The sequence below is a fragment of the Puma concolor genome, chromosome A3 (genome assembly GCF_028749965.1).
Source record: "Puma concolor isolate L17-30 chromosome A3, mPumCon1.1.hap2, whole genome shotgun sequence".
In the NCBI taxonomy this organism is placed as follows: Eukaryota; Metazoa; Chordata; class Mammalia; order Carnivora; family Felidae; genus Puma; species Puma concolor.
The window spans coordinates 65,253,844-65,398,022 of NC_141669.1; positions in this window are offsets into that span (position 1 = coordinate 65,253,844).

Sequence of the window (144,179 nt, forward strand, 5' to 3'; positions counted from 1 at the left end):
TCACATGTCCTGCAGTTAAGATTACATTTTAGAAGATTAAAATATCTTGATGTTAAACTGTTAAGTGGCTTGAAGGGAATTTTGCCCTCTTCTTTTTGAAAGAAAGACTATATAAGGAACTATAATCACAATAAAAAGAAATGGAGCATGCTTCACTTTAATTTTAAATAAAGTCTTTTCTTTAGCAGTAACCTTCGTTCTCCATGCTTCTGGGATCATCACATTGTTTACACTATAAAACTCTGCTATAACTTTCATAGCAGGAACTTAGATTAGGGTATATTGTCATTGCTTCCAGTCCCCTGCTGTCTCGGAGAGTGAGGGTTGGAAACAGGCTAATGTTCTTATTTTGGGGGGGTAGGATGTGAGGAGAGTAAGGCAGGCAACACTGCCTTGTCAAAGAAAGATCTCTAGAATTCTCCAGGCTCAATTTCCTTGACAGGGCTAATAAATCAGGTATAGGTTGCCAGATTTAGCACTTAAAAACCACAGGATCACCTGTTAAATTTAAATTTCAGATACACAACAAATAACTACTTAGTATAAATATGCCCGTGAAATATTTGGAACTCATAATACAAAATGTATCTGTCATTTATTTGAAATTTCACATTTAATGGGGCATCCTGTATTTTGTCTGGCAGCCCTCCTGAAATGTTAACTGACCAGAAGATTCTTAGGACTATTGGCCCTGTTCTGCAAATTACAGGTAGCCACGAGGTTCATAAATGTCCCCATCAGTATTCTTGTTGCGCCTCCCACTGCCACAGCCAGAGAAGCTCTGATCACCTCCACACATTTGCAATGGACGATCATGTAGAACTGCTCCAATTTCCTGATCAAGAGGAACAAGCAAATGTATAGCACTGATCCAGTTATCTGAAGGCCTGATTACTGCTGTAGGGAGCTGGTTCACCTTAAGACTGTGGGCACAGAACCAGCAGAGGATCACAAAGGCATCACGGTGGTCCTGAAATAGGAGGTGAGGCCGGCAAGCCAACCGCCTCCTATGCATGGCCATCAACAAAGACACCCAGGCCACCCTCAGCAGCATCTGGCACATGATCTGTAAGAACAAATACTGCCGGATCTGCACATGGCCGCTTAGGCAGAACCAGTGCCATCCTGCACAGCTAGAAGCCTCTGATGGTGGATAGGAAGCCAACCACACAGCAAGAGATCTTGAGTAACCTCCATCCTTGCCCCCCAACCAGTAAAGATGTCAGCCAACTTTTCTCAAAAAAAAAAAAATTTGCCACCCACTCATGGTAAACTGCAGCCAGAGCAAAAATGGATTTGGATCATGAAGGACCTTCAGAATATCAGGTCAACTAACTGTACAGGTTTGCCATGGATATTTCAATAATTTCACAATAAAGGCAATTCTTCATCTTCATATTTTTGGACTGTTTATTTTTTATAGCAACCTTCTTTTTCCTGTCTCACAGAAAAGAATGATAATTAGCTCAGTACTTGAATTAGGAAGGTTTATATTAAGGACAAGATTATTTCCATTTAAATGTCTTTTCAACTAGCACTGTGATCTATAATTTATTTTAATTAAACAAAGAAATATTCATATGTTAAAGCTTATGATATAGACTGTAAAGACTAAAGAGGAAGAGGCATAGCTGATAAATGAGGGTTTTCTTGCCTTGTCATTGGCAGTCTGAGAAGTGGCTTCCTTGAAAAGCTGCCCTTGACAAATCAGGGGTTCTGTTTCATTAAACCAAATGTGTTAGTGCTAAGCAGGATCTGTGAGGTTCATCTTTCTCAGCTACCCAGGGTTTCTAAGTGGCAATGATCCAGAAGTAACTGGTATCTTAATGGAGAACTTGCTAAGGGCGGGAGCGGGGGTGGGGGGGTGGTGGTGCATTAAATAGTAAGATGACTGGGTTGAAGGTTACAGAAGAATCCACCTTAGCAAATCCAAGAGGAACCATAATGGGAACTCAGAGGAGTCTGTACCACCAAATGAAGAAGTAGTTGAGGTCTGTTGGTGGTAAATTTGAGGTATTGGTAAGAAAAAGAAAAAGTCTTTGTGTGATACCAGCTGCTGACTTCTGCTAGGAATATGAAGTCTCATAGGTATACAAAATACAGTGATCAGAAGACCTACTTTTCTTCCTGATGAAGTTACATAATCTCCACCCTTCTCCCTGTATATGCAGTCACCAGTGTAGGGAAAGAAACAGAGAAGGGGGAACGTTGTCTGAGAAACTGAGAACTGTTCTCCAGAGAGACTCCCTTCTCTCACTGCCTCAGTATCATATACCTTGGATTTATTACATGCATCAAAATTCCTTTATATACCTTTGTTTTTAATATGATTGTGAGATCCCTGAGGGTAAACATTGAGCCTTGGTGTACTTGCCTGGTGAGAAAAGACACATCTAAAGAGGTTGAATTATACAGAAAAACATGATAGCAAAAAAGAGAGAGAGAGACAGAGAGAGAGACAGAGAGAGAGACAGAGAGAGATGCCAAAGGAATATGTAGCTAGAATTAATCTCCTTCTATATTCCAATATTTGTAGAAAATTCTAGAAAATGTAAGCAAGCAAAAATCAATAAAAAATGAAAAATTGGGGATCAGAGGCACCTGGGTGGCTCAGTCAGTAAAGCATTCGACTCTTGACTTCAGCTGAGGTCATGATCTCTTGGTTCATGGGATTGAGCCCCGAGTTGGGCTCTGTGCTGACAGTGCTGAACCTGCTTGGGATTCTCTCTCCTCTCTCTCTCCCCTCCCCCTGCTCATGCATGCTCTCTCAAAATAACTAAACTTTAAAAAATGGAAAATCACCTGTAATTCCATTCTTTTAAACATGTTTCCTATTAAATTTTTGTCACCCCTGCCCCCACCCTTTGCTACAGAATTATATGAGGTGTAATGGTTATAGTCTTGACTTTCAATTATAGGTATAACCTGAACAACTCTATTTGGTAATAAACCCAAAACTGCATCTGTTCTTAACAGCACAGCATGATTCTTAGCTTTAAATATTTTACAGATGAAATATCCATTTAAGTAAACTTTTATTTTTTATTATGTTAAACAATGATACAAAGGGAAATTATGTATATACATAATTGGTTATGTGGTGTTTATTGCTTTGTTTTATGAGCTCATGCTTCATTATTTTTTAACTGTATTTCATGCTTTTTCCATATGAATGCCAAATTTATTTACAAAGATTTTTCTCCAGACCCTCGTTTGTATTAATTTGGAAATATTGAAGCTCTTCAGAGCATTGTATCTTCTTCAAAAAAATAAATAAGTGATTTATATTTGCAATGAGAGTTATGAGATCATTAATCCACTGGATGGTCAGGGAAGGTGTCTTCATGAATGGAAATTTAAGCTGAGATATGATATGTACAAAGTATAGGAGGAAGAGCATTAGTGAAGGAGGGAACAGTTTGTAAAAAGGTTCTAAGGCTGAATATTTTTGAATATCTGAAACATTGGCACAATTAGAGCATAATGAGCAAGGGAAATAATACAAGATGAACTAGGAGAGATAAGGCAGCGTCTTGTAGGCTTTGGTAAGGACTTTAAATTCTGGGGGGTTACACTCTGCAGCTATTAAAATTGTAGTCATCTATGAAACATACTTGCAATTTGCCTGAGGAATACTTTAAATCACCTCATGTTTAGGTAGCAGTGTCATTTTCCACTGTGAAACAGTTCTAATTAATTATTTAAGATTTAAGACAATAAGGATAATTAGAAGTACACCATCTAAGGAGGCAATGATCCAGTAAGATTTATATTCTAAAGACATATTTGGGTTTCTTAATTTTTTTTACCTGTATGCAATACAAGTATACATCTTATATATGCTGTTTATGAAGTCTATCTTTATTTTTAACCTTGAATCTTTTCAGTTCTGATGAACCTGCTGCATTTGTAGCAGGGTGTGGCTAGAAAAGAGATGGGGCAGAGCCAGGACCTAACTGGATCCTGTCAGTGGGTGACAGCTCTTACCTAAAAGAAGATATCACAGGATGTGATTTTACAAAGCCAGTTCCTGCTGTGCCAGGCTAGATTTTGAGAACTAATTTTCAAAACTTGAAAATTTTGGAAGTCCAAACTAATTCTTACATAAACACTTAGGGGTATTTCACTTAGGAGTGTCTTTCCTGAACGGAATTATAACAAATTGCTTTCCTTTATTCTTCCTTCTGTGGCTTTAACCAGTGAGTTATATAAGTATGTACCAAAAATAGAATTGCAAAGCTCTGTATCTATCAAAAACAAACCCAGAACCAAGGATTAAAAGTTTATGACAACGCTTCTCTTAGAATTTATTATGGATGCTATTTAAGTAATTCCTGCTCTATTAGACACTGTGTTTCATGCTCCTTGTGTATTATTAGCTCTATGTGTCATATCAAGTCTGAAAGACAGGAATTGAGATTTCCATTTTATATGTGAAGAAATGGAAGTTCACAGAGGTGTATCACTTTCTCAAAGTCGCCGTACTCAAGCAGCAGAGCCAAGATTCAAACCACATCTGTTTTTCATGCCGAGATAGTAGTAACTTTTCTATTACACCATTTCTCTGAAGGGAATTCCTATAACATCATGTCTTATAATCAGGGATGCTGAAGCCCACATGGCATCATTTTTATGCTAATTCGAAAGAGCACCTCCCATGTGTATTCAGTGCACCTAGGTGCCAAAGGTGTATGACTTGGCAAACAGCACAGACTGAACTTCAGTCTCCACTCACTCTCTTAACCAGGACCCTAGGGATGTGAACAGTGCACACAAGTGTAAGTAGGACTTCAAGCATGATGGAAAGTATATTGTATCGATAAGTGATCTAAACTAAGTGTACTTATATTTGAAAACCAATGAACAAGTTGAACGTCAATCAAATAAAAATAAGTCCTTAGTTTTTTTCTGGCGAATATGATTATTCTGAATATGAAATTTTATCCCTAGGCATAATTCAGAAGACAGATTTCTGTTATATCCTGACAAATTCTATACAACCTTGTTCATTGTGTGCCTGGTATCTGCTTCATAATGGAATTTAACTCTGCTTTTTCAACTTCTTTTTTTTTTAAGTTATTAAATCAAGACAGGGTAAAATACCCAGTTAAGTTTCATGATCCATGAGATCATGACCTGAACTGAAATCAAGAGTAGTACGCTTATCCGACTGAGCCACCCAGGCATCCCCCATCTGCCTTTCTCTCTCATGAGACCTCCACCTTTGGAATCCAGCTGCCATGCTGTGTCAAGTCCTAGGCACATGAGGAAACCATGTATAGGAGTTCTGGCTGAGAACTCCCAGTAAAATCCTAGCTCACAGAAAGCATCAATTGCCAGACACTTAACTGAGGTGGCCCTTGAGATGACTTCAGTCCCCAGGTGCTGTCAGATTGCAACCACATAACAAATCCTATGGGTCAACTGCCTAGCTAAGACCAGTCACTCCAGAATGAGAGATAAGAATAATACATAATTGTCACTGTTTTTACTATTAAGTTTGGAATTTGTTACACAGCCCTAGGTGACCAAAGTCTTTTTACTTGACAGAATAACACATATGCACATGAGCTTCAGACAACAATAACACTTAATATTTACAAAAAAATGAAAGATGTCCGAGGCAGGTAAGATCAATGTAGGTCATTGTATCTGGAAAAACCTTCATGGAGAAAGTGGAATATTAGCTGGATATTTAAGTTGGATAGAGTATAAAACCCATTCAGCAAGACTTGTATCAAATCAAGTAGCATGGTATAGAAAGTGGGTTAACATTTTACCAAATAGAAAATGATATTTTAATGATTTGGGGGAGGAGGTAATTTAAAGAATTATGAATATAGAAGTTAGTAAACAACTTTAACATTGTTGTTCTGTGTTTGGAATCATCATTTTACCTTGAATCATGTTAGACCATCTTGTTCAATTGCCAGGGAAAAACACTGTTTGTACTTGGAGGATGCAGAAGGGTCAAACATTTGATCTACAATGAGAAATAAAAATATGTTACATTGCTGCATTTATAAGCCAGAGAGGTTATGTAGTTAAGTACATGTGAATTAACAAATATAATATAGATGGCATTTTCCTTATTTTGGGGAAGATAATTTGATGCAAAAGAGTTCTGGATAGATAAATAGAGAATGTATGATAGCCCCTGCAATTTTATTCCTTTTGCATTTTGACAATGAAAAGTTTGCCAAACCATTTAATTAAGAACATTGTACATTATTTTGGCTCTGATTCTGCGATAATAAATTCACTTTAAATTTCCAAGACCTTTGGGCAAAAGAAGAGATTATAGTATGATGCTGTTTTCTGTACCCAAAGTGTAAGTTCTTGACTAGACAAAGTGTCCAAAAGTGTCATTTCCTCTCAGACTTATTGAATGTTGTTCACTCAAGCAGAACCTATCATTTTATCTTCCTCCAGTAGAGAATTTGAACTAGCTCGTCCATATTGTGGTATCTTAGATTACTGTTCATCAAATACTCACTGCCTTCTCCTCCTCATGGGTTTGGAATTTGACCATGGAACTGTTGTTGTGAACAGCAGTGACAGTGTGTGCCAGTTCTGAGCTGAGACTTCAGGAGGTGTGACAGTGGAAGAGTACACCCCATGTGTCCGTTACTCTCTTAGATTGGATCCCAGAATGACTGCATGGAAAGTAGACCTGAACTAAATCCAAAGTTCATAATGTCACCCAGCCTATTTAAGCTCAGACAAAATAAATGAATTATAGCCAACTGGTAAACCTATGAATATGTTTAATTCATATTCATATTCATATGAAATAAATGTCTAGTACTGTAAGCCACCATAGCGGGGATTTTGCTATACAATAGTATCGTAGTAAAACCTTACTACATACTTCTACAAAAATAGAAGACAATTTTATTCCCCTAAATTTTCAACTTTTCCTGAGACTATGAGAATAAAATTTCCCAGGAACACCTGGGTGGCTCTTTTGGATGAGTGTCCAACTCTTGATTTCAGCTCAGGTCTTGATCTCAGGGGGGTGAGTTCAAGCCCCGTGTATGACTCCACATTTTTTAAGTAAAAAAAAAGAAAGAAAGAAAGAATAAAATTTCCCAAAGAAAAAGGTTATCAATTTATTCTAACATATTTGTTATTTTCCAAATATTAAAGGATTCACAGATCATTTTGTAAAATCAATATTTTCCCAAAACTTTATTTTGCTGATGGAATTTCAATCACCCCTATGATCTACAAGTGAAATTTCTTTATATGTATTCTACCTACATCTGCATAAGTTTGGAGTATATTAATGTCTTCTTAAAGAATAAAACACAGTCAGCATGCTAGCAGACAACTCCTTTGAAACCATCTTTTGGAATATGAAAGCTTTGGGGTCTGAGTACATTTTGTTGTAAAATGGGATACTATAGATAGATGACAAATCTTCTTATAATGCTATACTTTATAACCAAAAAAGAAAAAAGAAAACAAAAATCAAAAACAAAAATCAGTCAACTATTTGTCAATAAAGCAAAGAAGTTATTACGTCATACAGACTATCACTGACATGTACCCCAGGCAATTTTCTTATTATTCAACCCATATGTTGCTCCTCAATTAATTTTAATTTACAGTAATTCCTACAATTCACTTAACCCCGTCTGGATTGGTTACCAGGCTTTTATTGCCTCACATGTATTTGTTTGCATAGAGAAATGGTATTGAGAAGTTCAGCTATCACCTCCCTAGACTTTGTCTTATTATAAAGAGTAAGATCTTGCTGATGAAAGTATGATAAAATTGCTATTTAGAATGTAAGTAAATATGTCAGTTTCCATTCTGTATCCTACTCTGCTTTATAATTTGGTTCTAATTTATATTCCAATTGAAGCTTACTTTTGAATCAAGCGAATCTCTAGACTACGTATTTTCTTCAATTTTTCAGTGAACATGTGCTACTTATATTTATCTCTTTAGGTCATAAGACTATTCAGTCATTCTAGAGATACATGAATCTGGTATGCAAAGTGAAAACCCAAGTGGCCTGCCCTTGTGAAATTTAAACAAAACTGCCAAGTTAAATAAATATATAATAATTTGAGTTGGACCATTTATATATTACCTTGCTTCAAAAAGGGAAATGGACCATATAGCTTTTGGAGGCCAATCTTCTATCTACTTAATGGGTTAAACATTGAGTAATATTTTTTATTTCTTTAATATTTCTTAAGCTACTGTGGTACCTCATTTTTCAAAAACCCTATGAAAAAAACAAGAAATACATACCAACACATAATAACTTGATAAATGGTAATTGTTGATATACTTGATAAGTAACTGGATCCATTTGGAAGATGAAGAAAGAAAATCAGACTTCTGCCTTACTATTTTATTTTATATAGTTTTTTTAATTGGATATAATATTTATTGTGAAATAAAACCATAACTGTACTAAAAGGAATATAGATGCATATTTAAATAACATTGGATGAAATGGCCTTCTAAGCATTAAAACAAGAGTTAAAATTACAAGAAAAATTATATTTGATGCAAGTACATTAAAAACATTTTAACACAAGTGTATCAAAGACCAGCAAAGGGGCACCTGGGTGACTCAGTTGGTTAAGTGTCCGACTTTGGCTCAGGTCATGATCTCAGGTCATGATCTCACAGTTCATGGGTTCAAGCCCAGTGTCATGCTCTGTGCTGACAGCTCAGAGCCTGGAGCCTGCTTTGGATTCTGTGTCTCCCTCTCTTTCTCTGCTCCTCCCCTGCTCACTCACACTGTTTCTCTCTCTCTCTCTCCCTCAAAAGTAAACATTGAAAAAAAAAAAAAAAAGGATCTTAGTGAATTCCTTTGGTTCCAGCTACACACCTTATTGCTTCAATTGACTTGTGGTAATCTAATCACCCCGTCCAATACAGCACATTACCTGTCATTTGCTTTAGCAGCACAGCATCAGGAAACTGTAATAGATGAGAAATAGCCTTAGCTTACAACTCACCAAATTTCATTGTGTTTCCTAGTGGAACATGTTTTTTTGAGTTAAAACCTGAAATCTACTGAATTAACACCTGCAAGGGTAGGAAGTAGAAATTCCTCTCAAGTGGGTTATTAGATAAAAACATTAGAGGAGCCATTCTCACCTTGCCCCTTTATTCTTGAAAACATGTATTCTAATGTTGAGAAAGATGTCACCAGATATTGGCTGCTGTTTAAGCCATGCAGTGTATCTCAAAAGACTGCATTCCAGTCTCACGGTGTATTATCTCCCCATTGGTACTATAACAGAGCCTCCAGCAGCCACTATACTGTCCTATCAAGCTATCTGTGCCTGGATGTGGGATACATCCTAAAAATTGTGAATTGTATCAGAAGGAGTCTATTGCCATACTATCTTCATTAAATATCAGGTTTTTGTTTTGTTTTGTTTTGTTTTTGTTTATTTTAATCAGAATCATGCCGAATGTCGTATGATGATGAGTAAGTCATTCTGAAAGCCCACAGTGTCACAGGCAGGGAAGATAATCCTTACCTAGAATATATTTCTATTCCATAGAGGAAAAATTGCTGCCTCCTCCATGATGAAAAGTAATCAACTTGTCACCACGTGGTTGTGGTGTCCTCGTCTCATCAGGGAAGGGTGGCTTACTGGGGACACAGCATTGGCTTCTGCTATTGGTAGGTTGGGCACTCAGCAGTGGTGGTAGTGAATCAGCATGGAAGAGGAAGTTCATGATATAGGTTTATTGTGTACATTGAGAGAGCAGGAGAGTGGCTGGGAAAGTGATGTCCAAAGAATGGGAAATTTCTTCCACTAATTATTGAGAGACTCTCCCGTAGTAGATTTATTCAGGGATCATGACTGGATTGAGTAGCAATAAACAAACATTTATTTCCATGTAATCTGAGTAGGCATATATTTGGACATAAATATCTTCACACTCTGTGATCATTTTTTTTAAATTTTTTTTTTAACATTTATTTATTTTTGGGACAGAGAGAGACAGAGCATGAACGGGGGAGGGGCAGAGAGAGAGGGAGACACAGAATCGGAAACAGGCTCCAGGCTCTGAGCCATCAGCCCAGAGCCCCACGCGGGGCTCGAACTCACGGACCGCGAGATCGTGACCTGGCTGAAGTGGGATGCTTAACCGACTGCGTCACCCAGGCGCCCCCACTCTGTGATCATTTTAATAGTTTATCTATCTACCCCTCCCTTTAAATTCCTAGCTCTAAATCTCATAAACTGCCAATTATTAGAAGCAGTCTGTAAATCAATGTAGATTTGTATTTCAAGATTTCTCCCCTATGTGAAGTGGATAAGCAGATGTACCAACTGACATTATTCTAAATACTGGGAGGATTTCATCAGGATTACCCCTGGGAACGACTGTAATTCTCTGGGTCCACTTCTAACTGGCACATTTGAACCAACAGACCCAACCATGAACAGGGCCATCCTACTTTATCTGTTAACTGATTACAGACCACCTCCCGTGAGGCTATCAATGTTGGTGGAGGTAGAGGCAGAAATCAGTAGGAACAGGTGCCACGGGAGTCTCAGCCATCTTCTCATGCAGTTTCCTAGTGCCTTCCAGCAGACTTGCTCAGGCTTCTATATACTATTCCCCTATTTCTATTTTCTTTTTGTAGATATACTTTGTGGATATATACACATATATATGAATATATATATATTCATTTATATGTGTATATATATTCATTTATACTATTTTCATGTTTCAATGAAATATGGTATGACCATATTTTAGATCGTGCTGATCTCTCTGTCCCAAAAATAAATAAACGTTGGAAAAAAAAAATAAAAAAAAAAATATCCATGTGTAAATTGACCTGCAGTTAAAACTCATGTTGTCTGGGGTCAAGTATATATGTAAACATACACGAATACACAGGTAATACAGACACAGATATAGACGATACAAATATAGATATCAAGGATACTTCTGTTCTCTTTTCATGCAAAAGCAATGAAACATGAAGCGCCATGCATTAAAGATAAGCAATCTTTTACAGTCTTCTGCCATCTTTTATTCAGTTGGATAATTACGTAGTTTAGCACAACACACAAGTAAGAAGAGGCATGGTGCATGTTGGGCCGTTTTGGATTTTGAAGGCACTATTTGCCACACTTGGCTGTGACGCTCAGGCTGTGACCTGGCTGCCTGTTTTGTATAAGACTCAGAGTATAAACTACTCTGCAGCAGTTCCGAAGCCCAGATGCAAGGTAGCATGCTCTTCAGTCATTATCATTAAATGACCAAATGGTATTCAAAGTGTCTGTGACAGACGGAGATGTTGTATGGAATCTATGGCAAACTACAATATGAAAATCACAGCACAAGTTTTGGCATGAGGTCATGCTTTCCTATTCTTAAAAACATTTCCTCTATTTGAAAAGCTACGGGGCCCTGTTACAGGCTTAACACTGACCATGAAACGGCAAGTGTTTATGTGACCCACAATGCCTACTATGACTTGAACTTCATATGATCCATCAAATTATAGAATTAGGTATGCTCAGCACGATCGTGCTGAGAGATTGTGACCTGGCTGAAGTCAGACGCTTAACCGACTGCGCCACCCAGGCGCCCCTGGATATTTTTTTATAGTGCTACACTGTAAGTGTATTTTCTCCATGACTTTATAATAATATTTTCTTTTCTGTCGCTTACTTCGTTGCAAGAATACAGTATAAAATAATTATACAACGTATGTGTTAATCGACTTTGTCGGTAAGGCTTCCAGTCAACAATAGGCTATTAGCAGTTAAGTTTTGAGGAAGTCAAAAGTTATATGTGGATTTTTAACTGCACTGATTGTCAAGCACCCTAACTCCAACTTTGTTCAAGGGTCAACTACATGGCATTTTAGAAAAAGGACACAAGGGGGCACCTGGGTGGCTCAGTCGGTTAAGCGGCCGACTTCGGCTCAGGTCATGATCTCACAGTCCGTGAGTTCGAGCCCCGCGTCAGGCTCTGTGCAGACAACTCAGAGCCTGGAGCCTGTTTCAGATTCTGTGTCTCCCTCTCTCTGACCCTCCCCGTTCATGCTCTGTCTCTGTCTCAAAAATAAATAAACGTTAAAAAAATTAAAAAAAAAAAAAAAGAAAGAAAAAGGACACAAGAATACATTAATAAATTTTCAAATTTTGCTTTCTCTTTTAAGGGCTTCTCTTTATATTACTTAAGTCTGGAAGGATTATCTCAGCTGATTTACTATCTTAAGGCAGCTTTTGATATCCTGTCTCAACTCTAGAAGTATGGGAGGGAAAGCTTCAAAAGCAGACATTTGTCTTTTTAACATTTTATTTTGAACCTACAGGAAAGTTGCAAACACAACTTTAAAGAAACTTCCCATATATTCTTCACCCAGCTTTCCCTAATGTTAACATCTTAAAAACCATTGTAACACTATCAAGAAGAGAAAACTAACCTTGATACAATACTATTAAATAATTTACTGGCCTTATTTGAATTTTGCCAGTTTTCCTACTATCACCCTTTTAATGATTCACAATCCAGTCCTGAATGTGACTCTCTATTTGCTTGTCATACTTCCTTACTTTCCTTCTGGGATAGTACCTCATTTCTGCAGTCTTCCTTTTGTCTTTCATGACCTTGATTGACACTTTTGAAGACTCCAGAACAGTTATGTGTAGAATCACCTTCAGTTTGGATTTGTGCAATGTTTTCTCATGATTACATTGATGCTATGTGTTTGGGGCAAGAATGCCACAAGAATTATATGCCCCTGTCATCACACCGTATCAGGAAGTGCATGAGGTTAATATGTCTTCTTGCTGGTAATGTTAACCTTGATCGTATAGCTAATGTGGTGTCCACCATTTTTCTTCACTGTGAAGTTATAATTTTTCTTTTTGTAATTAACAAGATTCTTGTAAAGAGATCCTTTAAGACTATCCAAATATTCTGTTTCTCATCCTACTCTTACCCATTAATTTTAGTATCTATGGATGATTCTTGCCTGCCATAACTATTATTATGATATATGTTTAATGATGAATTCTATTTTGTTTATTCCTGATACATTTTTAATTGTAATTTTCCTCCAAACAAGGAGCCATTTCTTCTTCTGCATTTATGTGGCTATTTATTTATTCATTAGTTCATATACTGGTATGGATTCACATATATTTATTTTATTCTATTTCTTATAATCCAGTATTTATTGTTCATTGTTTTGTTAAATTTGTGCCAGCTTTAACAATTGGCTGCTTTGAGTTGGCTCCTGTGTTCTTTCAATATGCCCCATATCTTTTCACGTATGTTCTTACTGACTGGCAACTCAGGATGTTCCAGGGTCATGTACATTTCTGTGCCCCAGCTCTGACATCAGCCATTTTGCAGGGAGACCTGGTTCCTTTTATTGAAGAATAGTATTGAGAAGACAAGTCTGGGCTAAGCAGCCCCTTTTCTTAAGCAATTTTTTTTTTTTTGCTGAGAGTTCAAATCAGACATGAGATAATTGATGTGAGTCATCTCCAGAGTATACCTTCCGGAACAAAAATCTCAGAAAGTTTATGGGAACACTAAATTAGTGTGTGCATGTGGCTAAGGGTGAGAAATTTGCAGCAGCAAATTAAATATCACACCCTAAAAGGTGGTAGAAAACCAATATGGGAACTATTTAACTTCATTTGTAAAAGGAAATAAAAACATTCACTCAACTTCTGATTATCAGAGGATAGGAGATGCGGTGTGATCTAAAACAGGGCATGATTTTACATTAGAAATTAATTACAGGTTGCTGTGTTAATGTAAGGGACTCTGTTACTTACTAAAAGTTTATAGTTCCCATTCTTTCAGTGAGAAAATATAGAATGTGATATTATTCTGAGTATAATGCTAGTACCAAAGGTTTTTAAAATCTGAATTCCTAACACTAAAATCCCAGCTGATTAACTTAAAATGATGAACGAAATATACTTTTACACCAATAAAAGGAGAAAACAATGCAGCCAGTGTCAAGACTCTATCCATGGATCCTGACTCTCTGAATCAATAATCTAATTATGCGTAACAATAAGCAAACTATGGATATTTTAGACATTATTTAGAAAGTATGATAAATCAGAAAAAGCAAAATCTTTAGGTAATTATAACTTCTTGAGCTTTCAAGTGTTTTATTCCCCTCTCTGGACCAAAAACACAACTTAGAAGAAAGCCAGACATTTTAGTCATTTAAAATCTACTTCTGAGTCAGATGATCTAATATCAAAGAAAACAAGAATTATTATAGGCTTGGAATTTCAGTGGAAATATTCTCAGACATATTTGCACTTAAGTTCAATGCCATCTAATGTTCTCCAATGTAAAATAATCTTCACACTTGAGGTATCTCATACTTTATAGGAGTGTGTTTATCATCAGTCTTGTTAGGAATATCATGACATTTTACTATCAGAAGATCTGCTATACCCACTGCCAAGTTTTGTGTAGCAACTGAGGGCACTCCAAAATGCCACCATTGGATCTATCGGATAAGTACTCCCTAATGGGCATGTGCTCTGAAAAATGCCAGGGCTTGGATTCAACACAATCTTCAATTTGAACTGGCACTTCAGGTTCACCTGAATTTAACCAAATCACAAGTTATAAAGAAGGATATTGCTATTTAGTATTAATTAGCATACAATCTATGTGAGAGATTTCAAATTCTGAGCCAGGGTATATGTACAATTCTACCAAAATGGCAACGAGACTTGCCAATCTCCAGCTTTATCGAGATAACGTGATTCTCTTTATATTACTTCCACGTTGATTATGGATATTCATAAGTACAATTCAATTAAAGACTTTTAAGTACACAAAATATTTTTCTAAAATAAGACGTTGAAATGATATTACTTGAGGCATATTTTGCTTAAAAATAACTATACCATATGCATCATTTTCTTAAGGAAGATTTTGTCAAACTCATCGACTTCATTTTAAAATCATTTTAGGTTGCTAAACCTGAGGAATTCTGCTTTCAGAATTTAGTAGTTTGTGTAACTACAAAATTGCATAACTTGAATCATTACGATTCCCACTTCACATATCAGAATATAAGAATTAAAACTAGTATCAGAAGAAAAATACAGTGTTTATAATTCTATGGTCTAAATTAAGCAACTTTGACCATTGATAAATACGAAAATTGAGCATGTTCCCATACCTGGTTTATGTTTAGTTGTTTACATCTATCCCCCTTTCTTTATCTCTCCCTGGGAAGTGGTCTTGTGGGTAGGTGTGATGCAGGCATTTGGACCTCTTCTACTGATGTTCTCAAACTCTGTGATATAGAATTGAATCATCAATGGGTATGCATTCTTTTCAATCATTTATTCCAGCGTTTTATCCTTTGGGCCTATGAAAGTAGTAAGGGAAACTATTTGCAATGTTTTTACTTAATTAAAATTATATATTTCTCAACACAATATGAGATATCTGATTGTTAATTTTTCCTTTATTTTGGTCAGAATTTAAGTCAATTCAGGATAACACTGGAGTATCTACTTGCAATTTTCTATGACTAATTAGTACAGAAAATAAACAAGGAAATGGAGCATTACCTCTTAATAAATATAATGTTTCATTAGTCAACAATTTAAAAACCTAAATCTTTGAAAAAATAATAAAAAATGAAAAAATAAAAGAAATAATAAAAATTACCCTGGTACTATTCATATGTGCCCAAAATGAACAAACATTTAAAACTAACCAGGGTGTGGTAAGAACCAAAAACACTAACATTAATGAACTTAATGTATTACAGATGAATAACACATCCACACTAAATGAAGTGGGGAAATTAAGAACTAATATAAGTAACTGGAAAACAGTATCTTGATTGAATACTGTCAGGCTAAAGATAAAAATGAATTCTTGTCATTGAAATGTTTTTCATAGGGTACGATTTAGTACTTCTGAAACTATTTTATGTGTATACTAAAATTGAACAAATTAGGAAATATAGAATAAATACAATGAGAACAAGCTTTCTCACTTTTGTGGAAAGAAGTTACAAATAAACAAATGATAAATAGTTACAAAAAAATACGTGTGTGTGTGTGTGTGTGTGTGTGTGTGTGTGTGTGTATACACAGACTTGAGCTTACATGGGGTTAGTACACAAACATCTATTTCCTAGTTTTGTCTATTGACATGGCCTAGAAGCCATGACATCCCATTAGCAATGAACACACCTAACCCCCAGATCTTTGTTCATAAGCACCATACTCCAATAAAAAGAACTAGAGCTCCTTAAAGAAGTGCTTGATTCCAGGGGTGCCTGGGTGGCTCAATTGGTTAAGTGTTTGACTCTTGATTTCAACTCAGGTCATGATCCCAGGATTATGGGATCAAGCCCGGCATCAGGCTCTGTGCTGACAGTGCAGAGCTTGCTAGGAATTCTCTCTCCCTCTCTCTCTGCCCCTCCTCTGCTTCCACTTTCTCTCGCTCTGTCTTTCTGTCTCTCTCTCTCAAAATAAATGAATAAATCTAAAAAAAATAAATAAAAAAGAAATGCTTGATTCCAAAACCGTAGCAGAAAATATAAGAAGAGTCTGAAACTTTTTCTGGTCCCAGAAAGTAAGAAAAATTTTGAAAGAATTTAAAAAAAAGAAACAACACAAGAACCAACATGAAAGAGCCCCTAATGGGCAAAGCTGGAATAAGTTTTTCAATAGAATAAATAATGATAGTATTGGAATATAACTCATAGAATAAATAAATGTTCATGGAAACTTATAGATATAAATAAATAATCAGATTAATTAGTGGAGGAGATATGACAAGTCTTCCTTTCAGTAAAATTCAAATGAATGCATATGGAGGGAACAAAAGAAAAAAAGTAGATTCATAAGTCAATCACTACAGCAATAATTGTTGCAGAGAAGATCCACTGATGGATACTAAAATTAGGGAAAATTAGAAAAAACGTTTGAGGAAAAAAATGATTTTCATAGCCTACTCAAAAGGAAAGAGTAACTTTACTGTGGGGAAATTCAGCAGACACCATCGTAAGTAACTAAGTGATCAAGGTAAACATCACCGAGAATAACACATATCAACATCGTGAACCCCTTGGTAGGATGCATGAGAAAAGTGTAACATTATTTTCATGGTACTTTTGACAAAATGCATGATATCAATCTAAACACGAGGCAGCATCAGATCCCAAATTCAGAGTCATCCTACAAAATTACTGATCAATAATCCTCAAATGTGTCATTTTCATGAAAGGCAAGGAAACACTGAGAAACTGCTATAGACTGTATAACAAATATAAATAACAACTAAATATAATGTGAGACGCTGTAGAATCCTAGAAAAGAAACATAACACGGAAAGTTGCGGGGGGGCCTGGGTGGCTCAGTCGGTTGAGCGTCCAACTTCGGCTCAGGTCATGATCTCACAGTCTGTGAGTTTGAGCCCCGTGTTGGGCTCTGTGCTGACAGCTCAGAGCCTGGAGGCTGCTTCGGATTCTGTGTCTCCCTCTCTCTCTACCCCTCCCCTGCTCATGCTCTGTCTCTCTCTATCTCAAAAATAAATAAACATTCAAAAAATAAAAATAAAAAAGAAGAAAATTGGGGACATTCGAATGAGGTCTGTGGTTTAATTAATATTGTACCAATTTTACACTTCTGTTCTTAATAATTTTACTATGGTTATGCAAGATTATAAAATTAGCAAGAGAGATATAAGGGAACCGTACTATTCTTGAATACTTATGTAAGTCTAAGATTAGATTAAATAGCATTTGAATAATTTTTTAAAAAGGGCTTTGAAGTAGAAACTTGGAGTCCTATGATGTCTTCAATTCCTGTATTTTGCGCATTAGAAGCCCCAAAATATTAAAGGACTTACCTACAACACACAGTTTGGGAAAAGCCAAGATGAGAACTTACAGCATTGCCAAGTTCTCTGGGTATTATTTTCCTGTGGTCCAATGTGTGAAAACAGAGCTTCATTCCTCAGAAATCAGTAACTGTTGGGCATCTTGTGTGAATTAGATCTTCCATAGTCAGTGTTTATGCAGTGTGGAGAGGAATGTCAAAATTCTTTTACCTATCTTTTGTCATACCACCACATTATATTAAATAAATACAGCAGTGACAAAAATGCTGTATCACAGTTAGTCTTGTTTGTCTATATTACAGAATTAATAAAGCTACCATATGCTACTAATTTAAGGGGAAAAATCAAAATTTGTAAATAAGATATATTTAATTATATTTATTTATATTTAAAACATTACTCAACTTTTGAAATGTGAATATCAAGATGCTTTTATTAATTTGGGGAAAATGTTTGATTCACACAATAGTAAGTTACACATGCTAGAAACACATTTATTTCAAAAAACAAAGTTGGCTTCATATTTTCATTTTTCTTCAATTTCCAGACATCAATTATAACATAAAGGATTCTTGTTTTTAGAATAGAAGCAAGAACTATTTAACCTTTAAAGCTGTCTTATTTCCTTATGCATTAACTGTCCAGTTTAGCATTCAGTGAATGAACATTATCTTTGAGCCTAACAATGATTTCCTTAAATTTGTTTATTGAATGTAGAAACTAACAAAAAAAAATAATCAAGGATAAAAAAAGTTAATGGTGGAAGCAAAAAAAGTGATCAGCTCCTGCTTGTATTCCTGTTCTTTATAGATACAAGTCGTTGAGCATGTATTTTCAAGCTGAGAGCCTTAGAAGTTTGGTTAGCACCAGAACTATCTTGAGTTATTTATGTGGTATGAATTAGGCTGGTCAGAGCTGCCTGTTCCCACATATTTCCACTACTGAATTGCCCATTACCTGGGACTCTAGCATTAGTGTTTTAGAGATAATACATATGTATGATGAGCAGAGAGAAAGCTTATCTGAGAGCCTTGGATTTGGGGTGGTAGAATGCTTTACCAATAATTTTTTTTGTTGCCTTAGACATAGCACTTTACATGTCTTGTTCTTCAATTCCCTTCTGGATAAGTTTCCCCAATTTTATCATTTTATTTCTACTATTAAAGAAGATGGCCCTGAAGTTCACAGAACCACCATGTCTGGACCTTGCACGCTCTCTCTATTATGGTGTTACCACTCTGTCTTCATTGCCATGATTCACATGCCAAATTTGAAAACAGTTTTAAATATTTGCATATATTCTTAAGTGTAGTGAACAGTTTTGTGGCAAAACTCTATTATCAGAAAAAACCATTTGTCAGAGATAGTAAATATAACCTTCATTTTATGTGTTTAAAGTTCATAAAACATTTTACATATATCGCTTAATCTTCTACATAGCCCTAAAAATAGATAATACGATGATTTCATGGAAGATGAATCTGGAGCTCAGAGAATGGATGCCTAGAATCATACGTTAGTCAGAGAAAATTGGGGCTCATGCAGCTACTCCAACTTCCATTATATTATATTGTCTTGTGGACACACCAATTAGCATCAGTTATTTGAAAGACAGAAAGTTCTGGAACCACTTTTTTTTTTGAGGGAGAGAGAGTACACAAGCAGAGGAGGGGCAGAGGTTGAGAGAGAATCCCAAGCAAGCTCTGTGCTCAGCGCAGGTCTTGGGGTCATGAGTGGAGATGAAATCAAGAGTCAGAGTGTCAACCAACTGAGCCACTCAGGTGCCCTTGGAACCACATATTAACTCTTAAGTATTTTTTGATATCCGTGCTTGATAATAAGTGGATGAAAGGAAAAGAGGAAGACAAATATTACTTGACATTTTATTTTGTTTTAGCCTGTGCAAACGGTGCCTCCTTTGGGCATTTCTCTCTACTGTCTCCTCACTGCATTCACATGGAATTAGCAGTGGTAGTTTAGGAAATTCTTTTATAGGAATGCCTCTCTTGGCTTTGAGGTATAGACAGAGAAAGATTTTGGATGAATACACTTGAAAGTGAACACGCATTATATGAGACTTAAACTACATCAAATCTGAAAAGCCTTACTTCTGAGCCTGTTCATGAAAGGGCCTGAGACAGCAGAATGAGTCATGTATATGATTGAAATGGAAGAAAACTGTCCAAAATTCTCATTGACTGCCACATTTCTAAAGTTAGAAAAAGTGAAAAATATGATAGTACAGAAAGTGTCATCCTGAAATCCTAGAAAATGAGAATTCTTAGGAGTTTAGGGAGGAGGCAAAGGAGGAAGACAGGCATATAGAACAAAAAAAATAAAGTAAAAATTCTTAGAGCTTAGAAAATATTAATCTTAGGTAAGAGAATAAATTTTATCTTTACCCAAGGAATCAGCAATAATAAAAGACTGATTAGTCAAATTAAAAACCTTTGACTTTAGAATCACAATTACATGGATATAGGAAAAATCCTAACTCATAGTTCTGGGCAACTCCTTAATTACTATATGTATTGTATATATATAGTACATACCATAGTATATGTACTATGTACTAGTAGTTTAGGAAATTCTTTTATAGGAATACCTCTCTTGAGTTTGAGGTACAGAAAGAGAAAGATTTTGGATGAATACACTTGAAAGTGAACACTGCATTATATGAGACTTAAAATACATATACATAGTATATGGTATGTACTATATATATAGTACATATACTATATATACTGTAGTTTGTATAAATATATAGTACATATACTATAAAATACATGTTATAGTACCTTAGCTATGATCTCTGCAATAGAAAAAAAATTTGCTCAGGAAAAGCTGTGAAATTGAAAACATACACCTTTATTATCTCTCAACCTACACCACTTCCCTTTTACTGTCCTTTTTAATGGACACACTCTTAATATAGAGCTTGGGTAAAAACCACTTAGCTTTTATCCTGACATCATTCAGTTATCAACCTGCTGACTGTGGGCCAGTGTCCTAACCAGGGGATGATTCCAGGACCCTGATCAGTGCCAAGGTCAAATATATTCTGATTTGTTAGAATCTGTACAGTACTGATTTTTTAAATATTATTCATAATACCTCCAGAATCAAGCACTCTCATTCATTATTTGTAAATGCATAAGACTTTTTGTAAACAAAGAATAGAACTTAAATGAAGAAAGGGGGAGGAATTTCTTTTTACCATATATGATTTAGTTAAGTTTGTACCATGAGTATATATTGCCTCATAAAAACAGTGATTATTTTTTTCTTAAAATGAGAAAATTTCTTTCTTTTAATTTTTTTAATGCTCATTTCATTTTGAAAGAGAGAGAGAGACAGAGCACAAGTGAGAGAGGGGCAGAGAGAGAGAAAGGAGGAGATTCTATCTCTCCTTCTCTCTGCCCCTCATCTGCTGTGCTCTCTCTCTCTCTCACAATAAATAAACTTAAGAAAAAAGAAACACCTTAAAATTACTTGCAACTTATTTATTGATTTAGAAATAAGATCCTTTGCCCAGAAGTTTCCTACAGTTTAGTTTTTGCTGATTGCATCCCTCATGTGTCTTTTAACGTGTTCTTCTCTCTTTGTCAGAGGAGGTCATGGAAACAACGTGACTTCCAGTTGACCTTCAAGGTGCACCTGGGCAATCAGAGGCTCCTTGCTCTCCCTTCTATCCTTGGAATGCAGCTCTGCCCTCCATTCCAACATTGGGAAACATTTTCAAGGGTGTAGCCTTGAGAAAAAGCAATGTATTATTGAGACTATCTGAAAGGTATACATGACTGAGCCCAAGTAATGGCATAAACTTTTACAATTCTGGTGGGCAAGTATAGAGATCTATTCATCTGGTAGCCGCCCAAGTCAAACCTGCAAGTTTTCTTGCTTATTCAACCTGTCACCTGCAAATCTGAAAGGCTTATCTCTTTCTTTGTTTCTTCTTGCCCTCTTGTCCATATAAGAGCTTCAGCTTCAGATTTCACCAGGGAAATTCCAAAGTTTGTGAGCCAATGTTCTTGTGTATTTTTCTGTAGATTAGAACTGGAGCCTTGATATGATTCAAAGTTATGAATTTTTCTTTTTTTTTTAGCAATACTGTTTCATAGATAGTGTTGTGTTTGTCTCAAATGTGATGCATTATGTGTTTGTCTTATTTTCTGATGTTAGCACTAGTTGTTGATCAGTATCTAGAAAATTAATTAATCTAAGTATATACAATGATATAATTCTATCTACTGTATTACTTTATTTTCTGCTGTTCTTTTTTTTTTTTTAATTTTTTGTTTTTTCAACGTTTATTTATTTTTTGGGACAGAGAGAGACAGAGCATGAACGGGGGAGGGGCAGAGAGAGAGGGAGACACAGAATCGGAAACAGGCTCCAAGCCACCAGCCCAGAGCCCGACGCGGGGCTCGAACTCCCGGACCGCGAGATCGTGACCTGGCTGAAGTCGGACGCTTAACCGACTGCGCCACCCAGGCGCCCCTGCTGTTCTCTCTTAAAAATAAACTTCTCAGCGCTCCTGGGTCGCTCAGTTGATTAAGGTTCTGATTTCGGCTCAGGTCATGATCTCACAGTTCATGAGTTCAAGTCCCGTGTCAGGCTCTGTGCTGACACTGCAGAGCCTGGAGTCTGCTTCAGAATCTGTGTCTCCCTTTCTATCTACCCCTCCGCTGCTCATATTCTGTCTCTCTCTCTCTCTGTCAAAAATAAACATTAAAAAAATAAAAAAATAAAACAAATAAACTTATGTGCTGTGTGATTATGCAAAAGAAGAGTTATTGTAGAAAATAGTGGGATACATGCCTTTTTTAAAAACATTTATTTCACAGCATAATGAGTCCATTTACCAGCATTTGAAGATAATGATGAGTAATTATTATTTTTTAGCATCATGATGAACTCATATATTTAAATGAATTTTAGGTGTTCAAATTATCTTACTTTTGATATTCAGACTTTCTTATCTTCACTGATAAGTGTAAGAGTGTGAGACTCTTCAATTACTACTGAGTCCTTTAACATGATCCTCACAGTATATTTGAGATTTTTGCTATCTAAGATTTAAAAAAAAAAAAAAAAAACTGTGTCCATGAAGACTTTATATAATTCTGTCCATTTTTTTTCAAGGAATCTTGTTTTTTTTGCATAGGAAAATTATATATTAAGACCACATTCTGGGCAATGAGAATGTTCTTTGCTACCAGGTTGTTATTGTTTTAAGGACTTTCCAATGAACATGGATAGGAAAATCATTTTTTAAATTTTATATTTAGAGATTGTTTTTTAATTTGTGTTTTATAATGGCTAATATATTGTACAATTACAAAATCAAACTTATTAAACTATATATACAAAACCTATGTATATAATTTAAAATCTATATTTTATCCTTATTTTCTTACTTCCTTGAGTGGCCAACTAGAAATAGTCTTTTATTTGTTTTACATTATATTCCCTCTCTTTCTCTCTCTGTCTCTTCCCCCTCTCCTGCTTCCTCTTACAGAAACAAGTAAGTTAGAAATTTTATTATGTCAGTATAGTTGAAAAAGGATGGACTAGGGTGGCAGCAGGTGTTGAAAAGCAGTCAGATTTGGAAAGTGGAACCGACAGCATTTTATGACAGTCTGTATGGGAAGTGAGGGAATGAGGGAAAACAAGAATAGCTCTGAAATTTTGGGCAGAAGCAATGGGGTAAATGGAGATGCCATTTACTGAGATAGGAAAGACTGGAGGAGAAATACATTTGAAGGGGAAGAGGATTGAGAATTATTTGGATTTGTCAAGCTTGATAGGCCTAGCAGACATCGAATATTGGATTCAAGTACAGTTGGATGTAGCCCCCAACCAGAATGTAAGCTCCAAAAGGACTGCCACTTTTGTGTGTGTTGTTCAAAGTTGTATCTTCAAAACTTATAAAAGACACATAACAGGTGCTCAATAAATATTCATTGAGTGAATAAGCAAATAAATAAGCATTAAAATGTATTTTAAAACATAGCAAATATGTCTCTTATTATTCCAGACTCATAACCTCTCCAGTCCATATAATTTTAATCTTCTACTTAATCAGTAGTTTCAGTTTATAGCAATCATGATACAGGGGCCATTTAACTCCTAATAGAAGAAATAAATAAGTAACAGGCAGATGGACTTTATGCGTCAAATAAACTACTTAGATTGGAGCCTTTATGTCTGATAGCTATCGCCAATTTTTTTGTCGTTGTTGTTTTTTACTTTCTGAGGTAAACTTGGAAAGACAAAGAGAAACAAAGGCTTTGTAATGGGTTCTCAGTTTGGTATTCACTCTAGTCCAATCTCAGTCCCAGTGTTTCATAGCATGTCACTAGGGCATAGTAGCACAAAATAGCTTTCTCACCTGCTCAGATATCTTTGGTCTTGCTCTACTGGCATAAGATGGTTTTCTATGTATTATACCCTATTTTAAGCTTTCATGAGGCTTTTATACTTGCTTTGCCAGTATTTTCTGAGGTGACTGAAAAAAATGATACATTTATTTTTGGTTATCCTTGGTCTTCTTTTGGCCTCAGACTTTCAGAGAGAGGGGCATCTGGGTGGCTCAGTCAGTTAAGCCTCCAACTCTTGAATTCAGCCCAGGTCATGATCTCACCATTCATGGGATCAAGCCCTGTGTTGGGCCCTGTGCTAACAGGATAGAGCCTGCTTAGGATTCTCTTTCTTTCTCTCTCTCTCTCTGCCCCTTCCTTGCTGATTCTCTCTCTCTCTCTCTCTCTCTCTCTCTCTCAAAATAAACTTTAAAGAAAAAATAATTTCAGAAAGAGATGCCTTATATTCTGTACTCTCTTGTCAAAGCAAATGTTGGAAAAAATGATATTGTCATTTATTCTAGATAACTCATTTTCATCACTTAAAACTGGATTAGCCCTTGCAAACCCAACAGTGAAGACCAAGTGATTATTTTTAAAATTTTTTTTTCAACGTTTATTTATTTTTGGGACAGAGAGAGACAGAGCATGAACGGGGGAGGGGCAGAGAGACAGGGAGACACAGAATCGGAAACAGGCTCCAGGCTGTGAGCCATCAGCCCAGAGCCCGACGCGGGGCTCGAACTCCCGGACCGCGAGATCGTGACCTGGCTGAAGTCGGACGCTTAACCGACTGCGCCACCCAGGCGCCCCATAAGTGATTTTTTTTTTTAATTTTTTTTTTCAACATTTATTTATTTTTGGGACAGAGAGAGACAGAGCATGAACGGGGGAGAGGCAGAGAGAGAGGGAGACACAGAATCGGAAACAGGCTCCAGGCTCTGAGCCATCAGCCCAGAGCCTGACGCGGAGCTCGAACTCACAGACTGCGAGATCGTGACCTGGCTGAAGTCGGACGCTTAACCGACTGCGCCATCCAGGCGCCCCCAGTGATTATTTTTTAAATGCCACATGGTGAAGTCCCAATAGTTTACTATAACCAATATAATATATTTGAGCTTGAATTATATAAAAATGTTTTTTAAAAATGTCTATTATATAAATTCTATTCTCAAACATTCAAGTTAATCCAGTAGTAATAAACTCACTGTAAGAAAGTTTATATAGCTGGTAAATACAACTTTGAGGAATATTTTCTATATTGATGCTACTATCCCATTTTTTAGGGTCTGCTAAATTAATATTCAAGATTATAAATTCATTTTCATTTTTTAATTTAATTTTTTTAATTTATATCCAAGTTAGTTAGAATACAGTGCAACAATGATTTCAGGAGTAGATTCTTTAAGTCCTGTAAAGGTCTTGGGAACATAAGGTTTTATATGCTTTTCTCATTTGCAAAAGTATAATGTGAAATTATATGTTAATTATAAACCAAATAGTCTATCCTTCTAGAGGTAATTTTTCAAGCCTTTTGTAGACCCGAGGGCAAGTGCCTTTATAAGACTTGCATTCCTAAGCTCATTATACTGCATTCTAAAATTAATTTGATAATATATTCATTAATTTTACAGCATTTTATTTTAAACGCTTTTCATGTGAGCTCAGACCCTTTTACAATCAAGAAAAGTGCAGGGTGCCTGGGTGGCTCTCAGTTGGTTAAATGTTTGGCTCTTGATTTCAGCTCAGGTGATGATCTCAGGGTGGTGAGATCATGTCCCACATTGGGTTTCTCACTGGGTATGGAGTCTGCTTAAGATTCTCTCTCTCCCTCTCTCTCTCTTTGCCCCCCCCCCCCCAAAAAAAGGAAAAGTGCAACATGGCATAACTTTAGATAAATGCATTAGCTTATGATGAGAATGCCCATGAGGTTGGAGGAAAAGTAAAGAAGTGAACAATGAGACCTAGAGAAGTTTGCTAAGTCAAGTAGGAGTTAAAAGAAAGGGAATAGTAAGAAAGAGAAAAATTCAAGAGGAGACTTAAGAAAATTTTCTTATCTTGATTTTGAAGGTGAAGGCAAGCATCATATCTGTTGTGGTTCTCAGTAATACATAGATTGTGGTTTTTATAGTGCAGAATATCCTTTTTTCTTCTAATGAAAAAATGAAGATCAGCCCATGTATATTAAGGAAAATTTGGAATATACAAACCTTAATTAGCTTGTTTATTCTATCTTTTTTCATATCATATTGTTACAGAGAACTAAACAGGGTGTATATAACATCCCATTTTATTTCTTTTATATACCCTCAGAGTAATTTCTAATAAGGGCTGAAATGATTAAAATACCTAAGTTTCGCTTGAATAATGTAAGTAGAATTACAGAGAATTATTTGTATTTGTAGTTTGCAAATACATATTTTTTTTCTAAATTCTTTACTCCTGTGATGTGCTAGGTGCTTGTGTACATCTTATCATTGTTTTGGATTTTAGGCCTTACGCCAAAGAAACAAAAACAAAAAACCAAATTATAGTTGTGGTTGAAGTTATAATCTTGCTAATATCATATGGCTGTGATATAAAGAAGCATGACTTATTCTTTTTCAAATGTTTGTTACACTTCTGAAATATAAAACGGAAATATAATCTACAAAGCCCAAGGTGAAGAATCTTCAGTGAAGGCTAACTTCATTGTTAAAATTTAAGTACAAATGCACATTTTTACACAGAACTATTTATGAAACATTTTTTATAACTCTCAACACATCTTCTTTAGAAAATAGAGTTGACAAGAAAGAAAAGATTAAAAAAAGGTAACATTGAGGTAAATTAAATGACAGCCTTAAAAACAGTTTTGAATATGGTTACAGACCTTCTTCCTACCATAAGCAATGATTAAACTGGAGAAGATATTTAAAATATCACCTCTGAAATTATCTCATTGCCTTGATATGTCCTTAGAAGTGAGCAGAATGATTAAAAACAGGTATTTCAACTGCACGATTTTAGCATCACATAATTATTTACAGAGACACTGAAGGTGACCTTTCACTATTGGGATGAACTATTCTCTGAAATTAATAAGAATAAGTAATTTAACCTGCCAAACAAACTTGATGAAAGAACTTCAGAATCTGTAGCTTTTTAAATTCTTCAAGGTTTATTAGTTTCTGTACCTTGACAGAGCAAGAAGCTAATAGCTATAATGGATTAGTTTCCAGTGAAGAAAGTATTTAAAGTCCAGACAGCCACAAAAATAGCTTACCATATATTAGGAGGATGGGAACTTTTATGGCACAATATCTCAAAAACATAATCCAAATGTTGCTCATTAGTTCTAATCCTATAGCTAAAATTGAAACTGAATAAGTCAGATTATGAAGTTAGTGCTGATTTCAATAGAGTGCTAGACCAAAGAACTCTCAATTTTTGGAAATGATATTTATCCTGATGCAGTACCACTGTGAAGGAAGACCTTTGGGAAGACAATTAGAATATGGTATTTTAAATGTTTTGCTGACTTAAAATACAATTATTTCATTCACATCTATAAATCAAGACAAATCAAGAGTGAGTCACTGTTCAGTTGAAGGAAGGACCTAATTGCAAACATGGCAGTAGGGAAATTAACCTCCTAGACTTGGTAGAGGGTCTTTATGCTTCAAGTGGTTTCAGAGCTAATCCTAAACTCTGAAAGAGGAGGCAGAGGAGTGACTTGCCCCTTGCTCCAGTTTTCAGCATAGTTCCACAGAAGTAAAGGACACCCTGAGGAGGGAGGTATATAACACAATGGGCATTCATTTTGGAGAGAATTTAACCTGTCTCTTTACTGGGGATAAGAATGCTAAGGGATGGGCATGTATGACTTGCTTATGAGCCCCACTTTCTTTAACACCCATCCCAATAGCACATGTTGATATATATATATATATATATATATATATATATATATATATATATATATACACTTCATTTTCTGACCCCAAATTTCTCATATCCTCAAAAACTAAATGTGTTTTCCATAAATGGAGGAAAGAGTGAAGCTAGAATAGTCATCAGTTTACCCCTCAAATTTCCCAGAAAATGGTAATTAATAATTATGCTGATGATAATGAACATTATGAGCTAGTTAACATTCTTGGCACTTCACCTATACAAACTTACTTAACCCTCTCAATAACTTTCAGTAGAAGAGGAAACTAAGGCATGGAGTAAGAATTTGCCTTAAGCCATAAAGCAGCAAATCCAGCATTTCAAACCTAGAAGACTGGTTCCATGTCCACAGGCTTTAAATACTGTTTTATATTGTTATGCAAGAACCTTCCTTATTTCACCTAACTTAGTTCAAAAATTCAAAAGTATAACTCCTTGGAACTTTCTCAGAGTTGGCATTCTGTATGTCTTCATTGCAATGGATATAGAAATGCATTAAGGCTTTAAGATGGCTTCTAAGGAAGAGCATATCAGCTCAATTATGTTTCTTTGAACTCTAGTCCCATGAAACGAACTGTGAACATGTTCAGAAACATTTTCAGGTCACATCCTCCTATATATTAAAAGCTCATGGAAGTAGTATATAAGAAAGGAACTTGTACAATGTTGTGTAAAACCCAGTTACTCACATTTCATTTGAGAGCAGACTACCCCTTACTTTTTGGAGAACACTGCATAAGCTCTGGAGAAACTGATCTTCCCAGAAACATCAGTTGAGAAATACACACTGGCCTCTGGAAATAGGTCAAATGCTGCATGGCCCAAAGTGGCCTAGTCTGAAGTCAAAGTACTAGGAAAGGATGGAGATAGAATCTCTCCCGCTCTGTTGGAGTCATACCTCATGCATTGATACTATTTTAAACGTTTTTCCTAAACTTATTTATTTGCCCATACATCTTGTTTTTATTGGAAATATTTAGGTGCTTGCTTTTAGTCCCCGCTGTGTTTCATTCCATTTACAGAGGGAAAGCCATGAGAGAGCCAGAAAACACTTTGCTTTAACATACTATCTGCAGCTACATCTGGGCACTGCTGGTTCTTTTGATCTGTAACAATACCAGCTGTAGAATGGAACCAAGAAATACAATATAAAAGGTCATTTGGCCCTGGATCTTTTCCTCCAACTATGAATACAGAACACAAGTCAATTTAAGGATTAGAGCAATGATTTGCAGTTTTCTTTTACCATAATTTGCTACCCCCAAGTTATCTACGGTGGTGCAACTCCTTCCTCTAAATGTTTTTCTTTTTTCTTTTTGCCTAGAAAACTTTGCCTTCCAAAAGTAGTTAAAAAAACAACTATCAATTAGTTATTGCATTGGACTTCTAAGTCTTACTGTATAGTGGCTGAAATTACAGCATTTGGTACAACAGGGTATATTTATTCAGAGCCTGTATAGCAAAGGATTTAGCTACCATCACTTGTATTGGGCAGAGACCCAAAAGTCAGTCAGGGAAGTGGGGAAGCTTTACAGTAAAAAAGGGAAGGCTTCAGGAATGCTCTGACTGGAGGCTGTTGGCATGGGGAAACTGGAGGTGGGCTAAGTAACAGTGGGATGTCCGATGTGATCGGCGTGGGAGCATATTTGGCTGTCTCTCTCTAGTTGGTCTAAGTTGGACACAGATGGGAGTGGGGAGAATAGGGAAGCTGGCACTCATGGTCAAGTCCTGATCATGTTGGGACTACTGTTACAGAAGTTGTGGGTCAGACTTCTATTGGCCTATATGGTCTAGATACTTTCCATATGTGTATTCAGTCTCTCAGGAATCACACAAACCTAGATTTACATCTTGACTCTGCTTCTTGTAAACTGTGTGATCTTGGCTTGGGCAAGGTATTGCTCTCAGAGCTTTAGTTTCACCACATATAAAATTAAAACTGTAATACCTTATAAGGTCGTTGTGAGGGCAAAGTGAAATTTAAAAAGAAATCATTGTATGCTTCTAACATAGCAATCAATCCACCAGATAAAAGCTCTTGTTGCTGTTATCATGCTAAAATGTCCTTTTAAAAATTCATTTCAAGTAGCTTTAATGAGAAGATTCTCCTTTTCAAGTTGCTGCACTTGAAAGCAGGAGGTTATTGTCTCTAAAGTATTGACAAGTTACGGATATTGATAATGCAGCCTTAAACCTGTACCCCCAACCCAAATGTTTTCATATCCCTCCTCTGAACAACTGAGACGTTAGGAATGAAACAACCTTTTCTTTCTTTGAGGAATTTTGAGTGACACTCCTATGTCTTCCTAATTCTATTTTAGCTTTTTGGTTTGTAGTAGTCTGGTCTATATTCAACTCATTTCATTAATCTCTCCATAGAGAGGTTTATAATATAAAGAACTCTATTTGTTTGTTTGTAGCTATAATTCATTCTGCGATTTACTAATGCCTGATTATGAAAGTTACAAAAGAAATAAACAATGTCAAGTATATTGATACTATATTTTTTCCTTGCCATGGAAGCACTGTGCTAGAATTACATTGATTTATCTACATTTTAAATACTCTTACTCAATGTAAAATGAGCCAAGTGTCAAATTCAAATAAATTCTTCTTTTACATTCCCCTATTATATTCTAGCATATTCTCAAATTTTGCAAGATCTCAACTATACTAATTTTTCTACAGACTATTATTTTTCCTATGCATAGACCTGTCTTTTCATGTCCTCCATTCTCTGCCAATTCTAGGCTCATGGAGCCTAAGCCTGTAGCAGTTATGATCCTTGGATAACTCCCACCACACTGTTCTAAAATGTATACTTTGTTGTTTTTCTATTATTCCTTTTTTGGTTTGCATCTCTCAGTAACTTATTAACATAAAAGAGGTGTCCTTGCCTGTCTGAAAATATTTCTATTTTGTCAATGTTCTTGGTTGTGAATTTTAATGACTATGAAGATAAGTCAAAACTTTAGGATGACAATAATTTAATTCAGCAATTGGGAGTCATTCAAGCTTGTAGCTTTCTATATCAGATGTTGCTAATGAAAAGTCTGATGGCAGTTGAATCTTGTTTTTCCCCCTCACACTTCCCCTTACCTTAGAACACATGTAAGCTTTTCTCTTTATGATATGGATTTTTTTCCCCGCTCATTTTTCTATACACTTGGAGGGTCCTCTCAACTGAAGATGTGTTCCCTTTTTCAATTTTGGGCCTTTCTTCTATTGTTTCTTTGATCATTCCATCTTTTTCGGCTTCCCCATTCTTTATGCAACTGTTTTCAGTCGTATTTTTGATTCTCTTGATTGATCACTAGTTGGCAAACACATTATGTAATGTACTAGATTGTAAATATTTTCCGTTTTATCAGGGAAGTGGCAGAATCAAAGATAATATGTGGTATTTACATAATAAGAGAGAAAATCCTGCACTGCCATCACTCCTGTGATGGATTTCATGAAGTAATAAGCATGGTTTGCACCCAGTTGCTACACACGGGAGACACTTTTGGGATGAAGAACAAAGAGCCACCATCCAGAAAGAGGAGAATGTGGAGGATGAGGCAAGTGAGAGGTGGGGCAGGAAGCCACCCTTATCAGGTTCATTCACTGCCTCAGTGATCACACCTGATCAAGATGTGCCGTTTTCCCCCTCAGGAGAGCCCAGCTGTCTCAACTTGAGCAGTTGGCTGGAAATGAGAAAATTGGCTGAGTCTCTCAATAGTCAGTTGATAGTCCACCTTGTGTGCCTGGTAATTACCTACTGCAGAGACTCCCACATTCAGGGGGTAACCAGTCCAAAGCTTGACCACTGCTGTGTCTGCCAGTGAGGAGGCAGGCAGGAGCTGGGAGTGAAGCAGGAATAGAACAGAAGGAGATGCCCCAACTTGTTCTTCTGGGAGTGCTAAACTTCTTGAGCAGTGTTCACAGGCAAACAGGAAAAAGCAGTAAACCAGATTTGACCCATGTGCCACAGTTTTCCAACCCCTACTGCAGATTTTCATTTTCCTCATATTTACAATTTCTTTGTCACTGTTCTGGAAGAATTTTTTATTTTTTCAATTTTTTATTTCCAATTGTAATTGTATTTTCAGGATTACTTTCTTATTCTGTGACTGTTACGTTTTCAATGCCATCTTTTTGGGATTTATTAATTATCTGTTTTCACAAGTCTAAGAATTGTAGTTTTCTTGTGGCTAGGATTGTCAGAATGACAAAAAAGTAAAAGTAAATAAATGAGGGAAAAAATTTAATACAAAATGTCCAGTATCACATGGGACATACACTAATAAAACTTGTTTTTTATCAGAAATTAAACTTCACTAAGCATCCTGTATTTTACCTGGCAACACTTCTTCTGATCCTTGAGATATTTCAGTTTCCTTTCTTCAATTCACTTTCTACCTTCAAGAAATGTATTGAAATATCCACTAAAGTTCTCTTCAGATTGCCTCTATCTTTTGTAGGTTTATGTTTTATTTTTATCCTTCATTATCCTTTAAATGAAATTTCAGGGAAAGAGAAAAAGTAAATGTGAGTGTGCAGACTTTAATATTGAAATAGAAATGCTGTCAAAAAAATGTAAAAAATATAGAGTGGGGCTATTCACACTACAAATATTTTCAAAATGTTTAAAACTGTCATGTTGTTAATACTTATTTTGTAATTTTGACACCAGTATGTCCTTAAGTCTCTGGACATTCTTATATTCCCTGCCAATACTGTTTGAAAACTGACCATTCATTTTCTGAATTTACATGTGTCTGTTATTATTTTGTCAAAAGAATCCTAAAATCACTAATTTATAATATTAGCAGGCTCTTGTCCAGCAGCACCAAAGCTATAAGCTCATTGGAATATCAGCTGCCTCTCAAGTTATTTTAGGTGTTTTAGCAATTCTTTTGTACCTGCCTATCAGTGATTACTGTCCTCACATTCTCTAAAAACTGTTTCCTCATCCACATTTAACATCCACCATCCACCATTTAACATAATGGCAAATACCACCTCTTGAACCAATTTATATATCGATCAACATAGGTTCAGCTACACTTCTGGTAATGAGTAGTCCCCAAATCTCAGAAGCTTGAAACAACAAACCTTATATCTCACTTGTTATCTTTACATATCAGCAAAAGGGACTCAGACCCTCATGGTTGTTTGGGTGCCCCAAAAGTTGGAAGAAAATGAGTTGGATATTCTGCACTTTGGCCCAGAAAAAAATATATGTCTTATTTTTGTTCGTATTTTCTTGAACAACCCAAGTTACATTACTATACCTTATTTTAAGTTAGTGAAGAGGTAGAATCCTACCATGTACCTCAAAGGCAAAAAATCAGAATACTTGGTGAATAGCTCAAATGACTACTACAATGGTGAAACTACTTATTAATCAGATGTCAAACATCTTATCACTTGAAATCCCACTAAGTTTTAAGAAGGGCAATTTAACATCTAGGAACACATAATTAAATTAAGAAGAAAAGTGAAAGGAACAATGAAAGGAAACAAGATTAAGAAGGAAATTCAGAAACTATTTTTTTTCCTCCTGTATTCTTTTAAATTATGCTGTCAGTCTTGATGTACTAGTGTAGGCATCATCAAACTTTTTCTGTAAAGGGCTAGATAATAAATATTTCAGGCTCTGTGGGGCCATATGATTTCTTTCTTAACTCTCAACTCTGCATTAAAATGCAAAAGCAGGGGCGCCTGAGTGGCGCAGTCGGTTAAGCGTCCGACTTCAGCCAGGTCACGATCTCGCGGTCCGTGAGTTCGAGCCCCGCGTCGGGCTCTGGGCTGATGGCTCAGAGCCTGGAGCCTGTTTCCGATTCTGTGTCTCCCTCTCTCTCTGCCCCTCCCCCGTTCATGCTCTGTCTCTCTCTGTCCCCAAAATAAATAAACGTTGAAAAAAAAAATGCAAAAGCAGCCATAGACGTTATGTTAATGAATGGGCGTGGCTGTGTTCCAATAAAACTTTATTTACAAAAACAGATGGTATGTCAGATTTGGTCCACAGGCAGTATTTTGTGCAACTCTGTAATAAGAATCCCTGTGTATGCACGTATTTTGAAAAATGAGATATCCACTGGCCAAACACAGGCCAATACAATCTTTAGACTCTGAATGTGAGCAAGACATACTGGCGCTTTAATTGCATTACTGAAGAAAAAGATAATATGTAGTTTTGTGGATAGAAAATGAAATTTTGAGGTAGTGAAAATGTGTGTGTATCAATTTTTTGCACTCTCTCTTGAAGATATTATTAATCTGATAGTGAACCTTAAAATAGTTCTGTGATGAAGTAAGCATACTATTAATATGCTATACAAATAATATTTAAAGAAACATAATTTGAACATGTAATATAATAAGAAAGGACAAAAAGTCAAATTTATAGATCTCTGAAAGAATCTGTGAAGAGAATTTCTTCTCTTCCATAATATCTCCTTGCAAATGATAAATATCAATGTGAAAAATCTCTTTGCTGGCAGAGATCTTCTTTTAGTGTGAAAATTCATAAACAAAATTGTGGTCTTGTATAAATGTAAAAAATCGTTCTATTCTGCTTTATAGAGACCAGATGTCTTCATGTCCTTGGAAGAGAAATGTGACTGAAGCATTGAGACATATTTGGGAATCTAATTTACCTGTGTATGTTATCAGAACCAATTGTTAATAGATGGATAAATTGGGCAGTGAGGCATAGTTGTAAAAGAATACCAAAATGATCAAATTAGCCATGCATTGATTTTTAGAATCATGTCTAATTATGCAGTACTTTTCCCTGATAGAATTTTGATTTGGGGATAGCATAAGTGATAAAGAGTTACAAGAAATGAGTTTTGTTTTAATGATTTATTTGGACTCTCTAGACTAGAACAAAGACAGAGGAGATGGCTTGGGAAATCAAGAGGTGATATAGTAAATCACGGAATAATTACTTCACTGTTGGCACATTATAGGAAAGTGGAGCATGCAGATAGCTTATGACCTAGGAGTTCTCCCTAGAAAAATTCTTGTGTTTGTATAGAAGACACATAGAGGAATATTTATAGTAGTATTGTAGGTATTAGCATAAGTCCAGTAACTAAACGTTCATAAATAACAGAGTAGATAAGTAAATAATATATTCATGTAAGAAAAATAATCCATTTCAGTAAAAATGAAAAAAAATACAACTATTACATTAATATGAATTTTAGAAATATGTTAAGGTAAATCTCATGTAAGAATATTTACAATATGATTTTATTAATTTAAATTTCATAAGTATTACAAATTAAACAAAATATTACACTGCACATACTTGTGGAAAACTATAAACTAAGGAAATAATTGGCATTAAAGTTAGGATACTGCTGGGGTGCCTGGGTGGCTCAAGTCGGTTGAGCAGTGGACTTCGGCTCAGGTCATGATCTCGCGGTCTGTGGGTTTGAGCCCCGCGTTGGGCTGTGTGCTGACAGCACAGAGCCTGGAGCCTGCTTCAGATTCGGTGTCTCCCTCTCTCTCTTCCCCTCCCCTGCTTGCTCTCTGTCTGTCTGTCTCTCTCTCAAATAATAAACGTTAAAAAAATTTTTAAAAAAAGTTAGGATACTGCTTAACACAGAGTGGGTAGATAAGGGGATGAGATTAGGACGAATAATATAGGGAGCATTTAAAGAATGTAATTTTCTATGTCTTCACCTGTCTAAGGAGTATGTATGTGAATGTTTATAAAATTATTATTTGTATAGTGTATATGGTATTTTTATGGATATTTCACAATTAAGAAATTAAAATAATTTCTGACACTCTAAGTTGTTAATATATTAAAGGCAACTTTCTTTTCACAAATTAATTTCAAGGAACATCAGATATGTGAGTCTTGACTTCATCAATTGGCCCCTCTACATACACACATGCACAAACACACCAAGCCTGCACTTATTTCCTGGCACTAAATGCAATTTTCAGCAATTACAATAAATATCAATTTTACTCTGTTGCAGGTCTCAACAAGAGTAGTCACCTTACCTAATTGATTAAAATCATATTTTCTCTAGCTAAAATATTATGTTATATATAAGCCCAAAGGAATAAACATAATAAATTTTGTGTTATAAAATCAGTGGGGCAAGCATAATATCTGTAAAATTTATGTGACCTAGCTTAGAAACTATGTGTTAAACTTGAGGGAGGCTTGGATTGACTTAGAGAGAGTAGAACAGTCAGAAAAAAGAAAATCTTCAAGAAGAGAAATCCCCTGAGAAGCAAGATGAGAAAGGGATAGGACTCAATTTACTCATTCAAAAGCACTTGCCTATCTATTATATTCCAGGAAATGCGATAGTTTGAATGTAAAGATATATAAGAATTGAGATCTGATACTTGCCAGGAATAAGAATTAGAATAAATAGCTATTTCTTCCCCCCCCCCCAAGTCAACCCAAGAGATTATGAAAGAAAACAGAACCCAGAAAACAACATCACCACAGATAGAAACTTTTCTAGGGAGAGAAAGCTCCTTTGAACTAGGGGTTGAATGTTCCGGTCCTTTGCAGAAAGAAGATTGATCAGGAGAGATAATGAGACCATAAACTGCAGAAAAGCTACTTAGGTTCAGTTATTGTTCTCCCATTTGCTACAAGACATTTTTCTTCTTCCCCTTCACTGTAGAAATTCACTAAATGACCAATGCTGTTGGAAAAATCTTGCTGAGGTACAGAGTTTGGGTAAACACTTAGAACTGAGTATCTCTCCCTCTGCCCTACACAACCAGTGTTGGTAAAGTTCAATCTAAGAAGACTTTCTTTTCTCAGATGCTGAATCGCTCTAGTAGTTTGAAGAAAGGGGATATAGTAGAAGCAAAAACATCAGAATATATAGATCAAGAATTAAAAAAAAATAAGCATAACACACAGGCATAATAATTGTATTACAGAAAATAGAAAAATATTGGCAATATGAAACAAAAATGGGATTAGGTAGAAATATTGGAATGAGAATTGAATAGTAGGAAGAATAACAGAGTAGACTTGGGAATGGAGGGATAGATATACCTGCATTAGTAATAATAAGACTAGATTGAGAAATTGTTCCAGAAGGAAAAAAGGGAAGTAAAAGAATATTGAAAATCTAAAAGAAACAAACAGACAAACAATATTCCCAGAAAGTGAAAAAAAAATTAAATTCATTAAGAAGAAACATTTTAATAAATGCACAATAAACTTCCTGGAGTTAAAGAAAAATGAAACAAAACACCTCAATGTTAAAGGGCCCACTGAATGTCAGAAGAGAGAAATAAGGACATTTTAAAAGAGAGCCACATAGATGTGGCAGAACTAAAAAGTACAGTACATTAAATAAAATTAATAGAATGGACAAAAGAAAGGGTCAGTGAACCCAAAGACAGATGAAAAAATTATGCAATGTGAAAAAAAAAGAAAGAAAAGGGAAGGAAAAAAAAATATACAGAGCCCCTGTAACTCCTAGGATGAAATCAAGTAGCAAACACATCTATAATTGGAATCCATTAAAAAAGAAGAGAAAAAAATGAGCCCAAAGAAATATTTGAAGAAATAATGTCTAAAACTTCCTCAAATTTGGTAAAAAATATAAACATGAGAATCCAAGGTACCCCACAAACCTTAAAGAGTATAAATAAGAAGAACATAACACTTCCATATCATAGGGAAATTGCTGAAAGCTGAGAGAGAGAGAGAGAGAGAGAAAGAGAGAAAGAAAAAGAGAGGGAAATTGAAAACTACCAGAGTAAAAAGACACATCACTTAATAAGGTGATGATGATGGCTGCCTTCTCATTGGTAGCTATGGGGTATGGAAGACAATGGAATGATATCTTTAAAAGGGATGAAAGGGATAAAAACCTGTCAAAGTAGAATTTACATCTAGTGAAAATATCTTACAAGATTGAAAGCCTAGATAAAGGCATTTTCAGATAAATGAAAGGTAAAAACTGCTACTAGCAGACCTGCACTATGAGAAATGATATACAAAGATTTTCCGTATCTTCTAAAAATGTTTAAAAGACAACTAGATTTCTACTAAAAAGTGAGTACCAAAACAGCGCAAAAACTAAAAACTAAATGGCATTATAGTGATTTTAGATTTTTAGATTCTATAACGGTAGTACAATATTTAAAAATACTGTGATGAGAATTAATACTGTAATATCTAGATCAACCACTAAGAAATATTGCAATGAGTGATTATAGCTAAAAATAAATTGATGAAATAACATGAAATAGTAAATGAATACTAGTATTCAATCATCCCAAAAGAAGTCAAGGAAAGAGGAAGATAGGAATAAATATCAGAGAGACAAATCGAAATAAATAGCAAAATGGTAGACCAACACATACATATATCCTACATTACATTTACCTACATTTACCTAAAATGTAAGTATGCCAAACATTCAATAAAGAGACAGAGATTATCAGACTAGATAAGACTCAACTCTATTCTGTCCAAAAAACGCATACACTTTAATATAAAACCAAAAAGTAGATTGACTAATAAAAGGATAGAAAAAAGATATACTACATGCATTTCACATAAGAGACAACCACTATGTCCATGTTAATAACAGGAAAATGGGCCTCTAAACGTGTCTTTCCAGAGATGAAAAGGGACAATTTTCAATTCATTAGGAAACAATAACCACACATGTGTATGATCTTACTAAGAGATTCAAAATGCATTAAGGAAAGCCGACATAGATAAACAGAAAATTACTCAAATACACAAAGATACTGGGAGATTTTAACAACTGTATTTGTTAATTTTCCAAGACATACACACTGAAATGGAGTTAGAACAGCAAAATGTATATTCATATACCTAGAAAATGAAAACAGGGAACCTGGCAAGAGATCTCACATTGTGATGAAAATCTGTCTTTCTGGTAAACAAGAACTCCAGAGCAATTAGAGGAATGTCCCAGTAGAGTAGTAACTAGATTAGGCCCTTGTGTTACACTCCTGCTCAGCCACTAGCTGGGGCTACCTTGATAAGTATGATTTTTTAAGTTCTGAGGCAGACCTAAGAGAGTTAACACCTGGATACTGTCTTTAATCACATTCTTCACAGCTGGGCATAAGTCCTTTCATGAAAAGGAACCTGGGAATCTCATCTTTGCGTCTGCCACAACAGTTCAATCATAGTATTTGTAGAACAGTTAAACCAAACAAAAGAGTAAGGATAGCAGAATATTTTCACTATGCTATCAATACATGTCATGTGTATCAAGATAAAAAAAATACATTGGGAAATGAAATGAAACTCAATATATTGCAAAAAATAAAGTATTACACAGTATGTTCTCTAATAGCAATAGAATTAAATTACAAACTATCAATAAAGGAAAGATATCTGGAAAATTCCAAAATACTTGAAAATTAAACAATATATGTACTTATAATTATACTATGATTCAAAAACAAGAGGAAACATTTTGAACTATGTTTTAATGAATATAAACAAAAATTAAAGAGACAAATTAAAAGTTACTATGGCAAAATATTTGGCTTTAAAGTCAATATTAGAAAATAGGAATGTTCTAAAATCAATGACCTATGTTTTCATCTTAAGAAGCTACAAAAATTAGGGGCACCTGGATGGCTCAGTCGTTTAAGTGTCTGACTTCAGCTCAGGTCATGATCTCCTGGTCCATGAGTTCAAGCCTTGCGTCAGACTCTGTGTTGACAGCTCAGAGCCTGGAGACCGCTTTTGGATTTTGTGTCTCCCTCTCTCTCTCTGCCCCACTCACTCTCTGTCTCTGTCTCTGTCTATCAAAAATAAATAAACATTAAAAAAAAATTTAAAGGAAGCTATAAAAATTAGCAAATTAAATAAATAAAAAGTACAAAGAAAGAAAGAATAAAAGGACAGATAAGTGAAAAGTTGGTTCTTGAGAAGTGGACATTCTATGCTAATGGATTATAAGAACAAACATTGTTAAAATCTCTATAGTACTCAAGCCGTCTACACATTTAATACAATCCCTATCAAAATACCACCAGCATTTTTCACAGAACTAGAACAAACAATCCTAAAGTTTGTATGAAACCACAAAGTTCCCCTAATAGCCAAAGCAATCTTGAAAAAGAAAAACAAAGCTGGAGACATCACAAGCCTAGACTTCAAGTAATAGTACAAAGCTGTATTGATCAAAACAGTGTGGTCCTGGCACAAAAATACACACAGAGATCCATGGAACAGAATAGAAAAACCAGAAGTAAACCCACAATTGTATAGGCAATTAATCTTCAACAAACCAGGAAAGAATATCCAATGAAAAAAAAGTCTCTTCAACAAATGGTGCTGGGTAAACTAGGCAACTACATGCAAAAGAATGAAACTGAACCACTTTCTTACATCATACCCCAAAACAAATTCATAATGGATGAAAGATCTAAATGTGAGACCAGAAACCATAAAAGTCCTGGAAGAGAGCACAGGCAGTGATGTCTCTGACATCAGCCATAGGAGCAGTTTTCTATATATTTTTCTGAGGCAAGGGAAACAAAAACAAAAATAAATTATTGGGACTACATCAAAATAAAAACCTTCTGCACAGCAAAGGAAACAATCAACAAAACTAAAAGCCAACCTATGGAATGGAAGAAGACATTTGCAAATGACATACTTGATAAAAGGTTAGTATTCAAAATCTATAGAGAACTTGTACAACTCAACACCTCAAAACAAATAATCCAATTAAAAATGGACAGAAGACATGAACAGACATTTTCCAAAGAAGACATCTATATAGTCAACAGACTCATTAAAAGATGTTCAACATCACTCATCATCAGGGAAATGCAAATCAAAATTATAATGAGATATCACTGCACACCTATCAGAATGGCTAAAATCCAAAACATAAGAAACAACAGATGTTGGTGAGGATGTGGAGAAAAAGGAACCCTCTTATATTATTGGTGGGGATGCAAACTGGTTGAGCCACTGTGGAAGACAGTATGAAAGTTCCTCAAAAAGTTAAAAATAGAACTACCCTATGTTCTAGCAATTGCTCTACTGGTATTTACACAAAGAATACAAAAACACTAATTCAAAGCGACACATGCACCCTATGTTAATAGCAGCATTATTTATAATAGCCAAAATATGGAATTAGCCCAAGTATCCATTGATTGATGGATAAGGAAAAAATGGTATATGTATACAATGGGATATTATCCGGCCATAAAAGGAATGAAATCTTTTTTTTTTTTTTTTTTTTTTTTAAATTTTTTTTTTTTCAACGTTTATTTATTTTTGGGACAGAGAGAGACAGAGCATGAACGGGGGAGGAGCAGAGAGAGAGGGAGACACAGAATCAGAAACAGGCTCCAGGCTCTGAGCCATCAGCCCAGAGCCCGATGCGGGGCTCGAACTCACGGACCGCGAGATCGTGACCTGGCTGAAGTCGGACGCTTAACCGACTGCGCCACCCAGGCGCCCCGGGAATGAAATCTTAACATTTCCAGTGACATGGATAGAGCTAGAGAGTATAATGTTAGGTGAAATAAGTTAGTCAAAGAAAGACAAATAAATACCAATGATTGGGACAGCTGGGTGGCTCAGTAGCTTAATTGCCCGACTTCGGCTCAGGTCATGATCTCACAGTTCGTGAGATGGAGTCCCATGTCCGGCTCTGTGTTGACAGCTAGGAGCCTGGGCCTTGCTTCAGATTCTGTCTCCCTGTCTCTCGGCCCCTCCCCCACTCATGCTCTGTCTCTGTCTCTCTCTCTCGCTCAAAAAATATTTTTAAAAAATAGCAGTGATTTGACTTATATGTGGAATTTAAGAAACAAAACAAGTGAGCAAAGGAAATAAAAGAGAGAGTGACAAATCAAGAAACAGACTCTTAACTATAGAGAAGAAACTGATGGTAACCAGAGGGGAAGTGGGTGGGGGGATGGGTAAAATAGGTGATGGGGATTAAAGAGCATACTTGTGATGAGCACTGGGTGATATATGGAATTGTTGAATCACTATATTATATACCTGAAAATAATATAACACTGTATGCTAACTTTAATTAAAATAAAAACTTTAAAAAGCTGGTCCTTTGACAAGATTAATAAAATTGACAAAGCGCTAGTAATATCAATTACCAATATCAGAAATTAAATTAAATACATCCCGATAGATACTACAGATATTAAAATTATAATAAGTAAATATTATGAACTGCTTTTTGCCAATAAATTCAACCAATTGAAATGGAAAATTTATTATAAAATACATTTATTAAAACTGACAAAGAATAAATACAAATCTAAAGAAATGAATTGAACTCATCATCAAAAACTTTCTCTCACAGAAAACTTCAGGTACAATATAGTCTTTTATTGGTAATTTTTTTTTTTTACTATTAAGGAATAAATATTTACGGTCATACACAAACACAATGAGAAAACAGAAGAAGAGGACACACTTCCCAGTTTGTTTTAGAAGGCCAGCATAACTGTCATAGACAAAATTGGACAATGAAATTGTAGAACAACATTTATCATGGACAGAGCACAACAATCTTCAAAATTATTATTATTATTATTATTATTATTATTAATGTTGAACAAAGCACAATAGAGGAGGTGGGTTTATCTTTGAAATGCAAGGTGCTTTAATAACTGAAAATCAGTCAATGTACTTTACCTAATTAACAAAGTAAAGAAAAAAAAACATGAACATCTTTATAAATGTATTAAATGAAATATTTGGCAATATCTAACAGTCATTCATCATAAAAAAGTATTCAACAAAGTAGGAATAAAGAGACTCTTCTTCAACATGATAAAGAGCATCTGTAATACTCTCCCCTAAAATTGGAGGAAGGAGGAAATGCTCGTGCTCACTCCTTCTATTTAGTATTGTACTGGAAGTCTTGAGAGCAACAAGCAAGAAAGAGAAATGAAAGAAACAGATTGGAATGAAAGATGTAACACATCTGGTAATTCACAGATGACTGTGCAAAAAGAAAACCCTGAAAAGGTATAAAACAACTTCAGTATCTAATCAATGAATTTAGCAAGGTGACCAGACACTAACTACCTCATTAAACAATGTAAATAGTATTTCTCTGGACTAGATGCAGTGTATCGAGTGGTGTTTCCTCCATATTCATGCCACCCAGGACCTCACAACATGACCTTGTTTGGAAGCAGAGCCTTTGCAATTAAGAAATGGTCATACTATACTCCTATGGGCTCTAAATGCAGCGGTTAATTTCCTCATAAGAAGAATAGATAAAAGACATGCAGAGAAGGCCATGTGAAGATATCAGCAGAAGTTAGAGTTATTTGCCATGATCCAATGAACTTGGGAGTCCCCAGAGCTGAAGCTCAAAGAGACAAGCAAGATTTATCCTTAGAGCCTTCAGAGGGCTCCTGATTGGACACCTTGATTTCAGACTTCTGACATTGACAAAAACTGTAAGAACAGATTGCTGTTGTTTTAACCACCCATTTTGTGGTATTTTCTTAGTTTATGGGAAGCTAAGAACATTCTATTTACGCTAGGATCAGTATAACATAAAATATTTAGAAATAATTTATATATATAATTTATTGTCAAATTGGTTTCCATACAACAACCAGTGCTCATCCCAACAGGTGCCCTCCTCCATGCCCATCACCAACTTTCCCCTCTCCCCTGCCCCCCATCAACCCTCAGTTTGTTCTAGTATTTAAGAGTCTCTTATGGTTTGCCTCCTTCCCTCTCTGTAACTTCCCTCCCCCCTCCCTCTCCTGCTGGTCTTCTGTTAAGTTTCTCAAGATCCACATAAGAGTGAAAACATATGGTGTCTGTCTTTCTCTGTCTGACTTATTTCACTTAACACTTCCATCCACATTGCTACAAATGGCAAGATTTCATTCTTTCTCATTGCCAAATAGTATTCCATTGTATATATAAACCAGATCTTCTTTATCCATTCGTCGGTTGATGGACATTTAGGCTCTTCCCATAATTTGGCTATTGTTGAGAGTGCTGCTATAAACATTGGGGTGCAAGTGCCCCTAATGCATCAGCACTCCTGTATCTCTAGAGTAAATTCCTAGCAGTGCTATTTTTGGGTCATAGGGTAGATCTATTTTTAATTTTTTGAGGAACCTCCAAACTGTTTTCCAGAGTGGCTGTACCAGTTTCATTCCCACCAACAGTGCAAGAGGGTTCCCATTTCTCCACATCCTCGCCAGCATCTATAGTCTCCTGATTTGTTGATTTTAGCCACTCTGACCGGCGTGAGACGGTATCTCAGTGTGGTTTTGATTTGTATTTCCCTGGTGAGGAGTGACGTTGAGCATATTTTCATGTGCCTGTTGGCCATCTGGATGTCTTCTTTAGAAAAGTGTCTATTCATGTCTTCTGCCCATTTCTTCACTGGATTATTTGTTTTTCAGGTGTGGAGTTTGGTGAGTTCTTTATAGATTTTGGATACTAACCCTTTATCCGATACGTCATTTACAAATATCTTTTCCCATTCCATCCATTGCCTTTTAGTTTCATTGATTGTTTCCTTTGCAGTGCAGAAGCTTTTTATCTTGATGAGGTCCCAGTAGTTTATTTTTGCTTTTAATTCCCTTGCCTTTGGAGATGTGTCAAGTAAGAAATTGCTGCGGCTGAGGTCAGAGAGGTTTTTTTCCTGCTTTCTGCTCTAAGGTTTTGATGGTTTCCTGTCTCACATTCAGGTCCTTCATCCCTTGTGAGCTTATTTTTGTGAATGGTGTAAGAAAGTTGTCTAGTTTCATTCTTCTGCATGTTGCTGTCCAGTTCTCCAGCACCATTTGTTAAAGAGACTGTCTTTTTTCCATTGGATGTTCTTTCCTGCTTTGTCAAAGATTAGTTGGCAATACATTTGTGGGTCCAATTCTGGAGTCTCTATTCTATTCCATTGGTCTATGTGTCTGTTTTTGTGCTAACACCATACTGTCTTGATGATTACAGCTTTGATTCAGTAGTAGTGGCTAAAGTCTGGGATTGTGATGCCTCTTGCTTTGGTTTTCTTCTTTCAAAACTCAAATGGGAAGAAATAGAAAATTTGAACAGACCCATAACTGGTAAAGAAATTGAATCAGTTATCAAAAATCTCCCAACAAATAAGATTCCAGGATGAGATGGCTTCCCTGGGGAATTCTACCAGACATTTAGAGCAGAGATAATACCTATCCTTCTCAAGCTGTTCCAAAAAATAGAAAGGGAAGGAAAATTTCCAGACTCATTCTATTAAGCCAGTATTACTTTGATTCCCAAACCAGACAGAGACACAGCAAAAAAAGAGAACTACAGGCCAATATCTCTGATGAATATGGATGCAGAAATTCTCAACAAGATACTAGCAAATCAAATTCAACAGCATATGAAAAGAATTATTCACCATGATCAAGTGGGATTCATTCCTGGGCTGCAGGGCTGTTTGAATATTCGCAAATCAATCAGTGTGATACATGACATTAATAAAAGAAAAGATAAGAACCATATGATCCTGTCAATTGATGCAGAAAAAGCTTTGACAAAAATAGAGCATCCCTTCTTAATAAAAGCCCTCGAGAAAGGCGGGATAGAAGGAACATACTTAAACATCATAAAAGCCATTTATGAAAAGCCCACAGCTAATATCATCCTCAATGGGGAAAAACTGAGAGGTTTCCCCCTGAGGTCAGGAACACGACAGGGATGTCCACTCTCACCGCTGTTGTTTAACATAGTGTTGGAAGTTCTAGCATCAGCAATCAGACAACAAAAGGAAATCAAAGGCATCAAAATTGGCAAAGATGAAGTCAAGCTTTCACTTTTTGCAGATGACAGGATACTATACATAGAAAACCTGATAGACTCCACCAAAAGTCTGCTAGAACTGATGCACGAATTCAGCAAAGTTGAAGGATACAAAATTAATGTACAGAAACCAACTGCATTTTTATACACCAGTAACGAACCAACAGAAAAACAAATAAAGAAACTGATCCCATTCACAATTGCACCAAGAAGCATAAAGTACCTATGAATAAACCTAACCAAAGATGTAAAAGATCTGTATGCTGAAACCTATAGAAAGCTTATGAAGGAAATTGAAGAAGATACAAAGAAATGGAAAACATTCCATGCTCATGGATTGGAAGAATAAATATTATTAAAATGTCAATACTACCCAAAGCTATCTACACATTCAATGCAATCCCAATCAAAATTGCCCCAGCATTCTTCTCGAAGCTAGAACAAGCAATCCTAAATTTGTATGGAACTAGAAATAAAGTTTTAAGTATGTGAAATTACTATAGGAAAACTACACAAATTATTACTAGGAGAAAATAAAGAAGTTTTAAGTAAATAGCTATGCCATGTTTGTGAGTTGGATGACTAACTATGACTGTCTATAAATTGATCTATAGATTCAACACAATCTTAACAAAAATCCTAGGCTTTTTAAAAGTAGAAATTGATAACTTGTTTCTGAAGTTTATATGAAAGAGGAAAGAGAAAACAACTAAAAGAGAAGTCAGAAAATTCTATAAAAGAATTGAAAACAACATTACTGTTGGAGAGCTTCCACAATAAAGGTAAACTTATTCAGTGAGCTACTGGTATAAGGTTGGTTAAAATGATGAATGGAGCAGAATAGAGGCTACAGAAACAGACCAACACACATCCTATCAACTTATTTTTTTTCTACTTAGGTTCCAAACTAATTGAAAGAGGAAGGGTCATCTTCTTAACAGATGTGGATGGAAAAATTAGTTAAACATGAGGGGAACAGAGAAATGAACCTTGATCCATCATCATATCATAAAATTTAATTCCAGATGGATCATAGATATAAACACAAACTAAATCTAAAACTTATGGAAGAGAACATAAGTGATTATGTTTGTGACCAAGATTTCTTAGAATGCAAAAAGGACTGTTTAAAAAAAGAAAAATATATATATTGGGCATAAAACCTCTTCTATATGAAGACATTTTGTTAAGAATATGAGTATGCAAGTTATAGACAAGAGAAATATTTACTATATATATATTTGACAAAGTACTGTGTGTGTGTGTATATATATATATGTATATATATATATATATATATATATATATACATATATATATATTTCTTTTTTTTTAATAAATAATGAAAACAGAAACAACTCAATTATAATGAGCCAAAGACTTGTGGTCCCAAAGCATGCAGAAAGATACTTAGCACTTTTAGTCTTCATAGACATACAAATTAAATTACAAAATGAGAAATAATTTCACATCAAGTAGAACAGTTAAAATGTAACAACTTGCAATACAAAATGTTGGCAAAGACATGGATTAATTAGAACTCTGTCTTTGCTGGTAGGAATATAAATTAGTACAACTACTTTGCCAACCTTTTTGGCTATTTTTTATACTGTTAAATATATACCTACTCTATGACCCAATTCTACAAAAATTGAAACATGTCCAAAAACCTGTGCAAGACAGCTCGTAGACACTTTAAAATATACATATAGCTCTGAACTGGAAACAAGAGTGTCCATCAATTAGAGAATGGATAAACAAATTGTGATAAGAAGTACTAATAAACCCAACAGTATGCATGAATCTTAGAAACCTTATGCTCAGTGAAAGTGGCCAAATACTGAGCACATACTGTGTGATTCCACATATATGAAATTCTGAAACATTCCATACAAATCTATGGAGATTGAAATAAGAACTGTAGTTGCCTATGGGGAGAGGGAGATTGCCATTAAGGGGAATCAAGTACACTTTTTTGGTTGATGGAATTATATATATAGTGATTGAGGTGCTACTTACATGGCTGTACACATGTATCAAAATTTATTAAATTGTACACTTAACTTCAAATATACGCATACACACAAGCACACACATACATATTCCAGTTTATCAGATGAGTCTCTGACAGCAAACCCTGATATCTCATTTCATTTCCTCTCTCAGTTGTTTTTTTTTTTTATGAAAGTTAAAATACATTGAAATGCAAATCTCTTTCCAAGTGTGCCATATTAGTGAGTCTTATCCCTTTTTCCGGACTAATTGAAGCTTCACACAGTTCCTACCCTTTTGGAGTGACTGATCCATAATTATGGCCCAAACTTCATGCATTTCAACTGAATGGCATTACTTACTTCTTAATCATTTTGGCCCGATGTATGGAGCTCTTCACAAGGTTCCCTATTATGTTCCGTTTGCCACATACTCACTTAGCTGCAGGGCGTATTGAACCCTGCCTGTGTTTGGTTGTAGCTTCTTCTACTCTCCTCCCCTGCAATTTTGGCTGATTAGTAATTCCAGCTAGTTCACAGTCATTTCCTTTCTCTAGATCATTTATAAAGATTAAAATCAGCAGAAGCGCAAGGACTAATTTCAGCAGGATGCCAGATTAAGTATGTTCTTAATATATAAATGTTTGTCTGTTAACAAGGAAATAAGGTAAAGGAAAATATCTACCTAAATAACTGTTGGTGGGAAGGAGAGTGTTAGGTTCAAAAGTTGACAAAATGTTCTATGTCCAGAAGCCATAGCAACAAAGAAACTTTGCTGTTGGAAGCCTAGGTGAAAAGGGGAGCTATTTGGAGAAAATAATTATTAGGCTAGAACATTCAGGCACCATCAACAAGCAGAGACAGTGTGATCACCCTGCAGGCAAGCATTTTATTAAAGAAGTGGGGAGTCAGTCTGCCAGGGAGAAAAAGGTGTTAATGGAGTTATTAAGAAGATTTTAAGATGTTACTGAAGATCTTGCAGAGCAGGTGCAATGGACAGCAGGGCATATCTGATACTGGATCAGTTTTTCTTGCAAGCTCAGCACAGAGATACTTAATGTCTTTAATACTTCAAGAAAGTGGGAAAGGGCTGTGCGTTTGAAACTACTTCTCATATGTTTCTCAGCCTGAGTCACACAGGAACTCATGTATCAGGGCATGGCATGATTTATTAACCCATATTGCTACTTTGGAAATATATTCAATCATCCAAATAGAAGTTTTCCTTCTATATTTTATATCCATTTCCAAAAAGTCTGACTCTTCCCTTAAATACTTCTCAGATCATCCTCTCCTCACCGACCCCACCGACCCCTCTCCTCACCGACCCCACAACCTATTTATGTCTAACATGATCTATCGAAATAATTCAGAATTAGTCTTCTTTTGCCTAATGTAAAATTGGTTAATTCATAGAACTTCCAATGATGATGAATAAGATGGAGATGATGCTACAGTTACTACTACTTTTATTGCCTACTACTATTTATTTAACAATAGGAAAAACGTTATATACATTATTTAAATTTTCCTCGAAGACAAATAGGATAATATCCTTATCTCTTATTATAATTGGATAAATGGAAAGTCACGTGACTTACCAAAGGTCACATGTATCCAGTGCATGGGATAGTATTTTATATTAATTTCCTATTGCTAATGTAACAAATTACCACAAACAGTGACTTAAAACAACACCCTATGTATTATCTTAAAATTTTGGAGGTGAGAAGTCCAAAATGGGTCTCAGTGGGCTCAGTGACTGAGTTTTCCAGAAGCTCTGAGGTAGAATCAATTTTACTGCTTTTTCAAGCCTTAAGAGACTAGCTTCATTCCTTGGCTCAGGGTCCCCTTCTATTTTCAAAGACAACAATGGCCAGTCAATTCTTTTCTTACACTATATTCATTCTGACACTAATTCTTCTGCTTTCCTCTTCACGTTTTTTTTTTAAAAAAATGCTTTTTAAGGTTTATTTATTTATTTTGAGAGAGAGAGAGAGAGAGAGAGAGAGCGAGCATGAGCAGGGGAGGGGCAGAGATAGAGAGGGAAGCCTAGGCAGGCTCCACACTGTCAGCACAAACCCTGAAGTGGGTCTCGAACCCATGAAACCGTGACATCATGACCTGAGCCAAAACCGAGGAGTTGGACACTTAACCGACTGAGCCAACCAGGCACCCCTCCGTCTTCCACGTTTAAAGGACCCTTGTAATTACATTAGGCCCATCTAGTAATACAGAATAATCTTATTTGCAGATCTGCTAATTAGCAATCTTATTTACCTCTTGCCATGTTACCCAACATATTTTCAGGTTCCAGGGATTAAAACATACACATCTTTGGGGACCATTATTCTGCCTACTATAGATACAAACTGAGCTCTCTCAGATTCTGTATTACTAATCACTACCCAGTTTTAGCAGTACCATTCTAACATAGAAATGGGATTGTGTTGTACTCCCACTTCAAAAACATGAATGATTCAGTATTTCCTTTAAGATAAAGAATTAACTCAGTATGTGAGGTCCTGTATAATTTGGACTCACCAGATTTTCCTACACTAGGTTTTCCCTACTTCCCACCATATTATTATATATAGCTACACTTAAATAGTTGCTTTTCACTGAAAGCACTATTTTTTCCTACTTCCGTAAGTGTATACAATCTAATCTGTGCATTGTCATAGTCTCTGTCCTTTTTCAACCTAATTAATTAAGGATAGAATTCAAGTACCAATTTTTTTTTTTTTTAGATTTTAATTCCAGTATAGTTAACATATAGTGTTATATCAGTTTCAGGTGTACAGTATAGTGATTCAACAATGCCTTCCATCACCTGGTGCTCATTCCAACAAATGCAGTCCTCAATTCTCATCACCTCTTTTACCCATTCCTCCCCTCACCTCTCCTCTGGAAACCATTAGTTTGTTCTTTATAGTTAAGAGTGTGTTTCTTGATTTATCTCTCTCTTTTTTTCCTTTGCTCATTTGTTTTGTTTCTCAAATTCCACATATGAATGAAATCATCAGTATTTGTCTTCCTCTGATTGGTTTACTTTATTTGGCATTATACTCTCTAGCTCTATCTGTGTCACTGTAAATGGCAAGATTTCATACCTTTCTGTAGTTGAATAATATTCCATTATATATAAGTTATTATATTTATTATTTATATATTATTTATTATATTTATTATATTGTATTATTATATATTATAATATATAAATTTATATATATATATATATATATATATATATATATATATATATATATATATACACACCACTTCTTCATTATCCACTCATCAATCAATGGACATTTGGGGTCCTTCTACATTTTTACTATTGTAAATAATGATGCTATAAATATAGGGTGCATGTATCCCTTTGAATTAGTGTTTTTGCATTCTATGTGTAAGCACTCAGTAGAGTGTGTTCTAAAAAGAGAGAGAGAAAGAGAGAGAGAGAGACAGTCTTTTTTTCCATTGGATATTCTTTCCTGGTTTGTTAAAGATTAATTGCTGGATCCTAGGGTCGTTCTATTTTTAACTTTTTGAGGAACCTTCATACTGTCTCCCACAGTGCCTGCACCATTTTGCACTCCCACCGACAGTATAAGAGGGTTCCTCTTTCTCCACATCCTTGTCAACATCTGTTGTTTCCTGTTTTGTTCATTTTAGCCATTCTAATAGGTGCAAAGTGATATCTCATTGTAATTTTGATTCGCATTTCCCTGATGGTGAGTGATGTTGAGCATCTTCTCATGTGTCTGCTGACCATATGGATGTCTTTTTTGGAGAAATGTCTTCATGTCATCTGCCCATTTTTTAAAATTTTTATTTATTTTTGAGAGAGAGAGAGAGCACATGCGCACAAGTGGGGGAGGGGTAGAGAGAGGGAGACACAGAATCTTAAGCAGTTTCCAGGCTCTGGCTGTCATCACAGAGCCCGACATGGGACTTGAACTCATGGACCACGAGATCATGATCTGAACGAAAATCATAGGCTTAACAGACTGAACCACTCAGGCGCCCCTGTCTTCTGCCCATTTTTAATTGGATTGTGTGTTCTGGGGTGTTGAGTTGTACTAGTTCTTTATAGGTTTTGAATACTAACACTTTATCAGATATGTCATTTGCAAATACCTTCTCCCATTCTGTAGGTTGGCTTTTAGTTTTGTTGATTATTTCCTTTGCTATGAAGAAGGTTTTTATTTTGATGTGGTCCCAATAATTTATTTTTGCTTTTGTTTCCCTTGCCTCCGAGGACGTATATAGAAAAATGTTCTTATGGTCGATGTCAGAGACATCACTGCCTTCCAGGCTCTCTTCCAGGATTTTAATGGTTTCTGGTTTCAAATTTAGATCTTTCATCCATTTTCAATTTGTCTTTGGGTATGGTATAAAAAAGTGGTCATGTAGCTGTCCAGTTTTCCCAGCAGCATTTGTTGGAGACTGTCTTTTTTTCATTGGATATTCTTTCCTGATTTGTTGAAGATTAATTGCCAATATAATTGTGGGTTTATTTCTGGTATTTCTATTCTGTTCCATGGATCTCTGTGTCTGTTTTTGTGCCAGGACCATACTGTTTTGACTACTACATTTTGTAATATCACTTGAATTCCGGAATTGTGATGCCTACATCTTTCCTTTTCTTTTCAAGTATGAATTATTTTATGAAGCCATCTTTGATACTGTGGGAAGACAGTACATCTCCCCTCAATGTGCTTGTTTAGAATTGTGTGTACTTCCGTTTTATACAATGTAATTTTCACACTACTTGATTTTTATTACATATATAGGTAATAAAAAAACCCTACTGGCTTCTGGGGGTATCAAGTTCAGGGACATGTCTTTTTTGCCTTTCTATTGTGGAAGCATGCAGAGTTTTTAGAATATGGTAGAAAGTAAACAAAGACTTTGTGAACAAACCCAAGAAAGTAAGAACAGATTATGCCTCGAAGACTGTTCTTTATGAAGTTTTAATTTTTTTCTCCTTGTCATTTTTTTTGTAAATGCTTACACAAGAGAGAAGAGCTAAATAAAAATTTGAGAAAGCAGTCCAGAAACTAATACAGCAACTTTACGAAGCGACCATTTAGTACACAGAGATGTGTGCATAAAAATTTTATCAAAAATTAACTAGTAAGAAGAGTCCACTAGGTGATTTTTGTATAAATAATAATATTTGTAGAAAAGTATACAATTCTAACAGATAAAATACTGTACATATTACACAAGAAATTTCCCTAAGTGGTCCATTCAAAGGTTTAACTCTTGTGTTGTTGTTTTTTGTTTGTTTGTTTTGTGTGCGTCTTTTTCCAGATGCAGGTTTACAATGTCAAAAACAATTTTCATCTGGTTTAAATTTTGAAATTTGGGATAAAGGTATTATGCGAATAAATGCAGTCCACTTAAATGAGGGCAAGCTGAGGCTATTGTTCGGAGCTTACTACAGCAAGGAAGTTAGCCACCATCACTTTTGTCTGACAGAGGCTCAAAGGTAGAAGCAGAAGACTTGAAAAACTTTAGAGTGAAAACCAGGGAGGGATTCAAGTGAGCTCTGAAGATTGCTGCCCTGGAGAAGCTGGAAGTATTCTATGCAGAGCAAGAAAAGCATCTGATATGATTGGTTTGGTGAGCATACTTGGTCTCAAAATAGAGGTGGGGCCAAAAATTAGGGTAGTTGGCAGTTTTTGACCAAATCCTGACCAATATTAGCTATTTGCTACAGATGTGTGCTTTGGTTTCTTGGACTGTTTGCTACAAAAATTGGGGGTCAGAGTTCTATTTTCATATATGATCTGGAAATTTTCCATTTGTATATTCAGTGTCCCAGTACCTCTTTTGGTCATGCTTTAGCATGGGAGAAGTTGAGAAATTTAGGGGAGGCCAGTGATACAGATCTTCACCACTCAGAGCTATTTTTCAGTGACCTCCACAGCCAGCTCTGTTGTATGACCTTCTTGACCTTTTCTGTTGTTTCATTATCCTAATGATCATCTGAGGAGAAGGCAGTTGTGCAGAAACATGTAAGACTCTGCATAGAATCCACTAGACCAGCATCATGAACAATATGAAAAAAAAAAAATAAACAAATTAATAGTCCTTATAAGATGCCTCAGAATCAGAAGCCTCAATTTCCCAAAGCAAGTGAAGAAAATAAATCCCACTGGCCCTGAAGATAGACCCTAGAGAACTAAATAGATTTTCCTGAAGATCATTCATAACCTCTTCTACCATATCTTTTCTATTGATCTAAGTACAACAAGTAATACCGCAATGACAGAGAAGCCACCATGACTGGCCAACAAAAATATCTAGAGCAATGTGATTTTCCGTCACCACTTGTATCAATGAGTTGAGACTGATCATTTTTCCAGGTAGGGCAGAGAGGTGGTATCATTAATAACTTCTCCCTGAGTTAGTGATACATTTCTTATAGACTTTTCTGTTTGAATGCATGCTACTGATGGGAACACTGTTCTGCTTCCTCACATAAAAAAAATAGGTCAGTAATTCCCTCTGGTAGACTGCCTGAATAATCAAGGTGGCCTCATTGTGGAGCTTGCTTCTGAGTTGAAATTTCCAGACTTTGTGATTTATAAAATTAGGGTCTTAATGTATGGACGAGTCTTAGAATATAATTGCGAATGTGCATGAGGTGTTATTATGAGGTAAACAGGACAAGTGCCATGACCTCAAAGGAAATAGAGGAGATTCAGGGAAAAAACAATTATATACAACATAAGATCCAAGTCCTTACATAAGCTACGTTACACATACAGACCTGTGTTAGTCTTTTCTATGTTGAAAGTATTTGCCCACTGTTCTATGAAGACTGTTGAGTTCAAATTTAAAACTTCGTATGGTCTGATCAATATATAGATTTTAATAGTTGATCCTTTTTCTGAGAAAGAGACACTAGCAAAGCCATATGTTGATTTTTTTAAACATCATTTTTCCATGTAAATAAAGGTAGAAATACCACTGTTTATAATTCCTTATGGTCTCATTGATGATTCCAGCATTGCCCAGAGGTTTTTATTTATCACTGAGGTCCTGTGATGTGTGAGAATGTTCTAAATTAACAATTATAGTAATGAAGGAGGATAAAGGCTACTATGGGTGGATGACAGCCAAGGCTCTATAGAAAATGAAAAGAAAAATAATTATTAAAATGTGTATCAAAGGCAAAACAGGAATTAGTTATGAATGTTGGTCCTACATCTTGGGCAGAAGCTGTTTACTATTTGAAGTCACTCACTTATACCAAAGGTCTTGGATCAACTATCCGCTTTCAAAGATCAGCTGCTTCTAGGCCATCTCTGAGAATTTTCAGTTTGAGCCTCCCTATTGGTGTAGTCTGACAGTTGTGTAGAATTCTAAATTTCTTCTTAGTTTTGAAATGCAAACCCAAGGTTTGACTCTCTGGAGTTTGTTTGGAATTTGTTCTTTGCAATACCTGCTAATGTCTTTTGTGACAGAGTTCAAGAACATATTTTCTCTGATCTCTCCTCCAATAGATGAAAATGTCTTGGTTGACAATCATGAAGAGTCTGTTTAGGAGGATGTTGTGAGAAGACAGGCTTAATGTGGATAGTACATGGGTGTAGTACATCAGTGCCTTTCAATGTTTTGCCATGCCTGCATGCAGTATGGCAAGGCCTTGTATCAGAGATAACTTCCCTAATGGGGAATTATAGGTCAGATAGTGACCCAAGTGGCCATCACAGGGAGTGGGAGTACCTTTGGCCAAAGGGACTTGAGGATTTCTAAAAGTTTTGGTAATTTTAATTTAAGGATGTCATTGGTCATTTCAACCTTTCCAGGAGATTGTGGGTGGCACAGAAAGTGTAGTTTTTGAGTAAAGGTTAACATTTTGTGTGTGTGTGTGTATGTGTGTGTGTGTGCCTATGCAAGTGTGTGTGTGTGTGTGTGTGTGTGTGTGTGTGTGTGTGGTCTAAGAGAGTGTTTTTTCATCCTTAGATAAGTTATACCCTGAATAATGGATGGTGTTTTGGCAAAATTGTTATTTATCGTTTGAAACTTTATGTACCTTTTCTGCTAAGACTGAAGAAAAAAGGGGAATACTTCTCTTAAGTAGGCTTACTTGTTCTCTGAACAAAGTGGAGCATCTACATATTTTATCAGAATTGACGAACAAAACAAAATTTGTAACTTTTAAGTCTGAATTGTGGACCTGGGGAAAATAGAAGGGGCAATCCTCATTCTGTTCTCTGCTCCTATGAGTTTGACTATTTAAAAATTTTTTTAACGTTTATTATTTTTGAGAAGAGAGAGACAGAGCATGAGCGGGGGAGGAGAGAGAAAGAGGGAGACACAGAATCTGAAACAGGCTCCAGGCTCTGAGCTGTCAGCACAGAACCCAACGCAGGGCTCTAACTCAAGGAATGTGAGATCATGAACTGAACCAAAGTCGGACGCTTAACCGACTAAGCCACCCAGACGCCCTGAGTTTGACTATTTTATATACCTCATATTAGTGGAATCATATAGTATTTGTTCTTCTGTGATTGGGTTATATTCACATTTGGGTTTGGTGATGGCCCACTGCAAAGTTTTTCTGGATGACACCAGTCTGGTGAGAACCACCTGTTGAGTTACAGTCTGTGGTTTGGCTTGCACAACAGGCTTATAGGGCCTCTATCTGTTTTCTCCCCAGTGATTCTCCTTCATATGAAAAACACCTTTTTATATAGTGCCCTCCCACACCACACTGCCAAATGGATGCACAAAAAGAATTAAAAGAAATGATCTGATTCCACCAAGGATACCGATAAATGGGAATTTATAAAAAAAAAACCTGAGACACTTACTGAAAATAAGTAACTGAGAAACTCAACAGAGAGAATTCCCTATAATGTCCATCAACTGATGAACAGATAAAACATGATGCGTGACCATAAAATAACAAAGTACTGATACATGCTACAACAGAGATGAAATTTGAAGGCATTAGGATAAGTGAAAAAAAAACTGTCACGAAAGACTACATATATTACATAAAATATGCAGAATAGGCAGCTCTATAGAAACAGAACATAGATTCAAGGTTGCCAAGGGTTGTAGAACATGGGATAATTGGGAGATAAAATTGGGGCTAAGTGATATGGTAACTGAACTAACCTGAGCTCACTCCTTGGTGAGTTACAGATAGAGACTACACCAGATGTAGCTGTCACACAAAGGAAACTTTATTTGCAACACATAAGGAGATCATGGGGAATAATTTCCAAAACTGTGACTTTGAGCAGGGATGGATGGGCTCTTTATATTTGGGTCAGGATGCATTTCAGAAAGGAGAGCTTTGTTGTGGCATGTAAAGGCAGGCATAAGTTGTACAGGTGTACTTAGAAAACATGCCTATACAAACATCCTAGCTTATGTTAATGAAGCTGTGCTCCTCCTCAGGCAGAAACGGTAACATTATAATGAAGCAGAAGCAACCTAAATAGGGAGAGGGGGCCATGGGCAAGCTCCAAGATTCAGTATAAACTGGATGGGCTCTTGGGATCCTTATCTCAGGTCAGGAATGCAGAGTCTTGCTTACTTTTGAAACAGCACTGGGAGTGATTAGGCTATTTCCAGGCCTTCTAGATACTGAGTTTTGTGTTCCTTTTTTTTCCTCTTAAATTCCCTAACTACAGAGGTTTTTGCATTTCTTTGTAATTCTGACACTTCCTAGGAAATTCTGCAAAAGTGTGCTAGGGCAAGTGGAGCCAATAGCTGGTTGCGTAAAATGACTTCTCTTTCTTTTTCTTTAAAAAAAAAATTTTTTAACGTTTATTCATTTTTTTGGGACAGAGAGAGACAGAGCATGAACGGGGGAGGGGCAGAGAGAGAGGGAGACACAGAATCCGAAACAGGCTCCAGGCTCTGAGCCATCAGCCCAGAGCCCGACGCGGGGCTCGAACTCATGGACCGCGAGATCGTGACCTGGCTGAAGTCGGACGCTTAACCGACTGCGCCACCCAGGCGCCCCTCTTTCTTTTTCTTGGGACCCCCTAACTCTTCCTGCTTATAATATAAGAGGTTTTGGAGGAGTGATGAAATGTCCTAAAATTGATGAGGTAGCAATTGTACAACTCTGTGGATAATCTAAAAGCTATTCACTGTACACTTTAAATAGGTGAATTGTATGATATATAAATTATATCTCAATAGGGATATCAACAAAAAACACCACAGATTTATAGTCCTCCTACAATCTCTGAAAAACAAAAAGAAAGAATCAACTATGTTGAGAGAAACTGAACTTGAAATTGCATCAATAGAAATCATCAAGTTTAAAGAAGGGAAAAAGTGATTTTTAAAAAATGAACAGAGACTCAGTGACTTGTCGGAGAATTTTAACATGTAAGTAATTGCTATTCCAGAAGCCGAGGAGAAAAAAAAAATATTTGAAGAAATAACCACTCAAAAATTACCAAGTTAGGTGAAATATATAAATTTTAACAATTTACAGATTCAAGAAATTCAGTGATGGTGCTCAAACAGGATAAATTCTAAGGAAACAAATCTTACACACATCATCATCAAATTATAACTGTTTTAAAATAAATGTAAGAAAAAAAATTATGAAAGCATCTAGATAAGAATGATATCTGAAATATAGGGGTGAAAAAATTCAAATAAACAGACATCACATCAGAAATTATGGAAGCAAGAAAGCATAGATTTTAAAGTACCAGGAGACTTTTGAAGCACAAGAAAAAAAAATGTCAACTAAATTTCAATATCCATCAAAATATCTTCCAATTATTAAGCAAAATATAAAGTTTCCTTTTTTGAAGTTTATGTGTTTATTTTGAAAGAGACAGAGACAGCACGAATGGAAGAGGAGCAGAGAGAGAGGGAGAGAGAGAATCCCAAGCCGGCTCCACACTGCCAGCATGGAACCTGATGCGGGGCTTGAACCCACCAACTGTGAGATCATGATCTGAGCCAAAATTGAGTCAGATGCTTAACTGATTGAGCCACCCAGGCACACCCAAAATATAAACAATTTCAGATAAAGTTAACTTACAAGAATATTATCAGCAGACCTACATTCCAAGAAATAGATTTTTGTTCATTTGAAAGAAAAATGATACTAAAGGAAAGCTTAGATTTTCGAGCATGAATTAAAAGCATCAGATAATTAACTATGTGGTAAATATAAAGTAATTTCTCTCTTAATTTCTTTAAGGTACGTTTGACTGTTTAAGCAAACATTATGACACTGAAGGTGAGCAGACATTTACATTTATAAGGGAATTCTATTTGTAAGTGTGTCTCCCTCTCTGTACCAGGCAGAGAAGACTAAAATGCTAGAATCTCATATCAAGGGAGAAAGCAATGACTTAAATCTGCATACCAACCTTACCCTTGTTTGTAAGCTTTTCCTGGTGGCCTCCCACAACCTCCCCACCAACATCTTTTGTCTTTAGCTGGAGATGTTACTTAAGGTGATAGCTAGAGCCCTATTGGAGAGATACTCAGTTTTCCTGCATACAGGAGGTATACATGTTATTTAAATTGTTTGTTTTTCTCCTGTTAACCTACCTTTCTTATTACAAGGTGGGAGGTGGGTCTCAGCCAAGAACCTAGAAGGGTAAAGGAAAAACTATTTTTCCTCCCCCACAGTGTTCTTGTGAGATTTATAACATATGCTAATGTAATGCCTATGAAATGTATGACATAAAGGACAGCAGAAAATGCTTAATGGGCCTATACATTTGCAAAATTTGTATGCATTGAATGAAGTGGCTGAATATGAACTGTAATCAAACTGAAAAGTTAAAGATGTAATTTCTAAAACAATTGTAGAAAATATAATACAAAAAAGTTTAGCTAAAAAGTTTACAGACTAATTAAATGGAATTTTTAAATGTTCAGATATCATAAATAACGGCATTAAAGGGGAACAGAGGAATAGACTAACACAGAATATAAAACAAATAATAAAAGAGTAAATTTAAATCAAACCACATAAATAACTGAACTATACACTTCACTTAAGAAGCAAAGATTATCAGAATTGGTAAAAACATGAAACAACTGAAAAAACATGCTGCCTATAAGTGAAAAACAGTAAAGAGAAAGAATGAAATAAATTGAAAGTAAATAAGTGGAAAAAATATACCATGCAAACAATAAGCCTAAGAAAATCAGGTTGGTTATATTAATATCTGAAAAAACAGGCTTTTGGGCAAAGGTAACTATTGATAAAGAAGGAAACTTTATAATGATAACAGAGACATTTCATCAGGAAAACCTCATAATCATATTTGTAAATGTGCTTAATTACAGAATTCAAAACATATTATGTAGAAACTGATGGAACTAAAAGGAGAAATAGACAATTCTTCCATCATAGTTGGTATTTTCACTTCCCTCTCTCAAGAATTGATGGAGAAGGATGACAATACAAGTCTTAGCTTGGTAAGATTTCGGGAGAAAAATTTAGGTAATGGAATTAAACAGACATTAATCAAAAAGGTCACATGTAAAACAGGAAATAAGATATATGGCCAACAGAAAGGGAGAATTGGTGGGTAAGAGAGTCTTAGAAAGGAAAAAGTAAACTAAGGAAACAGAATGTCACTTAACAAAACAGGGGAGCAAGTGGTGGAATTTGTACTTTCCATACACAAGTGAACTTGCTCGCTGGGTTGTTAGGGATTTCCGGCATGTGTAGCATGGAATCAGTGATTAAAGGAAACCCCTTTGAAGAGATCTTAAGGAAAACAATACTTTTGGTCCAGACTGAAGGTAATGTTACCATGTTAAGCACCTGAATGCAGTAATTGCTTTATAAGTCTGGGTACTCTGAAAATGTCCTTGAGGGCAGCTTATCCTACCCCGGGGTGGGGGGTGTGGGCAGGGCAGACTCTGTGTCCTGGGAGTTGCAGCCCATGATCTCAGTCTCTTGTGCAGAGGACATTCAGTGGCGACACCCTTGAGACCTTTCTTTGTTCTCTTCTTGTGAACATAATGCCACACTGGCAGCTTACCTAGACATGTAACATTCTCAAGCAAACAGACAAACAAACAAAAACTTATTTCATTTCTCAGAAATATATTACTTCTGTATCCAGACAATTTAGTTTAAGATTATCAGCCAGCTTCACAAGAGGATCTGGAAGTTGGGAACTCTTCTCATGTATCTACCTCCGTTTTCTGACTCTTTCCCATTTGTTTCTTTGTATGAATTTTTATTTTTTTCCTTAAAGAAAACGCATAACAACCAATGACAGACAAAAACAAAACAAACAAACAAACAAAACATCAAAAATCCCTTAGCTCATCAGTCCTCACCAAAGTTTTGTTTATGGAATAAAAAATGAACTATTAGGAATCCTCCACTAAGTAACAGGTGAGGTAGGGGAGGGGGGGACTTGGAGATAAGTGTCCTACATGAAAATGGAGTCTTCAACTGCCGACGTTTGTAATAAGCATCTATAGCACAAAATTGTGAGTGCTGGTTTCATCTTTTTCTCTTCCACTCCTTGATTTGTCCTCGATGTGGCCTTAGACTAGAAACCAAGATCTCCTCAGTAGATTCAATGAGATTTTATAAAACTCAAGCTCTAGATTTCATTATTGTCAGTTCTGGCTGTGAAAGTTTATTTTCTTTTGACTGTCTTCCGCAGAGGGAAATCAAGGTGTAACACGCAAGCTTTTCAACAGGATTTCAAAGGTGTCCTAAACCTGATTTCTTTCAGAATTATGATTCTGTCTGGGTGGCTGCTCCCCATGAGATCAGAGTGCTTGTGCATGTTTTCTATCATTGCTACTGTGGTTTTGCCTCTGTCATCCTTTCACACAGAGGAGTAGAGTCAGTTTACTTCAGTTCAGACCTTCACCAAATCGGCAGAAGAGGGTTTCCATAGACAGTGCATATGCTGTGATCCTGTTCACACAATATTTCAGGTTGCTCTCTCCTTCTAGGGCATGAAAAAATCTAACTCTGGAGCCTCTGGGGACTTACTTGTTTGATTCCATGGTTTTTACTCTTGTCATTATGGTTAAAATCTGCAAGCACATTTGGAACTTTCTGAGGGAAAGAAAAACAAAAATATTGAATAGACTGAGGACTATTATCAAATATTAGCCAAGGACAGAATTTAAAAAAATATATCACTCAAAACCTATTATTCAAATAGTGATATATTTATGGAATAAATCCATTCTTGGCTATCGAGTATCTTTCTTAATAAATTGAAAATAATAATGCAATACAAATGCTATTTCAAAAGATGCCTCCGGTTGTGCACTAGATTTATAGTTTTACTACTTACTTTTTATAGTCTAAATGCCAACCTACCGGCTTCTGATAAACTACACATTTTATTATTTCTGAGAGGGTTGAATGCAAATCTGGACAGACAATTTATAGATTTATGGAAAATTGATGTATATTTATATGATGTGAAAGACATAAAATATATAAAAATATAATTTAAAAGAGCAATAGACTGAAATGTATATTCCCTTCAGGTTATTAAAGGCAATCACATTTAATATAATATTCTATTCATTTAAACCTAAGGAAAATGCTGTTATAAATTAGTGATAAATTGGAATATCTTAAAAGTAATCATCCAAAGCTTTTGTGATTTTTCAAGGCCTAGTAAGCATATGAAATTAAAATATTCTTTTAAATTGACTAAATCTATATTTGTATTGTTGGGGAAGAACATTTTTTCATTACCCTCAAAGTATTAAACCAACATGAGGCAGATTAATAGGAGAAAGTATAATTTAATTTCATATGTACAGGAAGTCCACACAAATGAGAGGTTCAAAGACAGAATGGTAAAATGAGGTATATATGCCATCCTGAGCTAGGAATGGGGGCGCCTGGGTGGCTCAATCGGTTAAGTGTCTGACTTCAGCTCAGGTCATGATCTCATGGTTCTTGAGTTCAAGCCCCACATCAGGCTCTGTGCTGACAGCTTGGAGCCTCGAGCCTGCTTCAGATTCTGTGTCTCCCTCTCTCTTTACCCTTCCCCTGCTTGGGCTCTCTATCTCTCTCTCTCTCTCTCTCTCTCAAAAATAAATACATATTAGAAAAAAAAAACTTAAAAAGGGGGTGGGGGAAATGAGATGCAGGCCTGAGGGTTTGAAAGAAAGAAGGGCAGTTCACAGGGCAATAGGAGCAGATGTTTAGAAATTAGCTGTGTGCCCTGCCATACAGATGGTTCACTCAGATCAAACTTATCTCTGGTAATTACTCTTATAATGGGAAAGACCCCCATTTAGATTAGTCTAGGTTGTTAAGGGAGGGAGAAAAGTTTCTCCTGAGCTGAGAGGGTCTTGATTGTCTTTAGCTCAAAATAGTCCATGTGCCAAATTCATTTGAGTACCTGTCTGACTCCAAAATCATGCTCCAAGTCTGAAATCATTTTCTACACCTAACTGCCTTAAGATTCTTAATTAACTAAGAATCGTGGATAGAGTGCAAGAAAAATCTATTTCTTGCCATAACCCTGACTTAAGGTAAATTATTTATTTCAGCAACGTTCCAATGTACTTGAAAAATTCTATCTCGGAAGTTGATAGGTTTTATTTGAAGCGGTTTTGATTTTGAAGTTTTAAAGGTCCCAACAGTGGGAGGGTAAAAGCCTATTGTTGACTCTGCTGCCATATCACACCTCACTAAGGTCAATAAGTGAGACAATTTTCTTTTGAAGTACTGCAGCTCTCTGGACTTGTAAGGGAATCAGAAAGGAAGAGAGAAAAGTAGAATTGACAGCTGCAAATAAGGTTACCGTAGACCCTAGAGACTGAGAGCTATTCCCAAAATAAATGCCTTGCTAAAGAAGTGTTATTTAAAAAAAAAAAAAAAAATCTTAGGGCTTTGTTTTTCCCTGTTCTCCTTCACTTGAAATTCCTGAAGTGGTTGCTCAGTTCAGTTGGAAGAATCATGTGCCTTTTTATTCTCTAGGGTTTGCATCAGCTTCTTGGAGACTGCACCTGTGTTATTGACAAAAACCGTCATGATACCAAATGCGTGCTACTTTGTATGCACAGGGCTTCAATACTCAATCTGCCTCAATAAAGAGGTGTGTTCGATACAGGCAAAATGTTCTATGAAAAGACACAGAGGAGAGGCGCCCTGGGGGCTCAGTCGGTTAAGCGACCAACTCTTGATTTGGGCTCAGGTCATGATCTCACGGTTCCTGAGTTCCAGCCCCACCTCGGCCTCTGAGCTGACAGTACTCCTCCTCTGCTCACTCTTTCTCTTTCTCTTTCTCTTTCTCTTTCTCTTTCTCTCTCTCTCTCTCTCTCTCTCTCTCTCTCTCTCTCTCTCTCCCTCTGCCCTAAAATAAATAAATAAAACTTAAAAAAATGAAAATAAAGAAAAAAGAAAAGACACGTAAGAGAGAGGAGTAAGGCTGCCATGAACCTGTTTGGATAGGCACTATTTTAATTCCCAGAATTGAGTTTTCAAAGACTATGCTGATTTTATCATTACATAACTCTTTGTTTCTTTGGATTTGGAAAGAATGGTTGAAATTGGTTTTATGAGTAAAACTAATTCATGGAAAGAAGGAAGTTCATCTTCCTGTAGAATATGCTGCTGCAGTCTATGTGGTAGGCAGCACAGCTCATGAGTAGCTAATGATTACCACATTTAGAAAGTTACATCTCCCTATTCCCTGAAAGAAAAGACTAGAACATACAATGTTTACATTTTTGTGTCTGTAACATTTTACTCCTTATGGTATCTATTACAGAGGGTTGTTGTAAGGTAAGCAAGTTAGTAAATGTAAATGCTAGTACTATTAGCTGATAGAAATATGTTAACTCATAACATCAGAAATTAGTAATTTAATAAAGTACTTAATGACAATTATCAGGGTCCAAGGGTCTATAAAAAAATTCAGAAAGCCAAATTGCTCATGTTACAAAAAGAGATCTGATTGAATATAAATCATTTCAAGTGAATGTTTTAAATGTCTCTAAGCATAGCCTTTGCATCTTCATTTGGAATACAATTTAGCATACGTCGGAAATACATTTTGTATTTCACCATGTTAAAAGATAAACTCAGGCATATTAAAAGTTTTAAGAGTTTAGGGACGCCTGGGTGGCTCAGTCGATTAAGCGTCCGACTTCAGCTCAGGTCACAATCTCACAGGGCGTGAATTCGAGCCCCGCGTGGGGCTCTGGGCTGATGGCTCAGAGCCTGGAGCCTGTTTCCGATTCTGTGTCTCCCTCTCTCTCTGCCCCTCCCCCGTTCATGCTCTGTCTCTCTCTCTGTCTCAAAAATAAATAAACATTAAAAAAAATTAAAAGTTTTAAGAGTTTATTGAAAACCTGTTTGAATTAGGCAGCATAAAACCAGAAATGGTTATGAGTGTTCCAAGGACAGGAGCCAGTTAAAAGACTTGTATAAAGTGCAGAAGCAATAAAAGAAGAGAAGGGGAAGGGGATGCAGCAGCAGCAGCAGCAGCAGCAGCAGCAGCAGCAGCAGCATTTGATTGGCTGATTGGCTAGAGCTTAAAACCTCATTGGCTGTTTGTAATTGGTTGTCCTTAGCATTTTGATTCTGTAACCTTGAAGGACCTCCAGCTTTAGATTTGGGTTTGCTTACACAGACCTCCCTGGCATTAGAGCCACTTTCATCTAAGAATCTCCTTATTTAATTAACTTCACAATTCTCATCAAACAATAAACTTAATCTAAACTGAATGCTTGAAGATTTATAAAACAACAAACTTCTTTCTCTTCCTATTTGGTACAATGCCCATAGCAATTTATTCTTTAGAAAAGGGTAAGGACTTCTAGCAGATTAACATCAAATTTAGGTGCTACTTAGGGCTTTACTGAATAATTTGCCTTACAGTTTTGGGAAATGGCTTTCATGAAAAATTCCTCAGGAGCTGATAGTTAGGACCTAGAAGCTTCCATATACCCAAGTGCCTAATGTTCTCTAAGTTAGTATTTCTAAGTTTTTGATGTGGATTTTAATTTTCTGTTTCAATTTCCGCGGCTCAGTGTTATTCTCACAATCCTATTTTTGGTACTTTATCACATTTTTTCTCCCTATCAGTCTTCCATCCTCTTGTGTCCTGTGCCAGCCTTTGCCACCTGGAAAATTTGCATTCCACCGGGGATCATTTTTCCACTATATCCTATTGCACTTTGTACAGTCTCTTCTTAATTGTAAAAATAGCTTCTATATTTGTTTTTACATATGTTTTTCTATTTGGCTATTAGTTTCTTGGTGAAAGGAAGGGACTACATTTAAATATTTAAAAAATGTTCTGGAGTTCATTTATTTTGAGAGACAGAGAGAACGAATGGGGAAGGGTTAGAGAGAGTGAGAGAGAGAGAGAGAGAGAGAGAATCCCAAGCAGGCTCTGGGGCTAGAACTCATGACTGTGAGATCATGACCTGAGCCAAACCAAGAGTTGGATGCTTAACCAGCTGAGCCACCCAGGAGCCCCTGCCCTTAAATATTTTTATGTTTACAAACTAGCCAAACTCTCCCAAATATTGGAAACTTTAGGGAAAGACAGCTAGTAACATGCCAAATATCTGTTTTCTTTACCAGACTTTACTGCAATCCATTGCTACTAGAAGTAAAGGCTACATTTCCAACCTTCACCCAAGCAAGATGTGGACCAAATAAACCTAAGTGTTGCAATCTTTCAAAAGATCTGAATCAACTGAGAGAAGCATTGTTTTTATCTTTCTCTTCTTTCTTTTTCATTAGATTGGCAACTCAGATGTGTTAACCAAAACTTCAACAGCCATCTTGACCTTGAGAATGGAAGCCACATGGTAAGTTGGTAAAGTAGGCCATTAAATGAAAGAGCCAGATCCAAGATACCATGAAGCTAATGGAGCAGACTGAAAAGGGCTGCATCCATTTATTTTTAACATGAAAAATTAAATCCTTGAATATTTATGTCACAATATTTTGGTATTCTATTACTCCCAGTTAAATGCAATCTATAAGTGACAGAGAGCTAAATTAAAAAAAAAAAAATAAAACAAAACAAAAATGTTGTTAAATGCAATATTCATTTGTGTGTGTGTGCAAGATAAAAAAAGGACGCATTATGATAGTGTGTTTTTACATACATAAATGCATTTTTACATATATAATCACCACCTGGTTGTTTGACAAAATAACAAAACATCAATAAAAGTAACATTGTGGCAACGTTGTGATATATGTGCTGTCATGTAACAGAGTTGACTGAGGTTTTGGAAATGATCTTTTTTGGCTTTTAGAATGCTATCATCACCAGTGAGAACTCATTGTATGAGATTTTCTTAGTGTCCCTCTTTGAATCTTTTTCTTCCACATGCTTTCAAATGCTATAGCTCCTTCGAGTTTTATTCTTGACCTTGTCTCTTCTCGTTTGTTATACTGTTTCTGGGTGAACTACTCAGCTGTCAGGATATCAGTTACTGAATTGATGGGTTAATGGTTCAAGATCTATACCTGTATGTCTAACTCTCTAGTGAGCTTTCTTTAGGAATTCAGAATCACTGAAGGTACAAAGATCTCATGTATTTCTACTTCCATTCTCTGTCCCAGCCAGAGGTCTCAATATGCTCCTCCTATAATATCCCGTTTGGATTAAGTTGTTACCACTATCCTTACCTAAACTAGAATCTTAATCTCCAATTTTTTTTCATGACTCATCATAAAAATCACTAATAAGTGATTCTTGACTAATCACTTATTAATTGCTACCTCTGTAATGAAAGCTGAATTCTTTACTTCCTGTCTAGAGGCTTTTGAATTAAATTATTCATCACTGAAACAGCCTCATTACCAACTTCCTGCCACTGATTTCTTCTCATAGCTCATCGTCCACTCATAGCTCATGGCACCATTGGCAGTTATCTTAAAAACAAACAAACAAACATAAATTCAAAATGTGGTCATGTGTATTGCTCATTGCCTACAAACTGGTGTTGAGATTCTTTGTCATGTGAGGAAAGGTTCATCAAGCTGTATCTTCAATGATAGTTTCCATGCCTCAGCCAAGCTGAACTTTTTCAAATACACTGGTTTCTTTCATGCTTTTTGGACCATTCTTTGCCTCTGCCTAGCAGTTCTTTTTTCCCCATTTTCTTTGCCTATTGTGCTATTTTTCATAATTCCAAATTCATATTAAAAGTTGTCTTCCCTGCAATGCCTTCTCAGTTCTCCTAGAGAGTTGGTTGTTTTCTTATCTGCAGTATCATAAACTCCATGATAGCACTTATAACACTGTTATATGTAGTTTATTAACTATGAATTTATGAGTTTGCCTTCCATACTGAACTTGAGATTCTTGAGGACTTGGGTATTTTTTAAAGTATTATTCAACATATTTTTCTGAGATTTAAAAGAAGAGGTTCAACATGATAATTAAAAAGATCTCTGTCTCTCTCTCTCTCCCTCTCTCCGTCCCCTCCCCCCTTTTCCTTTTTTCTACATGAGGGACAAAATAGAAATGTGGTCAATCTCCAGAATTACAAGACAGGCACTCAGCAATGGTGCACAGGATTGTAAATTTTCCTTTAAAACAGATTTTAGATGATTATTACTGGGCAACTATAATTCAGACAGGACACATATTTATGGAGATGTTTTGCAACTTCTGAATGAACCTGTAGAAACTATCTATAGCCTTTATTAAAGCAAAACTCATTTAATTTATCTCAGTTTAAAGACTACATGATTAAGCCCACTGCTCTTAAGCATGTCCAAGAAAATCATACCTGTGGGTCAATTTTGTGATTAGTATGACATCTCCCTGTCAATGGAATTTAAAATGGGTCTTTTCATCTGAATTTCAAAGTTTGAAGAGGCTGATCTGTGAGTTTTACTTTTGTCTGCACTGATTGTATTGCTCCTGAAAAGACTACATTTTTAGCTTTGAAGTCTAGAATCCTGATTTAGTCAAAGAGGATAAGAGAAACAGCTTCAGTCGGGTTTTCATTTACAGAACAACCTGACCTGATTTTGAAGCTGAGTGAGGGGGGAAGAAGCTAATTTTCAATCTCTGTTAATACCATTTGGATGACTAGGGCACTGTGTCCCTAAAAATGGAACCAACACAAATTTCACAAAAGCTAATCGCAGTCATCCACAGTTATTTTTTTAATCATTCCAAACATCTGACATGTATTCTGAGAAGCAAAAGGCTAGATCATTAGTAAATCTTTATGACCCCTCCTCAAATCAGTCAGTTCCTCAATAAACTGTAATGATTTCCTCAGTAACATCCCTTGCCATTTCTTCTCTAAGAAGAGTTTGAAGCATCAAAATAAAATCCAGAAAGAAATTGAAATGGGCTATAATACTTTATCAGATATGAAGTCATGCTTGTTTTTCAGCTTGGTAATAATAGGACTTATTTCAAGGAAACACCCCATTTCCAAATAGATACTTTTGACCCCTAAAATACAGTATTTATTACACTAGAATTGTCTAATTCTCTTCTAACAAAAGTTACTACTATCTATCAACACTTACACTCTACTAGCTGAGGGGTAAATGATCATTTGTCAGATAGCTACTCACAATATCTAATATCATAGATTTCTGTCTCATAAATTGAAACGTTGAAGGTAAAAGAAAATAATATTTGAGAAATACAATATGTTAATTGCATTGCCCAGCCTCAATTACAATGCTCAGTGATGAAAATATGTATTCATAAGACTTTATTTGCAATTATATAATAATATGCATTATGAGTGTCAAAAATATCTTGAGCTGTATGTTTTAAGAATCAGAATTTTGGAAACACATTACGTGGTTTTCACTCAGAAATTGTGCTTATATATACATGCAGATAAGTGATAACCTTTAGCAAATGCCAAAAAATACCAGAATGCATATGGTTATACCTTAATTTAGATTTTATCTTTATTACTCTAAAGTTATGATTCTTGTCATTTGAAGTATCCACTGAATGACAGTTGTCTTATGTGAATAGTGTGAGTCTTCCTTAAGGTATAAACTTTTCAGAGTGATAGACTGGACAGGCAAATGGCCAGTGGTCAGACCATATATGAAAGCAGAAGTCTGACCCACAACCTTCAGCAGCCCACAAAGCCAAACCATTATGTGTAGTGGCCAGTGCAGGAAGCCAAACAAAAACTCTTACAACAAGTGGCCCCACATGGCCAGGACTTGATGGATAATGGACAGCTTCCCTAAGTTTTGCCCTCACAGTCAATTTAGGACCAACTGGAAAAAGCAAATATGCTCCCCTAACCAATGACATGGATGCCCTGATTTTAGTTAGCCTGACTTCAGTTTCCCCAAGCCGGCAGTTTCCAGATCATAACTGAAGCTTTATCCCTCTGTTTGTCTGTCTGTCTGTCTCTATCTCTTTATAACTGTAAATCTTCCCCAGTCCTCTGTCTTCCTCTGAGTCTTTGCTAAATGCAAGTGATGGTGACTGATTTCCTTTCAATAGCAAAGTCATTTAGGTTGTCTTCATTTATTTACATAAGATCATTGAAATTTCGTATCTTTTGCTGTGCTTCACCATTGTTAAACTATTGTAATAAATTTATTGTTTGTAAATTTTACTTTGTATGTGTATATGTGTGAATATATTGCTTGACAGGTTTTAAAAAATCATATATTTATTACCATACAACTACCCTTCATTTTTTTCAATTCTTATGATTTGCATAAGAATTACATATTAATAAATGTAGTTGATTTTAACTATAACAATATTCAAACCTATGAATATATAGTTTATTCTATTAATGGGCATTTAGGCTTTTTTTCCTAATTTTTGACTATCATCAAGAATACCTTAATAAATTTCCTTGTACATTTCTTCTTTTTAAATTAAAGAAAAAAAATTTTAATGTTTATTTTTAAGACAGAGAGACAGAGCGTGAGCAGGGGAGGGGCAGAGAGAGAGGGAGACACAGAATCTGAAGCAGGCTTCAGTCTCTGAGCTGTCAGCATAGAGCCCGACATGGGGCTTCAACCCATGAGCTGTGAGATCATGACCTGAGCTGAAGTCCAACGCTCAACCGACTGAGCCACCCACGAGCCCCTAATTTTTTTTTTTTACTTATTATTTTTGAGAGAGAGAGAGAGAGTGTGTGAGTAGGGAAGGAGCAGAGAGAGAAGCGGGTAGAGGATCGGAGGTGAGCTCTGTGCTGACAGCAGAGTCAGATGTGGGGCTTGAACTCATGAACTGTGAGATCACGACCTGGGCAGAAGCCAGATGCTTAACTGACTGAGCCACCGAGGCGCCCTACCTTGTACATTTCTTCTTGTCCACATTTCTCTTGTGAGAAATTTCTCTAGTGCCATACCTACTGGTGGAATTGCTGGGGTGTTAGATAATGGACTTTTTCACCTCAGTTTAACATTGTAAAATTACTTTAAAAATTTTTTTTGATGTTTATTTATTTTTGAGACAGAGAGAGAGAGCATGAACAGGGGAGGGTCAGAGAAAGAGGGAGACACAGAATCTGAAACAGGCTCCAGGCTCTGAGCTGTCAGCACAGAGCCCGACGTGGGGCTCGAACCCACAGACCGCGAGATCATGACCTGAGCCGAAGTCGGACACTTAACCGAATGAGCCACCCAGACGCCCCGTAAAATTACTTTTAAAGAATTGTATCTATTTACCCTAAAATCAACTGTGTGCTATTTATATCTTTAGACTTTTTAAATTTTGCTGGTCTGATGGCTGTTAAATTGTATGCCACTGATATTTTAATTTGCATTTCTCTGGTGAGACTGAACATCATTTCATATGCTTATTAGCAATCCACACTCTCTCTGGAAGAAATCATTTGACCATTTCTTAGTGCACATTTATCCTTTTTTTTTAATATTGGTTTATGAAAGAGAAATTTCACTGGACAAGTTAAGAAAGCAAGGAAGACTTTGTTCAAGACTACTGCATTAGGGGAAAGAGACTGAACTCAACCCCACTGAAATATTTAAATAGGGGAAATTTTAAGCCCTAGGATGAGCTAGTGAAAAAATATTGGAAGGCGTTATAGGTGGGGTTGGTCAATGTAATTAGGCCATTACTGTTTACTAACTGGTGCTTAGGGGAGTTAGGTTCCTACCTTCCCATAGGGACTGGGAGATAGAGGAAATGCTCTCTCCTTGCATGATTATATTTCAAAGGGACATCTCTGTCTTTGAGAAAGACATCCCTGGTACAACTGAAAGTGGATGGGGAAGATTTTTATCTCAAAGAGGCAGAGAAAGAGTTTACAATGGCAAATTTTCTAAAGTAATGTTCTAAGAAAAAGGAAATCAGGTTCCTATAGTCAGAAAGCAACCTATCATAAGTTTAGTTGAACTGGGGGGAACATTAGACCCCCTAGGTCATGATTTAGAAGAATTAAAATTCTATATACAAATCCTTTTTCTGATTTATCATTTAATCTTTTGTAAAAAAATTTTATTTATTTTTGAGACAGAGTGAGACAGAATGCCAGCAGGGGAAGGGCAGAGAGAGGGAGACATAGAATCCGAAGCAAGCTCCAGGCTTTGAGCTTTCAGCACAGAGCCCAACGTAGGGCTTGAACTCATGAACCGTGAGATCATGACCTGAGCTGAAGTCAGATGTTCAGTCAACTGAGCCACCCAGGCGCCCCTCATTTAATTTTTTTTTTTTTTATGAAATCTTTTTTATTATTGGAGAGTCGAGGTTTAATGAGTCAGATTTGTCAACAATTTCCTCGGTGGTTTGTGCTTCTTGCTAATTCTGCAGTAGAGATGCTTTTAGGTATCTTCAGTTTGGAAAGGATTTGAAGTTTACACAGAGAGAGAACAGACATGGGAGGTCAACTAAAAACTGAAAGAATATATAGCATTGTTATTCCTGGACTTTACGCTAATGTGTACTTCTGTGTTTCCAGGTGGCTTGTTGAGTCAGTGTAAATACACTAAATGTGACATGCATCAGGTTTTCTTTACTTTTCCACCTGGGAGGTCTGGTTACTTGGGAGCAAATTCCAGTACTGTGACAAAAGTAGAGCTCTCTCTCGGGGTTAATATTTTATACTATGATAGGTATGATGACATTATGCTCCCTTAATTGCCTGTCTTGCTTTTTTTTGCTGCCAGAGGAATGGGGTTTGTCTTGTGCATAAAAATGGGTCATAGGACAAGACTCAATATCAAAGATGCTGTGCCTGTGTAGACAGGAAGTAGTTCTGTGGTCTGGTACTTCTTTGGCCTCCCTTAAGTTGCTAAGCATTGTGCCTGTGAAGGATGACACTACAGTCCCTAGGGAAACCCAACTCCAAAGCTCCCATTCCATCATATAGCACGGCAAAGGGCTTACTGCTCTGTGGGACTTCGTACTGGACCAGAGACCACCGGCACCTACTCACTTTGAAATGACATCCTCATCACCAACCCGCGACATTTACAATTTTATGAGCTCCTATCACCCACCACTTATTTTTTAATTCTGCCGAATTACAGCAAGTTTTCTGTCATTCTCTCAACCCCTCTTCATTGTCACCATTCATCCCTCCAACCTGCAGTGCCTATTTGGTATAAAAAACACCCTTCAATTTCCTTTTTTTCCCCCCTTTCGAAAGGCTAGGTCACTCCTTGACAAATATGTTTTTTGACAAATACTTTTTATAAATCTTCTTTAAAATTTTTTTTAATGTTTATTTCTTGAGAGAGAGACAGAGTGTGAGTGGGGGAGAGGCAGAGAGAGAGGGAGACACAGAATCCAAAGCAGGCCCCAGGCTCCGAGCTGTCAGCACAGAGCCTGACGCGGGGCCTGAACTCACAAACCGCGAGATCATGGCCTGAGCCTAAGTCAGACACTTAACAACTGAGCCACCCAGGTGCCCTCTTTTTATAAATCTTCTAATCTCATTGAATCTGTACTGCATGTAGCAAAAAACAAAAACAAAAACAAAAACTAAACAAACAAACAAAAAACTTCCCCAAAGTTTGTGCATTTACTTGGATGTTTCTCTTCAGAGGCATCTAACACTGATGCAAGATTTTGTGTATCTTTAAAAATCCATATATTTTTTCAAACAGAATAGGAGGTGAATGAATTTAGATGGGTTTAAAAATATCCACATTTTCCCAGAAGCAAGACCAGCTAATTTTAGTCCTTTAAGGCAACTATGCTTATTTGTTTGGTTGTTTTTTTTTTTCTTCCTCTGATAGGTGTTGAGGGCTAAACGTATATTCATGATATTGAATAAAATCACCCATAAACCCAATGCTCCAAAACAAGCGCAGTCCTGATTTCCCTTTATTGCTCTCTAGTCACTAAATTTAGGCTGTATTTATTAAAATATTAGAATATTTTCTAAAAGCAAAACTAGCATTGAACAAATATGTCCCGGTGCCTTCCAAGCACTGATGCCTACAGCAAGCTGAAATCTTACAAAAACCTGTCTCAAAATATTCTTTGACAAGTAAATGCCTGGCTGCCATCACCCTAGCCCATTTCTATTTCCCTTTTGTCTTACTGCTGTTCAATTGTCAGGAAGCAGTGACTGTCATTATCCAATTTCAATAGGCCTTCCACTCAATAAGGTAAAGGTGGAGAAAGAACCTATCAATGAAAACAGCTTAAAAGAGCTCAATGTATACTGCTCAAAACAAGGTCATCCAACAGGATTTCCTGGATTCTTAGAGGTCTTTGTAGCTGGATTTTTTTTTTAAGGCAATAGTATCCACACATGAAAACCTCTCCCTATCCCATTTTATCCAGTGAATATGAATTTTTTGTGTGTGACGAGACTTGTGCGCGATACTTCATCTAGTGAAAGATTTAAAGGCTCAAACTCAGTCACACGTTAGTGGTGGGTAGCTACTCACTGGAGCCACTGCAGTAGATACTTTGATTAAATATCATCCCCAGTTCCCTTTGCCAGAGAAGCAGAGGGAAAGAAAAACTTAGTATATAAGACATGACGTTGCTCATAGTTTCCATTGCAGAAATACTAAAAATTAAATTAACAATCTTAGAAGTTAATTTTCAATGTCATTACATGTAAAGAGCTATATATCATTTCCTGTGATAGAAATGGGCTTACATACCTCAGTAATACCGGTTAAAATATCATTTTGGTTTTCTGCATCTTCTGTATATTTAGGTAGGTATTTTATCTAAACATAGAAAGCATGCAGAACAAGTGACTCCCCTATAACTACCACCACAATCAGGATACAGAATATTTTTATCACCCAGAGAGTTTTCCTGTGCCCTTTTGCTGCTATCCCTCAAGCCCCATTTCCTACCCTGCTCCCCCATCACTGGCTTCCTAGCAATCATCAATCTGCTTTGTGTCACTACAAATTCGTTTTTTCCATTTCATACAAATGAAATGTTACATTATGGACTCCATTGCTTCTGGCTTCCACTAGAACAATATTTTAGTGGATATGCATACATAAATTATACATTGTTATTTTTATCTTTTTTTTTATTTTTTATTTTATTTATTTATTTATTTATTTATTTTTCTATATATGAAATTTATTGTCAAATTGGTTTCCATACAACACCCAGTGCTCATCCCAAAAGGTGCCCTCCTCAATACCCATCACCCACCCTCCCCTCACTCCCACCTCCCATCAACCCTCAGTTTGTTCTCAGTTTTTAACAGTCTCTTATGCTTTGGCTCTCTCCCACTCTAACCTCTTTTTTTTTTTTTTTTCCTTCCCCTCCCCCATGGGTTTCTGTTAAGTTTCTCAAGATCCACATAAGAGTGAAACCATATGGTATCTATCTTTCTCTGTATGGCTTCTTTCACTTAGCATCACACTCTCCAGTTCCATCCATGTTGCTACAAAAGGCCATATTTCATTCTTTCTCATTGCCAAGTAGTATTCCATTGTGTATATAAACCACAATTTCTTTATCCATTCATCAGTTGATGGACACTTAGGCTCTTTCCATAATTTGGCTATTGTTGAGAGTGCTGCTATAAACATTGGGGTACAAGTGCCCCTATGCATCAGTACTCCTGTGTCCCTTGGATAAATTCCTAGCAGTGCTATTGCTGGGTCCTAGGGTAGGTCTATTTTTAATTTTCTGAGGAACCTCCACACTGCTTTCCAGAGCAGCTGTACCAATTTGCATTCCCACCAACAGTGCAAGAGGGTTCCTGTTTCTCCACATCCTCTCCAGCATCTATAGTCTCGTGATTTGTTCATTTTGGCCACTCTGACTGGTGTGAGGTGATATCTGAGTGTGGTTTTGATTTGTATTTCCCTGATAAGGAGCGACGTTGAACATCTTTTCATGTGCCTGTTGGCCATCCGGATGTCTTCTTTAGAGAAGTGTCTATTCATGTTTTCTGCCCATTTCTTCACTGGGTTATTTGCTTTTCGGCTGTGGAGTTTGGTGAGCTCTTTATAGATTTTGGATACTAGCCCTTTGTCCGATATGTCATTTGCAAATATCTTTTCCCATTCCGTTGGTTGCCTTTTAGTTTTGTTGGTTGTTTCCTTTGCTGTGCAGAAGCTTTTTATCTTCATAAGGTCCCAGTAATTCATTTTTGCTTTTAATACCCTTGCCTTTGGGGATGTGTCGAGTAAGAGATTGCTACGGCTGAGGTCAGAGAGGTCTTTTCCTGCTTTCTCCTCTAGGGTTTTGATGGTTTCCTGTCTCACATTCAGGTCCTTTATCCATTTTGAATTTATTTTTGTGAATGGTGTGAGAAAGTGGTCTAGTTTCAACCTTCTGCATGTTGCTGTCCAGTTCTCCCAGCACCATTTGTTAAAGAGACTGTCTTTTTTCCATTGGATGTTCTTTCCTGCTTTGTCAAAGATTAGTTGGCCATACGTTTGTGGGTCTAGTTCTGGGGTTTCTATTCTATTCCATTGGTCTATGTGTCTGTTTTTGTGCCAATACCATGCTGTCTTGATGATGACAGCTTTGTAGTAGAGGCTAAAGTCTGGGATTGTGATGCCTCCTGCTTTGGTCTTCTTCTTCAAATTTATTTTGGCTATTCGGGGCCTTTTGTGGTTCCATATGAATTTTAGGATTGCTTGTTCTAGTTTCGAGAAGAATGCTGGTGCAATTTTGATTGGGATTGCATTGAATGTGTAGATAGCTTTGGGTAGTATTGACATTTTGACAATATTTATTCTTCCAATCCATGAGCAGGGAATGTCTTTCCATTTCTTTATATCTTCTTCAATTACCTGCATAAGCTTTCTATAGTTTTCAGCATACAGATCTTTTACATCTTTGGTTAGATTTATTCCTAGGTATTTTATGCTTCTTGGTGCAATTGTGAATGGGATCAGTTTCTTTATTTGTCTTTCTGTTGCTTCGTTGTTAGTGTATAAGAATGCAACTGATTTCTGTACATTGATTTTGTATCCTGCAACTTTGCTGAATTCATGTATCAGTTCTAACAGACTTTTGGTGGAGTCTATCGGATTTTCCATGTATAATATCATGTCATCTGCAAAAAGCAAAAGCTTGACTTCATCTTTGCCAATTTTGATGCCTTTGATTTCCTTTTGTTGTCTGATTGCTGATGCTAGAACTTCCAGCACTATGTTAAACAACAGCGGTGAGAGTGGGCATCCCTGTCGTGTTCCTGATCTCAGGGAAAAAGCTCTCAGTTTTTCCCCATTGAGGATGATGTTAGCTGTGGGCTTTTCATAAATGGCTTTTATGATGTGTAAGTATGTTCCTTCTATCCCGACTTTCTCAAGGGTTTTTATTAAGAAAGGGTGCTGGATTTTGTCAAAGGCCTTTTCTGCATCGATTGACAGGATCATATGTTCTTCTCTTTTTTTTTATTAATGTGATGTATCCCATTGATTGATTTGCGAATGTTGAACCAGCCCTGCATCCCAGGAATGAATCTCACTTGATCATGGTGAATAATTCTTTTTATATGCTGTTGAATTCTTTTTGCTAGTATCTTATTGAGAATTTTTGCATCCATATTCATCAGGGATATTGGCCTGTAGTTCTCTTTTTTTACTGGGTCTCTGTCTGGTTTAGGAATCAAAGTAATACTGGCTTCGTAGAATGATTCTGGAAGTTTTCCTTCCCTTTCTATTTCTTGGAATAGCTTGAGAAGGATAGGTATTATCTCTGCTTTCAACGTCTGGTAGAACTCCCCTGGGAAGCCATCTGGTCCTGGACTCTTATTTGTTGGGAGATTTTTGATAACCGATTCAATTTCTTCGCTGGTTATGGGTCTGTTCAAGCTTTCTCTTTCCTCCTGATTGAGTTTTGGAAGAGTGTGGGTGTTTAGGAATTTGTCCATTTCTTCCAGGTTGTCCAATTTGTTGGCATATAATTTTTCATAGTATTCCCTGATAATTGTTTGTATCTCTGAGGGATTGGTTGTAATGATTCCATTTTCATTCATGATTTTATCTATTTGGGTCATCTCCCTTTTCTTTTTGAGAAGCCTGGCTAGAGGTTTGTCAATTTTGTTTATTTTTTCAAAAAACCAACTCTTGGTTTCGTTGATCTGCTCTACAGTTTTTTTAGGTTCTGTATTGTTTATTTCTGCTCTGATCTTTATTATTTCTCTTCTTCTGCTGGGTTTAGGCTGACTTTGCTGTTCTGCTTCTGTTTCCTTTAGGTGTGCCGTTAGATTTTGTATTTGGGATTTTTCTTGTTTCTTGAGATAGGCCTGGATTGCGATGTATTTTCCTTGCAGGACTGCCTTCGCTGCATCCCAAAGCGTCTGGATTGTTGTATTTTCATTTTCGTTTGTTTCCATGTATTTTTTAATTTCTTCTCTAATTGCCTGGTTGACTCACTCATTCTTTAGTCGGGTGTTCTTTAACCTCCCTCCATGCTTTTGGAGGTTTTCCAGACTTTCTCCTGTGGTTGATTTCAAGCTTCATAGCATTGTGGTCTGAAAGTATGCATGGTATAATTTCAATTCTTGTAAACTTATGAAGGGCTGTTTTGTGACCCAGTATATGATCTATCTTGGAGAATGTTCCATGTGCACTGGAGAAGAAAGTATATTCTGTTGCTTTGGGATGCAGAGTTCTAAATATATCTGTCAAGTCCATCTGATCCAATGTCTCATTCAGGGCCCTTGTTTCTTTATTGACCGTGTGTCTAGATGATCTATCCATTTCTGTAAGTGGAGTGTTAAAGTCCCCTGCAATTACCGCATTCTTATCAATAAGGTTGCTTATGTTTATGAGTAATTGTTTTATATATTTGGGGGCTCCGGTATTCGGCGCATAGACATTTTTAATTGTTAGCTCTTCCTGGTGGATAGACCCTGTGACTATTATATAATGTCCTTCTTCATCTCTTGTTACAGCCTTTAATTTAAAGTCTAGTTTGTCTGATGTAAGTATGGCTACTCCAGCTTTCTTTTGGCTTCCAGTAGCATGATAACTAGTTCTCCATCCCCTCACTCTCAATCTAAAGGTGTCCTCAGGTCTAAAATGAGTCTCTTGTAGACAGCAAATAGATGGGTCTTGTTTTTTTATCCATTCTGATACCCTATGTCTTTTGGTTGGTGCATTTAATCCATTTACATTCAGTGTTATTATAGAAAGATACGGGTTTAGAGTCATTGTGATGTCTGTATGTTTTATGCTTGTAGTGATGTCTCTGGTACTTTGTCTCACAGGGTCCCCTTAGGATCTCCTGGAGGGCTGGTTTAGTGGTGACAAATTCCTTCAGTTTTTGTTTGTTTGGGAAGACCTTTATCTCTCCTTCTATTTTAAATGACAGACTTGCTGGATAAAGGATTCTCGGCTGCATATTTTTTCTGTCTAGCACACTGAAAAACTCGTGCCAATTCTTTCTGGCCTGCCAAGTTTCAAAAGAGAGATCAGTCACGAGTCTTATAGGTCTCCCTTTATATGTGAGGGCACGTTTATCCCTTGCTGCTTTCAGAATTTTCTCTTTATCCTTGTATTTTGCCAGTTTCACTATGATATGTCGTGCAGAAGATCGATTCAAGTTACGTCTGAAGGGAGTTCTCTGTGCCTCTTGGATTTCAATGCCTTTTTCCTTCCCCAGTTCAGGGAAGTTCTCAGCTATTATTTCTTCAAGTACCCCTTCAGCACCTTTCCCTCTCTCTTCCTCCTCTGGGATACCAATTATGCGTATATTATTTCTTTTTAGTGTATCACTTAGTTCTCTAATTTTCCCCTCATACTCCTGGATTTTTTTATCTCTCTTTCTCTCAGCTTCCTCTTTTTCCATAACATTATCTTCTAGTTCACCTATTCTCTCCTCTGCCTCTTCAATCCGAGCTGTCGTCATTTCCATTTTGTTTTGCATTTTGTTTAAAGCGCTTTTCAGCTCCTCGTGACTGTTCCTTAGTTCCTTGATCTCTGTAGCAAGAGATTCTCTGCTGTCCTCTATACTGTTTTCAAGCCCAGCGATTAATTTTATGACTATTATTCTAAATTCACTTTCTGTTATATTATTTAAATCCTTTTTGATGAGTTCATTTGCTGTTGTTATTTCCTGGAGATTCTTCTGAGTGGAATTCTTCCGTTTGGTCATTTTGGATAGTCCCTGGCGTGGTGAGGACCTGCAGGGCACTTCCCCTGTGCTGTGGTGTATAACTGGAGTTGGTGGGCAGAGCCGCAGTCAGACCTGATGTCTGCCCCCAGCCCACTGCTGGGACCACAGTCAGACTGGTGTGTGCCTTCTCTTCCCCTCTCCTAGGGGCAGGATTCACTGTGGGGTGGCGTGGCCATCTGGGCTACTTGCACACTGCCAGGCTTGTGATGCTGGGGATCTGGCGTATTAGCTGGGGTGGGTAGGCAAGGTGCACGGCGGCAGGAGAGGCAGGCTTAGCTCGCTTCTCCTTAGGTGATCCACTTCAGGAGGGGCTTGTGGCAGCGGGAGGGATTCAGATCCACTGCCGGAGGTTTGGCTCCGCAGAAGCACAGAGTTGGGTGTTTGTGAGGAGCGAGCAAGTTCCCTGGTAGGAACTGGTTTCCTTTGGGATTTTGGCTGGGGGATGGGCGAGGGAGATGGCGCTGGCGAGTGCCTTTGTTCCCCGCCAAGCTGAGCTCTGTCGTCCGGGGGCTCAGCAACTCTCCCTCCCTTTGTCCTCCAGCCTTCCCGCTTTCCGAGCAGAGCTGTTAACTTATGACCTCCCAGACGCTAAGTCGCGCTTGCTGTCGGAACACAGTCCGTCAGGCCCCTCCGCTTTTGTCAGCCAGACTTGGGGGCTCTGCTTGGCAGGCGAGCCGCCCCTCCGCCCCGGCTCCCTCCCGCCAGTCTGTGGAGCGCGCACTGCCTCGCCGCCCTTCCAACCCACTTCCGTGGGCCTCTCATCTGCGCTTGGCTCCGGCGACTCCGTTCTGCTAATCCTCTGGCGGTTTTCTGGGTTATTTAGGCAGGTGTAGGTGGAATCTAAGTGATTAGCAGGACGCGCGGTGAGCCCAGCGTCCTCCTACGCCGCCATCTTCCGACCTCTCCCTACATTGTTATTTTTAGTTGCTAACTTGTATGCCATTGTATAGATAGACCACAATTTGTTTATCCATTCACTAGTCCATAGGGACATTATTTAAATTTGAGTTTCTTTAAATGTAGGTTTTTATTTCTCTTGAGGAAATGCCTCTGAGCTGAACTACCGTGCCATGTGGTAAGTGTATATGTAATTCTGTGTGAAATCACCTATTTTCTAAAGTGTTGTACCATTTTATGTTTGGAACTTCAGAGAATGAAAATTCCAGTTGCTCCACACCATTTCGGACAACACTAGATGTTTTCAGCCCTTTAAATTTCAGCCATGATAATGGGTATAGAGTAGTCTTAATTTGCATTTTCCTGACTGTAATGATGTTGCACATCTTTTTGTTACTGGTTTACATATCTCTTTTTGGAACTGCCTATTCAAATATTTTGAGCAAGTTAAATACAGTAAAATTTACTTGCTCTAAGTTCCGTGAATTTAGACAAAGGCATGGGTTTGTAGAACCTGTTCCAGAATCAATATATAAAAGGGTTGTATCACTGTAAAAATATATTCACACATGAAAATATTTTATCCACATAAAAATAACCCTCAAAATATTCCTTGGTTGTCTTTTTGAATTTTTTTTAACCGGGTTGTTTGCTTTCTTATTTTTGAGCTATGGAAGATAAAATATGTATATTCTTAGATATTGGTTTCACAGCTGAAATAAGTATTGTAAATGCTAGCCTTTTAATTTCCTTACTAGTGGCTTTTAAAGAGAAGTTTAAATTTTGAAACAAATTAATGGGGTTTTTATCTTTTAAGATTTACATACTATTTAAGAATATTTGCCTAATCAGACTTTGCAAAAATAATGTCCTATGTGTTCCAACAAAAGTTTTTATAGTTTTAACAGTGTTTTAGAATATGATTTAGAGGTTGTTTTTTGTTTGTTTGTTTGTTTTTGTTCTGTTTTGTTTTTTTGGGGGGTACAGAGTCTGACATAAGATAAAGATTATTTTTTTTTCAAATGGATAACCAATCCAATTGCCGTGTTCTTAGTCATAGAGGGAAAGCTTTCACTACTTTATCATTAAATAGATGTTGGTTATTTTTGCTTGATAGATGTTTTTGGTTTTCTTAGTTTTCTGAGACTTTATCATAAATGGGTTTATAATTTTGATAAATGCTTTCTCTGCATCAATTGAAATTATAATATGACTTTTCTCCTTTATTCTGTTAATGGGGTAAATTAAATTGATTTGGTTTTCTTATGCCAAACTGACCTTTCACTGCATGGATAAATTCCACTTGGCTGGATTCAATTTGCTATTACTTTGCTAAGAATATTTGAATCTATATTCATGAGGAAGTTAGTTTATAATTTTTTTTTTCTTATACTGTCTTTTCCTGTTTTTGGTGTTAGGATAATGCTGACCTAATAAATAAGTCAGAGAATATTCTCTTTTTTATGAAAGATTTTTTTGTAGGATTGGTTTATCTCTCTCTTAAATGTTAGATAGAGTATTCTAGTAAAGCTATCTGAGTTTAGGGTTAACATTGTGCCCAGGTTTATTCATTGTGAACGTCTTTAATATATTCTCTAATATATTAACAGGCAATTGAGATTTGTATTTGTTTTTGAATGAGTTTTAGTAATAGAGTCTTTTAAAAGTGTTGTTATGGTCTAAAAATATAATTAAGTCAATTTGGTTGATCGTGATATTCAGATCTTGTATTCTCCTACTAAATTTGTGTCTAATTATTTTTTAAATTATTGAGAAAAGAGTGCTGCGATTTTCAGTAACAATGGCAGTTTTATTTATTCTTCAGTTCTGTTCTGCTCATGTACTTTGATACACAATTATTGAGGGTATACACATTTACAATTATTTATTTATGAATAATAACGGTTTTAACATTATAAAATGTTTCCTTCTCCTTTGTAATATTCCTTTTTCTGAGATCTACTTGGAGTGATATTTATGAAGCCATTTCAGCTTTCTCATGATCAGAGTTTGTATCATATATTATTTCATATTCTTTTAATTTTACTTATATGTATTTTTTTAATTTAAAGCATGATTCTTGAAATAGCATATAGATGGTCTTGCTTTTTTTAAATGCAGTTAAAAATTTTAAAAAGTTAAAAATTAAAAAATGCAGTGAATATACATTTTTATTTGCAGTATTTAGGCCATTTTTATTTATTTATTTATTTATTTATTTATTTTTAATTTTTTTTTTCAACGTTTTTATTTATTTTTGGGACAGAGAGAGACAGAGCATGAACGGGGGAGGGGCAGAGAGAGAGGGAGACACAGAATCGGAAACAGGCTCCAGGCTCTGAGCCATCAGCCCAGAGCCCGACGCAGGGCTCGAACTCACGGACCGTGAGATCATGACCTGGCTGAAGTCGGACGCTCAACCGACTGCACCACCCAGGCGCCCCAGGCCATTTTTATTTAATGTAATTATCAATACATAGGAGTTGAAGTCTATTGTCTTGCTACTCGTTTTCTATATATTCCATCTATTCCTTCTTCTTTTTCTCTTCTTGTCTTCTATTATTTTTACTATTCAATTTTGCCTTCACTATTGGACTATTATTACTATTCTTTGTTTCCATTTTAGTGACTTTTTTAATAGAAATGTATTTGACATATAACACATGTAAATTTAATGTGTTCTTTTAGTAATTTCTCTCATGCTTACAATAAATAATAAATTATCCAGGATCCCCTAAATCATATTATTCTGCCATATTCCATATATTATTTAGAGGATAATATTATTTCGAGGATAGTGTGACAAAATTTTGGCAACATTCTTTCAGAACCCTCTTCCATCTTTTGTGCGATCATCATACTTTCTACTTCTATATATGTTACAAAACACATGTTATATTGTTATTTTTCCTTTAAATGGTTAATTACCTTTTAAGGAAATTGAATAAACAGTTATCTTCTGTTTTTCATGCATTTACCAGAACTCTTCATTCCTTTCATAGAACTAATTTGCATCTGCTATCATTTGCTTCACACTTGAACTTCCTTTAACATTTCTAATAGTACAGGTCTGCTGGACACATAATTTGTTTATTTTGCCTTTGAAAGATTTTCACAAGATTAACGGACCCTTTAGAGAGGTTCTGTTGAGTTTGTGTTGGCATAGTTTTTTATCGCTTTAAGAATATTGTTTGATTGACTTCTCCTTGGTTTGTTCCCAACAAGAAGTTTGCAATCATTTTGCACTTTTTTTTTTCCCTGTTTGTAATGTGTCTGTTTTCCTCTGCCTGTTTTCCAAATGTTTTTTTGTCATGGGTTTTTGCCTTTTATCTGTTCCTTTTTCATATTTTGTGATTTTTCTTAATATAATGTGTTGATATTATTATGATAACAGAATAAAACTGCTCCCTCCATTAAAACAACAACAACAACAACAAATCCAATATTATAGCATGACCTTAAATTCCTCAAAAAAAAAAAAAAAAAATGGATCTCCGTTTGCCCTTTCTCAGGGGAATTATCTGCTACAGTGACCATTTCAACAAGAGTAAGAGAGCCAAGCCTCAAAATAGCTTTTCATCTTTTGGAAATACATTCCTTTAACCACTTTGACTCTTATGAACAACAATCAGCAGCTGGATAGCCAGTATTTCTTATTGATTCCAAACTCATTGAGCTTTCTTAAAATGCATGGAATTTTTAGGTTGAAAAAGAAAATGAATACTATTATTTCAATAAATATATTTCCAGTGGCTCAGAGTATTTTAAATCTGTTTGTACAAGATAAGTAGTATGATTTGAAAGGCTTCACAAAATCACTTCACCTAAACGACAGTTTTAGTAGTAGTAGCTTGTCGCTATATATTGAGTATATCAATGACACCCATATTTCTTACTCGTGGTGCTCCTGGTAATGCATGACATACACAGTATGTGTCTACTCTCATTACTTTGGGTTAAATAGGTGGAAAACTGCCACCTTCACAGTACAGCAGAGAGGAAAAGCTATCCTATTAATGACTCATTAATTTTTAAGTAGCCCATTGGGTTAGAAAGAATTGGAGTCAACTGCTTAAAAGTTGCCTATATTGCCTGAGACTGAGAAGGAGTTATACAGTTTGGGAAAAGACCTAATTCAGAGAGGAGTGTGAGAAATGTTATATGTATTACTTTCCTCTTGGTGTTGTCACTTTCAGTGGCTTAAAACAACACAAATTTATTCTCTTGAACTTTTGGAGGTCAGAAATCCGAAGTCATTTCCACTGGGCTAAAGTCAAGGTGTCAGTAGGGCAGGTTCCTTTTGGAGGCTCTGAGGGGAGAATCTGTTTCCTTCCGTTCTCTAGCTTCTGGAGGACTCCTGTATGCTGGGGCTCATGACCATACCAATCTCCTGTCCAGGCATCACATCTCCTACACCTCTTCTACCATCAGATTCCCTCTCATTTTTTTAATTGTATTTATTTTTGAGAGAGAAAGATGCAGAGTGCGAGCAGGGGAGGGGCAGAGAGAGGGGGAGACACAGAATATGAAGCAGGTTCCAGGCTCAGAGCTGTTGAGCTGTCAGCACAGAACCCAACGCGGGGCTCCAACTCACAAACTGTGACATCATGACCTGAGCTGAAGTTGGGCACTTAACCAACTGAGCTACCCAGGCACCCCCCTCTTCATTCTTTTATAGACACTTATAGTTACATTTAGGGCCTAACAAGATACTCCATGATAATCTTTGCAATATTCTTAACTTGAATCATATCAGCAAAGGCCCTGTTGCCATGCCAGGTAACATTCACAAGTTTCAAGGTTTAGAACCCAGAAGTCTTTGGAGGCCATGATTCAGCCTACCACAGTAGAGTTCTATCTTTGTCTAAATATGCTAGGATTTTTCTTCCATCAAAAAAAACTTCTCTATATAGAATGACTTGTGATCATTTAATAGTTAAAGTAAGTATGGTCCCCAAAACACTTTTTAATTTGTGCTATTTATAATTAAAGAGTAGTTAGTCATGCTTTTCATAAAACATGATCTTAATTTATCAAAGAAAATTGGCATTTTACTGACATGTCTATTCTCACCTCTTGCTTAAGTAGTTTTCCCACTTTTCTGTGTCATTCCCAATTGAAACCAATTATATTGTATCAAGGGGCCCACCTTACTCCAGTAATGGTCTCATCCTAATACAACTAATTGCATCTGCAAGGGCCTTATTTCCAAATAAGATCACATTCTGAAGTAGTGTGGGTTAGGACTTCAATATATGAATTTGGGGGGACATAATTCAACTCATAACCAACTGTGAGGTGGAAAACCATTGATTTAAACCATGCCTTCTCCTTCATAGATGAGAGAATGGAGCCCAGACAGGTTTGGGGTCCAGGCAAAGATCATACAGTGATAAAGGTTGAGCTGAGATAACAACTCAAGACTCCTAATTCCCATTCCGGGGCCCTTTCCATATTACTTGAATTGATTCTGTTTTGGATAATTAAGGATAGAAATGTGACATTTCTTGGCTGATTTCAGTTGAATGTGTAATCTAGATATGCATGTTTTAAAAAGTAGCAGAGACTGAGTTTAACATTTTCTGACAAGATTTTCAGCCCAAGAGAACATTTGTGAGATTGCTTCTTAAAAGGCATCTTGGCAGCTCATCCCTTCTCAATTGTAATTCTAAAGAAATTGCCCATCAATTTTATATATGCCCTTATTTGTACCAAACAACTTTATCATGTCAGAGGCAACAATGATTAATTTATGTGCAGTGTACTCAATAAGTCATCAGGGGAGGATCTTACCCTTTTCTGCATTTACAGTATTTCTGGAAAGTGCCCACCTCACTAAAACTTTCCCAGGTTCAATGAAATCTCTATTATAACAACAATTTCGCAGCTTACATGCATAATCCTGAGAGTGATCTTCAGAAATCATCAGAAACCTTGGCACAGAATGTAGACAGTTAATAAAGATTTAAAATAATTTTCATGTGACTAGATATTACTTTGAGAGGCCAAGGAAGTGGCATCAACATTATTTAGGTTCCTTCCAACATCACTTGTCTTTCAATGACAGTCAGAAAACCAAGACATTTATTTATATAGCTCAAAGTTTGTGTTGGTTTGTAAGTTACAATGCTCATTCTGCAACTAGTTAGTTCTGTTCAGAACAACTAGGATTGTGCCTGGAGCTATTAAGTACTTTCCATAGAAGCAACATAGTCTTGAGCAAAGTGAGAAAATTTCAGTTGGTGATTAGACCATAGAAGTATCTGCTGACCCTCATAGTAGCTCCCTTCCCACTTCATGTTCATTATAAATGAAACCAGAAGCATAGAGAACTGAGAATACCTTGTATTGCTCAGTGCCATTGGGAACCAAGGATGCACTGAGACTCAGGCTAATTAAAGTGTTTACTTTTTCTCTAGGGTAGCCACATTTTTCTCATCAAACTGTAAAATTAGATTCGATTTCTTATCATAAGTTAGCTATGGGAGAACGGCAAGAAATCTGGACAAGTGCAGAACTCTCCATCATTATAGGCTTACATTTAGGATAACCCCATCTGAATTCACTTACGTCACTCACTGCAGAAATTGTTAAATACATTTGCTTTCAGTTTTTAAGAGATGATATAATTATAAGCACAGGCTAGACTACTCCTTAAAAATAAAATACAGAGACGCCTGGGTGGCTCAGTCGATTAAGCATCCAACTTCAGCTCAGGTCATGAACTTGCAGTTTGTGAGTTTGAGCCCCGCATCGGGCTCTGTGCTGACAGCTCAGAGCCTGGAACCTGCTTCAGATTCTGTGTCTCCCTCTCACTCTGCCCCTCCCCTGCTCACACTCTGTCTCTCTCTCTCTCTCAAAGATAAAGATTAAATTTTTTTAAAAATAAAATACAGATACTACTTTTCAAGTCAGAAAAATAAGCGCTTTTTTAAAAAGTTAAGTTCAAATGTTTCCTTAATATCTTCAACCTTTAAGTACTAAAAATGATTAAATATTTAAAACCAAACTTTGATGATTTTTCACTTTGTTAATACAGAAAATTGGATTTTTCATGAGGCAGTGTTTGCTGCTTGGGGAAAATAATGTAACAAATAAATATTTTAATAGAGAAGATAGAGAATGTTTATACACAAACATTCTCAAGTCAATTAAATGTCATAAAAACAAACAGCATTAAAAAAAATAACACCTTACATTTTTAGAATATCTGAGATTAAATTATGAAAATGTAGGTTTGCCTAGGTGGGTTACTTAGGTAAGCATCTGACTTCTGCTTAGGTCGTGGTAGTGGGTTTGAACCCCGCAAAGGGCTCTGTGCTGACAGCATGGAGCCTGCTTCAGATTCTGTGTCTCCCTCTCTCTCTGCCCCTCCCTGACTCATGCTCTCTCTCAAAAATAAAAAAGTAAAACATTAAAAAAAATTTTCCTAAATAAATAAATAATGAAAATGTAGAAAGACAAATCTTTTCATACCTAAAACTGCATTCTTTTCTCATTCATTGTTTTTGTCCACAATAATTTTTCTTTTTCATTTTTCTTGGTTTTTAAACTTTCATTGAACACCAAATAGGTGTGAATTCTAAAATGACAATTATGCTTGCCAATAAATCACATTTGCAAATATGCCAGAAGTGTTCATTTTCTTCTGAAAGTCCTTTGACTGTCTTGCATTCTTTAGGAAACCTTTTCTCTACTATTGCCCCCAAATGGGAAATAGCCAAAAAACCTGCTGAATAATTAATTTCCTAATGAAGTTTCTTTGTATATAGTTTGTATAAACAAAAGTGTGAATGCTGTAAAAGAAGTGTTACTGAGCAGTATTCCCTAGACATTTACTAAAAGATTTAAAACTGCAAGGGGACATAAAATCACTCAAAATCACATTCTTAGGAATATGCGGAAGCTAACTTTCTTTCCAAAACTCATGAATTCAAAATTTCCCCTGATGATTTTTGAAAACCGCAACTACTGTAGTAGAGAAACAGTGGAAAATTGGAAAAGAGTGGGAAAACTTGGGGAATTTACTAAAAGTGTGCTTCAGTGTGACCTTGGCTGAATGTCGCCACATAAAAGGAGTTAATTCCCTTGACAACTCTGTAGTTGTTTTCTTTCTACCAACTGAGGATGTGATATAACCCCAATTGTTTTTAACGTAGAAATTTGAACTGCCTCATTAATGTCTCATTAGACATTACAGGGTCAGGTTCCTCTAATCACCTCTTCCATCTGACCATTGCTTTCGGCTGGGAGGTGGTAGGGGCAATGTCAATGTAAACCATCATTGCCATAATAATTTGAGATAGGTAGCATTATCATTCTTTTTTTTTTTTTTTGCAACTATTTTTTCACTGCTATAACATTATTCTTCAAAAACATTCCATTTTCCATCAGCAAACTCTGATTCCTTTAAAAAAATAATCTCACAAGACACATTTTATTTTTTCTTTTCCAATGTAACTTCAGGAAGCCTTATATTTTAGAAAATAATTATGTTTGTTTCTTAGTAAATCTTAGCTACTTCTTTCACCATTAATATGCAGACAGGCTTGCTGGAGAGTGTAACATTTTATTTACCTTGCTCCCATCACTTGACACTCAGACATTCATGTAAATGTTGGCACTTGGCAAGGTGGACACAGAGTGCACAAGGGAAGTGATAAGGAAAATAAGAGAAAATTAGATTAAAAAAGAAGAAAATTGCTTCCTTCAACACTGAATGCCCTCGAGGGTGTTGGAGCTGTTATCAGATTGAGAAGGGGATTTCTTAAAGTTCTGTTTTTTATTTCACCTTACCTTGAAGAATGAAAAATGTGAAAGTGTGTATCATTCTAGACACTGAAAATTTTCTTAGTATGTTTGATTGCAAGTACTAAAGCTCATGTGAAATGATTTAAACTTAATAGGGAAATTTATTGAAAGATATAGGGGATGTCTCAATGAACGAAAATACAGAGATATAATGGGGCTTTCTCTCATGTTTAAGTATTTTTCTTAATTTAACATCGTATCCTGGAAATCACTCCAAATCAGATCATGTGGATCTTTCCAATTATTTTCACATTAGTGTATTTCTTTATTGTAAGATACCTATCATAGTGCTTGTACCTAGGCTCCTGTGGATGAGCATTAATATTTTTCCAATATTTGCTTTTACATACAAGATCATTGCAAATAACCTTGTGCATACATGATTTCATAATGTGGGGTATATACTTAGGATGAGCTTTTAGGAGTAAGAAAGGGTAATTTTGTATTAATTGCCAAATTCCCTTCCATGGGTGTGGTCCACTTCTCTGCACTCTCTTGGCAATAAATTACTATTGCTTTCCTCACAGCCTTGCTGACTGTGTGATCTGTAGCTTTAAATTTTTTGAAAATTTCAAGAGAAATGGTATCTGAGTCTAATTTTAATCTGTGCATTTTATTATAAGTAAAGTTGTATATGTTTTTACATGTTAATGACTATAAATCTTACTTTGTGAATTGTATCTTCATGAGGATTGACTTTTTGAGCAGAATTTTTGATTTGGGGCTTGGTTTTATTATTTTATTTTCTTTTTAAACATCTCATATATTAAGTAAATTAGCCTTTTCATCTACTTTTTATGTTATATTGGCTGAAAATATTTTTCTCTCTGTTTTCTTTTGACTTTGCTTATGCCTTCTTTTCCCTATGAAAAAGACCGTTTTAATTGTTTCAATTAGCCATCTGTTCTTTTATTGCTTCTGGATTTTAACAGAATATTAAAATGCCTTTCCTATCCAGGTTATAAATTACTATTTTTTTTTTGCTTTACATTAAAAAATTATATTTTACTATGCTAAAAACAGAACCTGAGATCTACTCTCTCAATAAAATTTAAAATGTACAATACAGTGTTTTGAACTATAGGTTAAAATTATTGCATAGCACACACATGTCTAGAGCTTATTCATCTTGCTTAACTGAAACTTTATGCCATTCTTCCACTCTGCTATGAATTTGACTATTTTAAATATCTCATATAAGTAGAGTCATGCTTTGCATTTATATCTCGGATACATTTGGAAATTACTCTAGGGAATGGCATCAGATGTGGATTCATTCTTACCTTTGTCTAGTTGGCTCTTTAAGTTTCCAAACTTTACATATTTTAAAAACCACTATATTCCTAACTTATGTATGAGATGCTTCCTTTATTGTGTATTAAAATGCCATATAAACATTGATTTGCATGTGCTATGTTCTTTTAAATATAGAGGATTTGTATCATATTAGTTAGCTAACCTTTTATTGCTCTTGTTTCTTTGAATTTTTAGATATAATTGGAAGCTTATTTTCCATGTAAACTTATTTTTCATATAAACTTCAGAAGTAACTTGTTTAGGCTCTGACATTGGTATTTTTATTGAAATGGCATTAAATTGATTTATTACTTAGGAGGAACTAACATCTTCAGTGAGCCATCTTTTCCAAAAACAATAATTGCCTCTCCATTTGTGCAGGTTATTGCTTGAATTTTTAAGTTTTCACCAGCAGGTTTTCACATTTCTCATTGCATTTATCTAAGTATTTTAGCCATTTATAACTAATATAAGATAAAAAATATTTTCTCATCACTTATAATCTTTAAATTTTTGTTTTTTATATGTATTAAATGTGTTGATTTTTGTCTGTTTATTTTATATTCTGCCACCATGCTGAATTATTTTATCATTTGTATTATACTTATCATTGATTCTCTTGAGTTGTCCAAGAATACTGTGTATTAGTTTTGTGTGTGTGTGTGTGTGTGTGTGTGTGTATGTGTGTGGTTGTTGTTGTTGTTGTGTTGTTGTTGTTGTTTTAGTAACTGTGATATAGTAATTTATAAAATATATATTTGGTCATTCAAATTATTCAGATATAGCTGATCCTCACCCACAGTTCCTGAAATTGCTTCAAAGCCATAAAGGTGAAACGGGCGTCTTGTTATTAATGAAGGTGACCTTTGAACCCCACCTAAAGGTGGGGACTGGTTGCCAGGGGTATCAGCTATGTGATTAGAGATTTGGAAATTTTGGTCCCTCCCTGGAAATCAGGGGTAGAAGAAGGGCTGGAGGTTGAATCAGCCAATGGCCAATGACTTAGTCAATCATGACTATGTAATGGAGCCTCCATAAAGAAACAAGAAGACAGCCTTTTGGTTCCTTTTTGGAGAGCTTCCATGCTCAGAAAACCAGAATGCTTCCACATGCCATGGAGCTAGTCCCCAAGCTCTACAATAGCAGAAGTTCCTTTATTTAGGATGTTGCTCTATGGATCTCTCCATCTGGCTATTGATTCATAACCTTTATCATACCCTTTAATAACCTGGCATTCGTAAGTGTTTCCTCAAGTTCTGTAAGCTGATCTTGCAAATTAATTGAACCTAAGGAGGAAGTTGTTGGAACCTCTAATCTGTAGCCAGTTGGTCAGAAACACAGGTAAAAGACAGAGCCTTGTGACTGGTGTCTGACGTTGGGGGGTGGAGAGCAATCTGTAAGACTAAATGTTTAACCTGTGGAATCTGATGCTATTTCTGGGTAGTGTCAGAATTGAATTCAATTCTCAGCTGGTGTCTGAGAATTGCTTGGTGTTGTATGTTGGGGCAACTTTCTGACATTGGAATTGGATCCAGAAACCCTAAAAGAGTAACTTTGTGGCATCTCACAATAACCACTTATCATGGCCAGAAGTTATTTAGTCTGAACTCCACTGGGCAGTTCTGGTCATGGCTGGGATCACTGATACATCTGCAGTTGCCTTGTCAAATTAAGTAGCTCTGCTTCTGGGAACTGGCCAGAAGTTAGCTGCAACTAAAATAGGGGTGTGTAGATAATGTGTCACTCATGCAACACATTCAACTAGGGTTGTTCGCATGGTAACTAAGTGGAGTTCCAAAAGTGTAAACAAAATTGTGCAAAGTGTCTTGAGGCCTGGCTTCAGAACTGATGTCATGTTGCTTCCCCTACATTTGATTTACTTGCCAAAGAGATAAAAAGTCCAGTCCAGCTTACGGGATGAAGAAATAGTTTCCATCTTTTGATGGAAGTAGCTGAAAAATGACATTGCAAATTGCAAAGAGGCATGAATTTGGGGAAGAGAATAATTTATGGCCATTTTTTGCATTCTGTTACAGTCTGCCCGTCTGCCATGGTGTTTCACATTCCTCTCACATGTGAAATGTGCTTCTGCTGTACTCAAGGATTCCCAAAAGACTCATTTAATTATGGCGTCAGGTACAAAGCCCAGAACTGTATGACCCATATTATGTCCAGACAAATCTCTCCATATTTTAGAGATCTATTAACTAAAAAGACAAGTTATCTGTCCCTTTCCCACCCCACCCAATATGCAGTGATGAGATGTGGATAGCATAGCCAGAAAAGATACTGTCATTGTCAAAGAGCCACATGAGAAGCATGCACAGTCACTGCTCTGTTGCAATTCTGAAATTCCACTGGATAAACATTGCTGCCCTGATCCAGGGAGAAGAAATGCTCCTCAGTTAGTGTCCATTTCCGCTCTGTGGAAATGGTTCCTTGGTCCATTGTTTTCTACTAACCCCTGGGGATCCCTTTGTTCTCCATGGCTCTTGACTTCACCATCTAGACTCTTGATTTCAACTTATGTAATGTCCTTCGTTTTTTTGTAAGAGATGGACTATTTTGGCAGCTAAGCAGCTTTCTACCCATAGAAATTTGGGAGCTTAAAAAATATCTTGCAGTTTGAAAAATCTCAATAAATTTGGTATAAGTTGCAACATATTCTGTAATACATATCTTTGGAAAACTGGTTTCCTATGACTCTAACTGCTTTCAACAAAAGCCAGACTCAAAGTTAATTTTATTTTTTATTTTTTTAAATTTTTTTTAACGTTTATTTTTGAGACAGAGAGACAGAACATGAACAGGGGAGGGGCAGAGAGAGAGGGAGCCACAGAATCTGAAACGGACTCCAGGCTCTGAGCTGTCAGCACAGAGCCCGACACGGGGCTCGAACTCACGGACTGTGAGATCATGACCTGAGCCGAAGTTGGACGCTTAACCGACTGAGCCCCCCAGGCACCCCTCAAAGTTAATTTTAAAATATGCTTGTTTTTCTAGACTTAAGAGTTGTTCTGGATTTGTCGGAATACTATGCGACAGTATTTTTAAGATTCTTACATCTTTGTCAAGCTGAGAGCGTCTACCACACTACCTTTCTAAATCACTCTGCAGTCTTAAAAATAAATCACACCTATGATTTGAACTATGTCATAGACCCCTGATTCACCTTTTTAATTTTGGTTTAATTGGATGTTATTTGGAGAACCAGACACTGGACTACTGGGATGCATCAGATGATTGCCACGAAGACCAGTTGGTCTTTGGAAGATGATTCATCAGCATTATCCTATGAAGTGAGGTTTTAAAAATTATCTCGACTTCTGCATATCTATAAGTTAGAGTTGGGGGAGTGATACTTGGATGTCTATAGGAAAAAGTTCAGAGATATAGGGAAAGTAGTACTTGAAGGTAACAAGCAAAAAATAAACTAGAGACTGGCCAGAGCAAAATGTTTTGTCTGTCTAATAAATAATTCTGTGCAACTTTAAATTGAGCGAAGGTGAGGAATCAGATATAAATAGGGATAGGATATAAATAAGTAAGAAAAAGAATGTGTAGGGTAAGAAAGAAAAGGCGTTGGTAATTTTATACAAATGTGATTAGCATTTATTTACATTTTTTTTTTTTTTACTTTTCCATTTAGCTCCTACCTTTGAAACACTTCCCATTTTCTTCATTACATAAATCATGTCGTGAAGGGGCAGGAATAAATTTAGTAAGAAAATTATGTTAGGGTGAAATTTGGATTGCCATTCTGCAAAACAGAAGTGAGTCTTCCTCTTAAATGTGAGGTAAATTTTCTTAAGGGATGGGGAATGGAAACAGAAAGGTTGGCAATGTGTAGCATAGAGAAGCCAGGACAATTTAATCAACAGTCCACTATTAGGATAAATGCATAGTCAAATAGTTAAGGAAAGAGAGAGATCTTACTGTCTTAAGAGAGGTGAAAAAGAATAACTTGTTATTTGTCAAAAGTGATAAGAGAAATAAGACAACTAACCATAAATAATTTCAGAGAATAAAGATAATCCGAATACAGATTAATTCAGGAAGAAGTTAAAACTTAGAAGCAAGATTACAATTCCAATAATGTAAGTAGGAGGGAAAACTTTGAGTGATTTACAGATCAAGTGGCTCAATGGCCAAGAGAAAAATTCTGATTACCTATGACAAACTGCATTTTCCTTGGTATTTCATGTCAGGTGAGATAGAATTTAAACTAAAAGTATGAAGGAACAGAAGTCATTCATTCCTGTGTATATAATTAATAACAAAAATAACATTTTAAAAGTCTTCTGTGATGAACAGCATTGCCACAGATATCAAAGCAAGAACCATTAGAAATACACAAAAAATAGGCAAAATTAGAACTTCATCATAAAAATACAGTTGCAGGGGCGCCTGGGTGGCGCAGTCGGTTAAGCGTCCGACTTCAGCCAGGTCACGATCTCGCGGTCCGTGAGTTCGAGCCCCTCGTCGGGCTCTGGGCTGATGGCTCAGAGCCTGGAGCCTGTTTCCGATTCTGTGTCTCCCTCTCTCTCTGCCCCTCCCCCGTTCATGCTCTGTCTCTCTCTGTCCCAAAAATAAATAAAAAAAAAAAAAATACAGTTGCAGATGATATTCTTGTGTGACTAACTAGAATTATGGGTGTAAAACACATTTTTTTTTTGTCCTACAGAGTCACTTCCTCTTTTTGACTTTTTATGGAATGTCCGGAAGAAATCTCATATTCTGTGACAACAAAAATTCTAAAAGAATTCAGAACCAATACAAAATTCATTCTCTGAATACTACATAGTTAATTAAGCAACAAAAATACAAGACAGGTTCAAAATTTCATCATGTGGATGACTATAGTTCAGTTCAACAAACATTTTGTAACTATTTGTCATATGCTAGACACTGTGATAGGTGCTAGAGATTCAAAGAAGATTGACAAATATTTAAAGATGAAGTAAAGGCTAAGATAATTTGTTATCCATGAAAACAATGAACTGTTAATGAATTACTTTGAAGGATTCAGAGTAATTCCATAATAGGAAATTGGAAATTCAGTCCATTAGGATTGAGGACTTCATACTAGTTAGCTATAAATAAAACAAACGCTAACACAAGTCTCTGCTTTTAATAATATAACATCCACAGGTCATCTTCCCATGTAAACACTTCTAAAAATGTCTCCTGTATAATACAGTAGCTACTGTCCATGTAGCTTAAAAAGGTGTTTATCCACTCTGCAAAGGGAGGAGATCCCAAGTCTATCACCTCTGAGCAATAGCCATCCTTCCTCTAGTCCTGCTACAACCCTGACAGTAAATCTGTGGACTAAAACAAATTTTCTTCACCCTTACTTTATCTTTAAATATATACTTATAAATACGTAACTATTATCTATTATTTCAGGCAAAAAGACTAAGGAAATAAAACGAGAACTAGTTAAAACAACTAGACATTTGCCAATTCCATCAAGGAAATAAATACAGGGATAGGATACAGTGCTCACTTCTAATAATGTTTTTTGCAGTGGTGTTCTGTAAGTGGCCTTCTTTGGGAATTTCTGATTACCCTCCTGGAATATTTATTTGGTATTTGGTTAGCATTTGTCCAGCCCCAGTTTCTTGAGGGTTCTTTGCTCATAATGGTAAGTCAACTTTATTAGTAGAGATCTGAACTTTTATTTATCTTTAATACTGAACCTAGACTTTCAAGGTAAAGTTACAAGGGGTTTCCCCTACTTCTTTATTCTCCTAGTTTCTCTGAAACTATGTTTCATCTTGGTAGCAGTGATAATTACTGCAAACAAACACAGAAATTCCTTTTTTAACTGTTTCACCCAGGGTCATGAAGTCATAAATCACAAAAAAGGTTAGGTGAGAACCTCAACTTTCAATTCAGTGCAGCTACTTTGTTCTCTGGTAGAATTCATTAAAACATTTCTTTATTTTTTTTTAATATTTATTTTTGAGAGAGAGACAGAGTGTGAGCAGGGAAGGGGCAGAGAGAGAGAAGGAGACACAGAATCTGAAGCAGGCTTTAGGCTCTGAGCTGTCAGCACAGAGCTGGACGTAGGGCTCGAACTCATGAACTGTGAGATCATAACCTGGGCCGAAGTTGGATACTTAACTGACTGAGCCACCCAGGTGCTCCCCCGTCTCCAATTTTTTTTTTTTTTTTAATACTAACTCCTATGAGTACAGCCCAAAGTAAAGGAAGTTTTGTGAATAAATAATTATGTGAGTAATAATAGTTGCTCTTCATGCTTTCATCCCTAAAGTCCAGAGCCTTTAAAATTTGACTGTGGAAGGAAAAGCTGCTAGATAACACATCCTGAATCAATGCCCTAACCTTGAAAAGTATTGTCTTCACACATAGCACCATAATGGCACCAGAATGGAATATTCAATATCTGCTTCCAGATTATGGTGTAAGTGGTAGGAAGAAAGCATACTATATGGACTTAGTATCTTTCTCTGACTTATTCTTTCTCTGAAAAGTTATTCCCTTGGTCAGAAGAAATATTTTATGAAATACAATGATGACATACATGATATTTAGTAATCAAGCAATCCTCTCTCAAGTTCAGTAGCTCCTATTGCTATCATTAGGTTCTCAACAGAAGCATTAGACATTTCATCGGGGTAATGGCAAAGTCCAATGTTGTAGAGCCCATGCAAGCCTGACCTGACTTGTCAACTTGCCAATGTATTTATGAGTCCACTGACGGAACAGAGGTGTGAATGTTAAAGAAGAATGTCTGAAACATGTACGAAAGACCATCTTGTTTTCTTGATTAGAGGAAATATCCTCTGAAAGGAGGCTCTTTTAAGACCACTCACAAGGGGCACAAATTTTCTTATTCTCTGGGTTCATTTTTAGTGCTCTAGACTCATTTGTGCATTCTTTTCCCAAATTTCTTAGTCACATTGCTTCCAAGCCCTTTTCTGTCCCCATTAAGTGACCGGTAGTTTAGCCATTGTCCATTTAGAAGTATAGGTCCTTACCTCAGGCTATTTTGATTTCCCATTAAAATGACACATACTGCATAGTTATTCCCACAGGCAGGATTTCTCTTCTTCACTTTTCTTCAGGGCATTTGTGTTTAGGAAATAATGCTAAAAAGATCCCCTCTTGGTTGGTGCTTGCATACTGCGCAGCCTTATCTGTAAACCAGAGTTAAAATGTTTTTTTCTTATCAATTAACAGTACTTAGGGAATTCCGGGTGAGGGGCCAAAGAGAAGGTCAGTTGTAGGATAGCTGTTATCATGTTAAAAAGATGGACAAGTTCCTTGTGCCATTCAGGGCCTGATCAAATTTTTCAGGGACGAGCACAGGAAGTGCTTCTGGGCATCTTCAGTGATGTGGCAGATGGATCTGCTAATGCCCAATTTACAGTAAGGACTTGGATAGCCCAGTCCATAGGTCCTCCATGGTAAGACGTTTAGAATTCACTACTTACAAATGTAAAGATATATGTTGGTTTTCAGATGGTGATGATGTACTTATTGAAGAGGGCACAGCTTTGCTACAAAATGTTAGATGACTTCAGAGCCAACTGTTCTATCAGGGATTAACATCGATATAAATAATTTCAGTCTAATGCTTTGAATATCATTGGGCTAAAATATCATTGAAACAAGAGTCTGAGACACTTCTGATGTGGCCATCTAAGCCTTTTCATGCATGAGTCTTGACACAATCTACAAATTTTCAAAGATCTATTACTTTTAAAAAATATTAGTGTTTTGCAAAATACATGTCTGTAAAGGAGTATTATCCAAAACATGCAAAAAAAAATCTTAAAATTCAATAGTAAGAAAAATAACAACCCAATTTAAAAATGGACAAAAACCAGGCCACCTAGGTGGCTCAGTCTGGTAAGCACCTGACTCCATGATCTCACCATTCATGAGATTGAGCCCTGCATTGGGCTCTGTGCTGGTGATAAGGAGGCTGCTTGGGACTCCCTCTCTCCCTGCTCCTCCCCTGTTCACACTCTCTCACTCAAAATAAATAAATAAACGCTTTTCAAAAATGAGCAAGGACGTTAAGAGACACCTCACCAAAAAAGATATACAGGTGGCAAATAACCATATTGAAAGATACTCCTTTTAGTTTTGTTGATTGTTTTTCCTTTGCCATACAGCTTTTTATTTTTCTTTAATTTGTTTTATTTTTATTTTAAAAATATTTTTAAATGTTTATTTATTTTTGAGAGAGAGAGAGAGAGAGAGAGAGAGAATGAGTGGGGGAGGGACTGAGAAAGAGGGAGACAGAGAATCCCAACAGGCTCTGTGTTGTCAGTGGAGAGCCCCACACAGGGCTGGAAATTGAGAGCCGTGAGATCATGACCTGAACTGAAATCAAGAGCTGGACGCTTAACCAGCTGAGCCACCCAGTTGCCCCCAGAAGACTTTTATTTTGATGAAATCCCAATAGTTTATTTTTGCTTTTGTTTCCCTTGCCTCAGGAGACAATGTCAATGTGATGTCAAAGAAGTTTTGCCTGTGTTCTCCTCTAGGATTTTATGGTTTCAGGTCTCACATTTAAGTCTTTAATCTATTTTGAATTTATTTTTATGTATGGTGCAAGAAACTGGTTCAGTTTCATTCTTTTGCATATAGCTGTCCAGTTTCCCTAACACCATTTGTTGAAGAGGTTGTTTTTCCTATTGCATATTCTTACCTCCTTTGTCGAAGATTAATTGACCATATAATTGTGGGTTCATTTCTGGGTTTTCTATGCTGTTTCATTGATCTATGTGTCTATTTTTGTGATAGTACCATACTGTTTTGACCAGTACAGGTTTGCAATACAACTTGAAATCCGGAATTGTGATGCCTCCAGCTTTGTTTTTAAAGGTAACTTTGGCTATTTGGGGTCTTTTGTGGTTCCATACATTCTAGCTACTAACAGAAATTTAAATAAAACCTAAAACCCAAAACAAAATAAGAAACAAACAAATAAAAACCTTCCTGACCATATGTCATCAGTAAATTAAAACAGCAATGAGATACCACTACATACCCATCAAAATGGCCAAAATCAAAATCCAGACACCAATGACACCAAATGCTGGTGAGGATGTGAAGCAACAGGAACTCTCATTCTTTGCTGGTGGGAGTGCAAAATGGTTCAGCCATATTAGAAGACAGTACCCTATGATCCAGCAGTCATACTACTTGTGAAGACTTATGTCCACAGAAAAATTTACATATGGAAGTTTGTAGGAACTTTATTCATAACTGTCAAAACCTAGAAGTAACACAGATGTCTTTCAGTAGGTGAATGGATAAATAAAATATAGTACATCCAGACAATGGAATATTATTCTTACTAAAAATAAATGGGCTATCAAGCCATGAAAAGAAATTATAGGAAACTTAAATGCATATTACTAGGGAAAGGAATGCTACATATGTGTGATTCCAACTATATGACATTCTCAAAAAGGCAAAACTATGGAGACAGCAAAAGGATTTGTGGTTGCAAGGGGTTGGATGGAGGGGAAGGATTGAATAGGTTAAGTACAGGGGATTTTTAAGACAGTGAATATACTATGTGTGATACCTTAATGATGTACATATATCATTATATATTTCTCCAAACCCATAGAACATATAACCAGGAGTAAACTCTAATGTAAACTATAGACTTTGAGTGATTATGATGTGTCAATGTAGGTAGTAAATGTATTACTCGACTGTGAGGGGGAGGATTGATAATGGAAGAAACTACGTATATATGAGGGCGGGGGATATTTGGGAAATCTCTCTACCTTGCTTTTATGTTTGCTGTGAACCTAAAACTTCTTTGAAAAAAAAGAAGTCTTAAGAAATAAGATGTAAAAGTTACACTTTTGAGTTATAATATAGTGCACAAATGTATACACCTGTATACACCTGCCATCACACGCAGCAAGATTTAGAACATTTCCCACACCCACACCCACACCCAGAAATAAACACTTTTCTTGACTTAAAGCAACATAATTTAAACATAGTTTTGCCTATTTTTGAACTTTATATAAATGAAATCATATGTTATGTACTCTTCTGTTTGACTCATTTTGCTTATCATGGTATCAATAAAATGCATCCACATTGTTGCAAGTAGCAACCATTTGGTCATTTTTATTGCTAAGTGGTATTTCATTGTATGAATAGGCATTGTTATATTTACCCATTCAACTGTTGATAGGTATTTGAGCAAGGTATAGGTTTTGGCTTCTGTGATTAATCCTTCATGAAGATTCTTGCACAGGTGTTTTGCTAGACACTGCTCTCACTTATCTTGGGTATACACTTAAAAGTGGAACTGGTGAGTCATATGGAAGCCATTTATATACACACACACACACACACACACACACACACACACACACACATATATATATATATATATATATATATTTAGCTTTATATTTGGAATGTACTGTTTTCCCAACAGCTTTTTCCAATTTACAGTCTCACTAGCAATGTGTAGACCTCCAACTGCTACGTATTTTCTCCATACATGTTAGTAAGTGTGTGGTAGTACCTAAAAACAGGTATACTTTGAATTTAGCAAAGGCTTGATACCTTCTTAATACTTACCTGCTATTTAAATATATTCTTTTGTGAAATGCCTACCAGAGTCTTTTGTCCATTTTTTGTTGTTTTCCTTCTTTTTATTTTTGATTTAGAGGTGGTTATTTTCTCATTCTGAATATGAACCTTTTGCTGCGTATATATTGTATATATTATATACATGTCTTTCACCAGTTTAATGATGTAAAGCTTTGAAAATGACAGCAAATGTTCTGATCATAGGTTTCTTAGGGATTTACAGAACAATATATATAGTAATATATGTTGTATATATATATTGTAATATATTGTAATATATATTGTATATATATTGTATATATATTACTATATATATCACTATATATATATTACTATATATATAGTATATATATTGTATATATATTGTAATATATATTGTATATATATGTATATATATATATATATTACTATATATATATCACTATATATTATATTACTATATAGCATGTTTTAAAGTGGTTACTACCAGCCATGGGGACATGAACTAGACTAGTCATTCCTACTATGAGGGACAAGCTGCAGGTCTCATTGTATTTTTATGTCCAAGGTCTTTGTTTCCTATTTTTGGACTTGCAGCCTAAGATTAGGCTTGAGATCCAAGGACAGTTTTTTGAAATTTATTTGAATAATTGCAACTGCATGTAACTTTTAGTTCTGTAGTTCAATTTTCTCCTTCACTTAAGGGTTAAAAATGTTAAACTTTTATGTGGCTTCAATATTTATAAGATATTCTCTGCTAAAAGCTTAATATAACTAAGTAGATCAAGAATTATAAATTTTTAAAATATCATGTTACCTACTAATTTTCAATTGTAAAGGATAAAAATGCATTTAGGTATAATAAAAAATCATAGCTCACAGTGATTTGGGGAAGGGGATTTCTTTTTCGTTCATATGTGCAGTGGATCCTTTGGTTAGAGTTACCAGTGGCAGAGGCATAAAAGGGGTCAGTTAGCAGTAATGCACAATAACAGCACATTGAATTATTTTGAATAATTGTATAGAATTTTATAAAGATTTCTGATAGAGAACATCAATTGGCCCTTAATATTTCCCAGCAATTCTATGATATTTCTGCAATCGGCTCTCTCCAGTGATATATAAAACTTTAATCCATTCTTCTTAATCCATCAACTTCCCACCACTCTAAAGAGCCCCCACAGGGCCAATTTCAACACCTACTGGGTCAGGGAGAGTAAAGTAAGTATAAAAAGTGCCCAGAGTCGCCTCTCCTGCTCTCTTCTCTCCTCTCCACTACTACCTTGACTCTAGAGAGATCCGAAGCTGAGTGGGCAGGGGTTTGGAAAGGGTGAAGATACACAAGACAGAGATCCCCAACAGAGGCCAACTATGAGTCATTATTTCCTGTAGTCATAGGACAGAGAGAAGATCTCACAGTAAATCAAATTTGAAACTTGATTACTACATTTCTATTTAGAACTGGGCATTCTAATAAACGGAGATTTTTTGTGACTTTACCTTGTGAATTGAGAGAATCACAAGTGTGTTAGTCAACTTGGGCTGCTATAACAAATTACTATAGCCTGGGTGGCTAATAAACAACAGAAATTTATTTCTCACAGTTTGGGGAGGCTGGGAAGAGATCAGGGTGCCACTGTGGTTGGGTTCTGGTGACAGCTCTTGTCCAGTTTGCAGACTGCCAACTGCTTGCATTCTCACAGGACAGAAAAAGAGGGCGCTTGCTCTCTGACCTCTCCTTATAAAGGCACTGATCCCATTCATGAGGGGGCAGCACTCTCCAAATACTGCAACAATAGGGATTGTATTTCAACATATGTATTTGTGGCAGGGAAGGGAGACACATTCAGTTCATGATGATAATCTTAACACACGAGTCAAAGAGAAAATTGATAGGGTAATCTCTTTAGGTTTTTATCTAAAAGAAGATGCAAATATTCCCCTACTGAATAAATTTTAATGAGTTAGCAAGAGACAAAAGTTGCATTAGGCTTTGTCATGAGATGAGCTTATTCAACAAAAAATTAAAAGTGATATACTATTCTTCTTGTTTCTCTTTCTTTCCTTTACTAAACAATTCAATCCTCAAGTCATTAGGTAGGAGAAGACAAGATGGGCATCTGTACTAGGGGGGGATGGTGAGGGGCCATGGTGGCCGGGAGCACAGTATGAGAGTCAGAGCTGGCATCAGAGCCTGAGAAGAAAAGAAAGACATCCACAAAAAGAGGTAGCCTTGCCTGGAGAATGGAGCCCAAATGGATTAAGAGATACCCATGAGGTGGGGATTGGGGGATAGAGGGAGGCAGTCAGCCGGGGCACAGGCGGGCAGAGCCAAAGAAGAATGAGGACAGCATTCATCCAGAGTACCTGACAGTTAATTGAGAGACTGTGAAGTCAGTTGCTATAAGTCTAATCTTGGGCTGTTGTCCAGAGGTTTCTGGGTGCTGTTATTGAGAGAAGATTTGGGGAGCTGAGAGTTGGAAATATAGTAGAGTCTCTCCATTCATTTTATTAACGTCTCTGTATTCAGTCCCATGCCTCTATCCTTATCTTCCCTGAGTTTGGTGCTGCTACATCAAGGCCAACCTCTTGCTGGAGTTCACAGGTATAAGGAAAAAACAAAAACAAAAAAACCAAATGCTAAGAAGTGATATGTTTGGTGGTTGGCTATTGGTATTGTTTTGGATTAAGATTAACCTTTCTTTAAATCCTGGGTGCATACACACACACACACACACACACACACACACACACACACACAGATGAGTGTATGAGGAAGAGAAAGTATTGGCAATGAATGGGGATGCAGAGCCTGCAGAAGCCAAGTTTGCAAGTTTGCACTTTGATCCAAAGCAGTTCTAAAGCGCGTTTAGGCATAAAGCTCAGAATATGAAAACATGCAAGAGAATACGAACTTAAAATTCAGGTTTTAAGATTCATTCAAATAGAAACATTTTCCATTTTCTTCAGGACCAGATATTTTATATGTTTGAATGTTAAAGTTTTAATCTGCATCTGGCACACTCCTATGTATAGAGTACCAATTTAATGGCTTAATTGTATTAAACCCAAAGCAAACAAACAAAACTCACCCCGGATATGTTGGACATTGTACTCATTTGGTCATTGTACCATTGTCTTAAAATGCAACTCATCATCTCTCCCATCACCCCATTCAGTCTGAGCTAAACTAAGATTGATATTTTCAACTCAAAAGCTCTAAAAATTTATTAAGAAATAACAAAAAGCACTTCAAAATTATAAAGAAATAATTAGCATTCTATACTTATGGCGAAATAATGTAGGGTTCATCGTAATGTTGTATTTCTTTCATACACAATGGGAATTGTCAGGTATTGTGCTTCTGAAGTAAAACAACATAAACCTAACCAACACGACTATTCTAGAGAGATGAAAAGCAGAAAGTAATTCACTTTTCAGAAATAAATAATTCAGTTTTATGTAATTTTCCCTCCTCACTCCTAAAAGCCCCTCAACGTCCACCACCATTGAATGCTAGCGAACAGGAAGATGAACTGCTAATGGGCAAATTTTTGAGGCTAAGTGGATAGTTTAAAATTATGGCTGAAATTGTACCTTGCCTGGCTTCATATCTGCATTTTTATTAAATGTGTATTGTTCTTTCTTCTTTAAAAAGCATTATTTAGATTGCATAATTTTTATATATTCCCATTTTCTTTTAGATTACACATGAAAAGTCTTCTCCCCAGAAATAGATGTACTCAATCATGAGAGAATCTTAATCTTCAAAATTCCTGAAGCATATTTTTTTGAGATTTCATGTCTTTAAATACATTTAATTCATTTCCATATGTATGATGAGGAGACAGTGTAGATATATGCACAAGTCCATGATGGGAACAAATCATATAGATATATTCTGAATTCTGCCTTTAATTTGGCAAAAGCTTATAAATATGGAAAAGGCTTTTCATATGTAAGTGCTAAACAACAAACAGAAGTTCTTTTTTTTCCACACTGCAAAGATTTAGGAAGAAATAGCAGTTTAGTAAAATGGTGCTTGAGACAGACTGTTCGTAACCAATGTTTTAAGGTAGGTTAAACCAATGTTTTAGGTAGAAATGGTTTGTCCAATACATATGATACCTACCTTTTTGAGAGTGACTCACTGTCTGTCCCAGCAGTAATTCTTCCATTAGAGATAAACTTCAGATTGTGGAGATAATTTTCCATTTGGATTTAAAGTATTTTGCAAAAAGTTGGTTTAGGTCACTGAAGTGATGTTTCCATCTTATGGCTAAGTCTCATTGATTTTCAAGACTTTTTCAAGAATAAGATTCTAAGGATCTGGGGAATACTCCTGGGGAACAATGAGTCATAAATGTTTCACATTTTTTTAACTACTTTACTAGACCCTTTCTGCCATAAATGGCATGATTGACTGAATATATTTTTTAAATTATGAAGATTTTTTCACCAATGAAAACAAATCTTGAAACATGCTATATCCATATTCCTTTTGGAGATTTTTGTTACTTTAGTGTACTATCCAAAGGGAAAATATTAGAAGTACTCTTGAACAAATGCACTTTATGAATACTTGTCATACAGGCAGAAGGAATTAACGCCCAGAAATAAACTTCTTAGTATTTCCTAAGCATGGACCACAAAATAATTGTCCTTTGACTGCTTTTCAGATTGCTTTTTTGAGCCATTTTGAACAGAATTTTTATGAAACATTTTTGAGGACTAAAACCCCTTACTTCATTAAAACAATATTCCTTTTGATACATGGGTTCCAATTCCTTGATTTATAAGGTAATGCTATCACATTCCATAGAGTAAGGAGAGTTAGGGAGACAAGTCTTTGCCTAGTTGGCTGTGTGTGCACATGCACACACCCATGGCCCCGCATAAACATATATACATAAATAATTTGCATTTGTAAAACAAATGACGTCATAGATAAGCAGAATAAAAACAAAAACTCAAAACTTCACATTTTCCTCACCCAGAGAGTACCACAGTTAATACCTTAGCTCATAACCAGAGGTATGCTTTAACTGGTTCCTACTGTCTCCTAGACCTAATTGTGCACATCTTCTCCAGTTGTGCGTTCAGTGACATTGTATTGGTATTGTGTTGATTGCCATATGGCTGATTGCCATAGTGGGCATATTTACGATCAGCAAGTGCTAGAAATTAAGCACCATTCCCCAAGCAGGTTTACCAGCCTCCTACTATAAATACCCTTCTGGAGCCTTCTCTGTACATATGTGTGCATATATATATATATATATATATACATATATATATATTACAAAAATTAGATCATAAGTATATGTCCTGCCTTGCAACCTGCTGGTTCTGATTAATAATTTCCACCATTCCATTTAAATAAAACATCACATTATCAACCAAATTAAAAAAATTAAATCAGTATAAAATATCTTTTTTACAGCTGACTTGACCTAAAAACCATATGCCGCATGATATTTTTTTTCCCAAATGAGTTCCTTTCTGATTTTAAAATGTCAGATACCAGAATGATTTTTTTTATCAGAACCCAACCAGATTTGGCTTTGTTGTTCTCTTCCAGATATTTTGGATTCTGATGCAGGTTTAAATTATGTGCTTTTTGTATCAGAGACAGTGTAAGGTAGTGGTTAATGCCTGAAGACCCTGAAGCGAGACTGTAAGCTCTGCCACTCACTAGCTTTGTGAATGTTAGGCAAGTTGTAGAACCCTGCAGTTCCTCATACAGTGACTTTATATGCAAAATGGGAATGATAGATACCATCACTAATTGTAATTGTTGTATCTTAAAGTTGATGTAATAATTTCTTTGTCAGCTTTGTTTTCTTTGTTGGTGGCACATAGAAATGGCACATCTTACTACCTGAATCGGTGGTTCAATGGTACCTTAGATCAAATTAGTCATGACAAGGTTGTACTTTACAGAACAGTGTTATTTTTATGTGTATCACCTATATGTTTAAATATATGAGCCTAGAACATAGTAAATAATTGATTAGCTTTAATTATTTTTATTATTGATAATACTGGTGTGGGGAAAATGAGATTTCTTTTTCACAGAAATTTTCTCAACAAACTGACTATTAAAATCTTATGGTCTGTTAAAACTCAATTAAAATTTTAACAGAGCTATTAAATCTAAATTAAATGAATTTTGGAGAAAGATCTACTATTCTCTTTTGATTCATCAAATGAACTGTTTTAAAGACATAGAGAATTCCTCTGCAGATTTTTAAAAGTTACGAAAAAGGGTCAGCAAAGACAAAGCTCTTACCAAGAGAACACTGCAGGCATTCTTAACAATATCTCTAAAGACTTCAGTCTCTAATTAGTGCCACCAAGGAAGACTTAAAACTGTAAACTGGGAACTGTTAATGAAGGTGCTACTAAATATAGCTATAGTATGCTTAGAATAAGCATTTAAAATGAAATATGATTTTGGGGTGCCTGGGTGGCTCAGTCAGTTGAGCATCTGAGTCTTGATTTCAGTTCAGGTCATGATCTCATGGTTCATGAGATTGTACCCCATGTCAGGCTCTGCACTGATAGCATGGCACCTGCTTGGGATTCTCTCTCTCAACCTCTCTTTTGCCCCTCCCCCACTCATGTGCACTCTCTCAAAAATAAATAAATAAATAAATAAACAAACAAACAAACATTGAAAAACTGAAAAATGATTTTTAAATTTCAGTATAGACTCAATAATAAAACATTCTTTTTCTATAAATGTAAGAGTGGTTTATTAGCCTTGACACCATGATTAATAATAAAGCTATTTAATCTTTTCAGTCTGAAATTGTCAAGTGTGTTGAGAGTTGCAAGTTTGATGAACCTTTACCAAAATATGCAACTAATTTCATAAAACTCATGACAGTGTATACAGGAAGTAGAGCTAGATCATTTTCAGGATTTTAAAATAAATGTGAATTTACTTTTGAAGCCAGAAAATGTTGATTTTGATATGTTTTATTCATTTAGAGCATGATATAATTACCTTTAAAATTATGGATAACCCTATCAAGCAGTTGACTTGTTAAAGGAAAAAAAAGCACAATCAAATTAGCACCTTGGGATCATGATCATGTTAGGCAAAACAGAAAAAGGATTAGATCCACCTTAGAGTATAGTTGACTTGTTTCAAGTTTATGACATCCTTTGCACATGTGTCTCCTTGATGGAATTATTATCCTTATTGAGAAATAGAATTTTCCCAAATTATTTTAACAGGAAAAGAATTTCTTTTTTTTTTTTTTTAATTTATTTTTAAGTCATCTCTATACCCAACGTGGGGCTTGAACTTACAATGCCCAGATCAAGAGTCCCATGAGGGGTGCCTGGGTGGCTCAATCAAACATCCCACTCTTGATTTCAGCTCAGGTCATGATCTCATGGTTGTGAGATGGATCCCCATGTGGGGCTCTGCACTGCACGTGGAGCCTGCTTAAGATTCTTTCTCTCTCCCTTTCCCTCTGCCCCTCCTGCACATGCCTGCGCGCTCTCTCTCTCTCTCTCTCTCTGTGTCAAAAAAAAAAAAAAAAAAATGTTGCATGCTCTACAGACTGAGCCAGCCAGATGTCCCAACAGTAAAGAATCTCAATTATAGTGGTAAATAATTGGATGTAAAGATCCAAGATATATAAATTAATCTATTGACTAACAACGAGTTTTATGGAGTAGATTCAAAGTAAGAAAAAAAAGCTGTCAAATGAATAGCAATAAAATCTATGACCTTTCAGAAATTCCTGGACTCACTAAGCCTCCTGAGCAGCTCCTGAGTATACAGACAATGCACTTTAATGCATTCACCAGGAAAAGGTCACTGAAAATGGAAAAGCACATTCAATTGCACATGTCCTCATGTTAACTTATAAATTAAGTGACTTTCTCTTTAGAAAAATTAAGAAAAAAGAAATATCAAAGGTCGAATATATGAAAGAAAGAGGAAAATATAGACATCACATTCTTATGTCAATATCTGAACAGATGCGACAAAAAAAGCAATCATAAAGAAAATTTGTTTTCTTTTGATTAGCCAGGAATGTTACTTGAACAAAGAATCGTCACACTACAGTTTGTGTTTATATTTCCATCACTATGTTATTTCTCTGTCATTGCTCTTTTATTAATTTGGAATGGCATCACCAGAACACTTGAAAAACACACAGTTGGAAAACACTTCTGGTGCAATGCTTTTATTTTACACATGAAGTAATAAAGGTACAGGAGATGAAATTACTTTCACAGGATCACAGTAATTCTTAGCTGTAAAGGCAGAACAGGTACATGACTTTGCTGAATTCAAGTTTGCTGATATTTTTGTTATGTGATTTTGCTACCTATGGCTACAAATTATACTCCTTACCTTGAAGATATTTCCATTCAGTTAAAAAACTTCAAAAAATCTTAGAAGAGGTGACAGGGAGAAATATTTTATAAAACAAGTCTAGAAAAAATTATTTCAACAAGTTTGATGCTGGTCTTTTTATCATATAATTTAACCGTGCTGAGCGCCAGACATCTTACTCAAACTGAAAGATTATTTTGAATGAAGCATAAAATTTTAGGATTCATATTGTCTTCTCATGTCTACTGAAAGAGGTCAGGGATTCTTATAAACGTGTAACCTTATTGTTCATGTTCTATCTATATGCCCTTTGGCAAACCAACTTTAATTCTTCTTGAGAGTACTCTCAGACAAAGAATAAAGATTCCCTACAATGGTCTGTGAAGCAATACTATTATTATATAATTTGTTCACTCAGTAAATTTTAGCTTCAAAAGAAAAAAACCCTTCATATTTAGATGATTAAATTAATATGCATCACATTAAAGAATCCATAGCTAGACATCTAAACAAATAATCATGTTTGGTTCAACATTCAATAAAGAATATTGCCATGAAGTTCCAAAGTTCGATGGCATTGCAGACTAAAAATATATATTTAATTCTGCTTCAAGATATTTAACTATCCTAAAACTTAATTTCTTTTTTCTTTGTAAAATCAGAAGAATAATCATGTAGTTAATACATTTTATGAAGCATCAATCCTTCTCTGGGAATCTGGGTTGGAACTGCAAGGTTTACTGAAATGGTAACTTGTCTCTGGCCTGTACACATGTAAACTCAAGCTCTGTGGGATAACCTTAGTCCACTAGTCTGTCAGAAGTGCAGAGGTGGGGTGTGGGGGGTTGAGGAAATATAATTAAAAGCAAAATCTCTCTCTAGTCAAACCAGATAACCTGTCCAAAAAGTAGCACAGTAAGAAAACAATTTTATTATTGAATAAGCATTAAAACAGAATAAGATGCTCATTGCAGACAATCCACTAAAGCAATCACAAAGACAAAAAGAAATGTTACTGTTTCATATAGTCAAACAGATACAATTCATTGCATACCTTTTTCAAAATAAACAATTATTCTTCAAATAAGAAGTCTTGACAACATTATTTGTCACACATAGTTTGTCCTAAATTCACTGGGTAAAGCCACCGGTGTTTGCTAATCACCTTTATCCAAAGGAAAAATAAATTTCTTATATCTGTGAAAAGAGGTGGGTTTGGAACCAGATGCCAGCTGAAACTAGACTCCTCTCCTCTCATAGAAACTGGGAGATAAGAGCTCCATCTTCCTTGATGATTACATTTTAAAGACATTTTCCCCCCAAATTCTTTAGAAAAATATTCTGGGGTGGTAAAGCTGACATGAGGCTTAGTTAGCTTTTCAAAAGATATGCAGATACTTCAAAGGAGCAGAGAAAATACACATTACAAGTTTTCTAAAGCAAGTGCTCTAAGAAATAGGATGGGGGAGAGTCTCTCTCTCTTTTTTTAATTAAGAAAAACTAACATCTATTTTTCTCATTTTTAATTGCATTTGTCCTCATAAGAGGGAGAGATTATTGTAGATTCATGTTTTTTATAATGTTTATTTATTTATTTTGAGAGAGATAGAGAGGGATGGGTATAGATAGAGAGGTGGAGAGAATTGCACCAGGCTCCATGCTGTCAGCACAGGGCAAGATGTGGGGCTCGATCTCATGAACTGTGAGATCATGGCCTAAGCTGTAATAAAGAGTTGGAAGCTTAACCAACTGAGCCACCCAGGTGCCCCAATTCATGTTTTTCACAAAATAATATATATAATATTTGGTTGAGTGTACCATTTTGAACCTAATAGAAGAGGATACTTGACCTAAATTTATAAATACAATATACTTGAAATAAATTCAGTTATGTTTTTGTATTTCTAATTTTAAGGCTTAATTTGTTGTCTACATTAGGCTTTATAAATTATACCGTGTGTCCGTGTGTCTCTGTGTATGAATGGAAGAATTATAATCTGTGTCTCTTCATGACACAATAGGGGCTCAACTCCTGGCCTCCTGGTATAGTTGTTTGGACAGAATTGGTAGAGAGAACCTTCCCATTTTTAGAGTCGACTTGATTTACGGACTATACATATATCAAATGAACCAATCATTTACAACTACTAGTGAAAAATAGGAACTCTAATACCACAGTAGTATTTCCATTAAAACCAACATATTACCATTAACTTATGAGACTTTCTCATGTGAGTTCCAAACATGATCCAAGGAGAATGTCAAAGGGAGGGGCTTTAATTTTTTTAAAAGCACTTTGAACAATAATATTAAAACTGGAATAAGAGATGGGGCGCCTGGGTGGCTCAGTCGGTTGAACGTCTGACTTCAGCTCATGATCTCATGGCTTGTCAGTTCAAGCCCCAAGTCGGGCTCTGTGCTGACAGCTTGGAGCCTGGAGCCTGCTTCAGATTCTGTGCCTCCCTCTCTTTCTGCCCCAACCCACTCACATTCTGTCTCTGTCTCTCTCAAAAATAAATAAACATTAAAAAAATTTTTTAAACTGGAATAAGAGAAACATTCTGGTTGAAGTCAAAGAAACATATCCATTTGTGTAAATTCTTTTATATTTCTTAAAATAAAATAAATATTAGGCAAGGAGATAAAATTACATAAATGGTGACTCTAAATTCATAATCATATTCCTGGGAAAAAGAGCAACGATTAATCTTTTAAAAGCCACCAGACTCTAGGTCACATTTGAAAAAGCACAAAAATAAAAGTGTCCTTGAGAGGGGAAGGTTTGGAGGGAGGCAACCAGGAAATTGAAGGGGGAAGAGGAGAAAGAAGGAAAGATAACCATTTATTATTATTATTATTATTATTATTATTGTCAGCAGCAGCAGCATCATTGCATAGTATTCATATAGTGAAGTGCACAGAGGTTAGGTATACAGTTTGATAAGCCCTGAGAAATTCAAATACTTGTGTCACTCAGAAAGCCATCACAATATGGAACTTTTCTATAGCTCAAAAAAGTAACCTCCTACCCTTTCAATTTATAGCCTGCATTCTGGAAGCAACCATTGTTCACATTTCTATCACCATAGATTAGTTTTGTCTGCTCCAGAACTTTATATAAATGTTCCATACACCATGTACTCTTTCACATCTGGCTTTTTAGATTCAGCATAATATCTTTGAAATTACAGGATATACTTTATTACTTGTTAACATTCCATTAATTCATTCTTCTTTATTCCATACGTTAAGTAGTATGTCATCATTTGAATATATGACAATGTGTGTTTCCATTGAATATAATTTCGATCAGCCTTAATAATATCCCTAATAATGTCCTGCTCCAGGGTGGCTCAGTCGGTTGAGCCTCTGACTACAGCTCAGGTCATGATCTAGCAGTTCGTGGGTTCGAGTTCCGTGTTGGGCTCTGTGCTGACAGCTCAGAGCAAGCTTGCTTCAGATTCTGGGTCTCCTCTCTGTGCCCCACCCCCACTCTGTCTGTCTGTCTCTCTCTCAAAAATAAATAAACATTTAAAAAACTAAAAAAGGGGCGCCTGGGTGGCGCAGTCGGTTAAGCGTCCGACTTCAGCCAGGTCACGATCTCGCGGTCCGGGAGTTCGAGCCCCGCGTCAGGCTCTGGGCTGATGGCTCAGAGCCTGGAGCCTGTTTCCGATTCTGTGTCTCCCTCTCTCTCTGCCCCTCCCCCGTTCATGCTCTGTCTCTCTCTGTCCCAAAAATAAATAAACATTGAAAAAAAAAATTTTTTTTAAACTAAAAAAAAAATAATGTCCTTTAATATTTCTTGGAGGGCAGGGCTTCTGGCAGTAACTTATCTCAGTTATTGTTCCATTTTAAATCCTTTGTTTCACCATCATTTTTGAAAGATAGTTTTGATGGATACATAGAATTCTAATTGATATGATATTTTTCTTCTTTCAGCTTCTTAAAGGTGTCATTCCATTTCTTTATGGTTTTTGTATTGTTGATGAGAACTTGACAGCTATTCATATCCGATGTTCTCATATGTATCTAAATCTATATAATGCTTCATTTTTTCTTCTTTTATACTTTTATTTTTATGTTTGGTTTTCAACAATTTGACTCTGATATGCCTGCTTGTATTTGACAGTGTATGTGTGTCTATGTATTTATTTTGCTTGGGATTTTTTTAGCATTTTATATATTTATTTGTTTGTTTAAAATTTTTTAAATGTTTATTAGTTGTTGAGAGACAGAGAGACACAGCAGGAGTATGGAAGGGGCAAAGAGAGGAGGAAACACAGAATCCAAAGCAAAGCTCCAGGCTCTGAGCAGTCAGCACAGAATCCGATGCAGGGCTCAAACTCACAAACCGCAAGATCATGACCTGAGCCGAAGTCGGACATTTAACTGACTGAGCCACCTAGGTGCCTAGGATTTGTTGAGCATTAAAAAAAAAAAAAAAAAAAAAAATGAGTTCATACTTCTCATCAAGCTTGTAAATCCTCTTTATCTCCTTACCCCTTTTCTCTTTTGGGAATTCCAATTATGTATATTCTACTACTAAATATTTTCCTACAAGTCAACGAGGCTATCTTGATTTCTTTAAAATCTTTTTCCTCCCCATTACTGTCAGGATAGTCTCTATTGCCCTGTACTCAGGTTAATTGACACCATAAAATCTGATGTTAGGATAATTCCAGTGTATTTTATTTTAGATATTAGATGTTTTCATTTATAATTTCCTTAGTCTTTATTATAGCTTTCATTTTTCCTCTAAGATTCTTCATGTGTTCAGTGATTTATGCCCCTTTTTTCTTGAGTTCCTTGTAGGTATTTGTAATCATTGCTGAAATCCTTTGCCTGCTAATTCCAACATCTGTGTTATCTTTGGGTCTTCTTCAAATCAACTTTATATATTCAAAATCAACTCCATTCACTTTTGTCAAAACTCCTAAGATGCTTGGCATTTTGCAACCTCTGCAGTCTCTGCTCAGCTCTAGTCTTTCTGGTGTGTTCTCTACCATAGACTCTTGCTCTGTTAGATTAGTATTTGGCCAAAGAGTTCAGGAGAATTCATGCGCATGCACATGCACACACACACCTGGAACTGTTTCTCTGTGAATATCCCTCAGTTTTTAATACCTTGATCTCCAAATCCTAGCCATCTTGTAGCTGGTTTCTCACACAGAGAGATGGGACACCGAGACTTTTAGTCCAGGAAGCAACCTTATTCATCCTGGCACAGGCTCAGCAAGCTAAAACCGCAAAAAGGCTGAGCCCTGAGCACAGCGGGATGTAGACTTTTGTGTAATTTCTCCTTCTTTGTCTGCATATATGGTGACACATATAGTCTGACTGGACATAGTCCAAATTACAGAGTCATGTCAGAGTTACACATACGTGTATAGAGTTGATTGGGCCGCATTGCCCGTTGCCTTCCTTTGTTCTGAGAAGGTCTCTAACACATTCCTTAGTGAAGGGCTCTATCACATTCCCTTCTTTGATGCTCAGACCCCCTATTTGGGATCAAAGAGCATCATCTTGGCTTACAGGTTTATATTTCCATAACATCATGACATGTGTGGCCGTTTTCCTTTCGACCATTACCTCAATGAGGCTGGTAACAGACCATATAACCAGGGGAGCTAGGCCAGGTATGATTAAGCAAATTTCCCAAAATCAAGAAAATAATATCCATGAGGGTTTTGAATCCCCCCGAGAGTTGAAAAACATCCTCCAAATACCTCCCTGGGGTTCCAACATTTCCAGGTCTGAACTGGAACATAAGCAACCTTTCTCACTCGATCTGTGATCTCCTCTATGACTTTTCCTTCATCTTCTATCTGTAGGTGGCATTTTCTCAAGTTAAACTTTCCACGAACTCCTCCCTCAAAAGCAAGCAGGTAATCTAAGGTCAGGCGATTTTGATAGACAGCATTGTGCATTTTAGTTTGCTGCTTGGCTAGTAAATTAAGAGCTCTGGCAGTTTCATTGGTTATAATTTTACAACTGTTTGTAGTCTGATTATGCAGTTTGGCATAAACGGGAGTGCAGTAGCAGACCCACCCTCTGCCCAGGGTCATAATATTGGATTATATGCTCAGGAGGCTATTCATCATCTTTTCAGTTACCAATTTGTAGGGCATGTCATTTCCTTTGAGTCTCCCTGTCCCCATACACTTGGACTCCCAAATATTCCCTCCTGGCAAGTGGGAGCAGGAAGAAAGATGGATGAATAGTTCCCAGAATACATGGCCCTGACCAGCCTGAGAGAAGTACTGTATAGGTTGTCCTTCCACATATTCAGTATAGTCCACCTGGGGCCTGCCATTTGATGGCTGTGTTGACATTATCCCAGGCCTCTTGGAGATGAGAGAAGTTAGACAAGGGGTGAGGATCTGGCTCAAGGTGATCTGGGGACCCCCACCGTTGGGTATCCCAGGAGATTGCATTATAAAATTTTTGGCCTAGGCACGCTAAGCTTCCAACAGAGATGGTGAACTTTCTTCCCCATCAGGCAAGGCAGTTTTTCTCAATAATTGAGGTTTTGAAGAGCCAAACCCTGGTAGGAGGACTGGGGTGTTCTGTTCCATTATAGGGTTCACAGGGATCTAATTTTCTAGCCTCCCAAAGACATTGATCCTCCATGGTGGTTCCCCTGCATACATAGCAAGAAGAGATTTTTAGGGTCTGGGCTATAGTTTCTGCTAAGACAAGGAACATGTTTCTTGTTGTGGCAGAGGTAGGGGGAGGGATACTTTCTATTTTCTCATAAAGGGAATGAAAGACTTTGCGAGTTGAGGCTCAGAGTGAGACAGCAACTCTCTTGAAGCACCACATGGTTCCTGCCATATATATATATATATATATATATATATATATATATATATATACCCATCCTGAGGCCATTTTCTCATTTTGGGTCTCCTGGATTAAAGATAGTAAAATTAATGGGGTTACAGGCTCCCGATTTATAGCTGGAGGTTGTAGCCCCTTTTTAGAGGAGTGCCACATTATCTTTACCTTTCCAAGTGGCCCATGAGACACAGCTCCAATAGGGTCAGTAAGCCCAGCAATCACCATAATATGTGAATTGGGGTGAGGTCTGTTCACACATATACTTGTCATTGAACCTATATTCTTGTTCCCATGGTAAACCTCTGCAATTCTGAAACAACAAAGGGTTTTTGTGTTAATAGCTATACAAAATGTATACAATTAGTAAAAGTATCAACCCATACCAACAGATGTTGGAATTCCTTTGACCTTGGCATATGAGTGAAACCTAAGTGTCAGTCTTCCCTGGATAGACTCCATCCAGTTCCTTAATTGCCTGGGAGAGCAGGTTTGTGGTTGAGAGATTGTTTCTAAGACATACTTCACAGGCTGATACTACTTGCTGAACTGTCCTTGACAAAATTTTCCCAGTAAACATCCTTTGGGTCATTTGAAAAGTTTTATCCCTCCCTAAATGAAAGGCCTGATGCAGTGTTTTAATGATCTTTTAGCTCTGTGAGCTGGGCAACAGTTATTGCCCCTGCTCCTTTTGTTACCATTCCAACAGCTGGAGACAGTGTCCAGGAGTCAGACCCCAGTTTATTTCCTTGGGAGAGTAGGTGGTATTGAGTCTCCTTTAGTAATTGATATAGCAGGCAAGCTACTTTCCTGAACCCTGGTATCTACAGCCTACAATACCCAGTAATTCCTAAAAACTCACACAATTGTTTATCTGTCCTGGAGTTAGTAGCACTATAGTCTCTAATTTAGTTATAATGTCTTTTTCTAGCAAGGGAGTAAGGCTCTCTGGTATTATCAAGAAAGCATGAGAAAAAATTAGTTTTCCCCATATGCATCCCCGGGGCAGAGAGAAAAATTTACTTATAAGTTTTCCGAAGACACTTCTAATTGTTATTGTTATGCCTCTTTGGGATAGTTGGCCTGGAGGGGAAGGGAGGACAGAAAAGGTGGCTCCAGTATCAAGAAGGAAATGAACAGGCCCTTTAATTACCTGAGTTTTCCAGAGTCACCCAAGGCTCAAGGCTTCCAGTAAACAGTTCCAGGGAGCCACCCTGAAGAGCCCCAGGCCCCATCAGTCCTTTTTAGGGATACTGGTTATCTGAGCCCTCGAAGATAGAGGTCCCCGAGGGCATTCAGACTTTTATTGATTGTCTCCACATAAGGAGCATAGCTTGGGAGGCTTTGACTTCTGTTGTCCCTTCTAAGGTCATCTCGTTTTGTCAGTGCCCTGACTGGCCACATAAGTGGCATTTGGTGCCAGGACCTTCAGAAGTCTGGTCTGACATAGTGCGTAAGGCTACGACTAAGGCCTCAGATTTTCTTTTTAAGTCTCTTTTCTGTTTTTTGTTTGTTTGTTTTTGTTTTTTAATTTTTATCTCGGTTGTAATGTACCCTATTGGCAGTTCATAAGAGCTATTCCAGGTTCCCTTCCAGGCCAACAGCCAATTTTTGCATTTCCTCTGAATATCTAGGGCTGATTGAGTGACAAATTTGTCCTTTAAAATCATCTCAGCCTTAGGGGTGTCAGGGGAGATAGCCATGTATTTCATGAGCACCTCCCTCAACCTCTCCAGGAAGGCCATTGGGCTCTCATTCTGTGTTTGTAGTGGCTAATTTAGCGTAATTTAACGGCTTAACCTTAGACCTTCTTAATTTTTCTAAGGCACAAGCTTAGAGGTGGTGGCAATACCATTTGTCAATGGGTTGGTCATGGTCCCAATTAGGATTTTGGGATGGAATTTCCTGGGCCCCAGTAGGAAACTGGAAGTTCCCTATAGGACCTCCAGTTCCATGATAGTTAATGAGTTGGTTTTTGCTGTTTGTTTGTTTGTTTGTTTGTTTTTCAGAGTTTATGGATCAAAATCATCCCAATTTTTCAGAATGCATCCCAAAGGAGTACTGGCCTTGGTTGGGGAATTGCCCATCTATAGAAAAAAGGAGGAAGAGGCATCCCTTATCTTAATTTTCCATAGTTGGCCAGGAGAAGCCTCATCTCCTGGCCCTGGGTTTTGGCTAGCTATTCGATTGGCAGCCAAAAGGTTTGTCAGTGTCGCAAAGTGCTGGGAGCAGTTGCTCTTATCCAGGCTTGACCCTACCTCTGAGAGCTGACCTTGTCTCCCCTGATTTCTCCTATCCCTCTATCTTCTGCCTGTGGGATTTTTCTGGTATCAACTCTGACCAAGCAAGACATCCCTGGTTGTAGAAGGATACATTAATTTTATTTTGGCCCAACAGTAATCCTCATTACAAATATATTTTAAAAGGGTGGCAAAAACCTTTTTTTTTTTTTTTTTGTAAGCTTAAAATTGGCTGTCAAGGGGGCTGTCAAGGGGGCCAAAGTCGAGGTCTATTTCCTTGCCTTTTTCAGCAGTCCCACATAAAGGTGTTCCAGCCATGTGGATTTCCATTTTAGAGTTTCTAGGTTTTTACAAATTGGCACACACTGGGCTAAGTGTAGGAAAATGGCTCATATGTATCCCAGTAAAAGCCCTTTATATATCATACTCATCTATCCCTTATATGGCATAGGCATCCATTCCTTTGCTAAACAGAAACAATACAAATATGGAGCATTTGGAGGCCGACAGTGAGGACAATGTCACCTGCACCCCAGCCTTTGGATCAAAGGAGGGGCAATTTTAAGCAAGGCTTGAGTGAAACAACTCAAAAAGGCATGTTGCCCGGGTGTTCTGTTCTTTTGGTTGAAATCATATTTTTTTCCTATCTTTTTAGGCAGACAAAAAGGGGGGAAAAACCTTTGTTTACCTCTTTTCTTTTTATCAAAAGCACACCAACAATCTAAGAAAACTTTGCCTTTTTAACAGAGTAAAGCAGAATTTTAATCTTATACCAGCGTACTTTTAAAATCCATTTATTTGAACCTTAGTCCGTCTTGACCATATGTAAAAATTTTTTTCCAAAGATTTCCCTTCACAAACATTCTACAACTTTCCTTTGCTTTCAGATTTTGACCTAAGCCCTTTTTCTCCAAACAACCAGTCTCATTTAGGACAAAATTAATTTCTTTGACCTTCAACAAAAATGTATTCTCATTTCTTTTATCTTTTTTGCATATCTCCTACTTTCCTACAGAGTTGCTTTCCTTACTGCATCAGTCTTAAGTACACTTAGCAGAATTTTAACTCTTAGAAACCTTAGTCTCCAATTGAGGACTTAGTAACCAATTGAGAAGTGTTTACATCAGAACATTTTTAGATGGCAAATTCATGAATCAATTAAACACAAAGCATGTTTTCCAATAGACCCAAATAGCCTTAGTTTCTCTGCAAGAAGAAGTTAAAAGCACAAACCTATGTTCAGTAATCAAAGCGTTAGCACTCCATCCTACTTGGAAAAGACCTAGATATCCAATGAATTTAATCTCATTTATCATGCAGTCAAAACTTTAAAGTTTCAGGTTACCAAGGACTTTGAAAGCTATCTTCAGAATTACCCATGAAAACTTTGAAACAGACAAAATTAACCATCTTTTTTGCTAACAAATTGCAACAGAGATAACATGAGTTTATTTGACCTTTAGTAAACCTTAGTAGAATAAAAGTTTTATATTTAATGCTGATAACTGTAAAGACAGGTCCAACAAAGCTAAATTAGTTTGAACACCAAATATGTTTCACCTGCGTCCATTCATAAGTCAATCAGTTTTGCTCATTGTCAGTTTTTACCTGGGATAACAGTGGGGGATTCTGAAGTGGGTGGTCCAAGGGGGTGCTCTTTGCTCCTTGACCTTGAGGATGGGAGAAGCCAATGGTGCCTAAGGCACTGAGGATGGTATAGGAACCTGTTCCGCAGGCCACACCCAAGGGGGTGCAGAAACAGGAGGGGAGGGCAGAAGAGGTGAGGTTCTGCCATGAGGCCTGGAGGCGGGTAAAAGGCAAGAGGGCAGAGAAAGAGGTCTCCTGGTCCTAAAGCCTGTCAGCTCGACCGGATGAGCAGATGCAAACTTTTTTTTTTTTTTTTTTTTCTTTCCACCAACAAATGAAATTAGGCAGTCCATGTTGGGCTAGAGAAGACAGGGAATTTCCCTGAAACAAAAGGAGTTCTGGCAGCTGCTTGGGAATATTCCTTAAAGTCTCCATCCCGAGGTAGACTAACCAGAGACAGTTGGCTCTAGTCATCACAGTCATGGACTCAGGAAATGAATGAGGGAGAAACCCCCACGTACAGTTAGAGTAACCAGAGTGTATTAGGAGAAACAATGAGGAAGAGTGTTAAAGTCTCCTTTGTTAGGGATGGCCTGTGTGTTTTTTGTTTGTTTGTTTGTTTGTTTTCTTTTGTTTTTTGTTTTTTCAGCAACCTGGGTTAGGTTTTTGACACTTCTATATATTGATCAGAGTTGTCTGAAAATTTGCCCAGGTCCTTTTTGTTGGCCTAGAATCTTGCAAGAAAAATGGGACCTTTATGGAGCCAAATCCATCATGAGGCATTTCAGTCCATAGATACATTGAACATGCCTTGATTTTAGGTGGAGAATTTTTTTATTCCTGGCAATCCTTGATAAGGGGGGCATGAAGGTCTACCAGGTGGCTTTTCCTGTGGAGAGGCCTCAGGGGGCAAGTCTGCAAGTACTTGCCTTTCTTGGCCCTTTTAAGGCAAAGAAGACCTGCATATAAGGAACTTCTGACCGTTTACCCTCTCTTCTACAATACAGATCTAACTGTAAGAGAGTACTGTACTGAATACTTCCCTCAGGAGGCCAGGACTCTCCCATCCTCCAGGAGATATTTCAGGCACCTTTTAGCATTGGCGGGTTCAGTATCAAGCCCTGACCCAGACCAGACTCACGAGGAAGTCTGACACTGCCTTAAGCCGTATGAGGTCACCATGGAACTACGAACCACAGATGGGGACTCAACACTTGCTTTGGCCCTTGGTCAGGTCAAAAACTTTCCACTGTCTAATTCACACACAGTCAGGTAGCAACTCCAACCTGCCACCCAGTGCCCAGAACCTTAGAGTTGCAGTTTCCTTCCTTATTCCTTATGGAACTATTCGGGCAACTCTGGGAGGTGATCAGCCTCCCCTTGTGCATCTTAGGGGCAGATCTACCAAAATGAACCTGGGTTCTTACCAGCTTGATGGGCAGTGCTCCCTGAACTGGTTCCTGGGCCTCACTGGGTTCTGTTGTGCATCCGAGGCCCTTGCCCCGACATGCCAGGAAAGGCTAGTCTCCTATGGATCAAGTGGTCTACTGGCACCAAGTTAGGATGCTGCTTCTGGCACTTCGAGATCGCACCCCCATGACAAAGGAGGTGGAAACACACCATCTCCAAATCCTGGAAGCGAGCCCCCAAGAAAGGTAGCCAGGTTCTCTCACAGAAAGACGGGACACTGAGCCTTTTTGTCCAGGAAGCAACTTTATTCGTACCAGCATGGGCTCAGGGGGCTAAGACCCCAAAAAGACTGAGCTCTTATGCAATTTCTACTTCTTTGTCTCCCACTGATTGGACACAGTCCCAGTTTCAGAGTTGTATCCGTTATGCATACTTGTATAGGAGTTGACTGGACCAAGTTGCTTTCCTTTGTTCTGAGGGGCCTCCACCATATTCCTTAGGGAGGGGTTCTACCACAATCTCAGCATTCATGAACAATGATTTGTTTTCCTCCAAGTACTGAAACCACTGCTCTTTATTTGGTCTCTTCTTCTCTGGACTGATATTTAGAAAATTCCACAGGTGGAAAACTGGGGTAAATGTGTAACTCTCCTAATGTATTTCACGTCTTCGAATGATCAAAATACTGTTTGTGCTGTCCACTGCTTGAAAAGCATTGTTTTCATATATCTTCATATGTTGTTGCTTCACATATCTTGTCCAATTTTATAAATTTTTATACCATAAGGTTAAATTTGATACTCATTACTCTATTGTGACTACAATTGGAATTCCAAGAATCATATTTCAAGTATATTACATGAAGGTGGGTTTTTTTCAGAGTTTTGGGAACATAAATTCATTTTATATCCTCCCAAAATATGAATTACAGATTTCTTTCCCCATTTACAATTGACAATCTTGAGTATTTGTTTATTTTTGAGAGAGAGAGAGAGAGAGGAAGAGAGAGAGAGAGTGTGTGTGTGCTCATGAGCAGGGGAGGGGCAGAGAGAGAGGGAGACAAGAGAGAGAGACACAGAAACTGAAGCAGGCTCCAGGCTCTGAGCTGTCAGCACAGAGCTCAATGTTGGGCTCAAACTCACAAACTGTGAGATCATGACCTGACCTGAAGTCAGACGCTTAACTGACTGAGCCACCCAGGCACCCCTATGATTTTGAGTATTTATAGGCTTAAGCTATCCAAAGTAATATAGCTAATAGGTATTGAGCTGAGTTTCTTTCCTTAAATTTTTATTTAAATTTCAGTTAGTTAACATACAGTGTAATATTAGTTTCAGGCATACAATGTACTGATTCCACACTTCCATACAACACCCAGTGCTCATCACAAGAGCAGTCCTTAATCTCCATCACCTATTTAACCTATCCCACCACCCCCCTCCCTCCTTGTAACCATCCATTTCCTCTCTATAGTTGAGACTCTGTTTCTTGGTTTGCCTCTCTCTTTTTCCTCACTTTGCTCATTTGTTTTGTTCCTTAAATTCCACATGAGTGAAATCATATGATATTCATCTTTCCCTGACTGACTTGTTTTGCTTAGTATGATACTCCCTCTAGCTTCATCCACATCATTGCAAATGACAAGATTTCATTCTTTTATATGACTAATATTCCATTGTTTATATATACCACATCTTCTTTATCCATTCATCAGTTGATGGACACTTGGGCTGTTTACATATTTGGCTTTTGTAGATAATGCTGCTATAAACATCAGGGTGCATGAATCCCTTTGAGTTAGTGTTTCATATTCTTCAGGTAAATATCTAATAGTGTAATTGCTGGATTACACTACTAGGTATTCACAGGTAATTGTATTTTTAACTTTTTGAGGAATCTCCATACTGTTTTCCAGAGTCACTGCCCCAGTTGACATTCTCACCAACAGTGCAAGAGGGCTTCCCTTTCCCCACATCCTTGCCAACACTTGTTGTTTCTTGTGTTGTTGATTTTAGCCATTCTGACAGGTGTGAGGTGATATCTCAAGCTACACTTGAGATAGAGAGGCAGGACCCGGAGTCACACACATTCTGGCTTTCTCTCAAGCCCCAATCAACCCACTAGTAGTAAAAGGATATGCATGATCCCTTGATATCCTTTATTATAGTTTGAAATCATTGTACTACATTTTGTAGCTTATGAGTAATCATTAAAGTTACTACGGATACTTTGACTATAGACAAAAGAACTAAGTGAGGACACAATAGCTACTTGAAGAAGTTTTTAAAAGCCAAGAAGAGGCTGGATAATTATTTGGGGGAACTTGAGGGTCTGCAATTGCTAAGTCCAATTCATGCCCAGCCTGCAGAGCATGAAGCTGAGTGTGATACAAGAGGCAGGTTTAGCACTGATTTAAAATCAAAGCCATGCAGAAAGTCCAAATAAAATATCATCCTGAAAAAAGCTGGTAAAAATGCACAATTCATAGGTGTGTCACAGGATGGGAATGAATAGACCAGATCAAAGCAAGAAACTGTGTATCAGGGAGGTAAGAGATAATTCCAAACATCTGGGGGCAGATACCCAACCTAAAAGCTACTCTGAAAACAATGGGAGGTATTTGGAGCTTATATAGATGGAAAACCATCTTGAGTAATTGTGTAGAAGGAAATTTTATATTGGATGACAAATGAGATGAACTCTGTAGGATTCTCAGATATCTCAGATATCTCTGTAGGAATCTCAGAATACCTGAGATTTATATGGAGCTCTTTCTTAAATATTGTTTATTATTAAGAACTTGGGGAAATTGGGTATTTTCAAATATGAGGCTAAATTGTGCATTAAGTTAAAAGACTTGTGTTCAGCTAAGATGCTATCAATCAGGCATATTTTAGGCAAAGACCAAGAAATGTGTAGTCTTAATTACCACCCATAAGATGTTTCACTGTTGGACCCGATTGTCTTATAAACTTCTGAGTCCCCATACAATTCAGAACATTTTTCCTTTCCTATTGTGGCTCTGTGATTACTCTGTAAAAATATTTAAGCCCATGTAGGAATCTAAAAATAGTTTTGATCTTGGAAGAAAGCAGAAAGAAGGTTCAGTATTAGCTACAAGCAAATGAGCAAAACAACTGAAGATTTCTAGTCATATACCTAGATGATGAATGAGTAGATGAAGAGAGGAGCTTGTCTGTCAGCTTTCTCTTTGCTGTAGGAAGAGAAACTAAAAGTTTTTCTTTTAGTTGGAAGAGTATGTTATTGTTATACATACACACATACATACATTGCACCTAAGATCTAAGTTCCAGAATCTGCAGGGGTTCAGAAAATCATGATTTCAAATGAGTTTTGCTTAACTTAGATCTTGGTAAATCAAATACATTTGCACCTCTAAAAATACCATTAAAATAGTTTCATTAAGATCTAGAAATATTTTGCAGCTCAAGTTGAAAAGAGATTAAACCTGTGTTTCATTAATGAGCAAAATCTCACTTTGTTGGCTTTTTGATGAAGTAACATAAAATAGTTTTTTCCAACTGATGTGTCTTCCTCAAAAACTCCGGTTAGATATGTTGCCTTCATTAGGCAATGAAAAGGGAACTGTGTACTTTCATTTCTACCTGTTAATTATTATAGGGTATGTAGGAACCTAAGAAAGTTCAGTAGGTGTGGGATCAGAGTTGTATTTGAGAATATCCTCAAGGCAATAGGATTTTGGTTGGAGTTTGGAATATATCAAATTCCTAGAAAAAAATTAAAAATTATACACACTCGTGCACAAGTGTGTGTGAGACAAGAGACAGGGAAACAGAGAGAGATAGAGGTTGAGAGAGAGAAACTGTTAGTTAAAACATGGTTTCCTAATTCTATAAATGCAAACTTGCAAATACAAGTTGTGTCTTGTTCTATTTTCAAAAACTCACAAAATTTCAGAGACATAGAGATAGTAAATAACACTCAAACAGACTTATAGAAAATATATCATCCAAGAGCTGTGTAATATAATTAAAACTATATTTATTCTTCCATTTCTACAAGGCAATTATTTTAAAAGTTAGTATTATTCTACTGCATCTGTTTCTATTCCTTTTAACTGTGAGTAGGATTTAGATAATCCATATTTAGTCTTGGGCTAGACACTGCTCATTTTTCCAGCAGGATACTGGCACCATGACTCACTGGTTATGCTTTGTTTCACTGCATTCTATGCCCAGATTTCTCTGGTTTGTCAGTAGTTCTGGTAATGATAGAGTGATGATGGCATCAAGCTTTCCTCATCTCCAATTCTTGTCAACCACAGGTTAGTTCTTCCCTTTTAGTTTCTGAGTTTCATTGTACACATATTCCACAATTTGTTTAACCATTCACTTGTTAATGGACATTTACTCACTTTTATAAACTATTTTATACTATTAGGGAAATGTACCAATTATATTTGCTCCACTTTCAGTGTGCCTATTGTGCATAAAATTGCTATGATCATACATGTATCAGTCTTTTGGGGGTAAAATTGTATTTATTTCTCTTCTGTACACATCTAGGAGTGAAATTACTCTCTTGTATGCTATATATGAGTTGAGCTTTATGAGGAATGAGAAACTAGACTTCAATGGCTGTAGTATTTACTTTTGATTTCCTACCAGCAACTTACGAAAGTTGTAACTGCTGTGCATCTTTACCAACATTTGGTATTATCTGCCTTGATATTTTCAGTTTTTTTAAAAATTGAAGTGTCATTAACGTACAGTGTTATATTAGTTTCAAGGGTACAACATAGTGTTCCACAATTCTAACACTACTCATTCATCACCACGATGAATGTAGTCACCCAACGCTATTACAACATTACTGACTATATTCCCTGTGCTGTAGTTTTCATCTTGGTGACTTATTTTATAACTGGAAGTTTGTATCACTTCATCCTCTTTATCTATTTCACCCATACGCTTTCCCCACCTCCTGTCTGGTAACACATTTGTTCTCTGTATTTAAAAATCTGTTTATTTGTATTGTTTTTAGATTCCATATATAAGTGAAATCATATGGCATTTATGTTTCTCTTTCTTATTTCATTTAGTGTAATACCCTCTAGGTCAAACTGTGTTGTTGCAGATGGTAAGATCTTTCTCTTTTATGGCTGAGAAATATATAGCTATATATACCATGCAGTCTTTATCCATTCATCTATAGATAGACATTTGGGTTGCTTCCGTATCTTGGCTATTATAAATAATGTCTCAGTAAACATAGGAGTGCATATATTTTTCAAATTAGTATATTTTTTAGGTAAATATTAAGTAGTGTTTTTAGTAGATCATATGGTATCGGTATTTCACATTTTTTGAGGAATCTCCATACCGTTTTCCACAGTGGCTGCACCAGTTTATATTCCCATCAATAGTGCCCCAGAATTCCTTTTTTTTTTTTCACATCCTCGTCAACACTTGATATTTTTTGTCTTTTTGATTGTAGCTATTCTGACAAGTGTAAGGTGACATCTCATTGTGGTTTTGATTTGCATTTCCTTGAATATTAGTGATGTTGAGCATCTTTTCATGTGTCTGTTTGCCCTCTCTATGTCTTACTTGGAAAAATGTTTTATTGCCCATTTTTAATCAGATTATTATTATTATAATTATCTTTTGATTCTGAGTTGTAGAAGATCTTTATGTATTTTGGATATTAACCCCTTCCTGGATATATCGTTTGTAAATACCGTCTCCCATTAAGTAAGTTACCTTTCTGTTTTGGTCATGGTTTTCTTTGCTGTGCAAAAGGTTTTTATTTTAATGTAGTCCTAATAGTTTATTTTTGCTTTTGCTTCCATTGCCTAAGTAGGCATATTTAGAAAAAATGTTGCTAAGGCTGATGTAAAAAAATACTGACTATGTTAACTTCTAGGAGTTTTATGGTTTCACGTCTCATATTTATGTCCCTAATTCATTTTGAGTTTCATTTTGAATTTTTGTGTATGGTGTAATAAAATGGTCCAGTTTTATTCTGTTGCATGTAGCTGTCCAGTTATCCCAGCACAAATTTGTCAAAGATAATTTCTTTTCTCCATTGTATATTCTTGCTTCCTTTGTCTTACATTAATTAACTATATAAGCATGGGTTTATTTCTGGGCTGTATTCTGTTCCATTGATCTATTTGTCTATTTTGTGCTAGTACCATACTGTTTTTTATTATTACAGCTTTGTAGTAGATTTTGAAACCTGAGATTGTGATACTTCCTTCCAGCTTTGTTCTTCTTTCTCAAGATTTTTTAGGCTATTCAGGGTCTTTTGTGGTTCCATTTAAGTTTTGGGATTATGTGTTCTATCTAGTTCTGTGATAATTATGTTATTTTGATAGAGATTGCACTGAATCTGTAGATTGTTTGGGTTAAGTCAGTTCTTTTTTTTTAATTCAGCCTTTCTAATGGGTTTTCAGTGTTTTATTTTTATATATAAACAGCCACAAAACATTCTTTTCAGGTACGTAACAAACATTTACAAAAATTGATGAAGTTGACATGCTTGAAAAGAAATGGCTTTTTTTGTGGTACTATTCTACCTCATGAGATCTACATAATATCTACCACAGCTTTCTTATGTTTACTGTCTGCATGGTAAATATATTTCAACATTTTTACTTTTGTATGTGTCTGTTTTTAATTTTTTTTTGAGAGAGCTAGAGCGTGAAAGTGGGGACAGGGTAAAAGAAGAGAGATTGAGAGAGAGAGAGAGAGAGAGAGAGAGAGAGAGAGAGAGAATCCTAACCAAGCTCCACACCTAGCATAGAGCTGGATCTTATGACTATGGGATCATGACCTAAGCTGAAATCAGGAGTCAGACACCTAACCTACTGAGCCACCCAGGTGCCCCTGTTTTCTAAATTTTAAAGTTAAAATTAAATTTTGAATTATTAGCCTTACAGAAAAGTTGCAAAACAAGTACAGAAAGTTCTCTCTACTCTACATCCAACTTCCCCTAATGTTAACATTTTGCATAAAAATATAATTAGCCTTTCCACAAAGTAAATTTTCTTATGCTGCTATTATTAAACTGCACACTTTATTCAGATTTCACCAGCTTTTCCAGAAAAGCTTTTCTCTGTTCTAGGATCAAGATCTTATAATGCATTTGTCATCTTTCCTTAGTCTCCTCCAATCTATGACACTTCCTAAAGCTTTCTTTGTCTTACATGACCTTGATATTTTTGAAGAGTGGTTGTCAATTATATTGCAGACTGTCCTCCAGTTTGTGTTGTCTAATGTTTTTTCACCATGAGATTGAAGTTTCGCATTTTTGAAAAGAAAACCAATGAAGAGATATGTCCTTCTCAATGCTTAATGTCAGAATTAGACGATGATATTATACCATTACTAATAATGTTAATCTTGATCACCTGGTTAAGATTATGGCTTCCAAGTTTCTTCATTGTAAAGTTATTATTTTTCCTTTATTAATAAATATTTCTAGGGAGAAACATGGAGATGATGAAGATACCCTGTTTTTCCTCTAATTTGGCAAATAATTTTAGAATTCAGATTAGATATAGACTGCAGAAGTTACCACATTGTGATTTGAGTGCTGATTTTCTATTTCCAAACTTCTTTATACATGTATTAACTGGAATTCTTCTGCAAAGAATAGTGGTTGATTCTCCTCTATTTGTTTATTTACTTAATTATTTATTGTATTACTATGGCTCAGTTATATCTTATTTTCCGGATCACAAAACAATGCTATCATTTTTTTTTTTTTTTTGCTCAAATTTTTCTAGTTTTAGTTTTTGAGAACTCTTTTGGGTTTTCTGTAACATTTCAACATGACTCTGTACTCTTTTGAACATTCCCTTATTTTCAGGCACTGCAGAGTATTCCAGACTCATCTTAGAATCTACCACTTCTCCAAGAATCCATTATTCATTCTATTAGAGAATGCATGCTTTGTGTTTTCATTCGCTTAACATGGTAACGGTCACTTATTTATGTAACAAACGTTTCTAATTTTGGTGAAATCCCATTATCAATATTTTTCTTTAATAGATTGTGCTTGATGGTATGGCATAAAGCAAACCCTTTGTCTAACCCCAAACCACAAAGTTTTTCCTTTATATATACTTTTTGATGGGTTAAAAGTTTTACAGTTTAGATTTCAGTTTGTGCTTCATACTGATTTAATTATTTGCATGAGTTTGGAGGTATGTATTGAAGTCCACTTGGTCCACCACCGTTTGTTGAAAAAATTTTTCTTTGCTGATTGTATTTTATGGGTTTATTTCTATTCCTATTCATCTGTATGGTTTTTCTTTTGCTTATAACATAATATCTTGATTACAGCAACTTTTTTAGTAAATCTTGAAATCAGGAAGTATGAATTTTCCAAGTTTGATTTTCTTTTTCCTACTTGTTTTAGTAATTCCAGATACTGTCTGTTTCTGTATAAATTCAGAACAAACTTATCAATATTACAAAAATATTCTACAAAAAATCAGTTTGGGTTTGCATTCACTCTATAGACCAATTTCTAGAGTATTGGCATCATTAAATGTTAATTATTCTAATCCACTAAGTATATTTATTAAGACATTCTTAATATTTTTAGTCAGTGTTTATAGTTATTAACATGCAGATTCTATATGTATTTTGTTAGCTTAGTAACTAAATATTTTGTTTTTCTTTTTAAAATATTTTTCTTGATGTTATTGCAAAAGTTACATGAAAAATTCAATTTGCAATTGTTCAAAGCCATTATTCATAAATGCAATTGAATTTCTTATATTGACTTAGTATCCTGAGGCATATCTATATTAGATCTATCCATCAGATCTAAGGGCTTTTTTGTAGATTCTTTGGGAATGTAATGTGATCTATGTAAATATCCATGGGACATAGAAATGTATTTAATTATTTTTATTTTGTATGCCCTTTTTTTTCTTGTTGTTTTATTTCATTGACTAGGACTTTCAAAATTAGTGAGAAAGATCATTCTTGCCTTTTTTCCTGTTTTTAGGGGAAAGTTTACTGATTGTTCACAGAGCTGCTTTGAATCTGCTGATGAGCTTGGTGAACATATACTTCATTGCTTTTAACTGTGCTTTTCATTTCTACCATTTCATTAGGATTTTACTTATAGTTTACATCAGCCTTTGAAAATTATACATCTGAGTTTGCAATGTTGTCCACCTTTTTCCATAATGGTTTTTAACATAATGATCATAAGTATTTAAAAGTCCTAGTGAAATAGTTCCAACTTCTCTATCACACCTGAGTCTGTTTTAATTGATGTGTGTTACTTTTTTGTTTGCCCTGTAATTTTTGTTGAAAAGTGAACATCTTATGTAAGGTCATAGAGGCTGAGGTAAGTTATTTTTTATTACCATAAATGTGGACATCTGTCTTTCTGGACCAGGGCCATCCTATGTTCAGATAGAAATTTATATACATTATAATAATAGAAGAAAATAATGTATGAGAATTTCTGAAAAATATTAGTTGCCTCCTGGATACCATGAGCAATTATGAAAACTTGTGCCCTTTCTACTATCTCAGTTAGAGGCTAGAGGAAGCTCACAAATGAAAAAAAATAAAATGTAATGTTAAACACTACCCTGTTTACTATTTTATCTCTGGAAACTAGCTTAGGATCATTGGTGAATCAGCATTGCTAAATTAAATGAATGAGTGAATGCATAAATACATGAACACAAAGAGGAATAGGTTGTTGCTAGTTTGGAAGGCATATGAATGACAGATTAATGAATCAGGAATATTTGACACCTTTAACATAAAAGTATTAAACCACATAGTACAACATGAATTTCTCATTTTATAAACTATTTTATACCATTAAGGAAATATACTAATTACATCTGTTCAAATAAGTCAAAGAAAAGAATATTACTGAGAAACCATTCCCTTGTACATTTCTTGGAAAGGACTGAGAATAATTTCAGAATTTCCATAGTATAGAATATTTAGGAGACTGTTTGTAATGAGTCTAACCGAGTAGGTTCTTTATTTTAACCAAAAGAAATGTTTTAATATTAAAGGGCTCCATGTATGAAGATGTTAACTATGAAGAATATAATTTTATATCTCATGGAAAGTCCTACTGGGCAATTGGCAATTGGGAAACAAAACAAAACAAAACAAAACAACAACAACAACAACAAAAACTAACTAAACTAAACCCAACAAACAAAACTAAAAGGCAGAGGTCAACCCAAGGGTAAAGACTTACAAAGATAAGCATGAATTATAAGCAGGATCTTGTGATATGTCTAACTTAACAGGAAACAGATGCAATTTTATGTTTCTCAAGACCCGTAAAATAAAGAGGCAAAGGGTTGTCTATCAATTGATGAAGAGAATATGAGAAAAGACCTACAGACATGTGAACTGAATTTCATATTTTTGCCAAGTTAGAAATATTTGGAAGCTTCCACATTATCATACACAAATTCTAGGCCTATATCAGAAGCAGAATGTCATTTTAAAAGACAAAATATGTCTCCAAATGCAAATAAAATGATGCACTAAATTAAATGTAAGGTAAATAATAACATTCATTTCCTGTGTGTTTGACTTTTTTTTTTTTTTAGTTAAAATAATTGCATAGTTTCATTGTTAACATTTACTGAATCATTCAGCAAATTCTTGTTGGTCCCCATCAATATGTCACCTACTGATTGAGGGATATTTGATCATTCTTTACATTATATTCAGTAATGGCTGTAATTACCAAATTAAATTTTACAGTGAAAGATAATAAAGCAAGTGATTAATTTAAAAAGGAGATTCTAATTCAATTCATGGACCAAATTTTGGAGAGATGTCAGGTAGCCATCACTTATTTAGCTTATTAATAGTCACATATATAGTTTTCTGGAAAACAAAAACTGTGACAAAAAATGTTTCAAGGGCAATGATTTTGATTGATACCCATGGAGAATTTTGTCTTCAAATTTGTATTAAATGAATATAAATGAAGGAAAAATACTTGCATTGTCACAAATACATTTTTATACTTAATACTTGAATAAATCCATGTATTAAAATCTATTAGAGTCTAATTTCCTTATGTGCAGGCATCTTCTCTTATTGCCACTTTATACCAAATAGTGTGAGTTCAATTCATTTTTGAATGCAAATAAATAGGAAGGAATTGAAAAAACAAGTGACTCAAAATCATCATTTCTAACATACTAGATATTCTTTGATAGTGCCTGTTAACAAAATAACAATAAAGCTGTTTTCTTTTTTGTCCTTATTTTCTGCATGTGCTTGTGTTTTTTAGGAAAAGAGGGTAAGTCAATAGTAATATAGATATCTCTGGACTTCCTAGAAAGTTGCATATTTGTTAATCAGCGGTTTAAAACTAGAAAATGATTTCCCACGAATATATATATATATATATATATATATATATATATATTCTGTTGAATATATTATATATTTCCATAAATCAAATTACTGTGTAACAAAATAACTTACGTTCAACTTTATTATATGTGGCTAAATAGATTTCCAAAGTGGTTGTATCTATTTATATATCTCCAAATAGCCTTGAGCATATTTTACTGTTTTTTAAATAGCATTTGATATTGCAGTCCTTTTGCATTTTTGATAATCTAGTGGTTGTGTAGTGATATCTCACTGTGGTTATAATTCACACTTTAATGGTGAATTTAAAAGCTGAGCATCTTTTCATAACTCTATTGGTCATTTTGATTTTTTTGAAAGTTCCCAGTAAATATTTTTGCCAATTCTCTAAATTGGGCTCATTGATTTAGATTGATTTATAAGACTTTTTATGTATTCTTTGAGTTCTTGGTGAGATAAATATATTTCAAAAACTTTTCTCCCACCTCATAGCTGGCTCTTTCACTGATAAAACACGTTTGAAGAACAAAAGATTTAAATTTTAATGAAGTTCAATTTATTGTTCATTTACTTTATGATTGTTCAATAAATACTTACTCTCAGATGATGAATATAATTTCTTTTATTTTCTTCTAGAAAAAATTTTCCCCTTTATGACATGTAGGTTCACAATCTACTTGTAATTAATTTTTCTGTGTGGTGAGGTATTATGTTAGCCATATGAGTATCCAGTTGTCATAGCACAATTTCCAGAAAAAAACCCTCATCATTTCTCTATTCTAATTCAGTATGCTTTTGACAAACTCTTTATATGTTGATCTGTTTCTAGAGTCAATGCTATTCCATTGTCTATTCATGGGTCCTTACACCAGTGCCGTAATGTGTTAACAATTGTAGTCTCATGATGATCCTTGATATTTGTTTGTATAAATCTTTCAACTTTTTTTGTTCTTCTTCAAGATTGTCTCAGCTATTATTGGCCTTTTGTATTTCCAAATATGTTTTAGAATCAGCTTAGCAATTTACACATATACTCGTGCTTACCCACACTCAGTCACAGACATACAAGGTGCTGACATTTTTATTGTGAGCTTATTGAATCTATAATAAACTTGTTAACCATTGAAATACATTTTTAATGTTTATTTTATTTATTATTGAGAGAGAATGAGAGAACATGCAAGAGGGGAAGGGGCAGAGAGAGAGGGAGACAAAGAATCCCAAGCAGGCTCCATGCTGTGAGCACAGAGCCCAACATAGGGCTTGAACTCACCACCTAAGCCAAAATCAAGAGTCAGATGCTTAACCTACTGAGTGACCCAGGTCCCCAACCATTGAAATATTTTTAATATTCATTTGTCCAATCTTTTAAATGTGTTATAGCTTTACATTTATTTAGTTCTTATTATTCTCTCATTGATATTTTATGGTTTTCTTTGTACAGGCCATGCTCAATTCTTTATCAGAATTCTGGGTAGTTGTTTTTTGTTTGTTAGTTTGTTTGTTTGTTAATTCAAAGAAGTTTTCTAGGCTCATTTTGTATTTTCTCCATCCCACCTGAGAATCAGGCTTTTCTTGAGAGACACCTGATTCCCTATAGTGAAAAACAATATTTAGGAACCAAAAGAAATACATTATACAGTTTTCCCCATTTCCAGATGTGTAACTCTTTTCTCCAATAGTAAGATCCTGTCTACCATTATTCTCAATATATTTCCTTTTTTAAATCAAACTAAAATATAGAGGAAATGGTTTCAAAATTTCTAGTCTATTCCTATTTTAAGGTAAATTTTATACTTACTAGCATAAACCATAATCTTAACAAGATATTGAATATTTTCATCACTCCAGAAATTTACTCCCTGCCTCTTTCCAGTTAATCATCCCCCTGAGGCAAATACTTGATTTTTTTAAAACTATAGATTAATAGATATAAACAGAATTATATATTAGGTACTCTTTTGTGCCTGGCATCTTTAAATTAACATTATGTTGGTCATGTATATTTATGTCATCATGTATACCAATAGCTCCTTCCTTTTTATTGCTTAGAAATATTCCATTATTCTTATTAATATACTACTGATCGTTTATCCATTCTTCTGCTGAGGGACATTTTGAGTTATTTCCAGCTTTATGCTACTATGAATTAAGTTTCTAGGAACACTCTAGTCCACGTCTTTGTGTAGGACACATATTTTCATTTTTGTTGGGTAAATATTTAGAAGTGGGTGTATAAAGGAATAGGAAAGATGACTATTTAGTTTACAAGACATTGCCAAAACTATTTCCAGATTAGTTCTAACACTTTAGTCTCTGGTTACAAGCACCATGTAAAAGTTCTACTTATTCCATATCCTCTCTCCAGCATTTGATGTTTATCTGTTTTAAATTCTAATGAAGGAATAATACTATTCTGTTGTGGTTTTTTTTCATTTAATAATTTTTGAAGTTATTGTAAGTGGTAACATTGATATGTCATTTAAAAATTTTTTGTTGCTAGTTTATAGTCAATAGAGTTTAAATATTTTGGTATATTGGTACTGTATTCCACAACTTCGCTAAATCATCCTCTTACTTATAGTAATGTATCTATAGATACTTTGAGGGTTTTAATGTATAACATTATCTGCAAATTATGATGGATTTATATTTCACTTTGAATTCATATACATTTTATCAAACACGATTTCTTCATTGAAAGATTGCAGCATTTGATACACCATCTTGAAAAAATAGAGTGCTTTATAATTTATTCTCTCCTTTCATTATTTCTGTATCAGCATGGTAGCATTTCTTAAAGCAAAACACATTTAAAATGAAAAGAAAAAGAATAGTTGGTAATGAAGAAATCTATCTTAGGAAGGCCTGAGGGAAGCATCCAATGCATAACTCTTCGTGTCCTTTGTAAAAAGAAGACTGATGACACAAGAATCAGACATCTTCATCTTGAGCTCTGGCCTTCAGGGGGAATCCCAGGGTTTCCCCTCAAAGAAGATCTAATGAGGACTGATATTGACCAAGAGGGCCCAAGGTTAAAAGAACAACAATTCAAATACCTGAGAGCAGTACTCAGAGGCTATGAGCTGTCTCTGCTTCTTGAAAGAAGCCCACTTCCTTTATTCCCCTGAATCAGAGCCTGTCAGAAAAACCTTGTATAGTTATTGTAAGGAAAGACTGAAACATTGGAAATACTTGTGGGTAGGGGTTTTATCTCAGAGATTTTGTAAGTCCAGAGAAGAATACTGACCAAAGCATGCACATTTGACTGCACCTGTTTTTGTTGTTGGTACAGTCAAGAAGCTATATCTTTAAGCAATGAGTATGAATATTCCATTAAATTACCATGAGATTTATTACAAAGAGGTTTGCACTGAATAACGGAGAGCAGCTATCAGTGCAAGTAGACAATAGCCAAACACATGCTGTCTATTTCCAGTTCACAGAGATGATCTCTTTCTTCCTACAGCTATTGATTACAGACATCTACAAGAAGTGGTCCACTGCTTAGAGATACTGTTCACCTTCACTGTTCAAAAGTAAAGGACAGAAAATCTCCACACATACAGATCTAAGAGGCCCTTACCATTCTTCTGACCTTAGTTATGTTAGGTGAAAAATGATGCATACCCATGTTTTTATAAGTATTGCTTACCACATTCACTTTATTCAACATGAATAACACATCAAATTGTGCACATAGTTGAGTAGTTACCACAATAAATAATATCTATATCTGTAGCTTAAGACTAACACAACTTATTTGCTTATAATTCTGCAAACTATAATTAGCTGGATGATACTTTTGCTGGTCTTTTCTGGGGTCTCCTCTAAAAAACTATTATCAGCTGGTAGCTTGAACTGGGGCTTGATTGTCTAAGAGAGTCTCACTTACACGTCTGGTGTTTAGCTATGCCTGTTGTCTGGGGTGACTTATCCTTCTCTGTTGGTTCCGTCAGCAGAATAACCTGTTGGACCAAATGGCAGTCATGGCATCCTAGGAGGGTAAATACCAATGTTCAAGCACTGATTAAGTCCCTGCTTGCCTTATGTTTGCCGATATGTCATTGGCCAAACCAAATTACAAGACCAACATCTGAGTCAATGTGGGATGGTGTGAATACTAGGAGGTATGATTTGTTGGGGACCATTAATTTAATGATCTAATATGATGCTCCAGGGTAAATAAAATCATGGCTTATTTGTCTCATTTATTTTATTGGTTTCATATACCTTAAGCATTTTTTTTATAATTTTAGACTTACAAAAGAAGCAAAAAAAATAGTACAGAGATTTCCCATATACTTTCACACATATCCCTTCATGTTGACATCTTGCATAACCAAAGGACAACTAACAAAACTAAGGATTAGTCATTAGTGCAATATTATTAACTAACGTATAGGCTTTATTCAGGATTCATTAATTTTCCTACTAATATTATTTTTCTGTTTCAGGATCCAATCCAGGATTTCCTATTATCTCCTTAGTTTTCTCCATTCTGTGACAGTTCTATAATCTTGTCTTGTCTCTCATGACTCCTCTTTTGAGGAGCACTGGTCAGTAATTTTGTGATATGTCTCCAGATCTGGATTTATCTGATGCTTTTTCATGATTCGATTAAGCATATGAATCTTTGGCAAGTATACCACAGGAGTAATGCTGTGCCCTTTTCAGTGCATCTATTTAGAAGTACATGGTGTCAATAAGTAATGATGTGCTGGTGATGTTAAATTTGATCACTTGGTTAGGATGGCATTTGCCAGGTTTCTCCACTGAAAATATGTATCTTTTCCTAAACACAGTTCTGGAATCAATTAATTTTCCAGAAAAAAAGAATGAATTAAAACATTTTACTGTTAATCTTTTTCTTCTGAATTTCTTAGTGTGGTCTCACAAAACACAGGGCAATATAGCTCATTTTCTCCAAATACCAGTATAGTTTTAGTTAGGAGTATTGTTTAACAATAATTTTTGTTCTATTTGACTGTTTCTAGTAGGAATGGTTTGTCCCTTAGCTTAAATTTCATGAACTTCCTCCACCCATCTCTAAGATTTTCCATAAATCTTAGTTTCCTTCTCTGTGTATTTTTAAACATCTGTTAATGCTATCAAAGCTCACCCAATTATACAGTGCAAGGTATTTACTTATGAGAAACATGACTCTATAGTTCAGTGACATGACAGAGCCTTGCAGTGTTCTCAGACAGTGACTCATCAAAATGATATTAGTGTGCTTTTTGATGTTTTGTATTTCAGAATATATGTCTTGCAAGCACAGGCATTGATTTTCTTTTTGGTTCTGGACTACTTTTCAAGCATGTTTTCATAGTAAACAATCCTGGCTGATAGAAATAGTGTCAGACATGCTAACTGACCATTTATAGTAGATTTATATCATAAGCTCAGAGTTCCTTTCCTATAGTATAATCCACTATATGTGCAGGTGTCATTTGACTCTCTGCATTTCCTGGTAGGAAGGTGAGCCAAGGGAAATGATACAAGAAAATACTAATCACTTGCTATTGCTATTGTTAGTAATAAGTCCTTTGTCTCTGACCAGGAATATCATGGCTTCTAGTAGGGTAAAATCTCAGACTCTGCACAAGTCTTGATATCTATCTGTCACATTCCTTGCTATCTCTTTGTACTCTCTTAAACTGAAGAAGAGCATACACAGAGGAGATTGTTGCCATATGGATGTGCCACATTGTGGGGAAAGCAGGTTAACATAAATGGGTGGTATATTAAAAATCTGGACATGAAGCATTTGGATTTGGGGGCAAAAGATGCTTGGAAATATGTATTTGTACCAAGAAAGCAATAAAAACTCAGCTACCTCCCAACTAATATGTTATTCTATTCTCTATGAGATTATATTGCAACTTTACCTGGATTATTTTTAATTCATCGAATAAGAATAAATGTTAGTGACACAAAGTAAACAATACAAAATTTGGTACTGAAAAGAGTTATAAAACAACTTTATTTGCTCTCAATCCAACCTAACCTTTTAGCTGTAAACACTGCTAATGACACAGCGTTTCCCCATCCATAAAAATCAATAGCAGCATATGTGAGTTTATATAATTTTAGTTAACACTTTTAATACAAGTAGGGCTATGCTTTATATGTTTGTTTGTTTGTTTGTTTAAATTCTAACTTAAGTATTAGGAGAATCTTTTTTTTTTTTTTTTTTCAACGTTTATTTATTTTTGGGACAGAGAGAGACAGAGCATGAACGGGGGAGGGGCAGAGAGAGAGGGAGACACAGAATCGGAAACAGGCTCCAGGCTCTGAGCCATCAGCCCAGAGCATGACGCGGGGCTCGAACTCACGGACCGCGAGATCGTGACCTGGTTGAAGTTGGACGCTTAACCGACTGCGCCACCCAGGCGCCCCTAGGAGAATCTTTTAAGTTCGTGTATTTGTTGTTACCCCATACTTATAATTGCTCCTAAATATTGTTCAATGTACTTAACTATCCCTCACTTTATAAGCATTTTATTGTTCACTCTTACCAATGGTGATACTATGAGTACCATCATGTTCATAATTATTATTTTTTTATTTTTTAATGTTTATTTATCTTTGAGAGAGAGACAGAGTGCAAGCTGGGGAGGGACAGAGAGGGAGACACAAAATCCAAAGCAGGCTCCAGGCTGAGCTGTCAGCACAGAACCCAATGTGGGCCCGAACTCATGAACCATGAGATCATGACCCGAGCCAAAGTCAGATGTCTATAATTGATTGAGCCACCCGGGCACCCCATGACCATTATTTCTGAGGGGCTCATACCATGTGTCAATGCTGATCTGGATCATTTGAATATTTCATCCAAGGCTTCTATTGAGCATGTGAGAATCTTGTTGCCAATATGGCATGTTGTAGTTCAGAAATCTGTATTTCAGAAGTGAAAGGATAACTGGATAAGAGTATATTGCTTATGCTGCAGACTAGTTCCTCATATTCCAACTTTACAATTTTAGGAGCTTATATGAACAATATTATGAACTTCATATTCTAAGTGGAGGTCACAACTCCTCTAAAGGCATTCTTTGACAGAATCAATTTTGGCATCCATATTGCCTCAAATCAAGGCCCCAAGCAATGAGAGTACATTAGTACAGGTCACTAATATAAATAGAACAGCTTCTCCTATCAGTTCTGCCCGTAGCACAAAAGGAAGAGAAATGTTGAAAGAAGATCATCAGGACTAAAGAAAGGAGTATTTCAGAATATCTTCATTTGAGTCCAATGTCACCAATCTTATATAAGTGGATTCAGAATCTATTTCTTTATTTTCAGATTCACATATGAAGAATGTAGATTGTTGGAAATAAAGGGAAATAAACAAACATGCCATGTGAAATTTAGCCCTATTATCTAGTTTATTAATTCTTTAGTAGTACTTAAATATGCATTCATTTTTGTTTTTATTAAGTATTATTGTCTTATATTACAAATCATACGTATGTATATTTAAAGTTTATTTGGGGAGAGAGAGAGAGAGCATGCACATGTGAGTAGCGGGGGTGGGCAGAGAGAGAAGGAGAGGGAGAATCCCAAGCAGGTTCTGTCCTGTCAGTGAGAAGCCCAATGGTGGGGCTCGATCCCACAAACCATGAGATCATGACCTGAGCAGAAACCAAGAATTGAATGCTCACCCGACTGAGCCACCCAGGCACCCCCATATATATTATTTGAGAGGTTCTATTTGATTTTTTAACAAAAATTTATTATCACTTGTAATGGTTTCTTGTTTGTTGGTCATCATTTCTTCAAAGATACTAAAGGTAATTTTTCCCCTTTATATATAAAAGTTATGATATACGAAATACTCTTACGGTTGCTGGTTAGTTCTTCTATTTTGTGATTTTTTTTTCATTTCATATTTTATAGAATTCATTTGTAGGAGCACTAAGGAGCCTGAGGTCAAGGATACCCTCCTGCAAAGAGGTTCTGTATTTGTTTTTGCCAGGAGTTGCAGGACATATTTGCTCATGGTTAGGATCATATTTTTATATAATTTTTGTCAGTTATTATTAATTTCACCATAAGTACTTTCTCATATTATAACTACTTCTGCATAAACATAATTTTCAAAGGTTGCTTAACATTCATATGTGAGTGTAATGACTTAATTAAGCATTCTCTTCTTGGACATTCTGATTGTTTTCAGTATTATAAATAACTTCACAACAGATGCCTTTATTCATGAGGTTGTATTTAGAGTTACTTCCTCATGCTGGATGTAAAATTACTGGGGCAAAGATAATGAAGCATTCTTAGGTCCTTGATTGGCAAATTGCTATTCAGAAGGGTTACAGCAATTTACACTCCTTTAAGCAGTGTATCAAAGTGTGTATCTCAGTCCACCTTTACTCTGGTTGCTCATTTGTGGGTGAAAGAGGGCATCTCGTTGTGTTTAAAATTTTTCTTTTCAGTTTCTGGCATTTTTCACATATGGTATCCATTATGTTTTTCTTTTGTTAAAGAATCCTTGTTAAATTTTTATCTTATTTTAGCTTTATTTTTTGTTACTTTGTTTATTAACCTCATCTTTTCTCAGATCCTGATGACAAGTTCTAGGAAAACCAGTATAAGAATTTAGACAACCTGGGACTTTTTTTTTATTCCATCTGTGCACACTATGCTACTTATAATTTTAGGGTTTTGGGCTTCTGGTTTGTATTATATTTAGTTTTATATAGGTCAGAGACTATACACCTCAAACAACATATACGCTGTGGTAAAATGGCAGCCTAAATGTCTTCCAATGAAAATATATGGCAATCAAAGTAACCTAACCATCCCAATTTTATTATGACTAAATCCAGTTTCTCTAAACTGTGCACTCTCTTCGTCTATCAATATTGATGATCTAAAAGTAACATAATAAATGACTTTTTGCATTTGCGTATTTTCCAGTTTTAGACTCTATTCTCCCCAATTCAGGGATAAAAATGAATGACAAGATAATTGGCTTCCATCTCTAGAATGATAATAGTTGTCTAACATTTAATAAACTGGATAAATAACTTGTGAGATACATCAATATATAACACATAAACACCAAATATTATGCTGGTTTTTTAATTGTGTGTGTTGTACATGCATGTGTGTTTGTGTGTATGTATTTATGCATGTAACAGCCTATAAAACGTGTGCCTATGTATATATTATAGCATTAACATTTGTATGTAATAGTATATGAACACGTGCATATATCAATATTTTTAGTTGGAAGCTAACCGTTATTTTCTTGTTGTCTTAGAATTTCAGATTTCCTAAATGCTTGAATTTTAGGTGCTAAATTATCTATGTGCAGCATGATAACAACGTGCAAAACAAGCTTTGGAGCATGTAGCTTATCTCATCATTCTGGGGGCATCTAGGGTCATAGAGCTGGGTCAAGGGAGGGTTAGAAAGGATTTATATAATAAGAGTTATTAGAAAGCTGAGATATTTCCTCCCTTTTCAACCAAGCCAAGTGAAGAGGATTTCAGACCCATGTGAAAAATTTGACAAGTGTCACCAGAGCCATAGGGAATATATCTGATTCATATCTTAGACTCTAAAGGCAAGGGGTGGCTAGTGCAGCCTCCGATGGCAGAACAGACAGGATGAAAGTAAATTTTATTTTTATGTCCACTAACAGGAGAGGTCAGGGGCCTGTCTCTCATGGTCTAATGTGGTTCCTATTCAGGGAGCCACTGTTAGTTATCTTGAGAGAGAGTCTACCCAAAAAGGCACTTACTAGGAGGAAACAGAATATCTGGGTATGGCAGGAAATCTAGGGACTGAGAAAAACGATAATTGTCTGCTGGAGGGGGCCTGGACCTCCAGCAGACAATTAGGGACCTCCAGCAGACCTGGAGACCTATAAGCTGAAGTCCCAGTTTGAAAAATCTCAGAGGACAGAAAAAGTCTTCATTTGGTATCTGCCACATGAGTGGGCACCAGTGTCCATGAAAAACCTACCAGTCAAGTAAGATGACACGTGTCACAGCTACAGCCTGCCTGAATGCAGACACAGGCTAGGCTCTCCTTGGATCACTCAGTCTGAGCTGCCTTTTTTCCAGGGAGACTTTGCCTGCTGAGATTTTAGAAATCATGGAAGCCTAAGGGGTGGGGGTGAGGGGGGGGAGGGGAGGTAAAGAAATAAAATAACAAAATCAGAAATAAAAAAAAACTGTATTTGGTGAGCAGTACTTACCCTTCATTTTAAATTATATTTCTCATCATGTTGTGACCACTTTGAGAAATGTATGCATTGTTCTCTTCACTCTTTATCTTTCTCTTTCCCCTCTCCCCCTCCTGTCTCCTCTCATTTACACAGA